The 141,934-nt window shown below is 41.7% G+C and overlaps 7 protein-coding genes and 1 non-coding gene across 15 annotated transcripts; 4 read left to right on the forward strand and 4 right to left on the reverse strand.

Annotated features, from left to right (window-relative positions):
* Positions 1-34,417: 34,417 nt before the first annotated feature.
* SOD2 (superoxide dismutase 2) lies at positions 34,418-44,756 on the reverse strand. Its single transcript, XM_027633976.1, has 6 exons — positions 44,699-44,756; positions 42,092-42,305; positions 40,717-40,919; positions 37,053-37,169; positions 36,270-36,449; positions 34,418-34,934 (listed from the first exon to the last, which is right to left on the reverse strand). Exons 1-6 carry the CDS (start codon positions 44,754-44,756, stop codon positions 34,789-34,791), a joined length of 918 nt encoding a protein of 305 aa, XP_027489777.1. The 3' UTR covers positions 34,418-34,788.
* A 527-nt stretch (positions 44,757-45,283) lies between these two features.
* Positions 45,284-70,747, reverse strand: WTAP (WT1 associated protein). Of its 3 annotated transcripts, XR_003526172.1 has the most exons (9): positions 70,512-70,747; positions 66,426-66,463; positions 66,286-66,341; positions 60,923-60,981; positions 59,088-59,215; positions 53,252-53,430; positions 52,696-53,040; positions 48,365-48,519; positions 46,009-46,508 (listed from the first exon to the last, which is right to left on the reverse strand). XR_003526172.1 is itself a non-coding variant. In XM_027634318.1 (8 exons), exons 2-8 carry the CDS (start codon positions 66,453-66,455, stop codon positions 45,925-45,927), a joined length of 1,191 nt encoding a protein of 396 aa, XP_027490119.1. In that variant the 5' UTR covers positions 66,456-66,463; positions 70,559-70,737; the 3' UTR covers positions 45,284-45,924. The 3 variants fall into 3 exon arrangements, 2 of the variants coding, with proteins under 2 accessions (XP_027490119.1, XP_027490118.1); XM_027634318.1 differs by lacking the exon at positions 52,696-53,040 and having other exon boundaries at positions 45,284-46,508; positions 70,559-70,737; XM_027634317.1 differs by lacking the exon at positions 52,696-53,040 and having other exon boundaries at positions 45,284-46,508; positions 70,512-70,737.
* A 7,664-nt stretch (positions 70,748-78,411) lies between these two features.
* Positions 78,412-87,547, forward strand: ACAT2 (acetyl-CoA acetyltransferase 2). The gene is made up of 9 exons (XM_027631286.1): positions 78,412-78,573; positions 78,683-78,817; positions 80,012-80,193; positions 81,018-81,135; positions 81,906-82,049; positions 83,633-83,755; positions 84,458-84,612; positions 86,611-86,721; positions 87,307-87,547. Exons 1-9 carry the CDS (start codon positions 78,525-78,527, stop codon positions 87,472-87,474), a joined length of 1,185 nt encoding a protein of 394 aa, XP_027487087.1. The 5' UTR covers positions 78,412-78,524; the 3' UTR covers positions 87,475-87,547.
* Positions 87,548-87,696: 149 nt separating this feature from the next.
* Positions 87,697-96,374, reverse strand: TCP1 (t-complex 1). Of its 2 annotated transcripts, none has more exons than XM_027631273.1 (12): positions 95,162-95,180; positions 94,615-94,700; positions 93,768-93,896; positions 93,154-93,251; positions 92,755-92,865; positions 91,902-92,083; positions 91,195-91,321; positions 90,699-90,874; positions 89,828-89,951; positions 88,697-88,889; positions 88,243-88,406; positions 87,697-87,998 (listed from the first exon to the last, which is right to left on the reverse strand). In XM_027631273.1, exons 2-12 carry the CDS (start codon positions 94,633-94,635, stop codon positions 87,785-87,787), a joined length of 1,539 nt encoding a protein of 512 aa, XP_027487074.1. In that variant the 5' UTR covers positions 94,636-94,700; positions 95,162-95,180; the 3' UTR covers positions 87,697-87,784. The 2 variants fall into 2 exon arrangements, with proteins under 2 accessions (XP_027487074.1, XP_027487070.1); XM_027631269.1 differs by lacking the exon at positions 95,162-95,180 and adding an exon at positions 96,193-96,374 and having other exon boundaries at positions 87,702-87,998.
* LOC113943046 lies at positions 95,236-95,371 on the reverse strand. The gene has a single exon (XR_003526176.1). It is a non-coding gene; the product is annotated as a small nucleolar RNA SNORA29 (small nucleolar RNA).
* A 1,134-nt stretch (positions 96,375-97,508) lies between the features above and the next one.
* Positions 97,509-99,946, forward strand: MRPL18 (mitochondrial ribosomal protein L18). The gene is made up of 4 exons (XM_027631297.1): positions 97,509-97,627; positions 98,061-98,241; positions 99,241-99,475; positions 99,739-99,946. Exons 1-4 carry the CDS (start codon positions 97,570-97,572, stop codon positions 99,808-99,810), a joined length of 546 nt encoding a protein of 181 aa, XP_027487098.1. The 5' UTR covers positions 97,509-97,569; the 3' UTR covers positions 99,811-99,946.
* An 828-nt stretch (positions 99,947-100,774) lies between these two features.
* Positions 100,775-112,464, forward strand: PNLDC1 (PARN like, ribonuclease domain containing 1). 5 transcript variants are annotated; one of them, XM_027634051.1, is made up of 19 exons: positions 100,775-100,861; positions 101,391-101,448; positions 101,567-101,640; positions 102,583-102,616; positions 102,740-102,863; positions 103,503-103,591; positions 103,875-103,981; positions 105,385-105,464; positions 106,461-106,598; positions 107,213-107,282; positions 107,526-107,611; positions 107,860-107,915; positions 108,964-109,031; positions 109,877-109,930; positions 110,144-110,186; positions 110,725-110,824; positions 111,273-111,448; positions 111,617-111,715; positions 112,295-112,464. In XM_027634051.1, exons 1-19 carry the CDS (start codon positions 100,786-100,788, stop codon positions 112,365-112,367), a joined length of 1,605 nt encoding a protein of 534 aa, XP_027489852.1. In that variant the 5' UTR covers positions 100,775-100,785; the 3' UTR covers positions 112,368-112,464. The 5 variants fall into 5 exon arrangements, 3 of the variants coding, with proteins under 3 accessions (XP_027489852.1, XP_027489850.1, XP_027489851.1); XR_003526092.1 differs by lacking the exon at positions 100,775-100,861 and adding an exon at positions 100,930-101,276 and having other exon boundaries at positions 110,725-110,841; XR_003526093.1 differs by lacking the exon at positions 100,775-100,861 and adding an exon at positions 100,930-101,276 and having other exon boundaries at positions 110,725-110,807.
* Positions 112,465-135,518: 23,054 nt separating this feature from the next.
* MAS1 (MAS1 proto-oncogene, G protein-coupled receptor) lies at positions 135,519-136,508 on the forward strand. The gene has a single exon (XM_027634220.1). The coding sequence runs from the start codon at positions 135,519-135,521 to the stop codon at positions 136,506-136,508; it is 990 nt and encodes a 329-aa protein (XP_027490021.1).
* The last annotated feature ends 5,426 nt before the right edge of the window (positions 136,509-141,934 follow it).

Genomic DNA, 141,934 nt, shown 5'->3' on the forward strand with positions numbered 1-141,934 from the left:
ACCCCTGGTTTCAAGGCTTCCCAAGATGTGACACTCCTCCTTACACCAGAAATATCCTCTGTGTCAGAAGAGTGGACATGGAGTTTCTGACCATATGGATAATTTTGACATTTTCTGACAATACCAACAGTCACAGGACTTACTTGTGTGCACAAACAGCAAGTGCCCCATTTCAGAAGCCTGGCAGAGTTATTTAGATCAAAACTGAATCTTGACATCCCCCCCTCTCCTACATACCAGTATGGTTGCGGTTGAGCATTGGGATTCTGCAGTGACTTGTTTGTGCTCCTCAATCTCTATGGTTTCTTGTAAAAGCCTGCTACCTGCCTATCAGTGGTTACTGCAAGTGTTGGTGAGATCTGGCAGCAAGAAACTGCTCAATGCACAATGACAGTGCAAGACAGTGTCTCATTTCCCATGCAATGTGTGCCACTAAGCTGATGCCACCCTTGGGGAGGGGGGCCTCGCTAAGGCAATTCTGTGTGTAAAGCTTTATGGGAGTATTTCTGTGAAGTCTGAGAGCAGCAGAAGAGCCTTTCTCCTCCCTCCTCTTGCTCTTCCGTATCTTGGTCAGCTTGGACCCCTCAGCTAGCCAAAAGCAAACACACAATCCTGGAAAGATCCTCTTGCCAGACTAGTGCTACCCATTGTGTCCACAAATACTCTTAAGTCGCTGACCATGTCAGCAAAGCTGGGAGGCAAAGGCCAGCTGCAGGAAGGTTTACCTGAACTTTTAAAGTGCTATGCAACAGCTATCTCAGCAAACACATAAAATGTGACCCCCTTCCCAAACACTGTCAGCTTACAGCTGGAGGAGTGGTCATCCCGGTCTGTCCTGTGTCTGACCCTGCCAGCATGGAGGGAAGAGCTGTGCACAGGGGGAATAAGCTGGCCCAGGGCCTGGATTTGGTCATGATCTATCCCCTCCTTGTATGCAGACAAGGGCACTTGAAACGGGCAGAAGAGCAGTTCTGCCTGAAACACACTCTTTACAGGCAGCAATGACATGGAGAGCAGGCCAGGCACATGATGTCATCCTTTTCATCATCCATAAATCTCCAGCTTTCCATACTTCTAGCCAACTCTGTGACACGGTGGATCAAAGTTTGCTAGAGAAGGAATAGGAGCCCACTTGCTGTTTCTTACTAAATAGCCCATGGATCTGCCACAAGGGATATCAAACATTGTTTATGCACATCTATAAATCTTGTAAGGCTTAACATGGGGATTAGGATGTACTTTCAGTGCAACTCCATTAGATATGCTGTAAGAGAAGTAACTTTGCCCTGAAGGGATGGCACTTCCAAGTTTTGAGAAACCAGTGCCATGGAACATCTCCTTTCCTTCGTACAAATACTATCACTAAAGACTTGAGCCTCTAGCTCTGCTGAAATCATCAGACAAGCAAGTGTCTGTTGTATCCAAATAAGGATCATGGAGGCAGATGTGTCACCTTGAATTTTAGGGCTGGTTTCATATAAATGCAGCACCCTAGAGCAGATTGAAATAAAATTGTTCAGGAGCCATGTAATAGGACAAAGATAAGATATGTCCACAAGTAAGTATCTTTTTATCAAAGTATTTAAATCTCATAGGACATAGCAAAAATCCATATCTACCCAAGGTCAAAGAGCAGTTGACTACTATGTTAAAAAGGAACACTCAAGAACATGTTGCAGTATATCATCTCAGTTGCAATATATTACTTCAGTTTGATTGGCAAGTTAAACATATAGTTTGTAATGTGAGTGCAAAAAACGTTTGTGAGCTGAGACAACTCCTGACAGCAGTCCCAGCATAAGGCATCCAACCCACCAGAGGCACCACCCCAGGGAGAGACAGATGTTTATCTGAGACAGGGTCTTGACCTATAGTCTCCAGCAATCCCTAAATACCAGTATGTGTAAATTAATTTTAAAGGAGACTATTTTGTGGAGGAAAAGCTACGGCACCGTGCCGCCATGGACAGGCAATGAATCTGTTCAGAGATCAGGGAGCGCAATAAAAAGGTGCTGTCTTGTGTGGATATGGAGTAGAAGATACCTGTCCTTATGTCCTACAGGCACTACCAGGTTATGCTGGATTAAACACAGTGCTGACGTAAGAGATGAGCATGAGCATGAGCATGTGCTGGATGCAGGAGCCTGTGCTGGGTGAGTCAGTGTAGAGGTAGCTGCAGACCTTTACCTGTGTTTTGTTACAGTACCCTCTTCCCCTATACCTAGCCCCTTATCTCACCTAATATCAGTGGCTATCTAAAGCTGTGTTCTTAGTAAGTATATGGTATCGAAAATCTGCATCACAGAATCTGTAACTATTTAGGCTGTTAGTGATGATATTTCTTAAACAGTGTATCTGGCTAAATCTTACAGCCTGTGAGGCTCTTTTGCTTCTTATTTAGAATGTTTACAGGAACATCAAACTTACTGACTTACGGCTTTTTTCAGAAGTATAGACTATTTGAATTTATTATATCAAGGAGGTTCCTAGAAATTCTAGGCATGGGCCAATGCTCGTCTTGGTAGGGTGTTATTCAAACACATAAAAGACTTATTCTCCACCCTATTTCAAGTCCATGATCAAAGCAAAAGAGAAAAAAAAAAACAGGCACATATGGAGCATAAGGAAATCACACCTATGTATGACAAATGTTTACTTACAAGTTCCTGAGTTTGATTGATTAAAGTCTGTGAATGTAATTTTGAATGAGACATCAGAATGAAACATAAGAATGGTTGTGCTGGGTCAGAACAGGGTGCTTAGCTTCTCCTTAGTTCCCTCCTCACCCTTATGCATGATCTTCTTGCTTTTCCAGGTCCAGGGTTGATGCCTTTGCTGGACTTCTCTGTGGTAATGGCTGTTCATGCAAGAGTTACAGCATATTCACATCTATATTTTTGGTTAGTACTCCATATTCAGAAAAAGTGTACCCTGACTGAAACATCAGCCCCAAAGGTAGCTCAGATCCACACACAACTCCCACCTCTGGCACTTGGGAATTGGCCCTGACCTGAGTGACTACAAGAAAGTCAGTTTGACCAGTGTACTTTGTATAAGCTGCACATCACAGTCAGGCAATGGCAGCATAAAACACTCTCAGAGGAGCACCGTACTGTTACTAATTTACATAGCTGCTCTGCAAAAAAAAAAAAAAATAGCTTGCCTTCCTTTCTTCTTTCCTTCCTGGCCAAGCTGTGATCAGTGAAACATCTTGCACCCATCTTTTGGCTCATTCACTTTAATCAGAGAATTTAAATGTAGTACAGGAAAAGTAATTCCTGTAACACTGCTTCACTTCCATAAAGATACTCATGAAAAAGAGATGCAGGTGTGCATTTCTGCCTCTGTGTACACATCAGATTCTTTACTCTTTTGAAAAAAGAATCCAACTTCTGTTCTTAGTTTTCCATTACTATTGCTCCACTCCCAATGGGTTTCAAAAGTTAACAGAGCTTCTTTAAAATGATGATATTGTTCCCTTTTCTTGAATACCGGGAAAATCTGATACTCAAAGTAATGATTTATTTGAAAAATCCTTCCACTCACCTACAGCTATGAGTAATACTTAAACATACTGTAAAATCATCAGTCTGAGACATCTGAGGCCAAATTCTTCTTTTGTGATATTTTGCAATGCAACTGAGGTTGACAGATTTAATAAAGACATTTATATAAAGTGAGCAGTGGTGGAAGAGAGTGTATCAGCACTTCCCAGGTGCAAAATATCTACCACCTGGTCGCTTCCTCAGCAGTTGCAGGTGGATGGCTCCAGGGATGGAGATGCTTGTGAATATGGTGCTCTCACCCCGTAAGAGTTGGAAAAAAAGTAGGGGTCCATTGCCTTTCTCTCAGGCATTTTGTTTGTAGCTGTTCACTTCCTTTCTTTTCTTAGAAGTTCTTGAAATAACACATTAATCTGGAGTCAGAAGGAATATTTCCTGCCAAACTATGTAGGCTTAGTTTGATTCTGCTTCACTGGGTGAGAAACCAGACTTCCTTTTTTACACTACTTCAGCCCAAAGCCAAACAATTTTTTCCCTTCATCTGGCTGTTTAAAAGTCTTGACATAGCCTCAAGAAGAACAAAAAGGACAGACATTCCCCACATAACCAACAGCTCAAGTGCAAGAGGAGAGTCAAGAGATGAGCACAGCCCTCTTGATTTCTCCTGTCTTTGCAGAGGTGACAAGAGTGGATGAAGTCTGTCCTGGTCCCTAAATCTATGGTGAGAGTTGTTCCAAATGCTGCTTGCCTCAGGCAAGACAGGCTTCTCAACCTTAGTTCAATGACAAATCTTTGTATGTCTGCCACCTCATGAGCACCTGCAATGAGACAATGATTTGCAAGACTACCTCTTTTCAGATGCGCCAGAGACCTAAACAAAACTAGCCTACTGACTAAAATAAAGAGGATCTTGATAGTAGTTACTGAGTTGCTTACATCTCAGTAGCTGACCTCCATCATTTCTGTACCTTGGCATTTAATCCCATCAATAGAGTTGTTTCTCCCTTACAGGTGAAAGAGATCAATCTCTTATTAAAAGGATGTTTGCCTGGTGTAGTGGTGAGTGAGGTACACAAATACACAGCCCTATTGCTTGTTGCTCAGCAGGTGTATGTGCCCCAATCCCCTCATGAGTTACTGTGCCTTTCTTCCCGGGAAAAGTTTTCATTAAAGAAGATAAATGAACAAGCTGCACAACAAACCGCTAAACCAAAAACCAAAAACAAACAAACAAACAAACAAAAACAACCAACAAACAAACAAAGAAAAAAAACTAAGACAAACCCCTGGATATTGCAAGTTGGACTGTAGTCACTAGTATAGCACCCAAAGGAAATTATAAGAAAAAAGACAGGCCAAAACCCTGAAACTGAAAATCACATTACTTCTTCTGGACTGTTTCCAAGCAAATCTGGGTTAGGTGGAAGTATTTTTCAGTTGGCTAGATCACAGGTTGCTGCACTGGAAGGTTCAGGGATGCCAAGATAAATGACCTGTCCACATTGTACTGGCCTTCAAGGACTATTTTGAGGCTGGTGTGTTTCAGCTATTGGCCTCTGTAGGTTTCCCAAAACACTGTTGAGCCTCAGGAGAAAAAAAAAAAGGGCTCATAAGAGCATTGCAGAATGGGGGTGCAAGGACTCCCAAGAGCGTCCTGTTCTGCTAGCCTGGACTTGCTGCCTGGCAGATTTGGGATGCTGTTCAGACCATTGGTTTAGATCACACTAAGGTTACTGACTTCCTGGGCAACTGTGCCATCATTGCAATTACTGGAATTACTGAGAAGAATTTTCTACTTCTTGCTCTGTGGGTCTCCAGACACAGGTGAATCCTGTCTTTTCTTACAGGCATTTGGAAAGAGGCTGGGACCAGTGGTTATGGCCAGTTCAGAATACACACTTCTTGGCTTGTTCCAGGCTGCTTCCTCTGGAAAAAGCTTTTCTAATGGCCAGCATCCCTCCAGCCTCCTAGTGGTGCCTTGAGATTACTGAACACACTGTGTGGCACAGGGCTGCTATGAGCATCAGTTCTCAATTTCCTTGATTGTGTCAAGGCAGACTGATTAGTTTCATCTGCAGCAGCAGGCATGTCTTTAGGTGAAACACCTCCTGACAATGTCCTAAAATATTTTCTCTGTGAAGAGCCAGCTTTTCTTTTGCCTCCTTAATTTTCAGCTCTTGAGTGGAGTGGACAAGATGCAGGGCATGATTTGCCCAGTTACCTCAGTCTGCAAGCAGAATAGCCTCCACTACCATAAGCAGGAGAAATCATGCCAGCAGCGTCCTCCTGGCAACCCTATTCTTCATTCCCATTAGCTTGTGGTTGGCTCTGCCCAGGCACAGGTGCCCTAGTGTGGGGAGAAGGGAGCGTAACTTCCCCCCAAGGGGAAGTTTCCTCTCTTGTGCTGCACATCTGAAAGCACCACTACAACTACTTCAGCCAGTAGTACAATCTCCTCCAGGCTGCTTAGGAGCAACACAGCCTTGTAACCTGTGCTTAAGTACAGGCAGCTCATAAAGGGCAAAATCAATTTCCACGGCAGTAATCAGTCTTCTCTCTCTATAGGAAATCTCTGTGAAAAGCTTGGGTCCTGGTCCAAGTGTTTGAGGGTTTGCTAGAGGATGTGTAATTGATACCACAGAGCAATGGTCAGTGAATTGAATGCTTGTGGCTAGAGGGGCAAATGGTTTGGCTGAGACAATCCCCAATGATTACAGGGGTCTCTGTAATTAGGAGGTTAATGCTGTCCCAGGAGCCCAGAAAAGGAGCTGGTTTCCTGCAGGAGTCAGCAAGGAATTTCCCCTGCCATCCCTCACTATGCAGCACTGTGTTGTCTGAGGGATGTCCTGACAGACAGGCACCTATCCCCAGCCTCTAGCCTTGTGATCTGGTGGTTGGCAGGCAAGAACAGCAAATGACCAGTGCTGAGCTCCAGCCCTCAAGGGGAACATCACAAACTCGAGACCCCCATGGACGTGAGCCACTGCAAATCTTTGTCTTACACCAAAAACCACGGCCATGCCACTACAGAGCATTATCTGGGCTGTTCTGGCAGTAATCACCCCAGCACTCTGCTGTGGCTGCCCACATGGGTCAGCATTGCTTGGCTTGTGGTACATCAGTGCTCCAGTCCTCTTTGTAAAGTCACTCCGGTTTACCCAAACAGCAATTCCAACAACCTCCTCTCCTCTTCCCCTGGCCCTGCAGCAAGGCAGCATTTGGGGAAAGTGCAGCTGAGAAAGCAAACGTTTGTCCCACAGCTGCAGAGGCAAGCGACAGGCTCAGGCAACAGAGCTAGATCTGAAGCCAAAGGTCTTGTTCATGACTCTCCACCTTATTCTAGTCCTTACCAAGACCTGTTTTTGGGGAGGGAAATGGCAGTGAGCAGGATGGCATGAGTTACCTTTAGGACTTACTAGTCAGGTATAGAGCTATAAGTATGGCAGATACACTTGATTATATGGAAATCATATATGTATATAGAGATATACATGTATACAAATATATGTACATAACTATATATGTGTGTATATAGAAAAGTTCTCTATATATGGCAAACCCATCAGTGAGCAATCCTGATGTTTAAGGATGAGCATGCTAAGACCTTGGCTCAGATCACATTATCTGTCAAAAAGCTGAACATTATTTTTCCAACCTGCAAGCTGAGGTGATGGGCTGGGTTTTCCTCTTCAGTGGAAGAATGCTGAAATATTCGTAGCTCCCATATTAAGTATAAATATGCCAATTCCATTAACTTCCTTAATCATTACCACAGCATCATCATGAAAACACATTTGTCCAGAGGTGAATTTTTCCTTAATGGGATAAACAGAACTACCTTTAATAAGTGTTGTGCCCCTGCCTCCTCCAACAGAAAAGCTCCTTGAGAGCCCAGCAAGGGCAGGACACATCCAAAAGAACCCACTGACAGAAGCAAAGGGCTCTCTGCAGTGGCCAAGAGCTTGGATGCAGCCAAAACCTTCCAGCTCTTTGGTTTACATTCAGCAAGTGCAAACCCAACAAAGGTAAAAATGGAGAAACACCTTGGGAGTTGTTGCTTCAAGTTCAGGTCTTCCCCTCCCCATGCCTCCCATTCCTTGGGATCATACCAATATAGAGCTTTCGCCTTTTCCTGCAAGTTGCCATCAGGCTCCATGGTTAGGAGATGACAGCAGCTCTCTGAATTAAAATGATAGACAGAGGCTTCTAACCATGCTCCTAAATGCCCTGGTTTTAGAGCAATTACTTCAACTTTTCTTATTAAATTATCTGTACATTGCAGCTAATCAACCAGGAGAATTCATCTTATTTCATGTTTTCTCCATGCATCAGGGAAGAGTTTGTTTTTGGTAACAACGAAAAATAACAAACCCACATTTTGCTTCAGATAATTTAAGATGGTACAGCCCAGTGTATAAGTGAAATTTTTAACCTGCTTGACAGCTACAGTCCAAACCTTCAACTGTGACTCTCTTAAAAAGAGGTGGGAGGAAAATTCCCCTCAGAAAACGTCATCAATGGAATTGATGATCACCAATCCCACACCATGGAATCACTGCAGTATAAATCTCTAGACATGGGCACACTGTGAGATTTTACCAGAAAAGACCTGAGGGGTAAATGCAGAGGGATATAGAGAACCTGCTTCAGCTGTAGCAGACATACAACAAAGGCACATGTTAAACAAAAATAAATTGCAGGATGAGCTGTGGTTGAAAAGACAACCCATGGTCTCCAAGGGGACGCAGATGGAACAGGTTAATAACAGAATTTCAAAGTATCCATATCATGATTTCTTGGTGTTCATGTTGATGCTTCGGAATTCCTATTTCAGCCACTGAGGACGGACATAAAATATCAGTCAGTAGATGCTCCAAGTCAAAAATATGTCTCATTCCAAGAATTTGGCAGCAAGTTACAAACAAGTTTGTTGCGTCAATGACATGCATTCATGTTCAAATGTTTTATTTCATGATCTAAAGACCTAAAGATCTAAAGATAATTTTTAACCCTCAAATAGGAATTAGAGTGTGAGCCCTTTTAAACTTCTAAAATGAAGTCTTTTCCTAGAAACACATTCATAAGTCCATTGCCTGACTTAACTTTCAGCCAACCCAATAAAAGAAGTTATTGGCCAGTTGTTAATGATGAATAGCAAGCTGTTGATAGGGAATATTTCAGGTAAAGCAGGTCCTGTTCATGATATGGCAAAGAGAGATCCCTAGAAGTTCCAGTTGTTTGCTGAAGTGTTCACACCCCTAAGCCGCTGTACCTCTGGAGAGGATGTCATCTGCGCAGAAGTGCCACGTTTTCAGCACTAGAGCTAAGAAACCTCTTATGCTTTTTCAAGACTCTTATGTTTTGAAGCAACAGGAATAATTGTTTTTGGCAAGCATTCTCTCTAAAATGTGCAGATAATTCCTATACAGTAAAAACAAAAGATAAAAATGTACTGTACCAAGAGGAAAACTTATAAAACAGACCTTCCTGAGAGGAGCCAAACGAAACGTGTCTAGCACTCTTCAGGAACTTGCTCTGCTTCAGCTCCTGTTGCCCAAACCACAGGGAAGTGCTGGGCTTGGCAAAACTCTGAATGCTTATCCTGACAACCTGATGATCCCAGGAGGCTGCAGCGCTCCAGATGTATTTGGAAGCCAGCACCATCACCTTTTCTGTGAGACAGTCAGAGCCTGCCCCATCACACAGCTTTGCTTGTAAAGCACCACTTCTATACATCTACAGGCTTTTACTATTAGTTTATTTCTAAAATCTCTACTGTACTCTGAAAAACTTCTTCCCTTGCCTGTCCTTCTTAGAGGTCTTCATATCCCTTCAGATAAAAAAAAAAATCTTCGAGCTTATCCTCCTTCCTACTCCTCCAATGAGTCTACACCTTCCCTCTTTCCTTCCTTCACAGGCTTTCTGTCCATTATCCTAGTAACTGTATGAGCTCAAACACTGTCCAATTCTTAGATGCTCCATCAAAAAACTTTATTATCCATGATCCCTACGGCAACTTTATGTCTTCCCATTCTTCCTACTTGGTGGCAATGTCAAACCTACCAAGGTGCATCTGCTTTCATGAACCAGCTGAAACTGCAAGCTTCTTATCACTTTCTCATGCAATCAGAACCAATTTCTCTCAGAACCAGGTTTGAGTTTATCCTAAGCATTCAAAGCAGAGCATAAGGTGAAGAGTGTGAGGTCTGGCTGCATTAAAAGAAGTGTGACCAGCTGGTCCAGGGAGGTGATTCTCCACATCTACTCTGCTCTTATGAGACCCCACCTGGAGTACTGTGTCCAGCTCTGGGGTCCCCAGCACAGGAAGAACATTGACCTGTTGGAGTGAGTCCAGGGGAAGGCCATGAAGATGATGAAAGGCCTGGATCACCTGTCCTATGAAGACAGGCTGAAAGAAGAGGGAGTTTGGGATGTCCTTAGGGCAGCCTTTCAGTACCTAAATGGGGCCAGCAAGAGAGCTGGAGAGAGATTTTTTTACAAGGGCACGTATTGACAAGGGGGAATGGCTTTAAACCAAAGTGGGCAGATTACATGAGATATTGGGAAGAAATTCTTTACTTTGAGGGTGGTGAGGCACTGGAATGGGTTGCCCAGAGAAGTTGTGGGTTCCCTATCCCTTGAAGTCTTGGGGAGGCTAGGGCGAATGGAGCTTTGAGCAACCTAGACTAGCTGAAAGGGTCCCTGCCCATGGCAGGGGGGTTGGAACTAGGTGATGTGCCAGGTCCCTTCCCACCCAAACCATTTTACGATTCTGTGAAGTCCCATTACAAGACATTTCCACTGTTGTAAAGAGGATGGAGGACACAGAGCTTGTTGCAGGGCTGCAGCTCCACTGAGGCCTGACCCACTTGCTGCTGCACTTTGAGTTTGCAGTCATTGGTGAGTTAATCTGAACCATCTGGCTGCTGCCATCCTCTAACAGCCACACATTTTCTGAATATTTTCTTGTCATTGCAGTGCTTTGTTCTGGTGTCTTTGAGAAAACATCTGCTCTGAGGATTCTCCTTTTATAATACCTTTAAAATATATCACCATCTGCTCTCTCTTAAAATCTCTTCCTTGATCCTGTCAGAAGTGACTGGCCCCTCAGTGACCTCCCATTTCATAGCAAGGCACTTGAGCAGGGACATTAATTTCTTTTCTTCACATCATGCAATACTCTGTGTCATGTTTTGATCCATGGGTTTGTTTGGTGTATAGCAGAGAAATGCCCCTACTATAGCAAATGCCTCTTCTCTTGGCTCTTGGAGGTTCTCTTCTGCTTGGCATTTGTGCAGTGTCAGAAAGCAGACCTCCATCCTGTCTCTCCTGGAACCAGCCCAACTCCAGGCAGAAAGTCTTTTGGTTCTTGCATTCTAACAAGCCATTTATTCCACTGTTCCAAAACCCATCCACACCATACACCAGACACAACCAGTCTGGAGTCTTCACTAGTTGCTTTTGCCCTTTGTCACCTTGTTTCTCCTCTGCTGCATATATACCATACTCTTCTTCTGCTACCTCCAGCAGCCCACTACATGCTGTCTCCATCTACTTTACCTCTTTTCAGCCACATTTTTCTCAGTCAGTCAAAGCCAAAATACACAGCATGCCATGTCCTTTGGACATCACAGAGTGGCTGATTCTTTGTATACCCTTGGGTATTTCAATTCCCCATCCTGAAGAGAAAAAAATATGAAAATTGATTGTGAGGGCCCAAAAGCTGTTTCTTCATGCACAATGTGCATGGTTCCCCATTTAACTGTTATGTTACAGCCAGTTCCTGGTAAGAACAATTATTACCTGCCTTAAGATGAAGAAAAATTATCCTCGTGTCTCCTCCACAGCTCAGCTTTGAGTTGGGATTTTCTCATGTCTCACACAGAAAGCCACCAAGATGGTCACAACTGCTAGGCAAACTGTTAGTTTTGGCTCCAGACTACCAGTATAATGAAACACAACTTCTTTTTCCAAAGACTCGAGAGGTATGGAAATATGTCTTGCTACCATCTGAAGCAGGGAACAAGAAATAAACTTCCCCTTGCATCTGTTAAAACACATACTTTAAAACGTGCTAAATGATCTGGTTTGCACGCAGATACAGGAAGATCAGAAAAACAGGCTTTTACTTCCTCAAGCAAGTTTATGTACTACAGGCAATTGACTTAGTTAATTTGAAAATATGAAGCAGTGAAAGGGTAAAACAGTTCTGTTTTACCATACCCTGAGTGAAAATCAGGGAGGAGGAACTGCTTGAAGAGAAGGATGTCATTGACAATAGCAAAAGGGTGACAAAATGGACTGTAATACTGGAAGAAATACCTAGACTGGGGTGCCATGAGGATGAGGGAAACTCCTAGACTCTGCTGGACAAGCAGCTGACCATATGGAGGGAAGAGCCTCTTTGGCTCCTCAAAGGGGTACATGCCCCACTGCCCACAGTCCAGAGAGCTGGACTTGCCATGCTAGAGCATCTCCACCAGGTCTGTGCCTACCTCCAGCCCACTGTCAAGTTTTCCCTCTTCTGAGGTTCAGCCTGCTCCTTTGGCATCCAGGTAATGGCTGTGGTCCACCTGCTCCACAGACAGATTTCTCACTCTGCAGGGAAACATTTCAGAAAGGCCTCAGTGTTTGTCTCATGGCAAAAGCACCAAGGAGAGCACCACATTGCTTTGGGCAGGAATCTGGTCTGGTAACTGTGGGTACACAGACCCTTTGGCATCACTCAACAGGGGCTGATCTGTGGCAGGTGTTGTCTTTCTGCACCTGAGAGCCCTACCCCAGCAATCCAGCTAGCCCTGGTTAAGGAAAGCATTGCAGAATGCTAGAGACAAATGTTGGCATCTTAGAGACCCAGAGAAAGTTACTACTGTCATTGCACTTTATTTTTGTTTGTTTGAATGCAGCACCCTAGAGTACTACCTGTGTTACCGTAGGATCTGAAACTATATTCTTGGAAATGAAAAGAAGAAATTGGTTAGGGGTTTTTTTCTTTCCTTTTTCTTTTTTTTCCATTTGCTTTTAATTTATTAAAATACTTACGAATTTTCCTGGAGATTCACCAGGAATAATTCCAGAGGGACTAATACTCATCATTTTTCTGGACCAAATTAAATCTAACATTCACTGCCCTCAGCACTAACATATGTTAAACAGAGCTAAATATTACATCTTATTGTAAATTGCAGATAGTATGGCTTCATTTGTTTTTCTTTTGTGGGCACTGTTAGCTGTTTTCTGCTCTGAATTTGTCATCCATAAACCAGAACTCACCCAGAGAGAGCAATTAACTGCTTGTGTAAAATAATCTATCAGAAAAGGTTCCCAAAGAATGTCTGTAATGGACATTACAGAATTTACAACCATTTCTGAAATGGAGAAAATGTTGCAGTTTCTGCCACTGTTCACTGGACACTTTGGCTTCTAAAAACACTGGCAAATAGAAATTTGGCACTGACAACTTTTGCAATTGTATCATGGTTCCTGATACTGAACTTTTTTATGAAGTCCCCACTCCCAAAAGCATCTGGATTTGATGAAATTCTAAGCTTTCATTAGTTATAAAAACACTGTCTTTCTAACCCACATGGTTAGAAAAAGCTTGGCAAAACATGGGCATCATCTCATCTAGCTTTACTGTCTGTAACTGAGACACCACATACAAGCAGGTCATCTAGTCTATTCTACAGACCATAAAAGAGGCTGGTACCTCCACAGATTAGCCTGCCCCTCTCTACTCACTACCAGCTCAGGTGAGTCTGTATAATAGCTGAAGGAGGCAGAAAGAACAGGGCTGCTTCTCCTCCCCTGTGCTTACATTCACCCTGCTTTGACACCCCCCCCTCCCCCCAAGCAACTCGATTCAGCCCACAGTAACCTGATTCAAATGCAATCCAGCAGTGGAAAAACAAGAAGCAAATTCATGTGGCTGTGTAACCCACCAGCAGCCCAGCATTCCCTCTCCAAATGGTGGTCTTGGCCTGAACACCCACATGGTGCTGGATGCTACGTGAGCCTATCAGCTGCCCTGGTAGAAAGTTGCAGGAAAATAGAGACTATGAAGCTATGAGCCAAACTAGTCCCATGGGTCCCAGATAATATAAAAGAGGACAACAATCACAGATTTTGACTTCGGAGATCTCACTAAACATTAGGAAGAATCTTTACCCCAGGAGGCACTGCAGTTCTAGAACAAGTCCCAGGTACAGGGTGGATTTCTCCAGGATTAACATAGTCTGGTGTCAGTAAAGAGCAGGGCTGGACTAGGTGACATTCAGATGTCTTGTCCTGCTTGGATCCAGAGATTTCATGATATCCTCACCACAAAAGAAGTGGATTTCCCATGAGTTATTATGCCAGGCCTCCCTAGAGAAGATTTCTGATGCATTCCTAGGGTGCTGCTGGGAGTCAGCAGAGAGTGTCTGCTTTGAGAGACATGAATTGTGACCCATGTGTTGGCACATACCCTCTTTTGGTTTTTAATACTCACCTTTTGTCTTTGCTTTCTTACAGTGGCTGTGAAATAAATCATAATGTTTTAAGAGCTCCCTTCAAAAATGGTGGTGGTTTTTCTGTTTTCAAGAATCTTTTGAGTAAGTCCAAAAACATCCCCCAGTCCATCAGTCTTTCCTCCCCTCCCCCTCCTTCCCTCTCCTCTTCCCCTCCCCTTCTCCTGTCTCCTGTGTCCTCTCCCTTCCTCTCTCCAAATGTTCTCTAGCCCCAAAAGGCTTCCTTAAACATGTTACTGAAAGAGCAGGAAATGCTATGGGAGGAAGAACATAGTAATTTCACAGTTTGAAGCTCAAAAGGCTATCAGCATGGGGAATGCCTCCCCATATACCAAAAAATCACTGGATTTCTACTTCATGAAAACTCTAAATGCTCAAAATACTTAATTTAAAGAAAACATATGGAACAAGAAAAATGTCATCACAACACAGGTAACAGGCAGCTATCTCAACACCAGAACTGGAAAGCAAGACAACCTCCTGGTGGGCTAGAAAGTCAGCTGCACTAGCTTTGGGGTACAGCATTTGAACCACAATTAACCACCTGCTGCAGAAAGCATGCAAAGCTAGAAATAAGAGGAAGATTATTTTTTTTTTTTAAAGTCAAAAATTTGTACAAAAAAAGGAAACACAATCCTAGCCCAGTGGAGCCACAGCCCATTGTGTGGTCTTACCTCTCATTTGGCACCTCCACAGCAGCATTACCTCATCTTGGCTACTTCAGTTGTAGAAGGGCAGAGGTAGAAACATGCTCCTAAGGTCACATGCAAGCTTACAAGATTCATTAAGGTTACCTGCATTGCAGCCAGCAGTAAATAATCTGTCCATCTAAGTTTGCTTTCAAGTTGCCGTGTGTCCAGCACATGCTACTCTGGGGAATCAACATAGTTACAGGCAGAATGTGCAGGAACACACACAAGGGAAAAGCATCAAGCAGCAGTGAAAAAATCAGCCTTAACAATCTGTGTTTTTCATAAACTTAAAAGAGAGTTTGTAATTGCAGAGCTCCAACACCCCAGACATAGCAAGATCTTGGCAGGACATTGTCCCTTTGAAGGACAACTGTGCCACTGAGCGAGTTTCTCCCAACACAGTTATTGGACCTTAACTAAAAATGGCTGGCACAATGTTAGCCCACACTGCCCTGCATGACCAGTCTTTTCCTTGTGGGAAAAGGTAATTAATCAAAATGATGACAGGACTTTTACACTCCCAGGTTCTTTACAATATGGCTAACTACATGAACTGAACACAGCAAGAGCAGCGTCGGGAAAGCACACGCGGGGCAGTAGAGGGTGGTGCCCAGGTGGATAGCCAGACAGGAAATGACTTTAACCTTTCATTCCTGCAGCCACAGCATTCACATTTGCTCAGGAAAAATTGCTGAGGAGATCCAAAAGCTCTTCTGTAGTTCTGATGTTCAGTCAGGACCTGAGACTAAGAAACAGCAACACTACCCGTCTTTGACCACAAAGAGAGAGCTACCCCAGCTTTGGGGGGCCATTCTCCCCTTCTCAGAGGAATGGGGCAGAGAGGCCCTCATGATACCCACATGGGGCTTTTGGTGAGAAGCAAGGAGGAGATCAAGCCATTGATGGACAACGAGCAAAGTGAAGAACTCTTCGAAGGGTATCTTTGTAATGTTTTTTACATTACTTTGCTGGCTGGACAGCAGCATGGAGCATCTGTTTCCAGCTACATAGCTGCTCATGGAAAATACTCTGTGATGGCAAAGACTCCCTTCCCCATCCCCAAGATCTCCCCCCAAACCACAGAGGGCTGGATTGTAGGCCTCACTGCTTAGGGCATTTTGCTGTAATCACTGGCAATAGGTTTAGACGTGGAGACCAATTATGTTCCAAAATTTGTGATTGTAACAAAATGATTTATGTTGCAAACAAAAATGCTAAAGGGTCATAGGACCTGTCTTTCTGTATTTCTGTTTGTTTCCTTAGTGTGCTCTTTTTTTGTTTCACTTTTGGGGAGTTGGAGTTTGGGGTTTTGATGTTTGGGGTTTTTTTCTGCCAGAGAAGCTGCTTCCTCATAGTTTGACTGTACCAGGCAAGAGGGAGAAGGCAGGCCACTGGGAAGCAGTGACTTGACTTGTCTTGTGCAGTTAATTGGTTTAAATTTATGAGCTGTAGGTGGCTGCAGCACACTAAAGCTTCTTTAGGAAATAACATATGGGTTTTTCCCTACGGTGCCTGAAAATTTTGCATCCTGAATAAAAAGAGTGAGATTGCATAACCCAGCATTGGCACTGGCATAACACCTGCATACAGCTGACGAGCCTTAGGCTCTGTTGTTCATCAGGGCTCTTGCTGCATGAAGGCGGCAAAGGAAAAACACAAGTACTCCAATGAAATCAGAAAAGCTGATGACAACAGATGCTTGTTCCCTCTCACCCTGTGCAACACAGTCTCCATATCCACTTATCTTCCCTGAACTGGTGAGAAACCTCAAAGGAAAAAGAACAAAGTAAAAGCAAACAGAATCTTGGAAGAGAAGAAGAGCTGCTGCTATGAATACAGGATGCCAGATGGGAAAATCACAGCACAGAAATGCAGTGTGAATCACTAACAGGAAATATAGCCCTTTTGGTGTACCTGGACCTCAGAAGGCAGACATAGCTGCAGACACTGTGTGTCAGAAGCCTGGTATATATTATTACTATTACTAAATATTTCATTACAGATCACTTGGAACATCTGGTTATAGAAAATCTTTGCAAGAAGACTGAGCACCTCTCTGGATCTCATTGCTGACAATTGTGGAAAGGCAGATAAATCCTTTAATTCTGTTCATGACACAAGGAATCCACTATCAATATCTTTCCACCCCACATACATTTGGCACGGGATACTGTAGGTATGAAAGTCTATCCTTTTAAGGGATAATGTAACAGGCTCATGAGCCAGAAATACATCAAGAGCTATTACACACAAAGGCACTCCCTTCTACCTCAGACACAAGTTGCTGGAACATGGGGAAGCGTCCCTTTGTATTTGCCCCAGTCTTACACTCCCTGGCTTCCAGTGTGAGTAATGGTAGGGCTCAACTAGCTGGGCTGGGTAAGTCTCTGTTCTGACCATCTTGGTTGGTCTTATGTTCATGTAGATGCATTTTCTAGCAAGTCTGGTCGATTATTGGTAGATCATTCCTACACCTCCTCTAAGATCTTCCTTCCACGAAAGAGCATATCAGACCTTACCTACACAGTAGTTTCCTCTGGTGCAGTAGCTAGTGAGTGTTTTAATGAGTCTGATTGAGCCAATGAGAGCTTATACACAGGCACTCAGTGCTGTAATGTTGTATTTTGGCTGAGCTTTGTTGGGGTTTTGTTTGTTTGTTTGTTTGTTTTTATTTTCAGCATATTAAAATAATCAGAATAAGCCACTATTTATCCCAAATAGCCTACACCTACACTGTCCTATCTCGACACACCAGTTAAATATGCTATGTTAATTAATCCCTGGTATTTTGCATGCAGAACAGGCGTTTATTGCAGTTCCTTGGGGATGCTTTGTTCAGCACCACGAAACTGCTGCAGCTGTATACAGAAATTTTTGAGATAATATATAGAGGTGATACAATGTTAGGGTCTGCATGCCACCAGAGTGCCAGCAACCCCCTTTCTGGTTGTTGGGGGATGAAATACTGCAGCATTGACACTTGGCACTCATGCCTCAGATTTGAGCCTTTGAGGAGGTGGAGAGACATCTTTTCCCTGGAAACACTGCTTGGAGTAATAGAATGCCTCCGAGGCATCCAGGCCTCATATGGGATGAGCACTTTGTTCCACTGCACTAAGGAGAGCAAACTTAGCTTGGATTTTGGACTGTCTTAGAATATAAGTATAAATAGGAATTATACCCAACACATACTTCATGCCTTGCAGTGACAGAATGTGTTCAAAATTGTTCTTTCCACTTGTCTGTCTCTGCATCCAATAAAATGATTCAACCTTGCACATCATTCAGAGTTTGAACCTTGAGGGGGTTATTTTACATGCATGTGCTTGCAGAGGCGAGAAAGTCTTCTGACCATAATGCCATGCTCAATGTTTAAAACATAATAATGTGGAAAATACATTGGGAATCTTGAACCTTCAAAAAGACAGTATTTAAAGCAGCTGGTTTCTATTGAAGGACAGTGCAGAAGTTGGTAAAGACCTGTATCCCAAACAAAGAGCCAAACTGAAGACAACTCCCTTCATAATCCCAGTCTGATGTTAACCAGCCTCCTATATATATACCAGCAATATATACCCCAAGGTCAAAGCAACCAGGTCAATCCATTCGCTCCATCCTTCTGCTCAAGAAAGGAAAGCATTGAAAGCCTCCTGGGTTCATCACAAAGAGCAGGACTGTGCCAATCCACATCATCAAAAAAGTGGAGCAGCTGCACAGTTTTTGTTGGCACCACTTTGTGTAACTCTCTCTTCAGTGCTTGCTGCTCCAGACCATGAGCACAGCCATTTTGGACAGGCTGTTGGGGAGCTTTCAGACAAGTCTGGTGATGTTGAGGGCTGGTGCTTTTGCCTATTGGCGATGTACCTACAACCGTGCCTTTGTCACCTGCAGATGGGACAGCTGCCTTGGTCCCCCCCAGGCCCACAGCTCTAGAGCAGCAGCGGCAGAAGCCAGCAGAGGCTGAGCCACATCCCTGCCCCAGGCACAGGGAGAGGGGGCAGAGTCTGGGGGTCCAATCCCCACAGGCTGGGTTTCCGGGAGCAGCGCAGTCCCAATCCAGTGGCTCCTGCCAGCATCGCTATTTTCTCTCTGGGATCCTCTTGGCTTTGTCCTGTGCAGCTGTGTTCTCCACATAAGAAGGGACTTTTCACAGAAAAGTGAAATTAGCAAAAATAAAGATATTTGAATGTATTCTGTTTTACCAAAGAGACTGTTTGTGGTTAGCAAATAGACATGAAATGTTATAACATAATTTCTAACTGTACCCTATAGACATGACTTATCTGTTAAACATGAAATAAAACTGGCAGGAAACCACCATATTGACTCAATAAGGCATAAAATTAACTGACACCAAAAAGCAACTTATTTAAGAAGTAGAAAACTTTGCAACCTCAGTTATTTGAAAAATACAGAGGTAGCCCAGCTATTAAATTGCAAGTGATCATTAGGGTAATTTGCACTATTCGGTTCACTACAATTAAACATGATGCCATGAATGCATTGGGTTGGAATTTCTTTGACTCTACTATTCTCCTGATTGGTCCTGATAAAAAAAAATAGTAAAATACTAACTGCCAGTTTAAAACCATACAATATTTTGCTACACTCTTCTAGCTGAGCCAATTAAGGCTTCAGTTTGTGGAGCATACATCTTCCCAGTGCACAATGGTACGTACATTCTTGACATACTCTGTGGCTCAAACCGAGTAAGTTGAGTGTGGCAGTACTCAGAGGTACGGTCTCGATCTAAATAAGGCCCTGGAAGCAGGTATTGTTAATTCTTTTTGTCTTTTAAATGGGATTTTGCAAGAATATCTGTGCACAAAAAAAGGTGAAAAAAATAGTAAGGTGTTAAGCTAGAAGATAGTTTATGATTCATACCTATATTTTTGTACTGTGTTCACCTCAGTTCTGGCTGGGATCCCCCGTGTGCCATGAGAAGAGAAGAACATCACAGTCTCTGCTGTTCTGCTTGTTTTGAGCAGCTTTCTAGAAAATCACAGGGTATTTTAATGGCAGCTGAGGTGGGATCAATGTGAAATCGCAGAGAAGTGAACATCACTGCTTATTCTTGCAAGAAAGCCTTCATCATACTGCAGCTATTATTATTTTAATTGCAATACCACAGTCCCAATTCCTGACTGTTTGCATTGGGAACCTAAGGTACCAGATCTTCTTGTTATGACTGCCAGCAAAGGGCTTGGTATAACTTTACCTTGAGGTGGTGTGTGATCCCAGAGTATGCTATAAGGGCCTATCTCATAACTGGATGGGCTCATGCCCTATTCCTCTCTATACCCTTCACTGTCTGAAATGAGTCCATTTTATCATATCTCCTCTAATAGCACAGTTAGTAATTTGTTCACTTTTAGATGTACAACTCCACTGGGAGAGTCAGCAATTTCTTCATCTCTTTCTAAAGACAAGGCCAGCCCATAATGGGGCATCAGGGATGCTTCCATCTTCACTGGGCTGACACAATACTTCAAAGACACCTTGTGTGCAACAAGAAATACAGCTACTGTAAACTTTTTCTCAGTACCTAGCCAGCCACAGAAAGAGAGAAAGGTGGGGGTTTGTTGGTGGTGTGTGTTTTAACAGTGTCTAGTACCATGGATTAGAGCAAGTAACTAAGTCTTCTGAGTGGTAAAAGAATATAAAGAAATGAATTAGGAGAACACAGTAATTATATGGAGTAAATGTATAAGAGCAATTGATTCAGCCATCCCCCTTAAATTCTAGAGTAGTGTGCCATTGTTCTAAAAAAGAAAAGACTACAAATGCCAACATGCAAAGATTTAATACGCTTTTTCCCTAAGGCTAAACTAAAGAAAAATTGGCTGCACTTTCCTGGAGTTAACAGCAGCCCGGTCACATTTATCATCCTGCCACTTATGTTCAAGAACTAGTAATTTAACTGTTCCTAACTGGTTTTGTTTGGCCCTCCTGAAACTGGAGATGGGTTGTGGTTTATATATCTGCTGGAAGTGACTAATGTTAGAATAACACAGCACTGCAGTCTTGGCATTCTGAAAAGCTGGTGAGATCCTATCCCCAAGTTCTCCTGCTTAAATGCTGCTGGTAATTTCAGCAGTGTTTGTGTTATTACTATGATTTATGTATATAGGTTACAGATAAGTTAACTATGAAGGGAAAGATAACTGACAAATTCTCCACTAGCTTTCTGAATTATTTTTTCCCTTCTTTGGATCAAAATTTCTTCAGAAAAAAGATGATTATTCTCTCCCCACAGCTATAAATTCCTCAGCCAGCTCCTCTGTTACCGTGCAGTCTGCTGGGCATATTCCAGAATTGTTTCTGAAGTTTTCTCAGACTTCCATATAAGTCCAAAAATTCCATAAGCCTGCTCCATGCCAGCATGACAGTCAACCCTTACTACTTGATATAAATTTTTGAAACATTCAGTTCCGCTGATGCTGAGCAGCCAGTTACACTGATCGGTAAATTAAGGACAAAAAACCCGCATATGACTTTGGGCCAGCACTGCCACAGTAATCACACCTGTCTCTTCAGCAACTTTAGGGCTTTGTAGCAAACTAGCCTGCCCCAGCAACCATGGGGACAGGAAGCATCCAGCCATCCCCACATGGTTTAGCATTGATCACCACCATGAAAGAATGTTGTGGGGCAGGTATAAAAAAGAGGATGGGAAAACCACAAATATCTGTGCAAAAATACATAAATGGTACAAAGCAGAACAAGACTCCTCCATTGGAGACAAATACATCACTCCCAGGTTTCATGTCAAGCATGACTTGAAGCACCTTACGAAAATAGATGTGGTGTCCTCAGCATGGTGGCATGAGAGAGGGCTTCCTATCAGGACCTGTTGTCCCAGGCATGGTGTCTTTCCCATGCCTGCCATGGGCTGGAAATGGAATGCAATTGTCTGCTTATGGCTTATGCATCCCTGTTCACTGCTGAAAAAGTAAGTTAGCCAACAATAACAGTGTTTGTTTTGTTGCCATCTCAGTAGACGCTCTAATAGAGCTAATAGGAAAAAGAAACCTCACCAGAGAAGGGAAAGGTCAGAAGGCTAATAAAATAAATGCAGCTATTGTGCGATCATTTGGCAATTTGTAAGGGAGTGTGATTTTCTCTTCTTTTCTTTCTTTTTTCTAGCAGTATAAGAGACTTCTAGTGAATCCAAAATGAAATTTCAACTTTCACACAAGGTTTTTTCTGACAGCCATGCCATGGCAGAGTCAGGAATAGTAGAAATTTAGGTTTACACTTGTTAGATTCCTTCCCTCATTTCATTTCTTTAGATATTTCTGAGTTTTCCTTTCAATCAGGTCTGGCTTTCAAAAAGAAGTAGTGTCATATGTGACAAAATGTTGGCCAAAAACGTAATTTTGAACCAAGAGCCCAGTATTTTTCTTGAAGGGCATAGCTGGCCAGCTGCTGCTCTTTTATAGCATTGCCCAGCTAGGTAATTCATGGTTGTTTGCCCTTTAAGCTTTGAGTGTTCCTCTGCTTATAAGCAAATACCTGCTGAAGTGTTTGGCTGGACTGTGGCTCTGAGTCAACAAAACAGTTGGATAAATGGTTTACTTCTGAGCACACTCCACTCCAGCACTGCGTTGACACCACAGTGCTGCTGGAATCAGGGACCCCCTTTCTTGTGTCTAAGCATACATACACACATGTATCTGAGACTCACAAGGTACATGCACAGCTGGAATTTGATCCTTATAACAGTAGCAAAATCACTAAAGTGCTGGAAAAGTTGTCCCTGCTGACAGGGAATTTAAATACAGTTGCTGCTCCTCTCTGGGAAGGATACCCCTGTGCTTCCCTGCCTTCCATCAAGTTAGGACTCTGAAGCAGCAATAGCAGACCAAGGCTATGAATGAATGGGCACCTCAGGAGGATCTAACTGGTACTGCAGTGGCTGCCCTGCACCAAGGCAGGACACACGACCAAGGCGATAAGTCCTCCTGTTCTGCCAGACCTTGGCTCTCCTCATAGTCAGTGGAGAGAGACAGCCATGACTCTGAAGCAAGGCAGCTGTTGTAAGGGATCAGAACATAGGCCATGGTACTAGAAATAGCTGATCACCAGAAGAGCAGAAACTCAGGGAGAAAGTAGCCTCAAAGGCCACAAGATAAGTTGTGCGGCCTCACTTAAGAGCAGTAGTTTGTTCCCGGGAACAAAAGCAGTAGGTCACCTGCTGCAATGAAATTCTCAGGTCTGCAGAATGCACTCAGGATGAATCTTGCCTTTCATGTTGGCCGGAATCACTCACAGGCACTTTTACCCTCTGCATATGGTACTGGGGAAGGTAGGACAAGGAGAGTTGTAACTACCAGGCTGACAACCACTTACATAAAAGGATGCTAAAAAATGAAGCAGGTCCATAGATCAGCTACAAGAAAAATCACATCTTTGGTTGAAGTCCATGTTCCTGTGACAGACCAGGGAGGAGAGGCCTTTTGCCAGCTCAGTTAAATAAAGCAAAGCATGGGAACACAAAACAGGCTTGTGAACATCTTGTTTTTACTCCACAGAAAAACCTATTTCTTGCCACGTATAACCTATTTGTTTGGCAACCCAAGTCTTCTGGCTACATTAGTATTACAGCTCCTTAGTTTTCCCATGGAAGTTTCCTGTCCAAACTCCTTATTCTAGCAGAAAAAATGAATTATATTACATCAGTGTGATCCAGAGGGAGATTAGTTACTGCTGTCTCTAAAACAAGAGATCACAATTTCTTTTAGAGGCTCTCTTGTATCATACAGATTGGTTGGCCTTGAAAAATCTGATTATTCTATACATTTAGGTGCAGAGGCTCAGACTAGCCACAGACTTGACTCACCCTACTACTCTGCAGGGTTATACACATAAGAAAGAGGGAGGCAAGGATTTGGAGAGCTTCTGGAGAGAGAGAGAGAACTCAACATCTCATCAAAGAGAAAGACAAAAAGAGTAACGTGAATGGTGTGGGAAATGAGAAAGGAAAGAAACAGAGATTAAATGTATTTTTTTAAAACACAAAGAGACATTGTATTCATCCATTTCTTATAAATTCCCGCATAAGCCATTACAAGATTGATTAGCTCCAAATAAATAGATGGTTAGTTCCTCTACAGCTGTAATTACAGGTACCTTCAGAAAAACAACACTTACTTGCATGCAAATATAGCAGTATTTTACCAGCATCACCCATTCACCTTTTGGGAATATATTTCTATACCCTGCTCCAGACACTGGATGTGAATTCTTGTGCAAAAATACCTCAGATACGGTCAATATATTCACTATCTCAGAAGAATATGGGATTTCCCAGACCTCTTTGTTAGAGAACATATATTGCTATTCAAACTATTTCTAAGTTAGCATCCCTCAGAGGAAGAACTGTCCCAGGTTTTTCTGTAAGCTCTCATGACCACAACAATATTTATGGCTGTGCCTTAGGGGAGCAAGCAGATAGCCTCATCTGTCCCACACACAGCCTGAGATTCCTGGGTCCTACTTATACACAGCGTTCTTTTAATACTAACTTTATATCAGACCAAGGGTTCTGGCAATGACCTTCTAGACACCACCACAGACCCAGCAGTAATTGCTTGGACAGAATGTTATGCCACATTAAATTTCATAACCTTAACCTGTTAAATGATACTGAGAGAAGAGTGAGCAGCCAATTTGGTCATAGCTGTTCTAATCCAGCATTATTAATCAGACATTCACAGACAATTGTGATGCTGATGGGGCTCCCAGGGATTCTTTCAGTTCCCAATGAAAAAATACAAAACACTTCTCAAGATATTCCAGCTTTCTCCAAATACATACAGGTCTGATGTGTTTTCACAGAATCACAGAATAACAGAATATGCTGAGTTGGAGGGGACTGACAAGGATCACTGAGTCCAACCCTACACCCTGCACATGGCTATTCCCAAGCGTCACACCATGTGCTTCAAGGTATCATCCAAATGCTTCTTGAACTCTGTCAGACTTGGTGCTGTGACCACTGCCCTGGGGAGTCTGTTCCAGTGCCCAATCACCCTCCACTTGAAGAACCTTTTTCTAATATCCAACCTAAACCTCCCCTGACACAACTTCAGGCCATTCCCTTGGGTCCTGTCCCTGGTTACCACAGAGAAGAGATCAGTGCCTGTCCCTCCTCTTCCCCTCATGAGGAAATTGTAGACTGCAATGAGGTCTCCCCTCAGTCTCCTCTTCTCCAGGATGAACAGACAAAGTGACATCAGCTGCTCCTCATATGGCTTCCCCTCAAGGCCCTTCACTATCTTCAATGCCCATCTTCTTTTTTATATTGTGGTGCCCTAAACTGCACACAATATTCAAGGTGAGGCCACACCAGTGCAGAGCAGAGCAGGACAATCTCCTCCCTCGACTGGCTGGTGATGCTTTGCCTGATGCCCCCCCAGCCACAGTTGGCCCTCCTGGCTGCCAGGGCACTGCTGACTCATATTCAACTTGCCACTGACCAGGACCCCCAGGTCCCTTTCTGTGGCACTGCTTTCCAGCATCTCATTCCCCTGTCCACATGTACATCCTTTTCAGAAAGCGGCAGCACTTTTTCTGGTTTCTCTTGCTTATGTTCCTCCAGAAATGTATCAATATGCTGTCTCTTAAGGAGGTTGAAATTGAAATTTCCTGGAGGATTTGTGAAGAATTAAAGTTTTACATGCTGAGGACGCAGGACCAGACCAGCAGTCAAGACCTTATAGACTTCCGCAGCTTTAGAGAAGTGTTGAGACTTGCCTGATAGAGACATCACTGGAATGCAGGAGGATTTTTACTCCATGACACTTGACTGTAAATACTACATGTGAACAATTTAACATAAATCAGAGATACATGCATTTTTTCAGAATTTAGGCCTTTACACACTGACATACCAAATTCACCTGTTTCCTAAATTCATGTTTCACTAGCATCAGGAGCTTTTCAGCTGAATCTGGGCCAGTTTAGATTTTTAATTGCAATGCCTTTAATGGTTTACTTCCAATTCAAATTAAGTTTATAAATCATTCAGTGTAAATGAGATCAATAGGATCAAACTCAAAACCAAGTTCATAGAAGAAAGGTTGCATGCCAAATTTGAAGAAAAAAAATTCACCTGGCTCTCAGCAAACAAAAACATTTTTTAAAGGAAAAATAACATACAAATCAATCCTTTTAAATGCAGAATATATATTTCAGGGAAATTTTCTCATTGTTTTCTATATAATGCCATTTTCCAATAAGTACCACATGGTTGTTTGCCAGCTGTATCAAGCACCGCTTCCATTCTGTATTATTTTGGGATACTTCATCCTACTAGGAAGAGCACAAGAAACTGCTACGGTCAATTTTGTTTGCATTTTTGGCCACTTTGAATGATAGATGAAGCATAGTACTGTGAGATGCCTACATGGCCCAATATGCCAGAGCATAACTTTGGTTAATGGAAAAGTTGCATTTTAGTTTTATTTGGTCTCATTAAAAAGCACAATCCCAGTTAAAGACATATGACAAAGAGCAGAAAACAGTCCACCAAAAGGAAGGCTGTGTGGTCTGCCTAAGTTCCTACCAGAGCAATGGAAGTCTGGACTTCAAGAAGGATGAAATGAAAACAGGTAATTTCAGCATACAACTTCCTCCTTTTTCTTGTATTTGAATTGATAGCATAACATGAATAAAAACAGGCATTTCCTAGGGGGAAAAAATGAAAAAGATTTCTTGTTCATAAACTGATTTTTTTTTAATTTGCATTGTATCTGCACAGTTTTAGAGATCACAAGAAGCAGCCAGGGGCTACCATTGTCTCTTCTCTTCTATTTTGCCACATGGTAAAGTAAGTGACATTAAATGGATTATTATGTTCCTATGGAAAAATACCATCTCCTGATGGAAGAGTTCTTCCCTGCCTATGTAGATTATGGCTTAATAAACAGCTGTCTGGTGGATTCATCCAGCTACCTGTTCTGCATGAGCCATCATGATCTGTGCTGTCATTCAGGAAAGGTGAATGTTTGAACCTGGACTATCGGGACATCAGAAAACAAATCTCAGAAGCAGTTAGAGGGTCTTCTGGGAGTATTTCCTTTGATGACAAAGAGCAGCTACCTTTAGGAGAGCAGAGGGTCCATACCTACATTAATGCTGCCTAGTTTAATGTTAGTTCAATTTGGGAGTGAAGTTTAATGTGGCAATAGGGTATTTTCTGGTCTAGGTGGGGTCTGTCTTTTATCTGACACATTTTTCTTAAAGATTACTGTTAACAAGGCTGGGGCATGCTTGATAATCCTTGGCTGCAAGCTGAGAACCTGAGATGATGGCAATGGAGGTGATTTCTCACCATTGTCAAGAACAGCATACAAATTAGTATGAAAGACAAAACCAGAGACTCTCTCCTCTCTCTGTCTTTTCCACTGCATTTATTTTTCTGGTCAAGGTGAAAGATAAAACTTGACTATTTCTCCAACAGAAGGTGAGGTTGTGTTGCCTTAAAAAAGAATGTGATTATCCCAATGTTCAGCCTATGGTCTTTTTTTTTTTTCCTCCCTTGAAAAAACCCAAAGCTATAAAAAACTCCAATAATTTCCAGTAATTCTCTCTCTTTGATCTGCAGTCTTATGGGTAGTTCTTTTTTCTTTTTCATGTTGCTGATTCCTACTCAGTGCTAAATTTAATTTTGTACTATATTTAATTTTGCTCTCATTAATATAACCCAAATGTCGCTGCCAACTGACACCAAGACCGTCATTTTGACTTAAGATGAACAAATTCATTGTGAATTCCTTTGGAAAAAAAAACATTCCACAGCCTAAATATCTGTAGAAGATGGAGTCTAAATTTGATCATGATGAAAATCAGTAAATCAGAGTTCTTGTTTAGCTGCTGTTACATGTTCTCTGACTCAGTCAACAGATTTATTTCGTTCCTGTTCCCCTTTCAAGCCAATAGAAAATAGTTTCATGGAGCTGAAAAATGCTTTGGGCAAGACTGGGAGAAGCAAGTAACTTATTTACTGAATACAGGGTGTTGACTGATTCAAAATGTCTTGCCAATTTATCCAAAGACACCAAACGCTTGGAGCTGGAAAGAGGATGTGGGGCTCATTTAGTGGAATGAGATCATGCTGAGGGCAGATGGCTCCCCTTGAGTGGTCAGGCTACTGCCCACAGTATTTTTTAAAATATCCTGAGTCTCCTTGTTGGGAGAACATCTTGGGCACTGGTCTGGAGGAGGTCACCTCTGCCTGACTACTCTAGCTAATTAGCATTTCTCATTTTGGTTGCAGGAATTCAAAATGCTCCTGGCATGACAGACTGGGCACGCTGGTGGGAGATACACATTCAGGTCCATGTCAGTAAAGGAACAATTCAGTGCTGCTCTCCTGCATTTTGGAGAAGTGTCCAAACCATCCCCCAGACAACAGAGGCAACACTGCAGCACCCGTGTCCTCCCTCTTCACATGACCTGTGCTGTCATCCCACTCTTTTTCATTCATCCAGAAATAAATCAGAAAGGGAAGACACAAGGTCTCATTTTCTTGCAGAGGTGTGTGTGGGAGGGTGGTGTATAAGGAAAGCAAAACATATTTTCCCTGAATTTCAGTTCAGAGGCTAATAGAAAGCATTAATTTTTAATGACATTTCTAGTGCAGGACTGACATTTCACCTCTACAGTACATCTGGGCAACTGCAAGTGCAGTTCCAGCGCAAGCAATAGCTTTTTAAGGCTAAGGCTTTAGTGATGAAGCAATATGAGAACCATACACATATAATGTCATTTGGATTAACCTGGTAATGCTTCCATGTAAACAAGGTCTAATGGTGGACACCTTCTGTCCTTCCAACATGTTTTCAGCTTGCACTCTGCCACGAGGGGAGAGTTCCTCTCCACTGCTCAGTTGTAGCAGGGAATCAAAGCATGGAAACCACATGAGCAGAGATTACACAGATTCTCAAGTCTGGCAGCCAGATGTTTGTTTGCAAGAGTGAGTGTAACCAGATGGTTTCTCTGCCTTTTTTTCTCCAAACATTCAGAAGAGGTTAACAGAATGACACATGCAGAGATAAGTTCATGATCATATTTGAATATTTAGACACATATCAGCCCCTTCAAAACTGTAATCCATAAGGATCCATAATCCAACAGCATGGCTAGGGTTTTCAGATGTCAGGTCCAGTTCAGAGTCTGCAAGAAGCTCCAAGTGAGTAAGAGCCAGACTAGGACTTCTCCATATTGCTGCCCTGATGCCAGGACCAACCCAATGGTGCAGTCCACAGAATCCCTTTGCAGCCGACCCTAAGCAGTACATGGAGACAGCTTCTCAGTTGGCCATGGACAGTTTTGCTCTTTTCTACCCATGCAAAACTGCCCTACGGTGAACTCTTTGGGACTTGAAATAAAAAATACTGCAATAAAAAAAATATTGCACTGTTGTGACATACTGGCTGCTAATGCGAAGTGCTCAGCAAAGGAAAGAGGGCTTTGATGGGATTGTGCTATATCCTAACATGAGCTAGCTGCTTGGATACTTCTCTGAGGCCACAGAAACATGCTACTTTCTAAATGAAGCTGACATTGAAGCTTGCTGAGTAGGCCGGCTCAGGATCAATAGATGCAAATGTTACTTTCAAGGACCAGTTTCAAGGGTGAAACCTCATCACCAGCCCACACCTCTATCTGTTCCACAGTGTCTATGTCAGACAAGTCACATCTGGAACAAAACCGTTTAGTTCCATTAAATATCCTGAGCTTTCTCCTACACAAGACATAGGTTTGCCCCTCACACACACCATGTGCATTGCACAGGCTCACACCAGTTGGAGAGAATGCATTTAGGACAGCAATGAGTATCAGCAGGTGGACAACAACCACCACTTAACTGCTATGACTTACATTTTAGGTAAAACAAAATCCAGGAACAATTCTTAATTCTCAGCTAGATAATAGAGAAAAGCAGCAATTCTGGCTCTGAACTGCTTTTAACTGACCTGGATCTCATGAAGGCAAGTGAAAAACTCCCATTGGAGCTTTTGACCCTCAGACAGGCTAATTCCAGTTGATTGTTCCCATTTTATTTAGTTATGCAATCAAGCACCACACCCTACACTTAAGCTTTCATAAATATCCCTTAATCCCCAAAAAACCCAGGTGACAGTTTTAGTTTTGTGATCCTTATTCTTTCATAAGAAAAACAAATAAGCAGAAATTAATGAGTATTTCTTCCTTGTAAATAACTGTATAACTTATTGCAATTAAACCCAAGGAGAAGTAGGGGAGTCCAGATGGAAGAAAAGGGTTAAGTCACCCTGACACAAGTTCCTCTCAGTCACTGGGGAAATGAACTCAAATACTCAAAGAACCCAAGAGTCAAGCTCTTCTCCTGGTGGGCTGGCCAGGTTCACATGCATCTTTTATGGGAGGAAGAAATCAATGGCAGCTTAATGATGTATCCTTTGAAAGCCTGCATTTCCCCTCACCACTACAGCCTCTTAACACAATTCTGCTGGAGGGATAAGAGTGGCTGGAAACAGCCCAGTGAAGCATTTAGTCAGAAGACACATACATAGAGAGACAGAGAATTTCTTAAACACTACCTTTGTGAGCCTAAAATGCTTTTTTTGAAACAGTTCTGAATTACTTTTGGGAGAAGCCTGAGGCTTGAAGCCCGCAACAGCTGCCCCGACAGACAAGAACACCAGACTTCCCCAGCAGCTGTAGGGCCTGGGGAGCTTCTGGATTCCTGGAAATACTGACAAGTTTTCCATTCTGTCCCGTTTTGATCACAGCCAAATTTCAAAATTCCTGAAAACTGGAAGGCCTTGCTTTTAGCTACCTCAGGTCTGAATTTCTAGAAGCATAACAAGGGTTGCAACATAACCATTTCCTGTCAAGTTCAAATATTGAAACAGTGCAAATTAGTCCTTCTGAGAACTGTGAGATTACCTTAAAATCATGACACTTAAATTAACAGATATTCTTTCTCCTTACCTTCTGGTTTGCAGATCTCTGATATGTCAGTGACATTTCTTGCAGTAGCAATGTAAAAACTTTTAACCTTCTCTTACAAAAACACAGTAAAACTGAAATTCCTGTCCAGTAATCTTCTGCTACTGCTGTTACAAAGCTTATGAACAAAAATAGATGAATTACCGTGCTACTTGCTTCTAAATCTGACTTTTTAGAGCTACAGCTCTATTGCCAGTAGCATAAAGGATAAACCTTAAGATGCAGGCACTATGGAGCAGCTGATGAGAAGGAACACAGCTGCAAGGAACAGAACTGCAGAAGGAAGTGGACTCAATAAGGATTCTCAGCAGAGGTAGGGAGAAGCCAGGGAAGTATAGACTTGGTTCCTCCCCAGAAAGAAGGTGGTGAAATCAAGAAAGGACTAAGGAATTGTAGACAGATCTGGACTTTTCAAAGTTTTTACCTTCCCCAGCGAGACAAAACTCCACCAGAGGAAGACAGATTCTGAAAGTCTATCTGCAAATAGCTAGTGCAACAACCAGCACCCTTCGTATGTTTCCCCAGAGTTCTGCAGAAATTACTGCTTCCAGAAAACTGTTGTTTCTTCTGCAAATTTATGTGTAACAGGAGCCCACAACTATGGGGACTGCCAGTCATTTCGTGTTGTCAAGACTTCCCAATGTCAAGACTTCCCAAGTGCTGTACTGTAAGGGAGTTCTTGGTGTTCCAGGGATTTGCCATTGACCTAGACATGCTCTAAAACATTTCTATGGGACATGCGTGTCAAAGCTGCTGCAGTGGTGTCACAAGGCTACCTGGTTCCACCACCAGCTCTGGCAGGTCCAGGCAGTAGGTTTGCTGACTTGTCTCTGTGCTAATTTGTCTGTCCATATCTTTAGATGAGAAGATCCAGTGAAAAGCTAGTGTAGCAACAGCCCTATAAAGCAGCAAGGTTGTAACTGCAAATGTCCATGCTCTCTGCAGACTTGGCTTAATTATGGCAATGGAACAGACTTCCTCCCCTGTGGATAAATCTGTGGTCTCTGCACTTGAAAGACCATTCAGGATGTCATGTTCCATGTGACATATAGACACAGTTAGAGACTGATAAGGCATCATTTTCATTAAGAGTACCTCCCTCTAGCCTTTTCCTGCCTGACTCTAAATTCTGTGTTTGACCATATATATTACCATAAACTGACTTCTCCACAGCAGCATTGTCTCCTCCTCACATACTGTTTACTGACAAGGGTCACCTTGATTATTTATAAAGTGGAAGCCCAAACACTTTCCTGCCTGAGCACTGAGAACACCGAGCCGGGCTTCCTAACCTGACTCGTGGAAATGCAACTCAGAAGCCCTAAGACAACTGAGTAAGGCAGACATACACTCCCACCTAGTGGGGAACGCACAGCTCTGAGTCTGTGGGACAGGAGCTGCTTCAGTTCTGCAGTCACACACACACTCCTAACACCGACCCCCAGAGAAGCTTGTCTTTTTGAGTCAATGGGGTAATAGCAGCTATGATGAAATCTGAGAGCATTACTTCTAATCATTAAGCAGAAGGAAAAGGCAGGTTAAGACTACTAAGTTACCAGTATTCTATCTGCTAGTATTAGACATGACTGCAAACACAACTGTTTTGCTTTATACTAGTGTAATGATTAACTTCTGCAAGGTCAATGCCACAGGCATGTAAAATACTAGTAGAATGGCACAGCAGCATTTTAAACCTAGGTTGCCACACCAGAGAGAACTAAATTGTTGAATGCAAAACAAAGACAAGTAAGTCTTCAGTAAAGAGACATAGAAGAGTGGACCAGCCCACAAGTTGAGTCGCTGTCAGTATTTTCTGGAGAGAATTTGGGGGTTTACTACTTTGGGGGTTTTGAATATATGCTGTAGATAAAGGTGAAATAAAAAATTGTGAAGTGGAAAGTAGAAGCTGGAGGGAAAAAGCATCTTCCATGTATTTCCATTTCTGCATGCTCACTAAAGACACCCAGAGGCCCCTCCTGTTTCAGAGCTGGATGAAGTCGCCATCCCCCCCAGCTTGCTGGGACTGGGATGGCATCATCCCCATGGCCTGCTGTGGAGGGGCAGCGGAAAGGTTGCAAGAGCTTGGTTTGGTTGGCCTTGAATTACTTTAATCTGTTCAAGTACACATGCTTTGTGATTCACATTAGCCTTCAAATGTCTTTTTGCATGTTGGCAAAAAAAAATCACAAACGTGCACTTGCATTTTGCAGCAGTGTACTGCCCTTTCAGACCTGACTGCACCTGTTTCTGAAAAGAACTTCAGCCACCAAAATCTGTAATCTGCAAACCAAAGTTTCTGTGTGCAGCAGCTCTGCCACCCCCAAGTATTGCTTATGGGATCATCCTGATGCACCGTTCTTCCAACACAACACACGATCACTTCCCAGGATTTGGGTTAGGTACTGCCTTTGTTACCCTCCTGAAAACTATTCCAAGTTCTTATTTTAATATCCTGTGGCTTACACACAAATTAACTGTATCTACAAATGTGGCATCTTCAGCAGCAACACGGGTAAGCAAGCACTGACAAAAGCTACGCCCAGGGGACTGTCAGGATGCAATTCTGCAACTCTTCTGTTTGGCCCCAGGTCAAAGACCAATCCAGCACTCACGCCAGTTTGTATACAGCTTTGGACTTCCTACATTCAGACTTGGGCAGAACATAAGGCAGCAGAACAGGGTCACCAGCTGACTGAAAGGAAGAGATGAGCAGAGCTTCTTCTTAACGTAGTGCACAGCAGAAACTGAGCCTTACCAGCATGTGTTGGGTCTCACACTACTGGCTTTAAAGCCTCAGCAAGCGCTGGTTGTGCTCAAGGAGCTCTGTGCGGTTTAAAGCCTCACCGTCTGGAGCTAACTCAGGCTTCCTCCATATCTTAAGCAGTCCTTTCCAGAGCACCAGCCTATAAGCATATTTACCTCTCTCTGTTCTTCTGGAGCATGCAGTACCAAGAAGATACTTGGCATACACATCATGGCACTCAACAAAACCCTGCCTCAGCATTCACTCATTATGAGGGGGAGCACTCCACTAGTTTGGTTTTTTATCTCTACTATGTGGTATTTCACCATTTTGTAGGCTTGAATAAGGAACAGAAAAAGACCTCTGCTGTTTCCTTCACCTTCAAGAAGACACCATGGTAAATACAATGTGCCAACCATTTCTTACATTTTTCAAGACCACCTGAGCATGCTCCAACACCAGATGCTACTTCATTCCTGCTTCAAGCATTAAGTTTAATTGGTTATTACTTCTTCAGGAGCTTAGCTGCGTGGAGACAACTCATACTTGATATATGTAATTGGTCTCAGTTAAAGGATGTTCTGTGATATACTTTAACAGTTAGTATGAACTGAGTATCCCATGCTGTCATTCAGGTCCTATGTGAACAATTTTGCCTGACCCAGTACTGTGATCCCTTGCCCAAGGCAACACTTCAAAAGCTCGTGCATCAGTGCAGTACATGAAGAGCTCACATAAGAGATGCAGGAAAGGGTAGGGATGACTGAAGACAGTCAATTCAGGCAGGCACAGTAACACCTCTTTCTCCTTTCTTCTACCTGTTCACCCTGTAAAAAAGCTCCACAGCCTGTAATACAACCGTGTATGAAAGGTATTTTTTCTCTTCCCATTATTTTTACAATCAAGTAACTGGACCAGCTATTACTAAAAAAAAAAAAAAAAAAAAAATAAAGAGTCTCTTCCAGACAGTTATAGAAGATTCTTCTTTTGAGTTTTATTTGTTTATAGGAACATCAGCACATATTTCAACTTAGGTATTTTACTGCAACAAGGAAATCCATTACCTCATTAAGCTTCAGCAAGGTGACCTATGTTTTATACGCAATGGAAAAGATTAAAGTGTCTCCCTTTGTTGCACAACAGTTTAAAGCTTCAAACTCTAAGTAAATACCTCACTGAATTAAACAAGCAGACACTTGGCTTGATTATGAAATGCTTTCGTTGGATGAGTGAAGTGTTTTCTGAGTAGAGCAATTAATCTGTAAGCCACAGGCACTACTACAAGAGTGGTATCAGAGTAGAAGTGGTGACATTTCAGTAGTCTGTGCAAGAATTCCACTCTACTTTTTGCAAGCTGCATATCTTGAAGATACATTCTCCCAGTTGATCACATTCCAGATGGCTTTCAAATAATCAGGTCGAACATTTTTATACTGAAGATAATAAGCATGTTCCCATACATCGATTCCTAGCAAAGGAATGAGACCTGTGAAAAAAAGAGGATAAATTATGCATATCTATGAAAACATGCTTTACATTTGAAGTTCTATGTTGCATCCCCAGGCTGTGCCCAATTACTGAGTTTTAATCTGCAGGAAGACAAAGAGCTCTGCAGCACATGGGTGCTTACTGCAACATTTTACAGAACTGAGTGTCACATGCACATACTGCACAAAATGAAACAGGTGATTCAGGTAAACACATCTATAAATACTCTAGAACTGCCTTGAAGACATAACTGAAACCAGATGAAGTAATTTTTGAAAGGTTTACATCTTTTGCGCAGTTATGCAAGCACTTTCATGAAAAATTACACTATGATGATCTCTTGGCATGCCAGTTTGCTTCCAATATTTTAATTACAAGTTATTCCTTAAATGTCTAATTACCTCCTCGCTTTTGTGCTAAAATATCCTTCTCACTGAATTTTTAATGGGAAGTTCTCATGAGGGGAGGATAAAATTACCCCCATTATGCTCTAAGTTCCTATACTAAAATCTCTATTTTTTCCCCCTACTGATAACACAGACTACTGACAACACATGAAATTTCTATGAATTCTCTATAAATTCTACAGAACATGTTTTAAAGATATCTGCAAAAGGATCTGGACAAGCAGTCACTGCAGGCAGGATTCTCATTAGCCATGATCTCTTCTCTCAGGGAAGGGTGTCCAGCCTGTCTTTACCATTTCCATGTCTCTCTAAGCAAGTAAAAATATCTTCAAAAGTGATCACTGCCAGTACTGTAATGCTTGCCTAGCTGCAAGATTTACCCACATCCTAGGATTATTTAACTGACACTCATTACTCTTTGCCAATATTGAGGAAGCAAATCATAAGGTTCCATTTTAAATCCAGCCTACATGGTAACAATTTACTATGTGCACCTTCCCCTCTCCTGTTGTTTGGCCTACACTGACGATTTTGTGAATAGCTCCTCTGTCAGAGAAAAAAAATCCGAAGGCAAGAGGCTTAATCTTGTTTGATACAGGCAAGTTACTCCAGTTTCTCAAAAATAATCCAAAGAAGCCTAAATTAAAATTATTGTCTAAGCGGAAAACACTTCCACAGTATGGCCCATCTATTTTGCCTTGGACTAGAGACTTTTAACCCTACTGCTCTTCACAGTTTTACGTCCTGCTTTACAAATGCTGTTTTAAAAACTGCAAGTTTTCACTTCTGCTGGTACAGACATTCTGTTTTCCAGATTTATCCAGCAATTTCCTCTCAGCATTGTCCACAAACCCCTTTTCAGATCTCATACCCTTGCCTATGAAATCTACAAAGACAGAAGCAGAGGGGAAGGACAGACACCTGACCTGTTGTTCCTTGCAAAGGGTCTTGATTTGCACAAGCTGCTATTTGTAGGCGTCCCTGCTCTTTGTTATAGCCAAGCCACCCCCAGCCTGATCCTTGAACACCAACTGATAGGGCTGTCAGCTTCTCCTTGAAGTTTGCAAAGGAACCAAAGTCACGCTTGATGGCTTCCATCAATTCTCCTTTAAAAAAAAAACACAGAAAGATGAGAGGCATATAAACTTCATTCAAACCCCAAGTTTATGTAACAGCTTTTTTGAGATCTGTATTATAGGGCCTTCACCTTTAATTGCATGTCACTTGTAGGTAATCAGCACTCTGTCCTCCCCAAGGGGATTTCTTCCCTTAGGCTTTATCTGCTAACCTATCCCTATTTGAACTGGAGCACAACAACTCCAGTCAACAAGGCTGGGTGGGTCTGCAGGACATTTCTTCCCTTTCTGTGAACCCGAGTACCTCTGGCAACTTAATTAGCATAGCTTTATACAAGTATTTTCTCTTATAAAGATGGAAAAGGACAATATAGAGCAATAGCCAAGCATTTTGCAGTGTTTACATAATCAGCTTTAGAAATTAAAAATACTTCGCACAAGGCTAGCTGTTTATACTCTTGGCTTCCATCCAAAAAAACACCCAAACTCCTCAGAAATGTGTAACTGTCACACAGAAAGGTGAATTAACTCTGAAAAATAAAGATTGTTTAGACTCTTTCAAAGAAAAAAGAGATCGTCATTTCTACTTGTTAATTAAAACTGATGCAACGAACCACTGTAACAAGCACTAACCTTTAGGCTCCCCTCCTCCATTTGGAGAAAGGTTTGTCCAGAAGATGGTGTGATTGATGTGACCCCCACCGTTGAACTTCAGTGCAGGCTGAAGTGACACCTGAGTTGTAACATCACCTAAAGATGCAGAATATAAAAATACATAGATAAATAAAACCATTATCATCACCACAGTAGGCTGTAAGTTGCCACGAGGCCTCCACTGATCTCCAAAATCCTTCTACCAGTCTATAATGTATCTATGGAAAACATATGGTTTGTGACTGTTATCCCAACCTTAGACAGTCACAGACAAACTATAATAAAGATTTCTTTATCTTTTACCTTTTCTTATGCTGTAATGATAAGTGATCTGCCAATACTGCAACTATCAGGCAGTCCATAGTACACACATAAGATCTACTGCCATTCTACAGCAGAATAAAGCAACTAGTACAGCCAGAGAACTCTTTAAGCACCCAGCACTTGGAAATTGTTGAGTATCACCACAAGACATGAATGCTACTCCCCCATCAGCTCACTGATTTGCAAACTAAGAATTTTTAAATTTCTTAAAAACAATTTACAGGGCAGTTTGTGCTTGAGAGAAAGTCAAGGAGTACAAAAGCAAAATGTTCTTCTCCCTCCTATCTTTTGTTTCATTTTGAGGTTTTTTTGGAGGGGGGGTACTTGCAGGAAGAGTGATCCAGATCATTTTACTCCACACAACAGAACACTGCATCTGAAATCAAGATCAGACAACTCTGTACTTTCTCCACGAAATGCTATATTCCTTAAGGAATTCACTGATGCCTCGTGCCTCTAGTGTTGCACCACTTCAACACAAGTGTTTTGAATAGTATTTTTGCTATTAAAAGCAGTGAAGCATTTCAAAGACTTTTAAAGTTTTTTCCATCAGTCCAATACATTCTTTCAAAACAAATCAGGGGCCAGTTGTTTCCTTCACACTCTCTCAGGAATGAGTGGTAGAAATTTTCCTATAGCAAAAAAAGAGTGACCTCAACACAGACATGGAGGCAAGCCCCAAAGCAGTAGCACACCTGTTACTAAGGTTTTAATTCAGGATTCCATGTTCTCAGCATCTCCTTGTACCCTTCACAAACTACAGACAGGTACAGGACTGAAACAAAGCATCCAATGTAGTTTGTAAGAACACTATCTGGATATCAAGGATAAGATATCTCTCATGCCCAGTCAAATGGCATCTTCAGGACATTTTCCTTGAATTTTGCATGCCTTAATAAACCTTCCAAGTTCATTCAGAGCACACAACATATTGCAAGCCAGAAACAAAAAAAATAATTCAGAATGTCTTTAATACATTCATCACTGTTTATTCTACCGTTCCTTAGAAGAATTCACTCCACAAGACCACTAGGAACCATAGTTGGCATTTGACCATTGCCCTTAAAACAAAAATATTTGTGCTGCTGAACACTGCACTGGGAAAAAAAAAAAAGGAAAAAACGGTAACTTGCCCTTAAATTACAAAGTTACAGTGGAAGGATATTGGAATTTCTTGGTATACAGAGTCCATGGACAATTCAGTAAATCACGACAGACAGCTCAGAGGTGCTTAGGACACTACTCAGCTCAGCTTCTCAGTCAAAGTCATTTGTTTCCTTGCAATGGTGCAGCACAGGTCACTTGATGGTCAGAGAGGAGCAGGGAAAACTGTGGTACTCAAAAGTTTTCACTAAGTTTCAGGTGAATATCCTTCAATTAGCAAATCTCATACATTTTGATAGACCAGTAACCAGAACCAGTTTATGCTGAAACAAAGTCCTGTGCTGCACCCTATCACAGAAGTGCATACTCATTTTCAAGTAAGTTGACAACATAAGACAAGAGGACAGCTTTTACTTTTTTCTACGCAGACATAGATAGGTGAAGAACATGTTAAAGATAATCTGAAGAGAATACTTCACTTCTGCTGCTGAACAAGAGCCATTGACAAGGTTCTGTTGTCCAGAAGAGGTATTAAGATAGTGATCAGATTTGTTATGACACTGATAAAGAGCGCAGCAAGATTCAAAAAACTGACAATATTGACAGAATGAGGTGACAGTTCAGACTTCGTCCTTTCCTAAAGTCTGGCCTTAGAAATTTTTCTAATGATGGTCAAAACACTACACAAAGGATACCAATTAGGGGGAAAAAACCCCCAAACCACACCAAACAATACACTCTCAAATATCTCAGTTAAGTGTTTGTCTGCTTTGATGTGCATGACCACCACCAATTAATAATCCATTTGCAAAATAATCTACACAAAATCCTCAGGGAAAACTGATCTCTACCTTTAGGTACAACATTTCAACAGCAACCCATGAGATGCTACCAAAAGCCACGATTTTTAAAAAATACCTCAAAGGATCCACAGCACTGCCAGTGTTTCTGATAACCAAAAATTCTGCCTCCACTAATGGCTGAAGCTTTGGTCATTAAACAGTACCAGTAACCTCAGCAGCAGACACACTATCTTAGAGTTCAGTTCCCTCCCCAGTTGTGTCTGCACTAATTACATCTCTGGAATACACCTTTCCTGGATCCACCACTGGCAGGGCAAGACAGCAATCAATCTTGATCTCCTGATTCTTAACTGAATCGCATTACTTCATTAATTTAGACAGAATAAGTTAATTTTAGGCTTGCTTCGGCACTTGAAAATCTCCATTCTCTATTCAGGCACACTGGCAATTATTTAGCAAGGGATGCGTGGTTCAACTTACACAGATATCGGCAACTCTCACTTTCAACTGAGCCCAGCTAAAATTACACTGTGAAGCCGTCTGGCAAATAGCCAGAGGTGAGCCTATACAGTAATCACTTCTTTGAGGTAAACCGACACCCTTTAGGAAGATCAACACAAGAAGAAAAAAAAAAACAAACCAGGAAAATATTCCATCTTCTTAAAAAGATAGACATGTAATTTCAGACATGTTCCTTGGTCCCAGCAAAAGTAGTTTTGGAAAAAAAAAAACATTTTGCGTTGCAGTGTAGCTCTGCTACAACTGCAAAGTTTTCACAGAAGTCAGTGCCTCTAAAGATTTCAGATTCCAACAAAAAAAATTCTGTGATGGCTTGCTGCTTATTTTACTGTCTCACACAGACTTGCAGCCTACACGACCCCTTAATCCAGCCCAGTGATGTAACTGATACCCAAATTCAGGTCTCTTCACTGTGTGTTACATATGTTAACTGCATATTCATCTTACCTCCATTTGTAGGCAACTGAGATTATTTACCAAGACTAAGCAGAGCATCTGATGTGAAAACCATCAAGACACACAAATTTCATTTTATATAACTTTGCTACTAACCTTTTATTACAAAGTACTCATTCAGTAAAATGACTGAAATTTCCTATTGTCTCAGACTTTGTTTGGTTCTAATTACTAATGTAAATATGGACTAAACCCACAAGTACCAATAAATTTTCTTCTAGTTTTACAGTACTACAGAGAACAGAATCCATGCTTTTTAGTTTCACTAAATTTCCAATTATCAGCACCACTGAAGCTTACAATGAGAGATTTTACCTAACAATACTACAGGTACATAATCCAAAACTTTTAAGACAAACTATTTCCCTTTTTTTCCTCTCTTGTATCATCTTTGCTGATAAGTTTCCATCTCACCTGTCAATTGTGGATATACAAACCTTTTGCCAGTGCCTCTTTGTATTTCTCCTCTGCAACGTTCAGGTTGTTCACGTAGGCAGCATGATGTTTGCTGTGGTGCAGCTGCATGATCTCTGCATTAATATGAGGTTCCAGAGCAGCATAATCATATGGCAAGTCAGGAAGAGTGTGCTTTTGCCTAGGAACCAAGCATCCCAATGGTGCTACCAGCTTAGCACTGCTTCTAGAAGAGAAAAAAAAACCCAGAAGGAAACAGTCTTACTCAGTAATACTGGGGCTTTACCAGTGAAATAGACTGAAACCATCACTGTTATAATCAGCTGCTTTAAGTACTGGGGTATCCTAAGTGAAGAAGTCAAATTTTCATTTTTCAAGAGCTCAAAGCAAGCATACTCTGTAGCTTAACTGCAAAGATGAATTCATAGAAAGGCCACATATACAAGGCTTTTTGCAGTGTAAAGTTACTGCTTCTCAAATCAAGACCCCAGACCACTGCAGAGAGTCACACACCCTCCCAAACATGCAGGTCAGTGAAAAGGAAGGATGAGAATGGGAAGACAGTAATAACACGCTGACATTCAAAGCTTCGCCTAATCTTTATTGATTAAAAATAGAAGCAAAGCTGCTGCTGAGGTGCCCTTCCCTCACTATTCACAAGGTCCCCGTACTGCAATATAAAAGGGCTAAAAAACCTGTACAGTCATCGAGTTTCCAGGACTGAACCTCTACAGCACTAACACTGGCAAACATGTGCTTCCCTCTCTCCACAGTGGGTCCCGGGAAAGCACACGGAACGTGATGCCGGGGCAGCCGCGATGACCGGCACAGAAAATCGCGCAGGTGGTGTTACCCTTCCCCATTTTAACACCTCGCACTTGTCAGGCGACATGACAAGGGCCATGACGACAGGAGAACCGCCGGGTCGGCAGGACTGTGAGCTCCTGAGGCCCTTCGCCGTATCGCTGGTGACCTTGACATAACCCTGGGACACAACACAAGCAAAACCCTCGGGGCCCTGAAGGGTGGCCGTGGGGGGCGACTCCAGACAGCAAAGACGACAGGGTCTGCAGCACTATGTCGGGCCACCACTGCCCCTGGATGGAGGGCGACGACAGAACGTGGGAGGGCGCAAGGACGACCGCCAGCAGCCCCCTGCCCCGGGCCGGCGCTGCCAGGGACGGACAGCCGGCAGCAGCGCGACTTCCCTCCGCGCGAAATGGCGGGGGGGCCGAGGGGCGAGAAGACGACCCTCCCGCCCCCTCCTCCCCCGCTTCCCTCTTCCCCCCCCCCACGGCTCGGCGGCGGAGGAGGAGGGCGAGGGCGGCGCGGCTGCCGCCTCACGCCGCGGGGCTCTGACCGACCCCGCGCTGCCCCCGCGCGCGGCCCCGTCCTCACCTGCCCGCGGAGGCAAAGCGGCACAACATGGCGGCGCCTGGAGCCGGGCGCGACACAGACGGCGCAGCCGCGTCCCCGCCCGCCCCCGCGGCTGAGGGGGCCGAGCTCCGCCGGGCCGCGGGTGACCTGGTTCCGCAGTCACAATGTTTCTTCAGATGGAGGAAAACGGCATTTTTTAAACAAGGGGCGTAGCGCGTCGCTATTAGCAGAACCGCTGTTTAGAGTCGTTATCTTAAAACTCGGGCCCTCCGTAGCTCTAAGCGAGGCGAGGCTGCCCAGGAACCCCTACGAAGCATAAGGAAGCGCCCCGGGTACCTGTGCCTGTTGTAGGGCTGCTGGACACCCGGCTCCTGTCTCCTCTCCGAGAGGGGACAGCACCACAGCACAGCTGTGATTAGCTTTTGAAAACCTGCCTGGCTAAGACATGTTTTGTCAGTTTAGTGCCAGGACTAGCAGCACTAACAAATACCTTTTCAGCTATTTTGTCTACGACTTACTTTTGCTGGTTCATTTCTTTTAGCCATTTTTGAGTGCATCTTGCTTCCCAACGTCTGCTTTCCTCGTGGTAGCAAATCAGTGGCCTTTGGTGCTCACGAAAATCCTTCATTCAGCTAAATTCAGCTCCCATCAGCTAAAATAATCAGTATGGTTAGTGCAAACGAGTTCAGAGACCCATTAAAAACTGGTTCTCCAGAAAGGTCAGTGAGGAGAGCTCATCCCTCAGTTAGGAGGCACTCTGCAGACAAGACAAACATTAGGTAAAATTTAAATTGTGTGGAAGTCATCTCTCTTCCCACAAAACCTTCAATCTTTACCTTTTGTCCTTTTAAATAAACATCTATATTCTAAGATCTTACAGCATACACATTTACCAGACTACAAAAAACTCAAGTTACAAAATTTCAGTGGGTGTTAGGCCTGAATAATATTGTTGAAAATAAATAACCTCATCTTGCCAATTACCAGGAAATGCACCTGGAAAGACCCACACAGGGAATCTCAGCCCACTGTGAGGCACAGTGCAGTAGTGTATCCATCCCCCCACCTCTTGAGGCACTCTAGAAAACCACACTTGGTTTCTCTGATCAGCCAGTGGTACTCTTGCAGAAATCTGAGACTTTCTGAAAATATCTCTCAGTAGCTAAGATAAAAGGTGAATTCACCAAAACCAACAAGTTCCCCCCAAATGCTGAAAATACATGCAGCAAGATATAGGCACTACCTAATTTATTTATTAGCGATCAATAAAATGTAATCTTTTGTTAAAATTAACCAACTACATTCAGGATTATTAAATGTCATAATATAAGCACTGACAGCCAGACAAGAACATGAATATTACAAGCTTTAGCATTTGCATATACAGTATGCTGTAGCTAACTACTGCTTGTAGAAAGTGTTCCATGAAAGTAAATCAGTATGATGTATTTTGTTATTATCTGGTGCAATTGCTGGGTTGCTTTTGTTTGGGGGGATGAGGGGGAAATCAAACAAATAAAGCACCCTCCATGCCTGTTTATTTAGAAGATACCCTCTAAGCAGGGGATAATAAGGGGAATGGCTTACCTTGCCTTAGTATTTTTCTTCAACAAGTTAAGCTGACTTGTAGTCTGAGGGTATACTTTGGGGTTTTTTAACTCTTTAGCTAAGTGTTCTTTTTTTTTACTATTTATTATGCACCACACACTGCAAGATCATCTTTATATGAGGCTTTAAAACACAAGTGTCCTATAGTAACTGATAGATTTAAGTAGCAAGCTATCATCACCCAAAAGCTATGTATTTTTTTTAATGACCACACATTTTCTCACAGGGCTTTTTACCATCTATCTGATCAGATAAAGCCATTATTATAATCTATTATGAGCCTTTAAAGCTTCTTACAAATATTATATTCTACATGTACAGGATCCAGGAGATACATATACACATGCTACAGATAAGAAAAGAATATGATACTAAGACCAAATACAAATCACCACCAGATTTCTGTGAACTAGAAATTACTTTGAGTGCCAGATGCCAGTACCATTTTGTGTAGATACTTGTCATTTCCCTTTCATGCATTCAGCTATTAACTGCTGTTGTTTGGGCAACAAGGGCTGAAGTAACATTGAAAAAGCAACCAGGTATCACCAATGGATTTACACTTCCAGTGACAACTACTATGTGGTTTTAAAACACCGACATGAAGGCTGTGAAATTAAAATAGAAGTGGTACATGGACTAGCATGTCTCTAACACAGACAACAGTAGCTCGTAGCATTTTAATTACATCCACTTGTCATGGAGAATATTACAGCAGATACTAATTGTCACGTGCCACTTAAAAATGCTACCACAGAAGCCCTTCTATAACCTAGGAATTTATCGTAACTGTAAATTTAAACGATTTCAAGTATGCTCTAGAACTTTGGAGAAATACTGTTTTCAAACAAGTCTGTTTCCACATTGAATTGCAAAGCAATAAGCTACTTCCTATTATTTTAGTGGCTAAATATGTGATAATTTTATTAGTTATCTGACAACTACAAGATTCCCAAGTAGAAAAATGCTGAAAACTGGACTTAAGTCTACCCTAAGACATACAGCTAACTTCTGTCTTACCTTTGAACAGTGCTTTAAAAGCCAGTGCTTTTTCATCTCCTTGCTTATGTGCTACCATCAGTAAACTAGTAGACAGAAAATAACCACTAGAAATCCAGGTTCTGACAAATTCATAGCTCATTGCTACTGAACAATAAAGATATGCTTAATTAAAGGTAATTCTTACATTCTCTGCATGCTAAGAAATCAGTTTCCTTAGACAGGCATTTCAAAACAAGAGAAGTTATATCTGGTTTAAAAGGCTGAATAACTAATATGTTAATTTTTTGTACTTTAATTTTTATATTTACCTGTTGGATACTTCTAAATTTTGTTGGGTTTTTTTTAATCCTTAATAAACACAGGTTCCAACTCATAAGGTTTACTTTTATTAGATTTCTCCTTTCCCCCACTCCCTTTTTCTGCCAACAAGGACAAGCACTATCAGGCTGTCCTGAAATTAGTATTAGTACACACCTGTAACTTCATGTATTTGGCATACGCTGTATGAGACCAGATTGACACAGAAACAAATTTTAAAAAAAAGTACTATAAATACACTGCATACAAATAAGACAGGTAAGCCAATGCAGAACAATGCGGAAATTACATTATTAAAAGTTTTTATTTAGGTTTGGTCAGTACAGGTAAGATAATATTGGAGTCACAGAGCAATATGCATCAACAGGATACAACAGTTCTTAAAAACTGAGTAACTATGCACACAATTAATAAACATTCGGTCACCTAAGGAGAAAATGCACAGATGTATGGTGGGAAAAACTGTAATTAACACTGAAACTACTACAGGACTCCTTCCGTAAGTCCTTCTTTTTAGTGATAAAACTACTGTACTGGGCAAACTTGGCAGTCATAAACCCACAGCTATTATGACAAATCTTGAAGGTGGTGTAAGTATAACAGTATGAGTAAGAATGCCCTTACACAGCACAGGTTCTAGATATACACAGATTTGTACAGACATCATTTATGTTATACTTTATGGAAATAACTTCCATTTCAACTTCACATTAACTCATATAAAAATAACTTGAGCTACACAAACGTCCTTTTAGCAACATTCAACGTAATTAACTGTTAAAATTTCCAAAGTGGCAGAGGTATTGAAGCAAAAAGAAACCCACAAAAAGGCAAAATTGTGACAAGTATGCACTAATTTAAACGGCTTCTGGACAGTATCCTCTCCCAGTTTCAATGACACTGTATAAAAATTTTGCAGAAAAATGTTACAAAACTGAACCCTGCACATTTACACTGGAGTCCAAACCATTCTGGACATGACGAGAACCCACAGTTCTGTTACCTTTCATGCTCACTGTTTTCTCCTCTTGAGGATCATGATTGGAGTCTGTGTCATTTGAGTGGTGAGTAAGAGAGTTTTCACTGCCAGTGGGAGAGTCTACACTTTCATACCCAGTACTGAGCTGGTTTATGTAGCTACCACTTCCTCTACCAGTTCTATCTTCAGAGTGGTTGGACAGCTTATTACCATTCCCTGGAGAAGCTGTGAAGTCATCTTCTGTGCCGCTACCCTCCCTATAAAATCCAGGCCCAGACGTCCGCTGATGGGAGGAGCTCCCATTGCTTGGTCCGTTTGCCAGGCGGCTGCAGTCTTTACCCACAGCCTCTCCCTGGTCTGTAGGCTCAGAAGATGGAGTCCTGCTGGTACCTGGGTTGGCGACCTGGGACTGCTGCTGCTGGTACTGTGACAACTGCTGGCGAGTCTCCTTCAACTGCTGCTGAAGAACTAGAATGGTACTCTGCATACCCTCTACCTCCTCATCAAGTTGGATGATGAAGTCATTCAATTCTATGTAAAGAAAACACATTTGTTGCAAATACTTAATAGCCCATATATAGACAAGAAATTAAAATCCCATAACTCAACATTTTATGCTGAAATTTTTCAATAAACTATTTTTCAGCCATCAAGTATGCACTGTTTTTGATACTCTGCCTCTGAAGGAGAAAATGCTTACTTGTCATATCTACTTATTTTCTATACTGCTATTCAAAATACATGAGAAAAAATTAATTTCTGGGTAAGAAGATATATGGAAAAAAAGCTCAATTCCAAAAATTAATATTTCACAAATAGATCCTAGTGTGTCTACTCTTACTCAAGTATAAAACCTTAGTGGAAATACTGTAAAAGAAGTACCATGAGCCATATCTAGAAATAACAGATCTGAATAACTGCATATTATTTGCAAATAATTGCAAAAACTTATTCAGTAACAAAAAAAAAGTTTGTCATATTTAAAGGAAGTTTCAGCTCTTACTCTGTTTAATCCTTTAAATCCTTCAAGACAAGGCACAAAAAGGCTTTCTTACCAACTAGGCTGTTAATTAATTCCACGGAGTGTTTTAATATTTATGTACCAGAAAACAGTTTTTATAATTAGGACTCCATTCTGGAGCAAAATGAATCTGACCTCAAAACAGTACAAGAAACACTAACTTCCTTAGTCTTCCATTCAACTGCACCATCAATTTGACAGAGCAAATAAAATGCAAACTGCTTAATATTGTAAAAATTCGTAAAATTAAGGTGATCTTGCAGCTATGGAAAACAATCATTAGGAAAACTGTTATTGCAGGATTACTGTCATCTTGCCTCATATGGGGAAGAGGCAATAGGGGCTAAAGAACACTTCTCAGTTCTAGAGACTACTGCATTCAAGAGAAGAAGTCTTTAAAGAATGGCTACACTTGCTTCAATTACATACTTAATAAATTCTGTTAAAGTACATTATCAAAATAGTAGTTACAAAGCAAAACGGTAACTATTTAAACAAAATGACATTATAGAATCATTTACCTTATTGATTCTAGTTATTTTATAGTACTACTTTGTCAAAAATATGAAAATACGATCGGGGGAAGAAATATCCTTTTACAGGATATCTCAGACATCTGATGTCAAATCAAGTCTATGCTATCTTACAGATTTTAGATGTAAAACAAACAAAGATATTCAGGTTTATGTGATGTCTAAATAGGTTGTATCTTAAAACTTCACGTAACCTACTCTAACATTCTGTTAAGAACCACCAATCCTATGCAGAACTCAAGACTGAAGACTTTTTAAACTTGCATTTTCCCCTCCTTTAATTTATACAAGAGGTCAGAGTTGAAAGGCAATTTCAATTTAGATTTACAGTGTTGTAAAATTTGGACTGTAAACATAATGAGTTATTTTCATAAGTTACCTAAGGAAAACAAAAAAATCTATTTTTCATATTCTTTGGCATTGTTAGAAAGTTGTTGATTTTTTAAAATAAATTCAAAATTAATCAGAGTTAACAAGAAGCTTTCTGTTCTCAGTGCATGCTTAGGCTTCGTGTATTGTTAACAGCTTTCATCCTGCCAATTTACGAATAATGTGTGCAGTCTAAACACTTCCTGTAACAAGACCTAAAGTACAAAAATCTCAATTTCAAAGGCTGCATTACTGGACTGCAAATCCCACCAGTTCCCCCAAAGTTAAGCATTTTGTTTGTTTGTTTTTAATTAAGGCTACCAGTGAAGACTTACAGTTATCCTATTTTACTTGATATTGCCCTTTCATTCTGGCAAAGATGGTTTTACATTATGTGTATAATCAGGAAATTAAACTAGTAGAAGTGCAAGGCAACTTCTGTTTTCTTTAAAAAAATCCCTTACCATCCTGACTGCTTTTAAGTTCCTCACTATATTTCTTCTGTAAAGCCAACTCTGCCTCAAGCTGTGCAATACGTCCTTGGGACAGCTGCCTTCCAAGCTCTTGATTCTCCTGGATAAGCATTCGACACTTCGCCATTAACTTTTTCCCTGTTTGGCTGCAAAGGAAAGAGCCATCTATCACAAAATGAATACAAAACCTTCAGTAATCTTCCTCAATCACAATTACAGACAAAAAGGAGATGCAATTTCTGCATGTCACAATTCAAGGAACATTATGCCTCAACATAATTGTCATAGCAGAAAGTCTCCCTATAGTTACCACATGCTGTTCCAACGCCAGTAGATCTTCTGCCGCTGTCCCATAAAGTGGAAGGTAAGTTTTATTACTGAAAATATGAATAAGCATATTGTTCTTTGATACCAACATCTGGATTATCAGTATGCACAATCCTGCATGTGCCAATTCTCAACAGACCTAAATATTTGATTAAAGATGTGCTTTGCAATTCAAAAGATCGAGTACTGCATAAAAACTACATAAGCAAAAACCTTCCCCATTTATTGTACTAGTAAAATTGAATAATTAAATTTGGATGAAGAAAAAGTTGCTTGGGGGAAATAATAAATCCCATGTTAAATTTTTCATAGTGACATCCAATTTTCTTTAAGAAGCTTAAGCATTCTTTAAAATGCTGTCCAGGTACTCTTATTTAAAAAATGAGATGTCCATTTTTCAACTCAACTTGTACGTTTGACAGCCACATGCATAGTCTGTTTCATGACTTCTACAGTCAGTATTTTGTATGGTGAGGAGTGAAAATGTAGATAAACACTGGCAGGACATTAAGGAAGGAGTATATTACTTATCTACTTCCTTTAGACTGACAGATTTCACTAATAATTAATGATCACTAGGATGTTCAGTTTCTGAAAGAAGTGAGAAACAAGCAGGAAAATTATTTTCAACTGACAAGATTTTTTTTACTAAATTGGTAACATTACACACATCTTTAATCTTCATGATAAAAACCACATTGTAAAGCATTATAGGAAGTAGTATGCAAATTAATATATAGGCAATACAGCTGACTCCATAAAAGAAAAAAATTTAAGTCCTTTAGGACTCTTGGTCTGCCAAGTCAGGATAGCATCTTTAAACAGTTTTCCTTTTAATAGGCTCAGCACCATAATTAAGCTGTCCCCTTTTCTATAGAAATGTAACCTCTGCCAAAAAACCACCCAAACTTGAACAGGTTTATTGTGAATTCAATGGCAAGACTTGCATTACTTTTCAAGACCAAGAAGGTCATTTAGCTTTTTGTTCGTTTGCTTTTAAACAAGTGACGAGTATTGAAAAAAAAATTAGGATTAAAAAAGTAGAACAGGCAACTTCTGCTACAATCACAGCCACAGTTCTCTCCTGCAACCAAAATATTCAACCAAAAAACCTTAAAACAATTTCCTTATCAACTACCTTTTGAGCATTCAAGCCTTAGACAAATTTTAGGCTCTGCCAACTATGCCCCATTTAACATTTTCCGACTGACTTTCCCAAATCTTTCAGATGGGCTGCTCCAGAAGGAATCTGGCTGTGTAAAGTCCTGGAGGCCTGAAACTCTGCTAAAGGCAGCAGCCTGTTTTCTTTCTTGATGTGATGTCCAATGCCAGGTCCTTGAAGTTTAAATTGTGCTGACCTAATACAGTCCAAGTCGCACACTTAAGATGCAAGTTTCCTTAGAGACGTTCATTCTGTGTAAAGCAGGACCACTTTGGAGATAACCAATGTGACAGATCCCAAAAGTTATTAGGCAGACGTGATTTTTAGCCATTTGCAAATTCCTGTTACTGTATTCATCATCACTACAAGTAGAAAAAGTTTACAATGCTTAAATCATTTAATGCTTTTCACAAACAAACGCCAACTGTAGAATTAGCAAGTACCGGTTTCCTTGGAATTGGGACAATTTTAGAATCCCATTATTTTCTTCATGTTAACTCCTGCCAAAATGTAAAATATTTATTACCTGTATAGAAATTTGCATAGTTACCTATAATGCTATTTCTCCCCATCAAAATTTTTCCAGATGTTCTGAACTAGTAGGGCAGCAAGTAACCTCCCCTTGCAATTTACAAAAACGACAACACATTTAAGAACACAAAATCCAGCAACTATTAAAATAAATCCTATTAGCTGTAAAACTAAGTTCAGCATTGTTTTCACAAATCCTCTTGAACATACATGCAACAAAACCTGTAAGAATGTAAGCGGTTAAATATCAGAAGACTAGAGTTTGTTGTTTACTGCAAGTGACTTTTCTACTACTTTTTATTCCAAGTGTATACTGTTTAATGATGGCTGAAATGGCTTAGCATAGCCATTCCTTTGATTACATGCCCTTTTATTTTCCCCTCCAGACACCAGCAATGATTATGCTGCACAGCCTTATCTACAGTTAAGGTCCAGAACTAACTCCACTTAGGGCTGCAGTTATAACATGTTACTTACACCAAGAGCTTCAGTCAGGAGCTGAATAGGACCAAAAACTAGATCAGATGCCATGATTTAAGAGAAGCTGTATTTAAGGGTGGACAATTAAAGCAATTAAGGAGGGGGGCAAGATGCAAAGAGAATGAAAAAACCTCAAAGTATTTTACATAAGTCATCATTTCTTTACCTTTCCAGAAAAAAAACCCAGTAAAATCTTAACCCAGTTAACAAAGACAGCCTCAATTATTTACCAGGAAATAACTAATTTTCTATATTCCGGCTACTGCATGTATGAATTACGAACATTCACACCACTGACTTAAAATTATATTATGCAAATTAGGGTATGTTGCAGCTACAGAAATAACATTTTCTTTTGATACTTTAGTTTGAAAGAAAGTGGCAAATTACTTGTCTCTCCTCAGTTGTAAACACACATTTAGAGCCTGAGGACTTAAGAAAACACCCAATCTGTACCTAAATGTATTAAATAATTTTCTGAACTCCAAGTTAAACAAGCAATCTGCATGGCATGCCTCTTTCAACACATAGTGAGCTTTACAAATGGCTTGGTAACAGGTCAACAATTTCTTAATGTAAGTCTTACCTCTGTTTTGATGCTAGATCATTAAAATCTTAGATACTGCTAGAGCAAAATCATTCCAGATGTATCACTTTTGAAAAGGTAAAATTTTTGTGTAAATTTTTCTTTTGTTGTTAAGTCATTACTCATGCAAAAAAAACAAACCTGCGTAAGTATACTTCACTTTGATCTCATATTAGTCGATGAAGCACAAACAGTTAAAGATACTTCCGAGTGAAAATTATGTAATGGTATCTTAATAAAAATCACCAAAACAGTTAGAATACATCACCTTCTGTGACAACTGGATGTCTTTTTTTTTTTTTTAACTTTAAAACTGAATTTTCTACGATCAGACTGAGTCATAAAATATTGCCAAACTGTTTAAAAAAAATCAAAACCTCAGATTCCTAAATAGAACTCTATTTTCTAAGGGAAAAAAACAAACACACAAATGCTACACCAAATCTACATTTTGCTTTACACACCTCAGACATGCACTCCCAACTGTCCCAGATTGCTACTTACAAGTAACTTGGGACAACAGAACAGAGGCATCAATAGAGTAGCAAAGACTCCTTCACTGATTCCACCAAGGAAAATGCATGCATTTAAGTTTTTTTTTGGTTTGTTAAAATACTGACTTTGTTTTCAGAGAACGAGACAATGCAGAAATAACAACCTGTTCAATTCTCGTTCATCCCAGAAGTTTCACAATACAACAGTATAACCAGTAGTGTTCCTTGAACTATAAATTACAACTATTTCAAGGCACAATTTATATAGAAGCGCAATACAAAAAAAACCCAGATGTACAACGGAATAAAAGCATCCCACCAACACTGAAGACAGTTGCCATCATGTGCCTTCTGTATTGAGCATTTGAGATCAGTTCTCAGTATGGAAAATTGAAAAAAATCTCATTTCTGCATGAAAACATGCAGTGAAATACTTATCACAACCAGGTTTTTTTATACATGCTAGTTGTGACCAAATATATATTACTTCCAACAATTTAAAACCTGCAATTAGATGGAACGTACATTTTCGTACAATCCTAATTTTGAGGCATCCACAGTATTACCAACCATCCAGAAAACAGTTCATTATTTAGCAACAGTGACTTAAAGCTGCATCAGGTGCTAGAGAGCCCAAAGGCTAAACAGTCAAATGTGTACATATCACTGTTGTGATATCAAATAGCACTCTCGTGGCTATTCAAAATTGGTTAGCAAGTAAACTCTTTAATGCAAAATTCACCTCATCGAGTTTTGACCCAGCAGTTCAGTGAACAAGCAGGAAGTCCACAGTCTTATTGGCAAAACTGACTTACAGTGTCTCTAAGTCACTAGGCTCAAGGTTAAGAGCGAAGCATATTCCACTTCTACATTTTATGGGAATTTTACATGTTCAATTCATGATTTATGATCTCTAGGTTCTCTCTCCTCCAAACTGTCTGTAGACACAGTGTGCCACAGACTTTAGACTTCTGTTTCTCCCTCTATTTTCTTCAAATAGAACAATTTTGCAAATGTCTACATGTTCTAGAAAAGATTTTTTTCGAAGATGGCCATTTCTTCAGAACAGTCCGACGCTGTCAGGCCTCTGAAGCAAAGGGGGAGAAAAAAGCTGAAACACAAGGTTCATCTGGTAAGTTTTACATTAAGCATTACAAGCTGGACAGTATAAGAATGTGGCCTTTGCCTCAAAACGTCTGAGTCTTGGTGTGGAAACGAGTACTTGGCTGTCCCACCATAGCATTCTCGTAGTGGGACTGTCAGGGAAGTCTTGACTGGGGAGTATTTGTTTTGTTTACCTATCAGGCGTAAATTTCCAGGCACTCAGTTCATTTTGGGCTTGTTCCAGTTTGTCTTTAGTCTGTTCCAGTTCACCTTTCATTTTTAGGAAAAACAAGTTGATGGCTGGGTCCACCATTGTTGATCGCAGTTGGGCAACGCTAGGCTGCTGGACTTGCTTGAGGTACTGAATCTGATTCTGCATAAAACAAGAAAAAAAGACTGTTATTCATACAATATTAAATAAAAACTGGAAGTCACTTAGATGCAAATAAAAACAGTTACTCCAAAGATAATGTCAAGGTAGCTTGGCTTCTCTCAACACTGTAACCTGAAAACTGCAAGACAAAAATTACTTTTGTGCACTTGTACCCTATCAATGGATATATTCACCCAATACCCCATCCCACCACCTGCCAAGATTAACCTTCCAAGGCAGATTCCCCTCTACAGCACAGATTATTTTCTGTATGTCAATTTACATTTGTTAAAGTAATAGTTGAAGCATTAGAATGCTTCCCTTCTTTTCTATCTGCCTGCACTCTTTTGAGGGGACAAAAAGCATATGGAAAGAATTATTCGCTTAAAAGAGAGAGCTAATTTCCATTTCCGTTCAGTGAAAATTATTAAGGAACATTACAGCTAAAATTGACAAAAAATATTTTAAGCAAATAATAAAAAGGATTTTAGAAACTCCTAAGTTTTTTTGCAAATGCAATAGTCGCTTATGATGCAAGATTGTGTATTTTTAAACAAAGTGACTTAGAAATACTAACAACAACTAAAACAGATTTTGGTTAGGTTTTATTCTCTTGCAACAACCCTAACCCAAAAGATCCACAATTTTATATATTTAGAACCCAGAAAACTTTAAATACTCAAAATTTCAGAAGCAGTAACTACAAGGTTTTCTTTTAAATATAGCATTTATTAGTCAAAACTTGTATGTATTAAAATCGGATGAACTTGTTTTGAAACTTTCTTAAATTTTATTCCCATCACAACAGACTTCTCTCAAATTGTACTAAACAGTAAATGTTTAGAACCCAGCTAATCACCAGTATCACAGCAGTCTACATACAGTGTTAATCCTTAAAGTTAATTTATTATGCTCCCTAAATCACACATATTTTTCCATCAGTAAGAGGTGAACAAAGTTGCACGATGTTAAATAACATTAATTGCAAGTCACATGGTTTGCCTCCTGCTTCATGCAGTCTTGCAACCAGACTTGACAGCAACAGAATTTCACTGACAAACAGTAAAGGGCAAGAGTGTCCCTCCACACTTGGCTTTACTTGTGACACAGCACAGCCAAAAGCACTGTCAGTTTAATCATTTCCTTGTATATACAATTACTCTGTTACAGGGTCTTTATGCAGCAACAGTGAAGCACAAAAAATCCTATTTACATTCAATGTGCAGTAGCAACCTCAGTCACTTCTAGATTGAGGATAACATGTTTTAATTTATATATTGTTAAGTAGCAACAGTTCTTCAATTTTACTTCAAGTAAGTGATTTCAAAGGTACTGAAATAACTGAAGTATTTCCATTGACACATTAATTTGATATCATGAAAATAAAAACATTTAGCTACTTACAAAAACTGAAATCATACTTTAAATAGACAAACCTTTATGTGCCCAAAAAGACATATAAGGAGAATGAAGCACTGCATATAAATATTTCCAAGAAATAAAGCACTCAAGAACACACCTACAAACATTGCATAGAAATAGGTAGTCCAAATTAAGGTTATTCTAACATTTCCTGGATGGCATTTTATCCCCACTGGTCCTTTGCCTCACTGAATGCACAGTATGTTGCTCACTCAATAAAGATCTATTCTATTTATTGTTACTGATATATCTTTTCTATCCATTCAACTTTCTGATTCTTACACTACTGAAGTATTTCAACAACCTGTTAATTCTTTGCATGGCTAGAGCTAGTAGAGGGTGAAACAGTTACACACAGAGACAACTTCTCTGGCAATACATTTCAGAAATATAATTATGATACAGCAACATCATTCTCAACCTGGTTTTAGACAGGAATCACTGAGGGGGGAAAAAGGCCATGTTCCTTGTCTTATGTAGGCCCAGATTCCTCCCTCTTCCACTGCCAGCCTAAGAACTATAAAAGATTCCTTGGATTGATAGCACACAGAATTGCTGCCTCTGCTCTCATGCCAGAAATGCACTAAAACACTCAAGGACCCAGCTGATGCTGTCCCATGTCAGTTATTTGACAGTCTCATTGGGGTCTCCTGTACCCAGCGGAGATGGCACTTGCATGGGTTCCACCTCAACTATCATTCCTAAAACAGTCATGTAGAAAGAACTTACTTAAGCTGAACAACCTTTGCTCATTCCCTCCCCAGACTTAAAGACCATTTGTTACTCCAGCTTTTCCAACTCAAATTTTCTCCATGTATCCACAGTTCTAACTCCAGAGTTCTCACCTGTCAAACTTTTCACCCCTGGAGACCTAGCAACCTCCTCCCAATATGACCTGCTCCCAAAGCAAGCCCAAATCTTCCTCTTCTGCCTATTTCCTAATTCCATTCATCTTCGTGCTTAGCCAGTCCAAACCTGACATTCTTGCTCCCTCTAACCACTTCCTGGTACAAGTCACCTCCCATTGATATTCCAGGTGGTAAGGGTTAGGGAACAGGACAGTTTGCCTGCAGTCAGGACCAGCTTCAGGCTACAGCTGAATATACAGGAATAGTCATGTCCAATGCCAGACCCCAGGGGATGACCACTCTAAACTTGAAATGCCTACTGACTGTTCATATTCCCAAACATGAAAGCACAAACTAGCTGGTATTTTTCAAAAGCCTATCAGGTGGACAAGTAGAGATAATTTTCACAAACAGAAAAAACCCCTTGGCATCAGTTTTCTCTCTGTTCTAACCCAAGGCAGGAGAACACTGAAAGTAGTCTATTTAGAGGACATCAGGCTGTGTGGGGTTCTGTTTGGGTGGATTTTTATCTCTTTTTGTTAAGACAGACAATAACATTTTCAATCCCTCTTGTTCTCACACATTCTTGAAAACAGTTGCATCCTTTCAGCTGAAATCATCCAAAGATAGCCAGGAAGTACAGACTCTCTGACATGAAGTGAACAAAACAGAACACAGGTGCCTAACAGAAATTGTAAGCAATCTAAGCAAGTACAACTATATATCCTTATAAGGAAGGAATAGGAGGAAAGAAAGCACAGAAAAAGAATAAAAGCACAGAGTTGTAATCTAAACTACAAGAGTAATGACTATCTAGGTGCTACAGTCCAGTTGTACCCACAGTAAGTTCCACTCATTGTTATCTGTTCCATTGAAAACCTATTTGAGTAGCAAGTATTTCCAAAGGTCTGTCTGTTTACTGACCTACAATAACCGTGCAGTAAAGCCTGGAAGGGGGCTAAGGTCCTTCCCTGAAGTAACAATAACTTTGTCAAAAATAAAGTTATTCTATGGATTAAAAATTAGACATGTCAAATAATGTCATACGGTGAATAGTTTTTGTTTATTAAATGATTTAGCAACATAGCTTAGCTTTGCATCTCATCCAACATTATTTATTTTTCTACTGGTACTTTACTGAAAAAACACTCTCTAGTAATATAAAGTCAAGTAGTCCTTCTGACCATCTTGAAACTATATGCATTTAAACTTGAAAACACAAGTGCCAATGTCTCCATTACAGCTTTTATGCCTCTTCTTCAAGGATGCATTTTCCTACCTCCATACACTATGGAGATTACATTCTTGATGTTATTCATGAGTCAATAGCTGGAAAAGTGTAAGCCACATGAGTGTGGGCATGTGTCTGTCTTCTGCTTCTTTTTGGTAGGTTGCTCCCCATCCCCTTGTTCTTTGCTAAAGTACACTGAAAATAAAAGCTCTTCAGAAGTTCTTCTAAACAGATGTTCTGGAAAGACTACACAGCTATAAACATCAGTCAGTCAAAAACCCTGTAGCGTTCATAATCTTGTCAAAATTCATAGCATTAAATACTTGAAGTTTTTAACTCATTATTTTAAAGACAGGAATAAAGAAAGGTAAATACAGGACATACAAATATGGTTTTGGTGAAAAACTTTTAAGTATTTATTGTTCCAGTTATATGCTCAGGAATTCAAAAAAATAAAAAAACCCCTGTTATTACTGCTGTTCTGCACAGCAGAATTTATCAGTAAGACTAACAAGAGAAGCAGGTTCAATATAGTACTCTTACTACTAGGTAAGTGTTGCAGTATAGTACCAAAACAGATCTTCATTAGCATCCTGGGCTGCATTAGGAGGAGTGCTGCCAACAGGTCGAGGGAGATGATCCTTCCTCTCCACTCAGCACAGGTGAGATGTGGTGTATGGTGTACAGATCTGGGCTCCCCGGTACAAGAGAGACACAGACATGTTCGGGTGAGGCCAATAGAGCCTTGAGGATGATTAAGGGGTTGGAGCATGTGACATACAAGCAGAGGCTGAGAGCGTTAGGGCTGCTCAACCTGGAGAAGAGAAGGCTCAGAGAGATCTTATCAATGTGCATAAATACCTGACGGGGAAGTAAAGAAGGCAGAGCCAGCAGTGACCACCAAAAGCAATGGGCACAAACTGATACACAGGAAATTCCACTTAAACATAAGAAAACACATTTTGCTGTGTCAGTCAATCAACACTGGCACAGTTCACCATGTGAATGTGATCAAGAGTTTTAGGAGATGCTCAAAACTCAATTATGCATGCTTCTTAGTAACCTGGTCCAAGTGATCCTGTTCTGAGCAGCAGGCTGGACTAGACACCTCAGTGATTCTGGGATTAATTTTTTGCCACTGCAAAGTAAGCTTTATCTCCCTTTTTTTTTTTTCTGTTTTTAACACTACTTACTATGAACTAAAATGATCTTATGGTCTTAGGAGCAGTAAAAATATTGTGTACAGGGTTAAGTGTCACACTACTACACCTGACAGCTCTGAAAATCTTCAGTGGAAAAAACAAAGGAAGGCTTGAAAAACCAGAGGAGAACTACAATACTAGTTACTGGTTTTGCACAGAGTTTGTATTTTTCATAAGAGAACTTCTGAAGAGTATGTTACAAGAACTAGCAATAAGAAGCTTTTTACATTCTTTTTTCAGGAACTGCCCAGTTCAGCAGATGAAAATGTTAAGAAAGCAATCCAAACCCCAGATCAAAAGAAGATATTTTCAAGAAAGCAAAACTAAATACAGAAGAAAAAGTCATAAAAAATACCCAGAAACAAGGGAGAGAGAAACAAAGATCAACAAGAAAATTTATTTAGAACAAACATTAGAAACCATGTAGCAGATCTGCCAAATTTCAAAAGAACTTCCTCTGAAAAGTCAGTAACTCTTTCACCTACCTAGCCAAACAGATACAAAGGCTTACAAATACCTTGTTATCCAAATCCAAGGTAAATATCAGTCTAAAATCTCCCAAATGAAACCCAGTAAACTCAATCTTATCCTTATGCTTTAATTTGTTCCTGACTCTAATGACAGTCAGAAGTAACATTTTTGGTACACAAGCACAGTTGATAAATTCTAGAAGAAAATAAGCATGGCACATGTAAGAACTAGCTTGGTTTTAAAATAAAAGTCGTTCCAATCACAACTGCTGCTGAAAATCAACTGAAATAACTAATATTAAAAAAACCCCAAACTTTAAGAAGCGATCTATACTAATTCAATGAAAGCTTAAGTGCCCTGCCATTTCTTTAAACACAGAAAGTGTGATGCTATCAACACACAAAAAACACAGCACATGGATACTGCTCAAAAGCCGATATTCCTCCAACTGTCTAAACACACTTATCCTTTATAAATACTTACAGTACACTCTTGCATCTCCTGTTCCTTAGTTGCCAGCCTCATCACCAGAATATTTTCTCTTCGGGCAGACTCTTGCTGCTGCTGTTTCAACTTCTCTTCTGATTCTCTCAACCCCGTCACATCATTAGCTAATACAAGCAACAACACAAAAAGCATGTTTTATAGTATCCTCTCATGAAAAATTTTTTAAAAGACAGCTAAAAGAATCTAAAAACCAAATTCATAAGCAGAAGTAGCCACAAATAACCATGACTGAAAAAGGCATAACTATAACAAGCATAAATAAAAATCAAAATATTACTAAATATTAGAAAAGCTTTACAACAGGAGGCTTTAAATCCACATTCTGGTCCTTCCTTAAGACTTACTCAAATTTTGAAGATGCTTCCATGTTTCTATAGGAAGTAACTTTTAAACTGCTTGCTTAACCAACTATTACTACAACTTGCAATTTGAAACTTGGGAAGTCAAAACCACCCTGGTATGTAAAAGAAAAGGTGAGGCCAGAGTAGGGAAGGAAGGAAGTATATACTCTGGCAAAAAGCAATCTGCAGTCTGTAAAACAGTGCTGTTTATGGGCAATCCTCAAACTCCACACTCCATGAGCAAACAGTAAGACATTCAAGAACTTCAGGAATGGCAGTTCAGTCACAACTGAAATTCTTCTGGATCCATGAACATTTATGAAAATTTATATACTAAATATGAGAGAACGCAGCACATTTCTAAACTACTCAAACAAGAACACATGCAAGCAACCCAGTACCAACTGTATACATTCACTGCTACTTGTCATGCATAAAACAATGAAAAATTTGAATAATTTAGAAAAAATCTAATTTATCAGTTTCCATTCTATAAATGGAAACTAAGAACACTTGTTTCATGACAATTACTTCTAAATAATTCTTTGCAGATAATTCAGTAATACTGATTACTGTGGCCTGTATTGTTCCCCAAAAATCAAGAAACTGGGAACGCTGAAACAACTTATCTAAGGCAGTGTGAGATGTGAATAAAATCAGCTGCTTCCATTTGCTATATCTTAGTCTCTCCAAAACTCAAACATTACAGGACAACAGTAAAAGAGGGATGTAACAACAGCAAAAACAGAGGACATGCCCTTGGACTGACAGTAAAATACCCTTTGGACTTAGTGGTACTATGTCTTTAAGTATTTAGACTGAAAAGGTGAGTGGAAAACAGCAAATACACCATCTCCAGCTGCCAACATAATTTTTAAAAGTGACTTAGGATTGGCTATTCAGTCACTCCCAGAATGTATTCACATCTTCTCATTTCAGAATAGGACATTTTTCCTACTCTTTCAAAAGACCAAGTTTTAGCGACCATGTAAGAACAATCAACTTTGCCTAATCAGATCAAACATTACTTGGGGGACTCACTTTAGACATTTACCTCCTAAAACTATTCCCCCTGCCAATCTTACAATCCTGTAAGACTACTAAAGGGCACAGACATTCATGGACTATTTCAGTAGATAAAGTTTCCTTTCTGATGGTAAAGTTCTGAAAACACGTATATTTATGGGGTTATGCTTTGAAGCTTATTCCTGTCCCAGCAGTCTGGATCCTAGAAAACTAGACTTTTTAGATGGTGTGATAAATCTGCAACAGAAAAGTTGATGAGAAAGTTGGGAGAGGCTAAAAACTTACAGTAGAAAAAACAGGGGCTTTTATTCTGACAAGTAACTCACATCATAGATTATTACCTCTTATTTCTAGCAATTTTAGAAAACACAGGTATTACTTGACTGCTCTGCTTTATACAAACATTCAAATAACTTGTACCATTTTGAAACTTGGTCAACTTACAGTTAAGGTCTGTGTACTTGCCCTCCAGAGCTTGCACGTATGCTTCATACTGTTTCCACCTATTGCAGATATAAGCAGAAAAAAAAATGTTTTCTGAAGCTCAGTTTATTAAATCAAGGCATCTCATTCCTAAGCTTCCAGAATATACATTGATACCATAATCAGAAAACATCAAGAGGGAATGACACAATTGCATAAGAGGCAATTCCAGTTTTAAAAAAGGGGCTTTATATTGTGAAAATAGTTAAATCCACTTTGCATCTCAAAAGAATTAAAAGGCAGCTGTGCATTACAACACTTAAAATTGACATCTTAAAAATTACTGTAACATTTTAGACAAACATTGGGATCAAACACTAATTGTTATCTTTGTAATGTATCCAACAGGCATCTCATTCTCACAGCAGAACAATTCAAACAAAATTCTGTAGCAGAAATTGTGATACAAATACAAAATTTAAGTCTGTTACCAAGTGAACAAGAGAAGTAGAAGTGTATTATAATACACTAGAAATGGCTTAAGTAGTTATATTAGCTTGTTCAAATCAAGACCATTCTCTGATTATATTCATCAACCAGACCAAACAGTTTAATAACTCTTTGAAGGTATGTTATTTAGGTAATTCATCCACAGTCAGAAAACACCACACTTAAAAGCACTGGTTTTGATACAAACCATTACATCAGTAGCAAATAAAGTCTTCAGTGAAGTTTAGCATGAAATGCCATATGAACAAAGTTCACAGGGTAGTGGTTTGGGATTTTTTTTGTTTTGTTTTTAAAGTAGTACTCTGCACCTAACTGTGTGTGTTCCTCATGATGATACAATTCCACATTATGAAGAAAATTCATCTAACAGCTCAGCACTAAAGATTTCTGTTCCTTCCTCCCACCTACCCTTTCTCCCTAACACCTATTTTCTGCCAAACTCATCACAACTGCTCTACTTTAACTCTGTAATCTACACCACTATCTGAATTGAAACTGCAAAATCTAACTCTAGGTAATTTTTGACCATTTAGTGAATTCAAACAGCTCATTAAAGGCTCTAAAAAGCATCAGATCTGTAACAGCAACTGAGATCACATCACTGGAAAAAGCAAAAGGAAGCACAAGATCTTTTCCTTCAAACAACAACAAAATTTTGCATCTCTTCAGCTGAACACGAAAACAGCATTAATTAACTTTCTTAAGCTCCGTAAAAGAGAGCAGCTGTATTTCTACTTAACCCTCTAACTTATCTCTCTGCTCTAAGACTTTTCACCATTTGACCACTAAAAGTTCTGTGTTAGTTCAGAAGATTTCAATCCCCCAAAAGTAAAACTGAAAAGGTCTACTAAACACCAAAGCCAGAAAGAAATAGCAGAATTTTGCATGAAAAAATTGTAGGCAATAAAACAGCTGGTCCTCAAATACACAGGATTACTTGACTTCTAAGTTATACTTCACAGCTCAAAACCGGTAATTCTGTTAAAATTGTGACACACCCACACTCTCATAACAGGAGCGATAAAAAGAGCGAGTGAAACCTGAAACACAAGTCGACATGACAGACCCCTAAATGGAAAAAAAAAAAAAAAAAGAGAACCCCCCAAATAACCACCCCCCAAATAACCACCCCCAAACAAGTCATGTAGCCTATGGTTACTAAGAATGCTGGAAATAATACCTCTAAGTCACCTCTCAACAACTGCTAGTATTTAGGCAAGAACCAAACACCTGGAAAAGAAAACCCAAATGGCACTAGGTCACATAGGGATTTTAAGTCACATGCCAGCCAATTCTTCTAGAAAATTTAACTCTTCAGAAATGGCTTTTTGTCAAAAACCTGGTGAAGACTTGCAGTTCAAGCAACTTCTATTGGGCCTGGCTGAGGTGGAGTTAATTTTCCCTACAGCAGCCCTCATAGCACTGTGCTTTCCATTGGTAGCTATAAAGGTGCTGGTAACACACCTGTGTTTTGGTCACTGCTGACAAGTGCTCACACATCATCGGGGCTGTTTCTCCAACACTCCCCCCCCCACCAGTAGGCTGGGGATGGGCAAGATCCTCAGAGGGAACACAGCCAGACCCAAACAGACCAAAGCAATATTCCCCATATGCTGTCTGCTATGGGGCAGTGTGTGTAAAGCCCTACTTCCCAGGAAGTGGCCAGACACTGCCTGCCAAGCAGAGAATCAGTCTGAGTTTTTCCCTTGGCTTCCATGTGCAGCCTTTGCTTTTGCTTCACTAAACTGCTGTTACGGTGAACCAACAATTTCTTTCCATTTTTTCTTGTGCCTTTCAGTGCCTTTAATAACATTTTTTTTCTAAACATGGTCTTTCCAGCTTATTTCACTGATTGTTTTCCCTTGTTTACAGCAGTAGGAAAGTAGAACTCTGACCTTGGAAAGCTGAAGTTACAAAGTTGTAGCTTCTGAAATTAACACCAATGAAAACAAAAAGGAAAATAAGGAACTAGGATAGAACAAGTAGTTTAAAAAAAAAAATACTGAGGATCATTGACAGTATTCTCAGTGCTCCAACCCTGTTAACTCCTAACATTTAACTCTTACCTCCTTATTCCTTCTTCTCTGTTTAGGCTAAAAGCCAGCTTTTTTCTCCAGTTAGTTTGATTTCCACTCCATACTGGCTTCTTGATCTATTTAGTAGTTTATGTCAGTAATCTGATGGTTCAATATTGCCAATCAGAAGAGCTTCAAAACTGCTACTTGGAAAGGCACTGAAGAACAAAGACAGCTGTACACCGAATGGGAGGACAGTCTTGAATCTGATTTACATTTAATGTGTCTCAGTCTCACAAAAAACTAGAAGGTAACTGAGCAGCATTATGTCAGTTACTTAATTCCATTCCTTCTCTAAAAACATTAAGCAGAGTTTATAGAGGTAATTTGAAGCCATGGAGTCTTTTTCTTGAAGCACACATTTTTTATGCTGATATTTGGGGTTCACAATAAAAAAAGCACTTGGGGGTAAGGCACACACAGCAGTGCACCTGGGCTGTTCCAAGAGTGACTGGCTCTAAGTCCATGTTGACTGAAGCTCAGTAAAAGCACTGCATTTCCTCAGAACTGCTTGTGTAAATCAGGGTGCTTCAGTGTCTTTCCAACTAACCACTAGGTTAAATGATCAGGGCAATACTGATCAGATTTTTAGCTAAGCCATAGTATTTTGTTACAGTGTTCCTGTCTCTTCTTTCTCTCAGAAGCTCCTACACAGTCAAGCGAAGTAACTACTGCCTTAAAGAGGGGAAAGATGAAGATGAGCCCACAGCAACAAGTCATGAGACAAACAGAAATTTAAGAGACCAGATCTAAAGGCTTTGTGTTGATCCTGCTCATGTTTACTCAACAAAAGTTAAAATGAGCAAACCTAAACTATGTACTTTACGGAAAAGAATAGTGAAATTGGGATTCATAGCACAGAAACTGACAAAAAAAATTAATCTTTTCCACATGTGTTTTATCACTGCAATTGTACAACAATACTGCTGCAACCTGAAAGACCAAAAAGTGATGACACATATCCATCTTAGAAAGCATCTGCCTCACCAAAGCACAGACCAAAAAACATACTCCAAATTTAAGACAATCTAGCAGTTAACACATGCTTTTCCATGTCTCAAAGTAGTTGAGACACCATTGATTAAAATATATGTATAATAGTAATAATATTTTATTCCAACCTACAAATGAAGCCAGCAGTTAGTGGAATAATTGCTATTTTTATGTGAAATCACAATTAGAGGTGAACTTGCTATAAATTCATAATATGCACCCCATACAAACAAGAACAGTGTTCGTAGAACTGCTCAAAAACAGTCACAGTAATAAAGCTGTTATGAGCAAAGAAAAAACAGCCAAAACAGCATTTAAATTTCCTCTTCTGGGTATAGTGAATAGTTATTCTCTTTACATCCATCAACTGCCCCTTTTTGAGAGTATAAGTTACTTTTTCTACCCACTAAGAATATGACTCAATAGCGACACAGTTGTTATTGGAAAATTCCCTTCAGTCTCTTTGCTAACACAGGTTAGCTGCTAATATACTTTACCTCCTTAGGTGTATCCCATCACATTCTCACTTGAATATACGCTGGAAATTCATCTCTTCTACAGTTGCAACTAATCATTGCAAGTTACAGAAACTGATTACAATGGGAAGCCTTTTTTTGTTTTTTTTCACACTAATCAGTCAGAAAACAGGTGGCACAGAATCTATGCTTTGGTACTTTTGCATGAATTTTATAGCTGGAAGTAAGGGCACAGCTTAGAGACTTAGGAGTTCACTATTTCCAGAGATAATCTTGAGCACAGAAACTTCTATGCAAAGGATCACAAGGCCAGAACCACTTAATACCAAAGCAGCATTTTTCCTTACTGCTTAATTATATTATTCTTTATTACCCAGAAGACTACATACTCAGAGGAAGCCAAAAACCAGTTTTAAACATAAGGAGCCAGATTATGTTTACTCCCTAGAAAGAACTGTCACCCCAAAAGTATCTGGCAGGATAGTTTACTCAGACAGGAGGGAGAGTACCTGATCATCACACACATTAAGTGTTGCACATGTATCCCCAGGTTTCTACACAATTAGTCTTTGTTCAATGAAACAGCAAAATTTACCTTGAGACCCTAATAATGCTAACAACTTACCATGTACAAAAAGCCAAAAACTAAAATTTACCAAAATGCACAAACTACTCCAGCAGACAAACAGATGACCCACAGATGCCCAGTTTAGTTAGCTCCTTGTTTACAAATTAGGAAATTCAGGCATACAGAGACCAGTGGCTTGGGTCAGTTTTTTAAGCAGGTGGTCTGTGCAACAGGATTGCCTATTACTGCTTCCATGGTGACCCTTTGCTTTCTAGAAGGTGAAAAAGATGGCCAGGCTCTTTCTTATGCAAGTTCTAGGCAATGAAAACTTAATTTTAACATTTTACTACTAATATCTGAACATGCTGAGAAGATGACTGCATGGACTAATAAAATGTAAAACATAGTGTAGGAGTAAGAAGTTGACATTTTTCTGATGTTGAAAATAACTTCCTATCTAGCAAGGAACGTAAGCAATCGTATCTTCTACTGTTATGAGCAAAGAAAAAAACCCACTCCTATTCATGTATTACAAAATATCATTCAGGAATTCTATCTCTCTGGAAAAAGGGTTCCCTCTCAAATTACAAATAAAAATATTTGAGATGAGAACTTTACAGAAGAGATGTATCATGAAATGGATAAAATAGTTTTTCAGAACAAGGATGCTAAAAAAAAAAAAACAACCTGAAAGTAAATTCACAGATCTTCCACTAGAAGTTCACTACAATGTTAAGATGAAAACCACACTTTTTACTTTACCTTAGGATAAGCTCATCTCTAGGTAAAACCTTAAAATCTGCTTCACTCAGGCGAACCTGTGAAGCAAAAAGAAAAGCACAACTTATCAAGCTGTCATGATTACCTGGGAGGGTGAAGTCACAAGTAATTTTAAAACATACCTTCTTTGGGAGAGGTTCTTCATTCGTCATTGTGAACTCTGAAGGGAGAGGAAAAAAAAAAAAAGTTTTATTTAGTGTAGTTCCTAGTGCACAAGAAACACTGAGCAAGTTAGAAGCTTGTACTTCTAGCCTTATTTGTTTTTATTTGCACTATTAGACTACTGAAATATTTGTTCCACAGAGCCAGAGTACAAACAAGGTAAGTTTGCTGCTGTAATCTAGATATAAACAAGTTAAATCCATTTTCTCTAAAAGTTGACCAAAAATTTCTATTAATGCCTAAATTGCCAATCAGTAATCAATTCTTCCTATTTTACTAAGCAGAACCATGCAACTTTGTATCAAACAGACATTTCATATGTGTCTACACCTATTTAACATATTTTACAAAGTAAAGGATAATCAGGGTCTGAGGAAAGCAATTTATACTACTACTTCAGAACCTCTTTGGAAAAAAAAGAATTACTTGTGAACATTACTACTACTGTTTATGTCAAAGCAACATGTTCTTTCAAGAACTTATTCTCTTACTTTTAAGATTCTAATAAACAGGAAGTATTGTTATTTTAAAACCCATGTGAATATGTTCAGGAAAAGTAAGACATAAAGTAAATGGCTTGGATACAACATCAAATTCAATTCCCCTCGTGCATATGTAGCACAATAGGACTGCATTGTGCTAGGTTAATTATTCACACTGCCCTGAGTTACAGGACATGCTTCCTTATCTCAAAAGGATAATACTATACATAGTATTTTCTACAACTATGATATATAAAAAATACTGAGTTTGCAAATCTTATAAGCATAAATGTAACAACAAATGCAAGGTTTGCTAGAGGTAAGTATCTTTGCATATAATATTAAGAGTCAACATGCTTGTAAAGCTGCTACAATGCACGTATACCAGAGAAAGGACATGTCAACTCCTTGGTTGTGAACACTTAAGTTCAAAGAAACAATGCTCTTAGGTAGTAAATATTTTATTTTCTCAAGGACTTTTACAGATTACCACGGTATTTTCACAGTGATACCCAATGAACTAATTTAACTTCTCCAAATCCTAGGACAAATCCTAAAATTGTTGGTAAGATATGCAAATACATGCCAGTGAAGTAAAGCCTCTTGAACCTACATTAACCACAGACAGCTACACAGAACCCTACCCAACAAGGCCCTGGTTAACAACAAACAAAACAACCAACACACACACTCCCTTCCTGTAATATATACTGACATTAGAACTCACGTAAAGAAAACATTTAGTAGAAGCATCTCACTTATGAATGGCAGCTTCCTGTTGCTGGGCTTAGTAACACACAGGCACTTAAGTGCTTCCCTACACTAAGAATTTTCCCCCGCTCCAGCCCCCTTCCCTCCCACACCTGAGAAGTTACTCAAGCATTTTGCTTGAAGTTCTGGATGCAGCTCCTTCTTTGAGACTGTTTTACCAAAAACATAACCTTAAATATCAAATAAAAGTATAAGAGGCTACTGATAGAAATTGCCAGTGCCCAGCTCATGCAGAGTAACTTGAGATCACAGAGGGAACATTTGTGACCCCGTATTTAGATTGCCTACCTCTAGGCAATTCCTAAAGTTATTTAGAATCTTTAACTCCTTCATAGTTCGGAAGTAGTCTTGAAGATCTTGGCAAGTGTTAAGTTCTTGACAGAGAGAAACATGTTTTTCAGCTGTTCCACACAACTACAGCTAACACTGCTTAAACTGTGCACAGATTATGTCAGGTCATTGTGCATGTGTTCCTCAAAAAAGTACCAGAAGCACACAAATACCAAAAAAGGTGAGTTTCCCCAAAGACTTGGCTTGTGAATCCTTCTGCAGCATACAACAACTATAAAGACTTGATTACTGTCAGGACTGCAAGAAATCAGAGACTGATGCTCCATCTACAGGTAGTCTACCTCATATCTCCAGACCTCACACAAAATTCCAGCACCCCTTTCTCCACAGCAGCACCAGACCAGGCTACTCTAACCTCTATGCCCAGCACATCATCATTTACAAAGCCATCACTTGCTTTCAGACAAGAGCACGAAAGTGAAGACTGAAGTTACTGTCCACCACCCTACAGAAGTTACTGCCTTTCTGTTACCTATCATTATTCACAGTGAGAGAACTGCACACTAAAAAATAACACACCAGCAAGAAATATTCTATAGGTCATTCTTGAAAACTTAGGTTGATAATATCTACAAATAAACACTTAGTGCTCTTTCTGTACATATGAATTTTACCTCACTACTCTCCAGCTTTTTGGGCACCTACAGTAACTTCCCACAGGCTTACACATTTATTACTGCTATATACTGCTATCACTGTGCTCAATGTTTTTCAGAAATGTTAGGAGTATCAGGCTGACTACAAAAATTTTCACAGTGATTTGCCTTAGCTTTCTGTTAATAAACAGGTGAATTTATATGCTACAGACAACAACACTACAACTGAAATGTTCACTCTGAATTTAATACAGTAACTTTTCAAGCACTGTGCATCAAGAGGTGCTTCTCATCACTCAGCTCTCTGCTAAATGAGATAATCTCTCACCTACCAAGATCAGGAACCCTGCAAGAGCATGAAGTGCTACTTTCTACAACAAAAAGAACCAACGTAAACAACATTCCAGCATAACTGACTGGAATTAACACGATTATATTTTGTGATTTATATTATGAACAGCTTAACTGTACTTTCCTAACTAAGCACTTTCATGATTTTGCAGAAATGGTGGCTGCCACACACTACTCCTTCTGCATATCTGCTCCTGGCAACCAGCAACATAAAACCATACTCCATGCTTAAAACAGTAACACAGTAACATTGTCATGGGCACTAACAGAATTTTTAGGAAATCTCATAATGTTTTAGGCTTTTATGGCAGTTTCAATACAAAGATGTGAAATGAAGAAAGGGCATTTTAATTTTAGGAACTCTGGTAGGAGCCTGCACACCTTTTCCTACAACATTTAGAAAACATGGGATTTAAAGATTTTAAAAAAACCTAGTGAACAAAAGCAATTGAATAATATCAGGTACGCTGCTTTACTAGTTATACCTAAAGTAACTGTTATTTAAACAACACAAAAAAAGACTTCCGTGGGGAAATCCCCAGGATGGGCTCCCAGCTCCCAATGTGTGTATATATATACATACCACACAGAATTCTCAGAATTATTAGGGTTGGAAGAGACCTGTAGATCATCTAGTCCAATCCTCCTGCCAAGGCAGGATCACCTAGAGCAGGTGACACAGGAACACGTCCAAGGGAGCTTTGAATGTCTCTAGGGAGAGAGACTCCATGACCACCGTGAGCAGCCTGTTCCCGTGCTCTGCCACACTCAATGTAAAGTTCTTCCTCTTGTTGAGGTGGAGCTTCTTGGCTTTTTTTAGTTTATGGTCATTGCTTCTTGTCCTGTCTCTGACCACCACTGAGGAGTCTGGCACCGTTCTCTTAATACCCGCCTAACAGATACTTATGTATTAATAAGATCCCCTCTCAGTCTTCTCTACACTATAAAGGCCCAGCTACCGCAGTCTCTCCTCATAAGACAGGCGCTCTAGATCCCCTAATTATCTTCGTGGCCCTTCACAAGACCCTCTCCCTGTCTCTCCCTTTTTATGTTTGAAAAGGAAAGTTTCACAGTAATACTGACTGGTCAGCTCTCACACCCGCCTCGGCAGCCGTGGGGGTCCCCCCTCCCCCCCTCCCGTGGGGCGCAGCCGCAGGTGCCTGACAGACCCAGCTGCCACCGCCCCCCAGCGCACGCAGGGCCCGCCCCGCCGCCCTCGCTCGCCTCCGACGAGGGACGCGACAAGCATGTCTCCCGCGGCCGGGGGGCGCAGCGGCTGCCGAGGGCAGGGGCGGGAGGAGGATGCCGGCCGCGCAGCCAGGCTGGGCTCCGGGCCTCGCACAAAATGGCTCTAAATGCTCCCGCTCCTCCCCCCCCCCGCGTTCGGGGTGAGGGACGGAGGCGCCGCCGGGAGCTCGGCACTCCAGGACCGCGGGGTGCTCGGTCTGTCCGTCCGTCCGTCCCGCCGGGGCGGAGCGCTCGCGCGGCCACTCACCTCCCGCCCGCGGCGCGGAGGCCCCGCGCCCCCCGCACGCCGCTTGCCTGGGCCGCGCTCCTCTTCACATCAAGGGGGGGGGCGAAACGCCGCCGCCTCCGCGCCTGCCGCCACCAGCTGCGCGGGCGCTGCCGCTCCACAGCCGGTACCGCCGGGCCCCTCCGCCCGGGCTTCCCCGTGCGCCGCTCCCGCCCGCTCTTTATTTGCGGGTTCTCTGCGCTACAAAATGGCGCCCAGGGAGGAAATGAGCGCCCGCCCCGCCCCGCGGGCGGCGGCTGCGCGCGCACCCGGCGTGGGGCGGCGGAGGCGAGAGACGCCGCAGCAGTGCCGGGTCCTGGCGCGGACGCCCCGTCCCGTCCCTCCCGTGGGGAATCGTCGCCTGCCCCGCCGGGAAGTGCCGCCGCTGTGGCGGGCCCCCTGGCGTGTTTGAGCGCCGATGTAAAGCCCGTAAGCCGAGCAGGAGGCGCAGCGCCCGTGTCCCTACGCCTGCCTGAGGGTGCCGCGCGGCCTCCTGCCGGCGGGGGGCGCTGCTCCCCGGCGGGACGGAGCGAGCGGCGCCCCTCGCCCGCCAAACCGGCTGAGGGGAGCGGGACCCCGGTGCCTCCTGGGAAAGTCGCTTGGCGCCTTCCCGGAAGGCTGGCAGAGAAGATGGGATCTCTGGGAGGGAAAACTGCGCGTAGCAGTTAATGACCTGCAAGATGGGCGCCGGGCTGCTCGGCGTGACTGCCGGGGTTTCCGGCTCGCCGGCAGTGCCGGTGCAGGCCAGTGTCGTCAGTCGTTAATGATAGATAAAGGACTTCAATTCCAGCTGCTTCCAAAGAAATTAAACATCAGTCTCCGCGTTTGGGAATAATAAACAATACAGCACACTGTTCGCCCTTCACTGCAGTCTAGCACTGAGCTGCTACTTTAAAATCGATTTTAAAGTTTACCCTTCTTACTTACTGTCCATGATTTCTCAGGCAATGCTATTACGACAGGTACATACTTTTCCTTCTTGCCGGCAAAGTCGTAAAGCTGCTGCAGGCTCAATTAGTTTGTCACCTGGGCTGCGCAGGTGAAATTGATTGTCACTTGCTACATCACTGCTGAAGATGCTCCAGGAATGTCTCCTGACTGTTACTGGTAGCAGAGAGAATATATTCACTACAGTATAGAATCCAATGCACGATTCCTGGCAAGCAGATATGCGTGTGTGTGTGTATGAATACACAGACATTTCAGTGAGAATTTGAAACATTCAGAAACCCAAGTCATGCTACATGTGATTTGACGTGGCTACCCCAGGTAAGGAAAAAGGACCTGAATAAACTTCTTTGAAGTCTTACCTCCTGTTTAAAGTCAAAAAAGATAACCTGCGATTACTGTACAGTGTTTTCTGTCAACTGAGATTAGCTCAGTTAGTTAGAGCACAGCACTAATAACACCAAGGTTGTGGTGTCGTTCCCTGCATGGGCCATTCACTCAAGAGTGTGACTCAATGATCTGTGTGAGTCCCTTTCAACTCAGATGCTCCTGCATCTGCTTTCCTTGCAGATACTCGTTTCAAGCATTCAAGATACCAATTGACAGATGGAACCATCACAGGATATGGTGGCATGGAAGAGGCGCTGAAATATTAGAGTAGGCTTTAATATGAACAGTAATGTAGCAAACTGGCTTGATTTCCCCGAGTGCAGATGTAAGCATTACAATGCTAAAAATGCATATAAGCCATGCAGGACAAAAAATTAAAACTTTTTCCACATAAAGTAGATGGAGATATACACTTGGGGGCTGCTTCTATTCTGTATATTTCTATTTTGTATATAAATTACCCAACATTTTCTCTGTATTAGTGGTGATGTAAACAGAAGATTTCCCAATATTTTGTCTGGAGATTAGCTACTTTTTGTTAAATTCAGAACCCAGGCCTCCTTTGTGTCTTTTTAGTAGTACAGACAAAGGCCTAGCTCAGATACAGTGTAAGGTGTAGGATGGTAAACCTTCCACCATTGTTTGTCTTCATGAGCATGTAGAAAATATTCCTGCATTTTTTACCCCTTGTCAGCACGTAGTTGTTTTAAATTTATCTTTACAAGCGTAGATTACATTTGTGGGAAATATGCTAGCTGAGAAAGAGGCAGGCAGCAAGGGACATCTAGAAATAAGTGGAATCAGCCTGCAGAGCTTCATACTCTGGACTGCCTTCCTTCTGTGCCTTCAAATTAATACAGGTATTATCAGGCTACACCTATAATTTTTGTTTAGGAAAATAAGGGCAGCAATTTGGTAATCAGTCCTCTAATACCTTTGAGAAGAGAACATTTAACTGAAATACTCTTTTGTTCTGTTTGCACATCCCATAACACAGTGAGAACTACTCTGGGACTTTTTAGTGCTACTGGAACAAACATGTTGACACCCACATTGGGTTGTGTTTACAGCATGGTAACGGGAGTAACTTTGCTTTTTCATAGAATATGCTGAGTTGGAAAGGACCCACGAGGATCATAGAGTCCAAGCCTTAACCCTCCACAGGACCATCCCTGAGAGTCACATCATGTGCTGTTCAAATGCTTCTTTAATGCTGTCAGGCTTGGTGCTGTGACCACTTCCTTGGAGAGCCTCTTCCAGCACCCAACCACCCTCTGGGTGAAGAACCTTTTTCTAATATCCAACCTAAACCTCCCTTGATACAACTTCAGACCATTCCCTCAGATTCTGTCACTAGTCACCACAGATACAGCACTGGATCAGTGCCTGCCCCTCCTCTTCCCCTTACAAGGAAGTTGTAGACTGCAATGAATTCTCTCCTCAGTCTCCTCTTCTCGAGGCTCAACAGACCAAGTGATCTCAGCTGCTCCTCATATAGCTTCCCCTCAAGGCCCTTCACCATCTTTCTTGTCTTCCTTTGGACACTCTCTAGTAGCTTAATACCTTTCTTATATTGTGGTGCCCAAAACTGCACATGATATTCAAGGTAAGGTTAATGCTTTGTGTGATGTCCCCCCGGACATGGTTGGCCCTCCTGGCTGCCAGGGCACTGCTGACTCATATTCAACTTGCCATAGACCAGGACCTCCAGGTCCCTTTCCCCAGCACTGCTTTCTGGCACCTCATTCCCCAGTCTGTACGAACATCCAGGGTTGCCCCATCCCAGAATTTGGCACTTACCCTTGTTGAATTTCCTATGGTTGGTGATTGCCCAGTCCTCTAATTAGTCAAGCTTTCAAGTAATAGGTGGTAGCGTAACCCCCGGCAGTATTGTCAGTCCCCAGATGAGAGGACATATCATGATCTATCCAAGCACCAACACAAAAGCAAACTTCATATATTTATTCACCTATAATGATAAAATAGAATAAGAACCAGATTACGAATGAGTGAGCAGGACAGTTTGCCCAGTTTTAAGTTCCTCTAATGAGAGTATGTTGCTTGTTAACTTAATTACATTAACTGGATGGCTCCTCCTTGGTTTCACCTGCCTGGTTCTGGGTTTCTTTGGTTTCACCTGCCTGGTTCTGGGTTTCTTTTTTACGCTTTGGTTTCAGACGGAAGGCAGTTGTAACAACACAAACACCACAACACTTCTCAGTTCAGAGGGATGCTGTTTGTCCCTTCTTTTTTTTGGCTCATTTTTCTGTCTGCATTCTACCATGTCTCTGCGTGGGCTACTCCTGAGGCCCCAGTGGTGACTGCAGGGGAAGCAATGTGGGGCCCCAAGTGTGTAGTGGCCCCAAACCCCCTGTGGGAACACATGGGCCATTCCCACACCATGGGCAAGGGCGGGCGACATGCCATGGCAAGGAAAAGGCAGGCTCCAAGGGAAACACTTCCTAGTGTAAAACACTCGCGAAAAATTTGTCTGCAGGTCAGGAAAGCTAAGAATTAGGGTAAAAGGAAGATAAAGCATTTTTCAAAATTAAAAAAAAAAATGTTTGGAGTGCTGTACATAAATTTCTCAGCATTTTAAAATACTTTGAAATATCAGGAACTAAAAAAAGGTCAGTTGGCTCTTGCAGAGGCTGTCCTTGACTTGGAAGGGTAGGAGATGGAGCAAGGCAAAACCACAGTGCATCTGCTGGAGCAGAGAATGAGCTCTCGGGCACACTGGAAAAGGTTGCTATAGCCAACAGGTGTGGGGGAAAGATAAAATGTACAATTGCTGCACTGAGAAGAAAGTCATAAAGACAGGTTCTTTGGGTAGGTAAAGATCTGGGCAGCATAAAGCCCAAATCTGACAGTGGTGAACTCTCCCTCTCTTAGACAAGCTTCCTGAATACTAGCCTGCAGGCTTAATGCTCATAATATGCTTTTAAGGGTCTCAGTGGAATTATCACATATTTCTCTTACATATTTATATCAAGAAGAAATTAAACTTCTTCAGAAACCTCTTAAAAGGATTTCTTTTTTAATTACCAGTATGTTTTACCAATTTATATGTATGTGTGTGTTTGTGCATAAAAGACCCCAAGAAAACATATAAAATCAGCACTGTGATAATGTACAGCTACTTAGACTCAATTTGACTTGCAACTCTTGTTTCCCAGATTGCAGCACTTGTGATGCTCCCATACACATGTGAATTGGTGCGTGCCACATAGTGGTTAGAAATTTTATTCATGTTAAGGTCTGACCACACCAGTGAGTGAACTCCAGAGCCTCTCCTGAAGACATCCCCTGACTGATAATCAATCCAAATTCAATTACAAACAAATTATGACTCATTTTTGAGGACGCTTGATAAATACCGCAGCTTATATTTGGAGTTCAGGTGTGCATATAGCTGCTAAGGATATAAACCCAGGGGTTTACTATACTTTTTTAAAAAACCATAGAAAGGCCCAGATATTTTTAATAGTGTAAATGTTTTCATGTCTGAGGGAAAACCAGCATTTTTTTAATTAAACACAGATTAGATTATGAGCATTCCCTGACAAAAATAGATTCAAGGAAAACACAGATTGCTCTTAACACAGCCAAGAACATTTTCCTGCGTATCAGGAACTTGATTTCCAAGGACACAGTCAATCAGGTTGGAGAGTTTAGGGAATGTAGATCTTGTCCTCAATGGGAAAACAACGTGTTCTTTGAGACATGCCTTATGTGCTGAACCTACCCATGGAAATCTGAATGTCAGTCCACTGCTAAGAAAACAAAAGAATGAATTGTCTTTCTAGACATGAGGAAGAGCCTTAAGGTACTAAAGGTGTCCAGCAAGCCTGAGTGCCCTAAGCAGATATTATACCACTATTTGTGTATAAGATTTTAAAGACTAGAGAATTTACTATTGCAGGAAAGTGATAAAACTTAATTTTTTAAAAAATTAAAGAATTAACTCATATCAAGATTTATTAATTTAAAGTAATTGTTCTTATGTTTTTGCCTATAAAAGGCGCATCCCCAACAAAACTGTTTTTGTAAATATTCACCAACAGAGTGTCAGATTTGTGGTAAAAAGCAAGGGTTTCACATTTTGGTAACAACATTGCTCTTTGTAAAGGTCAAATTTAGAAAAAAATTATTTAGCAGAAGACTAAATCTGTGAACACCGAAATCCTCCAAATTTTAGCCTATTTCTATTAAGACTGAGCCATCATTACTAAATAAAAATGCCGAAATATTTGCACTCTGATATTTCGAAGAAGGAACAAGTCCATTTCATTGTGTTCACAGTAAGGTAATAAATAAACTTTATGCAATGTAGCCTTACTCTTTTACTGATAGGGAGGTATGCATTCTGTTCTGAATTGATGTCCTAATTATACTGACTTAGTAAATTTCACAGAACTATTTTCCAAGAAATGTCAAAATGTACCAGCATAGAGCAGTAGTTTGCTGTTGTGTATTATGCTGCTCATTAACTACACTGAATTTAAAAGCACAGCTGCCTAGTCACATTTACTAGGGTTTTTTTCTGCATTTAAATAACTTAACTTTGATCTGTACCATACATGTTTCATAACTATTTGCCCTTGTGCAATTGCTATGTTATTTTGTTCTATTACATGCCCTCTTTATCCATTTGGATCTCAATCCTGGACATCATCCAAGCAGAGGTAAATAGGATACTACAGATCTGATAAACATACCAAGATAAAATTCATCTCTGTCGTTTCAGGGTGGCCCAACATCGCAGGCTGGTTCGTCATTAGTCTTGATTTAAAAAACAGTTCTGTTTAGGGCTGAGAGCAAAGGTGCAGCAGGTCAGCTTGCTGGGGTGAGCTCGCCTGAAGTCCCTAGGGCTGCTTCACATTCAAATTTTTTCTGTCTGTTAGTGAAGTGTGGGGAGGGAAAAGGCTGAAGCCCTGCATTTTGTTCAATTTAGTATTTATGGTGATATTTGTAAAGTTTCAAATACAAGAGAATCCTGTCCATCAGGCTTACTTCAGGTGCATTGTCAGTTGTGGACTTTGAACACCTGCTAACATTTAGTGTTAATCTGAGCTCATCTCATGTTATTGATTTTGTATTTGCATTGAAAACTTTAAGTTTCAATCAGTGAATGTTGCATTAAGAATGACATATTGATATGTGTCCTGCCCTCATACGTCTATATTACTCACTCTCTACTGAATTTTGAAATTGTGCAGGGACTACATTCAGTCATAAAGGGTTGTTCCAGAACCATACAATATTTTTCTAAAACAATCACTCTGGATTGCTTAAAATCATATATTCCTGAGTTTTGCTTCTATGTTAGATCTACAAATTGTTCACTGATGAGCCTTTTCAAAAAGACTAAAACCTAATCTGAGGTTTTAGTCAGTGTTATCAGCCCCTCTGAGTGCACAGCATCATTAAAGAAAAGCAGTGGTGCACGCCTGTTGCCAATGAATCCTTAAGAGACTGGCAGATCATTCCACCTAAATATTTGGCTGCCCAGAGGATTTTCCTGATATTTCCTTTCTAAAGATATCTAAAAGGATTCTTCTTTCGCTAAAAGTTGGAAATGCCAAAGTAATGGAAGAAATCTTATAACACACGGTTCTCTCCTTTGACCTTATTCTTCAGTAAGACCGAAATATCTAAAAGGATCTCTAGGCTTCCCACACACATTTCCCGGCAGAGATACATTCCTGCCTGCCCGTCCTGCTGAGGGTTGCGACCACTGCTGCAGCCGCCTCCTCTCCTTCCAGCTCCCTGGATGCCGGGACCTCCTGCGGCCAGCGCCGCGTCCTCCTCGGCTAACTCGGCTTTGCCCTTGCAGCACTCGCCTCCCATGCAGGCAGCCTGGGAGCAGCTCCCTTCTTGCCTCTTTGGGCAGGGTAGACAGCAACAGCTTTTGGGCCAGCGGCGAAGCGCTGTTTATGCTAATATATATATATATATGTATCAATCATATATATGTTAGGCTTCTGTTAAATTTAGGAAACAAAAAAAGAAAAGGCCGAGAAGGCCGAGTTGGGTGTTGGTAATCTCTGGGCATCAGGTGCTGAGCAGATCAAACCAGCGATAGGCAGTTTTGCACAGTTTAATTCAAATTGTTATTCCTTCTTCCTGTTCGTACAGATCCCGTGAAATGCCGTCATGAAATAAACAAACAGTCCTTAAAGCCTCAATGTGACAGCAGAGCATTTGATCCGCATGCTTTATTTTATAGAGAAGTAGACAACGCTGTCAGCGGGCGCGGAGCAGGCACCGGCTCTGTGCGCGGGGGGGGCCACAGGGAAGTGACCGACCCTCAGCAGCGGGCCCGGCCTGGCCAGCGAAGCCGCTCCTGTCTTCGGCCCCGCCCGTGAAGGAGCTGGGAAGGAGCTCGGAAAGAGGCGGCTGAGGCCGCCCTCGCCCCATCGCCCCGGGGGACGGCCCGGCCGCGCCACCGCCCGCCCGGCCCCCGCGCTCTCCTCAGGTGCCCGGCCACGAATCCCCGTCGCCGGCTCCTTCTTCCCGCCCCTCGCCTGCCGCCGGGAGGGGCGGGACCGGCGCTGACTCCGCTTTCGCTCCAGCTCTGGCTGCTGTTCCCTCTGTTGCTCCCGCTGCAGCTCCCCGCCCGTCCTGTTCCCGCTCCGCTCTGCCGCCCCCGCCGCCATGAGCACGGACCCCGTCGTCTTCGTGTCCGCCGCCAGGACCGCCGTGGGTGAGAGGCAGCGCCGGGTGCCCCGCCGGGACCGGGCGGCAGATGCTTCCCTCAGGGCTGGGCGGATGTCCGCGTGCTGATCGCTCTCCCTCTGTGTCCTCTCTCCCAGGATCCTTCAACGGTGGGCTGTCGGCGCTCCCCGCGCACGAGCTGGGCGCCACCGTCATCAAGGAGGTGCTGCGGCGGGCCGGGCTGGCCCCCGAGGAGGTGTCGGAGGTGATCCTGGGGCAGGTCCTCACCGCAGGTACTCCCTTCTCCACGGCCGCATCTCTCCGTGATTGCCCCAGTGAAACAGCTCAGGTTTCATCTTCCAGGACGTTATCCCTTGCCATTAGAAACACGCGGTTCCTTATTAAAGCGCTTGAGCGGCAGCGTGGTCACTCCTCCGTGTGCTCTGGGTGACCGAACCCATTGCTGGGTTTTTGGAAAGGATGTGGTGCAGGATAGTTTGGGGTGTTTTTAAATCCCCGAAGCAGGTAACAGTGTGTGTGTGAATGTCAGTTTATTTTGTTTGTTACAGCATCCCTTCTCTCGCCTTGTTAATCTCTGCTCCTAAATTTAACATCCTAAGTAATGATAACTGAAATTTTAAGAGCCAGGCCTGCATTTGTGCTTATCTGCAAGATCGACCTGCAAGATCTGTAATGCCATTTGCTCGGAGACAAATATTTTGATTTAATGAAAATGCGGGTGATAGGGAATTGTTTCTTTTGAACAGGTTCCTGCTTGTTCCAGGGTCGTGTTTGATCAGCAGAGTCATAGGACAGGTTTGTGTTTTAAAGATGGAGAAAGAAAAGAATAGAAATAAATATGTTTGTCTTACTTAAAGCTGAACTAGATTCCTGTATATTTTTAGCATGCTGAATGATGTGCTCTCCTTAACCATTTCTTTGCGTATAAAGAGCCGACATTACTTTGGCCTAGGGAGATGCAGATGAAGACTCTTTTCTTTGAATATAGTGCTCCTATTATATCCATCGTGATTACAACAAAGACTGGAAACTTTCAGAAACTGTTCTTGTATAACTGTGCTTTTGGTTTCCACGTGAACTTTTAGGGAAAGTTGTCTGCTGGTGACGTATAGATGTCAAAAGAAAAACTCTTCAGCAAGTAGCAGTTTAAATGAGCTATCACCTTACAGATGTGCAGTGGGCTAGTGCTAATCTGAAGTGGGTGTTTCATCTGACCTGCCATCAAAAGCAGAGTGGCAAATATAAAACTAGCTGTATCAAATCCCTGATCTTACAGGCATTTATTGATCAACAGTGTAAATGAGAGAGGCTCCTGTTTACAGATTACTGCTGGGAACTTCTCTATCTACCAACTGAAAGTAGGAGCAAGCTCTAAATTTTGATGGAATTGGGGTACTGTTGTGAAAAGTGACAAGGCCAACATTCATTTTTTAAGAACAAAGATAAAATGCCGCCTGTTCCCACAGGTGCTGGCCAGAATCCTGTCCGGCAGGCGAGTGTTGCTGCAGGCATCCCGTACTCTGTGCCTGCCTGGAGCTGCCAGATGATCTGTGGGTCAGGCTTGAAAGCAGTATGTCTGGCTGCTCAGTCCATACTGATGGGAGAATCCAGCATCGTGGTTGCAGGAGGCATGGAAAGTATGAGCAAGGTAAAGCAAAGGATTGCACTCACATTGTTCTGGCTTACTGGGAGCAAACAGCATTAAGTTATGTTGAAACCCTGTGTTTGTAGGCGGACATTTGGGAGACAGATCGAAAGAGTAGCTGTGATTTCTCTGCTTGTGAATGAATTTATACATGCAACAATTGACTTCAGTTGTGTGCTTTAAAAAAAGAAAAAAAGAAAAAGGCCTCATATTGAAAAGGTGCCATGCAAACACATACCACACTTAAAATTCCATTTTCATTTCCATCTAGCCCTGTTATTCTGACTGATTTGCCTGTGACAACTGGCAATAGACAGGTTTTTTGTGTTGCAAGAAGCCCAAAGAAGGAATAACTGAAAATGTTATTGTTCATCAAGCAATTTGAGCTTGGAAAGGAAGCAAAGCAGTTTTATTTCAAGGTGTCCATCCCAAGGTTGTATTCAGGAATGGTCCTGGGCTGGTCCTGGTCCTGGGCCCAAGAAAGGGATGGCCTCTTCTGCTGGGGCTCAGCTGCCTGTGCTGAGACTGATGTTGGCACTCTAGAGCAGACTGGTAGGATGGGAGACCCATGGCTTTGTGGCCCCAGGGACGATTGATTCAGTCTGGAGAGGAAATGCTGCTCCATGATCTGTTGCTGGGGGAACGCACAGGCCAAACAACATGCCAGCTGGCAGGCTTTGGAGGGAGAGGCAGAGCAGATGGCTGGGAAGACTACTGGGATTTGGGGTAGCTACTAGCAAGGCAGGAGTCTGTCTCTTCAGTGGTCTGGCTGTATTGTGCACGAGAGATGTAAACCATCTGACTCCTTTTGAAATACCCTCTTGCAGGCTCCTCATGTCGTTCACATGCGAGCTGGGGTGAAAATGGGAGAGGCTTCCTTGCAAGACACTATAATCCTTGATGGCCTTACAGATGCTTTTTATCAATATCATATGGGTATAACAGGTAAGTAATGACAGTCCAGAAAAGGAAAGGCTTAACTGGGGAGGAAAAAAGAATTCACTGACAAGAAATTTCAGAAACCTGAAGTTACAAATAAGGTGTTACAAGCTGTCCTTAAGTTGTAGTCATGAAAAAGAAAGAAATCCGTTATACTGAAAGACATTGAAGCCATCTTCCATTTTGTTTGTAAAGCTACTGTTTTGGGGTTTTTTTCTGCCTGGGCTAATCTCTCTACATCTCCTCCACATCTGAGAAATTTAATTTCGGAAAAAAAAAAAAACAAAACAAAATGATCCCTGTATGTAACTGGAACACTTAGCAGCACAGATTTACAGGTAGGGGGAATTACGTAGTGTCCTGTGGGTACACATAGTTCTACAACTTCAGGTTATTGCACCCTGGATGGAAAGTCAGCCAACTGCTTTTTCAGACCCTGTTTAGGAAACAGAGTAACTTCAGAACTGTTCCCTCTTCTGAAGCAGCTGTAGAAAGAACTGATCTTAATAGTCCAGAGAAGAAATAAACTAGAAAAGCTTGTTTGCATTTGTATTTATTTTGATATAACATCTGGGAGATCCCACACAGAAATTTTCACCCTCAAGAGAAAATATGAGCATCATGAACAAACAAAATGAGGAAGTCAGAATGGAAACTGTTCAACAAGCTCAGCTGCTTGCTAGAGCAAACATTAATGACTACATTTGTGCTTACAATTTTACAACTTAAAATTTTTGCATTTCCTGATGGCAGTTTGCACTTTGTCCCTATTTCAGCTGAAAATGTGGCCAAACAGTGGCAAGTCAGCAGAGAGGAACAAGACCGACTTGCTGTACAGTCACAAAACAGGGCAGAGGCAGCACAGAAAGCTGGCTATTTTACAAAAGAAATTGTTTCTGTTCTTGTACCTTCTAAAAAAGGTAGGTGTGAATGGATAATGAGAGGTGATTTTAAAGAAAAATTTGTTTTCTACTATGTCTCCTATAAGCAATTGATTTCCCACTTACACAGCCTTTTTGTAAGTATGTAGCCTGTTTTCAGCTTTCAGTGGATAATTTTTAAATAAGAAGAGAAGCAATACAAATCATCATCAAGGGTCACTCTTTTTATATGGATCAGAATCATGGGTCATCTACCGCCACCACCTGCGACTCCTAGAACGCTTCCATCAACGCTGTCTCTCTACAATCCTGAACATTCACTGGTCAGATTATGTGACCAATACATCTGTTCTAGAACAGGCAGCAGTCACAAGTATTGAGGCCATGTTGCTGAGAACACAGCTGCGTTGGGGAGGACACGTCTCAAGGATGAAGGACCACCGCCTCCCTAAGATCTTGCTTTATGGGGAACTTGCCACCGGCTGCCGCAAGAGAGGAGCCCCGAAGAGGAGATACAAGGACTTCCTTGAAACAACATCTCAGCCCTGGCCAGATTGATCAACATAACTGGTCTACTCTGGCCTCCAATCGGGAGGTCTGGAGACACACTATCTTCAATGCTGCTCCTTCCTTTGAGAACGCACACAGGATCACCCTTGAGGAGAAAAGACAACACAGAAAGAATTGTGTCTTGCAGAATGTACCACCTAAGGAGTCCTTCTGCTGTGCCTTTTGCAACCGGACATGTCTATCTCGTATTGGCCTTTTTAGCCACCAGTGTACCTGTAACAAATGTGGGTAGAGCCCTTCCCAAATCTTCATTCGCAAAGCCCAGCCATGACTTCTACCTAGACAAATCACTGACTTAGCATAGGTTGGGATATGGTACCAAAATCAGTATTTTTCATTTTTTTTAAGGCTCCTGCTGCACCAAACTTAAAAATAGTCTTGTTGATCTGGCAGACATTGCCCACCTAGTACACTATGACAGTAATTAACTTGGTGAAGTTACTTATATTAGGTGTGCTTCTATTTAGGGATATAAACAGGCCCATTATGGTGCTGGAGCCAGAGATCTGTTTCTAGAGTAGGGGAATTCCCCAGCACCTTGTGAGGTAGATGTAAAAACTGAATTTTCCAGAAAGTTGTTCAACATTTGCATTGACTAGATCCTGCAGGAAGAGTCATGGCTTTAGGCCAGTTATAAACCAATGAAGGGCTTTCGTGACACCAGTTTAGATAATAATGTTTAATGACACTTGGCTGCTCTTTGTAAAAAGATTACTACAAGTGTCATTTGAAATATAGCCTTCTGCCAGAAGAGAAGCTGTTGGGTTAGGAACAGTGAGAACAAGATTGACTTCTATACAACTAGCCAGTATTTCAGTTGTTAGGGTTTGTCTTGCGGAAACATGAGCTGTCTGCCCTGCTAGAAGGAGCTGGAGGGTTACAGCAATTTGTTAAACTGGACTGAGTTGGACTGTGACATAAGAATGGCTTGTTGGTTAAAAGGAATATGGTGTGTATTCCCACTCAGCTTGTTATTTGTGCTGGCTTTCTGTTTGAGATGTGTGATTAGACCGTGTTTGAGATGTGTGAGGGCATAACGCTCTGTTTTGCAGGTGCTATAGAAGTTAAAACAGATGAACACCCTCGACATGGGAGCAACTTGGAAACAATGGCAAAGTTAAAGCCCTGTTTCCTGACAGATGGAACTGGGACAGTAACAGCAGCTAATGCTTCAGGTTGGTCCATGTGGCTAAAATGAAATGGAAAAGAACAATAGCTGCCTGTGGCTCAAGGCAGGGTCTCTATGAGGGGTTTGGCTGCCTTTTGGGTACTGCTGAATGTATTTTGCAGGAAATGGCAATGTGTTTGACAACATAGGTAGAACTCAATTTTGGGTGTGCTGGAGGATTTCTTTACAGATGAGTTGTCTCTTGTTTGCTTGTTTGCTATGAAACAATACACGATTTTGAAGATTAACATCAGTATTTGATAGACTGGAATGAATAGAAACTACATCCTTTCTTTTTAAAAGCAGCTGTCTAAGGGTTTCTGATACTGCAGGTCTGGACAATGGAAAGCTGAATGATTCATGTTTGAATATGTTACTTGTGTGAGACTGCCACAGGCAGCTTTGGAACTTCTTCCCTTGTCCTCTTCAGTCTACCTAAGAAATCTGATGTACTTTTTCAGATTGTCAGTTATTCCACCTGCTGCTTTCCAAATAGAATCACAAACGTGTCACATTTCCAGCAGTAATTAAAAGTTCCCTTTTAAGTGTTTGTGGCAGAGATCAGACTTGGCTGATCTGAACAGTACTGACCTAAATCAATAAAATATTTGTGATTTTTGTTTTGTCTAAATTGTGAACTTATGCAAGCAGGAAAAACTAGTAGAGTAAAAGCCCAACAAATACATACAAGTTATTTGTCATTCCACAGGTCTAAATGATGGAGCTGCAGCTGTACTTCTAATGAAGAAATCAGAAGCTGCTAGGAGAGGTCTTATGCCTTTGGCTCGGATTGTATCTTGGGCTCAGACAGGCATAGATCCATCTATAATGGGAGTAGGGCCCATTTCAGCAATAAGGAAAGCTGTAAGTAATAATCTGTCTATTATGTTAAAACTCTTGTTTGTAATTGCTTTTCATTTTCCAGCCATGCCTTGTTTTTTCTATGTTCTGAGGAAAATTTAGTAGAAAAAAATAAACTATGTGAAAACAAGACTCAAAATAGTGGAGAGTATGTAAGATGAAGATTTCTAGTGCCACCAGCCTAGTGCCTACTTGTTGGAAAAAACCCCAAATGTATAGGTGTCCGAATGGAGTTTAGAGCATAAGCTAGTCAGGTTTGTGGAAGGGCACCTAGACAGCCTTGGAGGCTAAAGGTCAAATTTCAGGGTTGTGTGTACTAACCTAGTGATGATTCAGTCCTGCCATGGTATGGTTCTGATAATGTGTCTGGCCGGGTTAATTTTCAGATCATTGCCTGATTGTGTTTGCGACAGCACAACACTGAGAAGGGCCAGTGAGTGCATCTGCAATGGGATGGTGCCCTTTGTGTTTCAGTTTGTCCTGCGAAAAGGTTGGAGCATACAAACCGGATTCCTTTCGGGTCAAACAGAACAATGTGCACTCCAAAACCACAACTAATGTGCTCGGACCATTACTGCACCCACTGATGTGCTCAGGGTTCAGTCCACAGGACAAGGTTCTCAAATAGAACACCCCAGTGAGCAGCCCTGATGGTACCACGCTGCTTGCTTAATAAAGACATAGCCCATGGCAAGCCCAGCTGATTATTTGTTAAAACTGTGCTATGAAATTGAGCATGAAAAGAACTCTTGTACAACTAAGAATAGATTTGCTTCAGTATTCCTTCTTGGTTTTTTTAATATTGCGTAAAGGCCTTATTTTGTTCGCCTCTGAAATGTCCTGGCAACATGGAAGGCTAACTTGAACTCACCCAAGCTCTGTGGCTTTTGACAAGAAATTCAGAACTGTAATGCCGAAGCTTTTTCTTACCAGATCTCAAACTGTTCTTTTAAATCAAAAATGCTGTAAATGCATATACAATACAGTTTTAGTTTAAACTGTAGTACAGACAAGTTGTATTTAACAGTACCTATAATTGCGTAGGTACTCTGAAAAAGGGCACACTGCTTCTTAATGTAAACTTTGTAATGTGTGTTATCAAATACTTCACATCCTTCATATATTTTCTGTTCACCTCTTCAGATTTTTACCGTAGCACTAAACAGGGAGAGAATGACTAGGTTATACATTTTAGTTTTATGACATACTGTATTTTAACCCTCTGCCAGAAGGAGAACAGTTTCCATACTGTCCTTTGTAGAAAGAGGCCCTGCTCCTTGCCTGTAGCCCTGGAGGTGCACCCATCTGGCCAGCCTAGGTTGTAAAACATCATTGCTGCAGATGATTCTGCTGAGAAAGTACTGCTGTTAGAAACAAAGTGGAAGTAAAAATGTACACACTTGAAACATGTCCAAGCCTGTACCAGAGTAGGCAATTGCATCACAAGTTTCTCAAGTGAAAACATGAGCCAAACCATCGTCCAAAATAGTTGCCTGTTAGGAGCTTCCTTCAAATGGAAACTTATGACTTAAAGGCAGGACTGTACAAATTACACGACACTAATGATCGACATCTCACTATTTCCTGTATAGAAGTCTTTACTCAGTAAGGAATCTATAATAATAGTCTGACTATGTCCTGAAAAACTTGCTTTTATTCTGTTAAAGCCTACTTTTCAGTCTAGTACTTGTTCTAGTAAGGGCACCATGAACAGTTTGATTCCCCATAATTGCCCCACCACCACTATGTGTGTAAAATTAGTGAGGATTTTTATGAGCGGCCAGCACGTTACAGCACATTGTATCCACTGCTGCTGACACTGAAATTTTGTCTGTCTTCAAGAATTCTATTGTCAGCCCTGGCTATAAAAAAATTGTTTTGCTTTAACTTTTTAGAAGTGGTAGCTTTAAATTACCCAATTTAAATCTTATTAAAAATCTTCCTCTGATGCTAAAAAAACCTTAAAGATAATAAGCTCCTACTTGTGCTGTTTTTTTTCAGATTGACAAAGCCAGCTGGACTCTAGAACAAGTTGACCTGTTTGAAATTAATGAAGCCTTTGCATCGCTATCTGTTGCAATAGCAAAAGAATTGAAAGTAAATCCAGAAAAGGTAATGAATATATTTGTAAGCTGGAATTACTTTGCCTCCTGTAATTCAGACTTGTTCCATTCTGTGCATCTGCACTGTATTGGCGAGCATGGCCCTCTTGCAATCATTTTGCTGTAAGCAAATAGGACAGGAGGCCCAGTAGGCATTTCTTTTCACTGCTGTGCCATTAGCTAGCTTTGCTAGCAGGCACAGTTTCCCAGCTGAAGAGATTACAACTTTTGTTGCAGTGGATTTTTATGCAAATCTAGGCAACTGCTTGAGCATACTTGTAATTAATTCACAATTTGAACATGCTGAAAGTGGTTTGTGCCACGGTATTATTCCAGTGATAGCAAAAAGCCATCCCTGAATTCACCTCAGTTATCTTCAGAGGGCAACAACAGGGTCCTTTCAGAAGAAATACCGATTAACAGCTGTTTCACCCCTGTTCACTTTCTCCCTGAAGTGGTGTTTGTTGTTTCAGGGTCGCATGTAATCAAAGGGCTAGATCCAGATAAGTCATTCCTGTTGAAAGTCAGCTAAGCTAGTTAAATGTTCTTGATTTACCATCTATATTGGGTTTTCTTTTTTTCTTTCCTCCCCAAGATTAATATCCAAGGGGGAGCTATTGCTCTTGGCCACCCTCTTGGTGCCTCTGGGTGTCGCATCCTTGTAACTCTTCTACACGCACTGGAACGAACTGGTGGAAAACGTGGTGTTGCTGCTCTGTGTATCGGAGGAGGAATGGGAATTGCCATGTGCATTGAGCGATGAACACAAGTGAATGAACGAACAGCTAATGTTAACTAGCTTTGAAACATTTTACTAATAAACTTCTACTAATGGAGCTCACAGTTGTCTGTTTTGCCTAAAATTAAATAAGCTTACACTCAATCACTGCCTTGTCAGAGGCTGGTTGTTAACACATACTAGAACTTAAGTTCTCAGTGCAAGGACCAACCTTGCTTTCAAAAATTAAGTTTGTTCACAAGAAAATAGCAGCAACATTCAACCACCTGTTTTATTAACATTTTAGTTACAAGAGTGAGAAGTGTAAGTGAAACAAACATAAATAAAGCCTAAGTTATTCTTCAAGTGCTCCAGACTGAACTGCATCCTCATAGCACCCTCTCTCTTCTTTTGTCTCAGGGTGCAGTTTAATAAGATCATCAATTCGAAGAATAGTAATTGCAGCTTCTGTTGCAAACTTTAGGCTCTTAGTTTTGACCATGGTGGGTTCAAAGACACCAGCTTGCTTGTTATCACGAGGTTTTCCATTGATCAAGTCAAGACCAATCCTGCAAAGAAGAAATGTTGTCAGATGGAGAGGTAGAAAAAGCAGAAAATACAGTATGCTGTGTAACTACTACTATATCACAGTGACACAGACCACAGGACTGAAGGGCAAAGGCAGAAATTCAGTGATAACATAGACCCTTTTTTTACCACACAAATCATGGTTCAGCAAACTGGGAGAACAATTTTCCTTTAAAGTCACCAACCCACATCACTTTACTTGCCTTCTAACAGACAGATACTTGCCATTTTAGATTCTTGCGCTCTGGGTTAACTTGAGCCTCATTGTGGAATGCTCTCAACTTTGCAACAAGATCTGTCGCATCCTGAGCGGCATTGACTGCCAGTGTATTTGGAATTACTAAGAGGGATCTTGCAAATTCTGCTATTGCAAGTTGTTCACGTGACCCCTAGAAAGAGGAAAAAAGTTTTTAAACCAATTGGCTGCCACAAGAGAGGAAAAAACACAGCCATTATCAAGAACATCAATAATAGGTAGGGGTTTTCACATGCAAAACGTGTTTGGGTCAAAGAACCATATAGTCCAATTATCAGAGAAAGAATAATTTGTATCCTCCATTTTAAAGAAGCATCTTACGTGACCCACAGAAATGACTTCTAACAGATGAAAACAAATGCTTGAAAATACATTGTCCCAGTCTAACACACACACACTGTTGCTGCTCTGTCCAAGGCTTACCATGCTGGTTGCATAATTTTCAAGATATATTGAAAGTGCTGCCTCTACAGCACCACCACCTGGGACAACAGACTTGGATTCCAAAACCCTTTTGACAACACAGAGAGCATCGTGTATAGATCGCTCCATTTCATCACACATGAAGTCATTAGCTCCTCGTAAGATAATTGATGCTGAAGTACGAGCCTTTGTGCTAGGAGAAAAAAGGAACCAGAAGTCAGCTGTGTTGAACAGAAGATAAAACTCTTCTTGCTAAAAATATTTCTTCTAAAGCCAAGTTCAGTTGAGCCCCATTCTTTTAACATTTAAATTCTTAACATTGTTGCGCACCCTTGCAGGATATGTACACTGTAACTTAGAAAGTCAATATTTTGATTTCTAATATGCAAGAACCTAGTTTGAGTTTTAGTCTTTTAAAGAAAGTCACCTGTCAAAGTATGATGACAAGATATTTTCCCATCAAACAGGGGAAAGTGTACTTAGATATTAAGAAAGATCTCTTTTGCACACCCATCAAATAAGCTAATGACTGCCAACATCACTGTATAGGCAGGGATCATGTAGCTGCCCCACAAGTGCCACAGTCAGAGCATTTCATTCACACACAAATGAGACTACAGAAAGTTAAACACTTGAGAAGGATACTGAAGCAGTGGAAAAGTTACTATCCGAGGAATGCTCTTGTTAAATGAACTAACAAGCAGTGTTACTTAAATGAACTAACAAGGTACCAGACAACAATGAAACCAGCACAACTAAATACTGTCTTCCACTACAAATGGAAAAACTTAGCTTGCACCTCTTTATTCATATGAAATTACTCAGATGGTACCTTTTGCTCTTTACTGTCTGTAAAGGAAATCCAGTTTAGAAACATTTGTTTATAAACAAAAACTTAACTAAAATCTGTCTACCAACCTGATAGTCTTGTACATTGAAACTGCTGATCAGCCCCAGCAAAAGAGATTTAAAAACTGATACTTTCACCTCTAATTTGCACTGGAGTTGTATACTCTTTCCCATGCACGTAACTACTCAGACCACTGAGATAGCATGGAAGTAAATAAGTGAGATTTTATCTCAAGCTTAGAAAATATACACAAAACTGAGCATTTTAAAAAGGATCCTTACTTCTTGATTAAAATCAGCTCATCATCACAGATTCTTTCTTGAATCACCTCTTCTGCCTGTCCGAGCATTAATGCCTCAAAACTCTCCTCACCTTCAAGGTTTGCAAGGGTTGAACATATGGTTGCTTTAAGAAACAAAAAAAGTGAAGTTAGCATTCAATTCCAGCACGTTATCCCCTGCCAACTTAGCAGAACAGACATATGGAAAGAAAAACATAAACTAAACTGAAAACAGAAATAAAAGCTGCGTAAGTAGGTTTTTCTTAAACTAAACAGCACTTCTAATTCTCAGGCAGCAATTTAATATTCCACAGTTTATAACTGATACTGCTCCTTTTGCTCAGCTTTTACAGCACTTACTTTTCCACAGCTAGGACAAGCTCCCATGGTTTACCCACAATGAAAATGTTTTCTTCCAAATTTTAGAACTGACAGATAAAATCCATATAGGACCAGAATTTCTTTAAGCACATATTTAGTGATTTAGGAGTTCTTCATTTGTCTTGAACTATCTAAACAACATACTTAACTGTCTAAACAGAGGCTTATGAATGCATGCATAATAGAAAACTTCTAAATAAATAGAGATTCTAGCTCCCATTTCCACAAGAGGCCAGTAGTCTTCACAGTGCAAGGCAGTTATTTTCTTCCCCCACTGCAAATCTTCAGCAATCAACCCTTACAGTAGTCATTGACTGTGACAGAAATCACTTAAAAGCAACAGTAAAGTTAAAAACAAGTGGCTCAGCTTTACTTATCCTGACCTTGCATGTTAAGAAGCCGTATTTTTTAAGTTAGTAACTAATATGACAACAACAGCTTTTACTTTAAAGAATACATTAAAAAAAAATGTTATTTTTATATACACATACCTCCAGATGCTTTAGCAATCCGCTTAAGGTCCTTTTTTACAACTCTTCGTACTGCCATAGCCCCAGCATCAACAAAGTATTTCAGACACATATCATCAATACCTCCAGTGGTGAGAATAACATTGGCACCAGTGGCCAAAATCTTCTGGATCCTTTCTTTGGTAATATCTGACTCTCTACAAAGATAAAGTTATAAAAATGTATTTAAAAATCTACCATCCTCCTGTCAACCCATTTCCTGGAACCTTAATGCAGAGCTCTGCAAGAATGGACCACTGCACAAACACACCTGGATTTCTCAAAAACTGACTTAAAACTAGTTCTGCCTCCAGAAGTGAAAACTTCTACTATTAGCATTTCGTACTGTTGGGAAATGTAAACATTCAAAATATTTTTACCTCTTGCACTCAGACAAAATTACATCGAGCCACCTCAACCGGAGACCAAATCAAGCCTGTGAAACCCCACTGTCTCAGTTACTCAAGCTTCCACACACCTCTGCCTTATCTGGTCCAGCTTCTCAGGGTCTGAGATAACAACCTGAACACCAAGCTTCATTTTTGCTTTCTGCAGGCTGAAGTCAAGGCATGCAATCTTTGCATTAACTATTCTCTTAGTCATACCTGGCAAGGAAAAACAAGACAGAAAAAGGGTTTTTGTCCAATCAAGTTAACAGAACATCAAGTCAGCATTAGAGATTAAAACTAGATTTTCACATTTCATATTTCTACTGTTTGCTTCTCTACCTCCAGTTCTGCCACAGTGCAGAAAAATGCTTATAAGGATGCTCCTGTAACCTGTTACTGTTTTACATACCCTGTCCCCAAAACGTGAATGACCACGAAACTCTGACCTATGGTCTTGCATCCTCTAAGTTACCTCACTGCGGTTCTGCGAAATGTAACAGTTCCCCACACCTGGCACTGGCTCTTCACAAGGGAGATGTTAAAGTTCCATCAAATCACAGTGTTACCGTGCTGACACTGAGCTAGGGAAACTACAGCAGTGTACCAACACTTAGTGGATCACTGCTACCTGTCAGACTCTAGTTTAAAAACCACTGCTGAAGTGCAGCATTTTGTGTTCTTGGTTAATTGTTCTGGAACTGATTTGCGACTAACGCACTCAGTAAGAACAGCCACACAGAAAGACTAAGAGGACTGAGTTCACACAAAACATTTATGAAACAGAGCATGTTCTTACCCTGTGAGCCCACGACGCAGTTCAGAGCGTAACCGTTCACAAGAATGCTTTCTTTTTGGCTGCGGCCGTGGGCCTTCAAAACATTAACCGAGTTGATTGGATACCGAGCCTGACCCTTCTGGTCTGTGTATTTAACTGCTAGGGCAGCATCCACCACCATATTAGCAAAGAAATCACCATCACTAAAATGCTGTTAAGGTTAAGACTGAAGAAGAAAACTAGTATCATGCTTAAGAAAAAAAACCAAAACAAACACGTAACTAACAGTGCCCAAATTAAGTTTCCAAAAAAGGACTTCAGAAAGGCAAAGTGCTAGCTCTCTTTTCTATTGCCTTAAAGGAACAAGTAATTATAAAAACTGAAAGACTGGTAAGAAAACTGTGACAGGCCACTGTTACGTCTGCATTTTATGCACTTTTCTTTCTTTAAGAAAAAATCTATCCTATGTTCAGTCCTCACAAAAGCTAAAAATGCTAGGTTTTCTGTGACTATGGAATGAAATGCAAGTTTCTTTCTTCTAGATTCACTGCCAGGTACTTCTGTAACACATTCTTCCATTCACACAACTCTTTATCCAGTCTCGCTAACAAGCAATGCAAATGTTAGGAAACAATGTGCTGTTAAAGCTATTACCAGTGCCAATCCAGATTTAAATAAATTGGAAGAGTTTGAACATGTTTTCCCATGCCAGGTAATATTATCTGTGAAACATTTTTGACACTCCTTTTATAAAAACAACACCTTAAATATTACACCCTGTTCATATAAACTGCTGCAAAGGAAACTAGACTAGCTCCTCAAGCTCTCCAATCAACTCCTCTCACTTAACTCACTTGATCAAGTTAAAGGATACACTCCTATAATTTTTGAGGACATTGATGTTTTAGCAGCATTAATTAGGCACTCCCTGCCCAATTCATCTGTGTTAATAACAAGATTTTCATTGATGTAGCGTACAGCTTCCCTGTAGAATAAAAACAAATACTGGTAAAGAATTATCCCAACAAAAAGACAAAAAACTTACATACATATTTTCAGTCCTTTTAAATATCACCTCAAAGAACAAAGAGATGAAATCAATTCATCTCCTAGGACAGTAATGAGACTGCAGAAACAAAAGTAAAAAAACCCCAAACCAAAACCAACAAAAAACCCAACACCCTCCCAAACAAAGCACCATATCCACTTGGCACCAAGAAGTCTGTATTAATACAGTCACAAATACACAAATTTAACTGTATTAGTTTCTTACTTGCAAGCAAGTCGGTATCCACCAATAATGGAGGTAGGATGAATTTTCTGTTTCACCAGCTCATCTGCATTTTTGAGAAGTTCTGCAGCAATAATTACCTGTTTGAAATACAAACATTAAATATATTCCATATAAGCAAAATAACTACCTGTTGCAACCTAGAACTATGAATAGTTTCCGACATCAGGTGAAAGCCACCTGATTCTACCCCCCACCAAGCTGTCTAAAGTCTCAGGCAAGTTTTCAACACTCAGCATCCTTGTTAGTCCTAACACTTTAATTTCTCGTGGTTGTTAAAAATTAAAAGCTTTAATTCAGTATCTATCATCAACTTCCAAGAAAGAAAAAAATAAATAATGGAACTGAGGGAAGCAAATTCCCTTCCAGAGTACCAGCTGCATATGGAAACTAGCACCTCTAGAAAAACGCAAAGTCTGTTTTTTTTATTCTGCAACCAACTTTAAAAAACTGCTTACAGTCAACCCCAAGGTTCTTAATTCTATGTTATTAATCAACACTGCATCGACATTCGTAACAGGTAAATGAAAAGCTGCACTGTGATAATAATAAAACATTAACTCTTGATGTATCTGTCTGTAAAACTTTCTACGTACCACTGAGGTGGTCCCATCACCAACTTCTTTGTCCTGCAGGTCTGCCAGCTCACAAAGAACTTTTGCAGCAGGATGTTCCACTTCTAGTAGTTTCAGAATGGTTGCACCATCATTAGTAATGGTCACATCCTAATTTTCAGAAATAAAGTGTGACATTAATTTCTATTACATTTTTACTGTTGTGTTTCATACAAACGAAGCTAATTATTCTTTGCAAATATCCATAAAATATTTATACCAAAAATTTCCTGCTTCTTTTTAACTACAAGTCCCACTCTAACAACAGAAATGCTACCAATGCAGAATCTGCACTTTTTTATCAGAAAAGCCTTTATGTTACAGAATCTCATCACATAATTTGCACGTACCTTATCAGTAGTTGTGCAATGACTACCCTCTAATACACAATTTGATTACAACAGCCTGTAAAATGACACACTTTCTTGAGTTGCTTGAAATATTTTAAAATACAAAATATTGCCTTAAAATCATTATGGGATTATTTAAATTGGGGTTTTTTGGTTACTCCTCCTGATGTGGAGACCAGAGCCTGACTTAAATGGTGATACTCACTTCTTGGAATCTTACAATATATTCAAAGTGGTGACAAGAACTTACATACAGAAAAGAGACAACTGCACCACGTAAACTACCACAACAGATGAAACTAAAACGATGTAGCACACATTACCTGACAGTCAATTTTACCACAGTTCTCTTATCCCCCCCCTCAGAACCACGGAAAAAAACCGCACGTGCACATTAGGCCTACGAATCACACTATGTGGAAGCACTTTTACACAGCAATACAAGTCCTCCAGACATTTCTTAAAGGAAGTTTACTTACCCCTATATCATCCACCAGCATCTTATCCAGACCAACTGGACCAAGAGAACTCTTCACAATATTGGCAATAGCAGATGCAGCAGTAACTGAATAAATGAAATCAAAAAAGAAATTATAAAGTTTTATCTTTCAACTTCAGGGCGAGTCTCAGGTTTCCAAGAACCCATTATTCAGAAACCAGAAATAAAGTGAACTAATTTAGGAGTAGGTTTCAGCCTATCTAACCTGAAGCTTTATCTTACTTTGCTAGCCTTGCTGCTACTAAAAAATACACAACCTCTGCCAAACCCTACTCTTCCCTCCACGCTGGTTTAGCTAACTAACCTGGCAAAACTGACTGACAGAAAAAGAATCCTTTTTCTGCTGGCTGGGTAAAATGGAGGACAGGACTGAGGTCAGAGGAGCAGAGTACTGCTGCTTTTGACTGCAGCAAGTCATGCTATGAGACTTCATTCTCATTTATTCCTTAGTTCTACCCAGAGATCCATGGTATCACTATATATCAATGAGTAAAACATCTTTTTGCTCCGTGATTGAAACAAAAGACTTTGCAACTAAGTCACCGCAGCAAAAAGGTGACCTTTAAGTCAAAGTAACATAAAGCAAAGATACAGGTTCATTCAAAGGCTGTTCTGCCAACTTCATATAGGAAAAAGATACAATCAACCTTTTCCTTCAGACCGTGGCAAGTTTTTCTCTATCCCACAAGCATAGCCACTTAATCTAGAAAATGAAAAAGTGGTAGTATAATGGGAATATTTACAACTCAGAGACCTTCCCTTCGAACAGTACACTGTTGCTTTTGCTTTAGAGGAGTAATGGCAGCGTTCTAGAAGAAATAACATTGTGCTAAAGGTGCCATTATCAAGTGCAATCTCAGTCGCGAACTAAGGTAGTTCTCATACTAAGTGTTCTGCCTAAAACGTCACCAGAGCTGCAGGGCTCTTAGGATCATCAGGGAGCAGGTCTTCACCTTTTTCCTTTATCTTTTATCTACTCAGAATCTGAGATCGGTCTCGGAATTTGCAGCATTCCCCCACGACTTTGGGTACAATCCTGAGCGATGCGGAATGTGTTTGAGAACCACAATTAAAGACACTCATCCCGAGGATGCTGTCTACTTCCAGAAGCAGATTATTCCCCCGGGCTGGTTAGCAGGTCCCTTCCCCCGCCCGGCTCTTCGGCCAGCCCGCAGGCTTTGCTGGCTTTCGCCCTGCGCAGTCGGGACAGAACCGAGTGACCTCCGCCCAGCAGCCGCTCTGCCCCCGGTGTGCGCCGCTACCAAGGGGAGGAGGTCGCGGGACGCAGGATTCCCCCCGCCACTCGGACGCCTGCGAGAGGCGCGGGATTGTGCGTATCCCCTGTCTGCCCGTAGGGAAGAAGCAGTGCCTCCCCCCGCCTTCTTTCCCTCCCCGCAGGCGGCAGCAGTCCGGGGCGCAGGGAATCTGGCGGTAGGGCGCGGCCGCTCCCGGGCGAGCACATGGCGGCGGTGACCATGGCCGCGCCATACTCACTCCCTCATGCCCCTCCCTTGCCCTCCCCCCCCCACCGGTCCCAGCCGGGGCGCGCCGCCGTTACCGTTCTGCGTGCGGACCGTATCGCCGCTGGTGCGCTCGCCGAACACGGCCAAGGGCCCCTCCATTGCCGACATGTTCCCGCCCGGCCGCGGCGCTACAGGCAAGACAGGGCGCCGAGTGGCACGATCACCGGAGCGGCGCGAGGCACGCTGGGAACGCGCCTCCCGCTCCCCCCCCGAGAGAGCGGTGGGAAAGGGGCCGGCCCCGCGCGCGCGCGGGGGAGCGGGGACACCTCGAGCCTGACCAATCCTGGGGCGCGGCACCGCCTAGCCTCGAGCCGCGATTGGCGGACGCGCCTGAACAAAGCCGGCGCGCGACGTGGGGCGGGGGCGCTTCCAGGAGCTTCTAGAAGGTGTTGGGGGCTTGCGCGCGCAGGCGTGCGGGGTTCCTCCGGTCCCGGGGGGCGCCGGGGGGAAGAATGGGCGGGGAGCGGCAGCAGGAGGTCCGTGCTGACCAGTACAGGGAAATAGGCTGCCTTTGGAACTGGGGCCGTTCTCGGGATAAATGTCTTTAACTGTGCTTCTCAAACACGTTCCGCATCGCTTAGCATTGTACCCAAAGTCCTGGGGGAATGCTGCAAATTCCGAGACCGATCTCAGATTCTGAGTAGACAAAGGAAAAAGGTGAAGACCTGCTCCCTGATGATCCTAAGAGCCTTGCAGCTCTGGTGACGCTTTAGGCAGAACACTTCGTATGAGAATTACCTTAATTCGCGACTGAGATTGCACTTGATAATGGCACCTTTAGCACAATGTTATTTCTTCTAGAACGCTGCCATTACTCCTCTAAAGCAAAAGCAACAGTGTATTGTTCGAAGGGAAGGTCTCTGAGTTGTAACTATTCCCATATACTGCCCGCAGGTGGAGCGAGGCTGCAGGAGCCGAGGCCGGCACTGCCCCCCGCCGGGCAGAGCGGCACCGTGTTACCATGACCAGCGCCAGGGAGCTCTTGCAGCAGCGGCTCGGGCCTCTCCGCCCCGCGGTTCTCGCAGCCTCCCCCGCCCACCTCTGCCATGCCCCCAGCTCCCGCTTTCTTAGACCCGTCCCAAGAAACGCAGACCTGGCCTCTGCAACCCGGTATCTCCCTCAAGACCTCTTCTCATGGGGAAGAGTTAAAAGATGAGCCCTCGAGTCGGGTGTTTTTTGCCCTATTCTGTGAGACGTGACCGACACCAGAGGACAGTTCCCCGGGGCGTTTGCATTGGAAGCGGCGCTCAGCCGGCGCTCGCTGCTTCCGCCTGACCCCGCCCGCGTCGGGTGGAATTCTCGCGGCCGCTTCCGCGGGAAGTGCCGCCCCACGCTCATGGCGGCGCCCAGGTGTCCGTGAGCCGAGGGAGCAGAGGTGACGCCGCCCGGGGCTGTGGAGGCGCCGGCTCCTCATGGCGCTGAGCAGCCCCAGCCTCCTGCTGCTGGCGGCCGGCCGGCTCCGGGCAGCGGGTAAGCTCACGGGTCGCCGTGCCGGCTGCTGCCGGCGGGGGAACGCTCCCGGGGCGTCTTGGCGGTGCTGCTGTGCCAAGGAATGAAATATTATATACCTTGTTATTTGGTAGCGCTGTCATTGGTTCCTTGTGCAATTCGTTTCCAGTAGTTTGTAAAGCCTTGGTCCTAGGGATCTCCTAGTCACGTGTGAGTTTATATTTTATATATGAGTTTTGAAACAGCGTTTATATACTAGCAGTTCACCTCATAAATTGGAGGAACAGGTTGAGGTCTTGTTATACATCTGTTAAGTGTGTTTAAAAAAAACCCCAAACCTGATTTTGCCCTGCTTACTTTTACAAGCTGTATCAATCTGTACTGTATTCATTCTACTGTTTGCACTACATTTTTTTTTAACCTGTGTGGTATTTTTCCCGGTTCTCCCCCCAAGGTCTTCATTTTGCATCAACTACAGCCGGTCTCAAAACTGAGACCAAAGTGGACACTAGTGAAAATGAGGTTGTTGCCCCAGACTTCACTAACAGAAATCCTCGTAACTTGGAGCAGTTGGCCCTGGCTAGGAAGGAGCGTGGCTGGAAGACAACATGGCCAAAGCGTGAGTTCTGGCATAGGTGAGTCAGAAAGTCACCAGCAGCAATGAAGACAAAAAAAACCCAAACCAAAACAAACCCCAGAAACCCACCAGGTGGAAACTATTCAAAATGTGTTTTCTGGGTTGATGCATCAGTTATCATGCTAGTGTTTATTAATGAGCAGGTATCTCTGTGTTAAAAAACAGCAGACTAGCATCACATGAAGCTCAGCATGTGCAGTGAAGATCTTTCCATCTCTTATTAAGGCAGCAGTAATATTGCTTAAGCAACTGCTTTTTAACTCAGGATTCTCTTAGTTCTGTGCTGACTAGCTTCACTGTTTTATTTGAGACAACATAATTGTCTGGGTTTTTTCTTTTGTGGGGTTTTGGGGTGGAGGGGGTTTGGTTGCTTGGTTGGATTGGTTTGTTTTTTATTTGCTTGTCCTCTAGAAAATAAGTTCATTTTAAGCTAGAGTTTAAAAATCATTATTTTGTTCTTGAGGAGAGTTCCACATTCAGTTTGTTCACACCGGGAAATCTGGTAATTGCCTCAGTGCAATAAGAAATAGTTGCTCCTAATAAATACTGTGTAGTTATGTGTAGAGATTTATGATGTTTTCTCTGACAACTTTCTCAACAATTTCTTGCCTGCTGTGGCAGCACAAGCCTCTAAGAGAGTGTATAGCAGCCCTAAAGCTCCTTTTCTGCTGGAGCAGTTCCCCTCATCTAGCTCATATGTACCTGTTCCACACGGTGCAGGTGTACAGTGCTTGGTTTGGAGTGCATGCTGGTCTGAGGCAACGCAGGACCTGAGTAACTGATGAAAAGTTGCTCTTGGAATTTCACTCTTCTCAACTAGTAATATGATTCTTATTTCTGTCCTAATAAGCAAAACCCTACATATAATATAATATAATGTAGTATAATATCATGCTAGTACATTCAGTTTTATTTCACAAAGGGAGTAATTTAAGCATATGAATGTGTTCTCTGGAAAAGACATCATAATCCCGTGTTATTTCTTTCCTGCACTTAGATTGCGGCTTGAGCGGACACAGCATTATATAGAAGCCTTTGTTGAGCGCTCCAATGGGGATGTTGTGGTATCTGCCTCCACCCGAGAGTGGGCCATAAAAAGACACTTGTACAGTCCCAAGGGAGTAGCTGCATGCAAAAACCTTGGCCGTGTAATGGCACAGCGCTGTTTGGAAGCAGGAATCAACTTTGTGAACTTTAAAGCCATTATCCCCTGGGAATATCGTTGTGACTCGGCAAGTACCCATCTCCTTATTCCTTTGTCTCTTTTTTCCTTTTTAAGCATTAATTTTACATCCCGTCACTCTTAATTTTCTTCATGTGGTTTGACAGTCCGTCCTTGCAACACTCAAAAAGGCAGCTTTGACAAGCTGCAGTGCCTGGTAGTATGCTTCCGTGAGGCTGTAAAGCTCTGCCCTCCACCTAACATGTCCTCACTGATATCTCAGTACTGATGGCTTTTCTTTGTATTTATTCATGTCTCTATCTTTTAAACAAGATTCAGGAATTCGAAAAAGCAATGGAGGAGGGTGGTGTTGTTCTGCGCGAGCCACGGAGAATCTATCGGTAAAATGGAGACTTCTAGGAAGACTTTCCAAGGAAAAATGATCACTTCTTTAAGTCTGTGTATTAGCACAGTGAAGGACTAGATCTGGAAAAAATAAGAATGTGTCATCTTATAATAAAATACTTTTAAATGGGCAAAACTGTGTCATATTCTTGATTCTAAAATGATCAACACCTTTAAGGCTAGAATAAATTTATCATAGGTCAACCTGATAGGTTGACAGAATTTACTTCATAATTCAACAATTTTAAGGTATGTTTTATTTTTGATATTTGATATTTGATATTTCCTGAACTCTGGAAATGCTTTGATATTTGATCCCTGTATGCTGCCAGTCTAATTTAGCAAAATGTAGTCATTATGTGAATGTTGAGAACTGTAATAAAGTGTTATGGGCTAATCTTGGTAAAAATTATGGAATTCCCCTAACTCATCCTTGTAGGTTTCCTGCAACCCTGACACTGTAGCTGCTTAACCCTATAGGCGTAGGAGGAAAGCTGAACAAATACCATCTGTAGGGAGTAAGAAGCCCGATTGTCTCCTGTGGCTGCCTGGTGCTTGACCACAGACTGATCGGCATTGAGCGTGTTCAGGGTATGCGAACCCCTCTGTCAAGCAGCACCTGGTTCAGAGGGGCCAGCCTTGGTCAGTGCAACTCCCGTACCTGCGTCCTGGTGCTGTGCCTTGCTGCTACGTGTCTGTAGGCTCTGGGAAAGGAGAAATAAACGCCACGGGTGTGTGCCGGGGTTTAGCAGCGAGCGGCGTGAGCCCGGCCCGGTTCTGGCATCTGTACTAAACCCTCAGAGTTCAACTGCCGTGATTCTTAAAAAACACTCCCCTCCTTTGTTCCCGCCGCTCGGATTATCCTCGAACCTGGCCGCGGTCCTGCCTTTCCCACTAGTTACGGAGGACGAGGCCCGCCGCGCGGGGCAGTGGCGGGCACGCAGGCGCGGTGGACGGGGCTGCGGGGAGCCCGTGATGGAGGTGGGCGCGGAGGGCTTCGCCCGGCTCCTGCCGCGCCTCAGGCGCCGCATCCGCCGCGCCGCCTTCGTGGGTGAGCCCTGGGGGCGTCCCGCCTCCCCGCCCGCTCTGAGCCGTGCCCTCGGCCGCCGCTCGCCTGGGGAGGGGCGCGGCTTAGCCTTGTCCGGTGTAGGGGCGCGAGTACTGAGGTGTATTGCAGCGGATAATGGCGCTGCTGTGCAAAGAAACAGCGGCCGCCGAGGCCCCGAGTTTAAAACTGGCGGCAGGGATTGGGAAGGGAGCCCTCGCTGAGATGCTGGCCTCGACTCGGAGGGCTGGGGGCTCCGGAGGTTATGGGGTTGGGGGGCACACACAGTGCTCAGGCGGAGGCCAGCCCCTGCTGTGGGACGTGTGTGTGGCCGTGCCTCGTCGCCTCATCCTGCCACAGGGGTCAGGGAGCTGGAGACTTCAGTCCCACAGCAGTTGGTTGCCTTTTGAGCCTGCCGCCCGTGGGTTTTGCAGAGGTTACGGTGGAGAGAAGTGTTTGAGAGAGCCCCGTCCTGGTGCTGGTGAAGTACATGCCTCAAATTTCAAATTCTTTTGTGTTGTTTCCACCTCAACAGCCCTTGATGCGGAGTTTACTGGCTTGTATTCAACTTTCCCACAAAGCAGCGAGCCCAGGTAAAGCTGTTGGACTTGAAACGTGAGGGAGACTTGTTGCTCTAGCTCTGTGAGAGAGCAACCCGTGTGTAACAAACCCTCATGTGTCCGCTCTCCCCAATTCTGGTTTTGTTCCTAGCCTGTTTGATTCCCCTGTGGAGCGGTATCTGAAGATCAGGCAGAGTGTTCAGCGCTTCACTGTTACTCAGCTTGGTGAGTGCTGCTCTGACACAAAGTGATCTCCTGAGGTGTTACAGCTAACCAGCCTTTTGCCAACAGATGGGGGTCCTGTAGGTGGCTCTGGCCTTAATATACTTGTACAGAGACATTTGTTTAGGGGTTTTTTTTCGCTCTCTGATGTTTAATACTATCGACTTTTTAATATTTTAAATAATGTCATGTCAGGTGGACTGAATCCTTTTTACTGGTCTAAAGTTGATTATATTTAAAGGTTGCAGTTAAAAATACAGGGCTTTTAAAGCAGAGGATGCAAGCAAGAAGCATATAATGGCAGCTGCTATTCAAAGCCATATCATTTGATATAGTGCATGAGTAAGGGGACTATCAGAAGAAAATGAAGGCTACTATTTCTGATACTCCTAAAATAACAAAAAATCAACATGAGAATGGACCTGTGGAGGAGGGCATTGACAGTTAAGAACCAATAAGAAATCAAGAAGAAAACTCCAAAATCATTTGAAATGTTTTTCAAAGCCTTAGGGTATGTAAGATGTTAGTGTGCCTTTTAGGGATTAACAGAAAAAAAACAAAACCTGAGAAGTTAAACCCATGTTTCAGTACTCTCTGGTGCCCATCTCCTTCCAAACATTTTTGTAGTGTAGTTGGACCACAGCCCCATCTGTGCATGCATAGTTAGAGACTTTGATCACCAACTCGCCTCTTGCCCATTGCTCAATCTTTTTTATTTAATCAGACTTGACTCCTTTTCCCACTCAGCAGTAAAGGCTTGTCCTTGTTCAGCTCTCAAGGAGCTGAGGAGTGGCCTGGCAGTTGCTGTTAAGATTTGCACTGTGACATTAGTGAGTGGAAAACATGTACTTCATGAGGGCTTCCCCACATCCCTTATCAAATTGCACACTATCTGTAGGCATCCAGCTAAACTTTGCCATCTCATTGGACGTTTCTTTCTCACAGGGCTGGCAATATTCTCAAAAGAAAATTCAAACAAGTAAGTAGAAAAGCAGTTTTCTGTTATAATGAAGACAGTGCAGTTGAGATTTTATACATTGTCCCCCTGCGGGGAGTTATTTCTTGTCGTTATCTTCGAGAGATGTTTTTCTTTTCATTTTAGGTATATGGTGCATTCATACAACTTTTTTCTCTTTCCCTCAATGCTGGGAGTTAGGGATGTCGAATTCACCCTCTCTGCGTCTAGCATTCAGTTCCTGTCTCATTATGGCTTTGACTATAATAAGGTATGTAATCTCTCTGCCAAAAATCCAGAAGATAGAAAATCTCTGCAATTACAGAAGAAATCAGGATTAGTATCCCCAAACACTATGTTTCTGGGGTAAATACCATCTTGCTAAATGCATCATTCAGTTTGTTATCAACAGGGATAGTGAGTGCTGTTTTTTCTGAACCAATGTAGGGGCAATAACCACATCTTTGTCAGCTTAAGACAGATTTTCCTGCCTCAAAAAACAAACAAACAAAAACCCCAAAACCCACCTATCTCTAGTGAGCTGACAAGTTACTAAACAGAACCCCCCGTGGGTGTCTTTACTAGACATGAAGATGGGGAAGTATCAGTTTACCTGTGTCTTATGTATTGCCACGTTTCCTATAAAATTCAGACTGTGCCATCCCATAAGAGTACTAGCTTGCAGTTTTGGACAGGAAGCATCTGGTATCTTGACACTTGGAAGTATCTTATTAAAGGAAAGGTAAAAGCAGAGCAAAAAAAATTATTCCAGTTGACAAAAATCCTTTTGTTTCCTCCATACATGGATTGTCTACAGTTTGTTTGCCCTGGCTAACCTGCTAATTCTCTAATGTACTGCAGGAAAATCCAAGGGAGTATAATCAACCTGGCATTTTTCTCCCCCCCTCAGTTCCTCAAAGATGGAATCCCATACATGAATGAGGTACAGGAGAAGATCTTTAGGCAGCATCTCTTGGCAGGTAGCTGGACATTCCGCAGGTGAGCACTATTCAGAGAGGTGGCTCCTCAGTACTGACTGTGTTGACAGCTCAGCTTCACTCAGATGACGTTTTGTAGAAATACTGAAGCCTGTTGGTCTGAATGCATTGGTGCCAGGAGTTCCAGCATGCTGTGGTCTCTCTGAACCAAAACTGAGATCACAGGATACAATGTGGAGAATTGGGTGAATGTTGGGAAATGATGCTTTTGCATTCCCACGGCAAGGCACAAGGCTTCATCTGTAAAGAGCATTTCTCACACTGCCTCTTTCCCCCTCATCCAGCACTAGTGCTGCGAACAGGGATGTGCTGAGGAAAGTTATTGATGAAGTGACCTGTTGGATAGCTGTAGCAGAGGAAGAGGAGACTATGATTCTGCAGGATCTGAGTGGTATGAAACAGGGTGCCTTCCTTAGGCACCTGTGGGCTCTGAGTGGCTTCATCACTTCTCTTGAACCTCTGGGGCTGCTACTGTGCTTTGCTGCCCATTCTCTTAAACTGCTCTCTTCAAAGGGAAAGCACCAGTGCCCATCCTGCCTTTACAACTCTTTACCCAAGTTTACACCTCAGTTCCTGTCAGGAGTTCATCTCTGGACTCTGCTTTTCTTCTCTGTTGGGGTGGTGGGTCTTTCCGAAGTGGAAGTGGATGTCTCGGTGCTTGGAGCATGCTTTGTTGTACTTGACTACTTTGTTGTGATTTTGTGCTTCTTCAGAGCAGCAACTGGAGAATTTGTAGTTGCTCTGAATCAGGGTAACCTTTGACTTGTTTTAAGTCCTGGGTGATCCGGTTTTTTGTTTATTTTCTTCCCCTTGGAGAAAGGAAAGGCATGTCACCTTTCAGTTGCCCTCTCATGTCGAGCAGCAAGGAGCACCATGGAGACACATATACCAGTGGGGATAAGCAGGCTACTTACCACCTGTGCTAGGTTTTGAGAGCAGTATAGCAGAGTTGAGGAATTTCTGTGCTGTTTTGAAGAAGTTGAAGGACAAGGAATTTTAGCAGGGAATAATTTGTAGGTTTGCTCACAGAACCCAAAGCTTAATCCTTTAGGTCAGGGAATAAAATACAGAAAAGCTGAGGAAGGACAGAGAGTATTCAAGAATTTGTCTGTTGATGTTTTTCTGCAGAGTTTGGAATAAAAGGGGTGGGGACTGTGCTGGTTTTTTATCTACTTGGTCAGCTGTAGTAGATATGGTGCTGATACCTAACAGAGTCTGGCAATGGTGAGCACAAGACATTTAAGTAAGCAGTAAGACAGATTAAGGCATCTCTTTGAATGCTGCTCTGAAGAGAACTGGGTTAGTTCCTTATCAACTGTAGGGGAAAATGCATTGGTACGTCTCTTGTGTGGTTGGCTTCTGGTTCTGTTGCTCTGAAACCTTCCAAAACCACAGTGTCTTTTCTTCAGAGGAATAGCCTTTCTCTCTTTTCTTTTCAGTTAGTCTTATCCTTTCTTCTGTGTCCTTACAAAAGCTTATTTGCCTGAAATTTTCACTGACTTTTTTTTTTTTTGGTGTGGGTTTTGTTTGTTTTTGGTGGGGTTGTTGTTTGTTTGGTGTTTTTGTTTTGCTTTGGTTGTTTTTGTTTTACTTTGTTTTTTTGTTTTGTTTTCTTTCTGTCATTGTGCTTGGTAGCATACCAGGATCATAGTTCAAGAATATTTTCTATACACTGGAGAAGGAACACCTAGTCAGTCAGTCCTTCTGTCTAGAAAAATGTGTTTTCCTTAGAGGGTTGTCTGCACCTCTGAAGCTTTTACTACCTTTTTCTTTTTCCTTTTGTTTTTGTTGCAGACTATCATGTGCTTGAAGTTCAGCTGGTTCTGAGGCAGGCTCTCCAAAATGTTTGGACAGAGCCTATTGGAAACAAGAAGGTAAGATGGAAATGTGTACCTTTCTGTCTAGACAGATAGGACTGACATTCTTGCAGGGATTCTAAAATGCTGCTTGTACTTTTAATGATAGGCTCTAGGCAGAGAAGACAATGTTCTGGGGAATGTTGATTGTGGGATCCCGGGAAAAGGTATACAGAAAACTGAGCAACTCTGGTTTCTATTTGTTCAGTAGCCACAAAATACATTGAACTGAAATGCTTATCCTTGGGGCACTTCTGGAGGGACCCTCTCTGTGTCTTTACTAGGTTTTTTCTTCAGTACCTCCACAACAATGTACAGTTTTAGTCTTTTTTGTGGTTTTCCTTTGCTCACTTTTGCCACGTAGTTGCTTTGAAGACTTTTACTCTCTGTTACATGATCTGCTGTTTTGCTATTCGCTACTGCTATTTAGCATTTGGTGCAATATTTTCTGCATTACACGTATGGCTGTGGACTTCTCAAACCATGGCATGAGTGTGATACCAGTCAGTTGCTTAGAAGTTGTTTACAGAAGTGTTGTTTTTGTTTTTTTTTTTGTATTAGTCCTATTTTGGTCTGATAACCAGTGTCAACCGTGTCAGATTTACTAAGCCTTCTCATCTGAAACATTGCCTTTGGGGACTCAGTTTGTGTGATTGCTGTTTGTTACTGAGTTTTTGATGCAATGAGCTTACCATATTATCATCAAGTTAAATTGAACTATGTTCGTTTGTGCTCCAAAAAAGCCCCGTGGTTCCTACCGATGGTCTTCCTCTTAAGAAGAGAAGCATTAATAAAAGACCCTTAGAGCAGGTCCCTTTAGTTACTGAACTTTAGTTACTGAAACACTGATTTCCATATAGAAGTGAGACACTCTCAAAATCCCAGGGGATGTGCAGTTTCTCTGTCCTTTGCAGCCTTGAAGCTGAACTTGTCCTCAGTATTACTGAACCCCAGTAAACAATGTACATAAAACTAACATGGCAGGCTGAGATACCCAGTGAGTGTTCTTTCCAGGTCATGGTGAAAAAAGTGAGTCCACAGCATCGTCAGCTTCTGGAGAACTCTTCCTGTGACCCCTGTCAGATGGAGCTCATTCTCCTGTCTGCCCGGGGCTTCACCAACCTCTTCCAGATACTTGTTGAAGCCAAGAAGGTAAAATGCCTTATCCCTACTCTCATTTTCCATGTCTTTTTAATTTGCTGTGTTAAATGCAGTCTTAAAAATTCCTGGTGTTACACAACGTGAGTCACTATCTAAGAAAACTGAGCAGATTCTTGCCTTTTGGGCAAGTTATGCTTTTCAGCAGGTGACAGACCAGTTTGTTGGACCACGTAGACCATTGGTCTGACTTTGTCTGGAAATTCTTATGTTCTGTATGCAGTTTATTGAATGGATTTCAGCTTCAGAAGACTGTGGGTGATGTGCAGGCAAAGACTGTCCCTGCCCTTGTGAATAAATGTATAAGTCTGATGGCTGGAACATTTTACCGATGTTCAGCTGAGCTGAAAATCCACCTAGCTCCTTAGATCCACTGAAAATAGAATTCTGCTAAAAAAATACTCTCCTCAAAGTCCACAAGTCTGATTTCCTGCAAGCAGCAGTCCTCCTGTGAGCCTTGCAGCCTGAATGACTCTTGGGTGAGCATGTGTGGATCTGTCTGCTGTAAGAAAGGGTTACAGCTTTTGGGCTTGTCTAAAGTTGGTTATCTCTGAGCTCTCTTCAGAAATGTGCTCCAATGGGCTGTTATGTTTGTGTTCTTCCCGTAGCCCCTGGTGGGACACAACATGTTTATGGACCTTATGCATCTTCATGACAAGTTCTACAAGCCCCTTCCAGGTAATGCTGTACATAGGTGCTGTCCCAGGCTGCTGCCTTTGCAGTGGGGGTGGAACAGGAGGCACAGTAGCCTTTTGCCACCCCAGACACCCACAAGTGGCAGTGATAGTTGGCTCTTCTGAGCCCCAGCTGCTGGAGCAGTGCTTCATTGTCTGCCGTCACCTCTGTTTCCTATGAACTTGTGATATCATTGGCTTGTCCCCAGTTTCATGATGCCTTTCTCCACATGTGTTTTGCTTTCAGAAAGCTATGAGGAGTTTAAAAGGAACATTCACAACCTGTTTCCTGTCATCATAGACACCAAGACTATAACAAAATCTATGAAGAAGGTGAGATGCACAGGTCTCTTAGTTTGGAGTTAAAGCTTGTTTTTCACCCATAAGAGAGGGTATCTTTCCTCAGTGTGCTGTGGTTACAGAATTGGAACCAGTTCTCAGTGTTGCCCTGGGACGTTCTAATTTTAGATATTATTTAATGAATCATCAGTCCAAGTAACTGAGCTCTTGTTGAGGTTAGTTACCGAGTGAGTTAATGAGGTCTGTCTTGGATGGTTTTCTAACACATTCTTCTTTTCTAGAATTATCTGTTTCCTCGAGTATCTAGTCTTTCAGAGGTGTATGCAGTTTTGTGCAGGTAAGTGGTGGGCAATATAGCCTTCAGCAATCCCTCTGTTTTCTTTGGAAAGGTATTTCCAAGTCAGTCATTTCATATGTTCTTACTTTCTCTCATCCCAAGTGCTTTTCAATTGGTTTCTTGTCTTTCTAAATTCGAGAGCAAAAAATGCACATCTTTCTTACAAAGTAATTGTGTAGTAAATTATTTGTTGTGAGTCACTTCTGATATTGTATCACCATTACTTCATCGGTCACAAATTTGGTTTGCAGACAGCTGTACATGCAACTTGAAAATTAAAATGTTCTGAAATGAATAAGTTTCAGTTCTTGGTGAAAATACATCCTAATTTCAAATGCCTGCTCCTAAGAGAGGGCTGCTCTGAGCCCAAAGCAGTAACTAAATACAATGTTCAATTGGAGAACATGAGTAGGTACCATATCTCATGAGCTTAGTCCGATGTAGTAAAAGACTTCTCCTATTTGACACTTCTTTTGTGGCTAAGTTTTTTTATGTTAATTTTGCTAAGGAAAGCAAAATTTTGCCTGCTTCCCCTTACACCCTGCTCCCAAGAAGGAGATGCAAAGTGAGTATTTGATTGAAACAGTAATGGGATTCTGAGGTTTTGTTTGCTTGTTTCTTAGCAGTTTCAGACTGCAGATTCTCAGAGGTTTTATGCTTGTTTGATCTTTCTTTTATTTCAGTCATTCTGTGGGTGTCTGTTTATCCTTCAAGGTTTCTCATTCAAATAGAACCATCTAGTCAACCCCTTTCCTTGGAGTTTTAGTTCTGCTCATATTTTAATGTATGCAATTAGACAAGATTTGCTGGTTAAAAGTTTTGAGTGAGGGAAGAAGCTGAAGAAGTATTTAGGAGTTAGTTTTCAGGAAGAAAACTGGTAGATATTATTCAGGTAAGCATTTTAGCCTTTTCATGGAATACTACCAAAGTTCCTTTTAAAGTCTTCAGTAACTTTTTCTGAAATGAAGCTACAGGTCACTAGAGAACAGGAACTTGTCTCTAATATACTGAGGAAAGACAAAAATCTTACATATCAACTTGTCTTCAGCAGCAGCCTAAATCCCAAAGATCCACTGTGGCCAGTTATAGCTCTTGCAAGTGACTGCTCAAGATATGGTATGTTCTTAAGCAAATCTTCAAAGTTGGGTAGATAAAAGAGGTTTGTTTTACTCTCTGGATGACCACATGCAAAGTATGAGTGAGTGCAACTGGGTCAGCTGAATTTGCACAGAGGTGCTGATACATATTTTTGTCCAGATCCAAAGCCTGGGCTCCCAAGCCATGTTCTGCATGTCCCTGGTACCTGCCAAGGGTAATGCAGGGCAGGTTTGCATCATGCTGCGAGCACAGACGTTACGTTGAGCTGAGCCTGACTTCAGGCTGTGAAGAGTCAGTAGCACTTGGAAAGGGCAAGGGATGTGGGGAAACAGCTGTCCTAGAAGGGAAAGTAGTGGGAGCTAATGACAGGGAGGTCCTGGAAAGTAAGGGGAGCTTGGTGGCTGTTGTGTGTGCAGGGTTAGTGGTGCTGTGTGTGCAGGAGGTTGTGTCCAGTATGTGGTGTGATACTGGCTGTGAGGCAGATGTTTTCTGTCTTCTCCTGGCAGCTCTGCAGCACAGAGCCTCCTGTGTTTTGAAATAGTTCCCATACCATCAATGACATACACAACACAGTTTGATGTAGACCTTCAGAGAAGTTAATTTTTTCACATGCATCTCGCTAAGCTTTTCAGACATTAATGTAATTGCTGCCTTTTTGTTGATATTGTTTTAAAATGCATGAGAGAAGCACAGACTTTTCTACAGAGTGTAAAATTTTCAGGTGAGGAAGGAAACAGCTGAGGGTGGGGGGAAAAAACCCTCCAGAACAGTAGATCTTACGATTGTTAGGATTCTGCAGTGCCGCAGTTTTCAAAGCATGCTAAATGTGTTTACTACTTTTTGATTTTGTTGGACACTTACAGCTGAGAAGGAATCTCCTCATGAGGCAGGCTATGATGCATTTCTCTGTGGTTCAGGTAAAATGCTTCTTAAACTCTCCTTCAGAGATTGTATTGGGACTTGGCATTTCCTTTCCTGCTCTGTAGCTCTATTTGATACTAAGAAATATTTGTTTATATACAGTCTGTTGCTCTTAGTAACTTAGCTGCACTTTAGTGAATTTTTGCTTTCTGTTTTTTTAGGTATGTTTCTTTAGCTTTGTTCTAATGCCACCTCATTATTCCTTTTAGTTCTTCTGATGTCAGCTCATTTGCTACTGTGCAGATCCGCAGAGTAAGTGTTTACAGAAAATTGTGTTACATGGGTGGTCCTATGGAAAGCAGTCATCCGTTTGCTCTGGCTGACTTTTTGTTTTGTAGGCTGTCCTTCCTTTTGGATAAAAGAAAGTGTTACTGGAAATGTCATGTTCTAATTAGATTTTTATTTTATAAATCTGAAAGTAGTAGATTTATGTCAAAGCTGACATTTTAAAAATGAAATCAGGGGCCATGCGATGGCTCAGAGGTTGGGAAATGACATTGTGACTTCTTTATTCTTGAATGAGCTCTCTCAAGTTCAGTTCACTTGGGTAAGGGTCAAATAATTTTCCATTAGTTTCCATTTTTGAAACCTCTGTGAATCAGTGCCTTCAGTTAACTTCATAAGAGGCAACTGTTCAAAACCCTTCCTTTTGCTTGCAGCTTTTTGACATCTGTAGGAGATGCCAAGATCTAAAATACCTATTTTGTCACTGGTTGAAGAGCTTAACACTGTGCAGCAGTGCAGCACTGGGGAGAAACAAAACTTTGTTCTGTTTTGTTTTTTGATGTAGGGATTCAGTGGAGGCTCATCCTTCTTTCTCGCAGTATCTCGCCGTGTTAGCTGAGCACGTGAACCAAGTGAATTTCATACGAGGTGGTGTTTCAAGCATTGTGCGTATGAATTTCAGGTCTGTGACCAGTTTGTGGGGTGCATAGGTCAGTAGCCTAGTTGGTGGCTTCATCAGAGGAGAAGAATCCACCAGTGCTGGAGCCCATCTTGACAGAAAATTGTCATCATACAAGTGACACAATGGACCTCTTGAAACAGCAAATGAATTGAATTTCTGCTTAGTGTAATGTTTTCTTATTGTTATTCTGTAAGATGCCACTAGTCAGTTTATGTTGCTGTTTCTCTGCTGTTATCTCCATGGTGATCATGAAGAAGTTTGCTTTTATAACTGATGAATCTTGGGACAAAAGAAAAATAATTTTACACCAACAGCTGTTTTATACAGCTGTGTCATTTATTTGTCACGTTTTGCGTATTTTCTGATGATATTCATAGTGCTTCTGTAGTATTTCTGAATTCAGATATGTCTCAATATTGTATATTTTCCAGAATTTTTCTGGGGAAGATGCTCCCTGCCATCATCCCCCTGCCTTGGTTGTTCATGTCCAAGGCTGGCCAGGCCTGAATGAGAGACAGATTTACCAGGAGTTTAAAGGTCTTTGTCACTTTGATGTCAGACGGCTTTCAAAGAACCAGTTCATTCTGCTCTCCGATAAATACAAGCAGTAAGTGATCAGAAAGTCTTAATTTTTTGTCCTTTGCTCCTCTGATCCAAGTCTTCATCCCACCCTCTCTCTGCTGTGACAGCTCTTAGATAGAGATTCCTGCCCTGAGATGTGGGATGCTGAAAGCAGCCTGCAAGCCACAGCTCAAGACATGTGCTTTCATTGCAGCGTCAGGCTCGTCCTGCGGGATTACAAACACCACCCTCACCTGCCGGTTTCCGTCTATCGCCACTGGAGGCACTCTCCGCGCGTGAACTGCCTGCTGCAGTGAGTTGCGGGAAGCACAGGAATGGGGAGCGGGGGAAGCATTCTTTTCAGGGTCCAAGGCCCTGTCACGGCAGCAGCCTGCTGCGCATTTGTTCTCCTGCCCCAGCCCCTCAGGGGAGCGAGGGGCTCAGAAGCAGATTTGCTTGCTGACTGCTGGGTGGCTACTTGGGAGTTTTCAGCCCTGGGCGACTGGACTGTAATCTTAAATTGAATTGAAGGTTAACTGGGAATGTTACCCCATGAGTAGCACACAACTATGTATGTGCTATCATAACAGACGTGTGGTTATCTTAGTGAGTGAAGTGCCATCTCTAAAACGCTTGATGAGAGGGATGCAGAGTCTCCCAGGGGTGGGGTGGATGTGGGGTTTTTTTCCTACAGCTGAGCTGAAAGCTTGATAGTGGGAGAGATTTCCAGATTCAAGTGCACTCTCCTTGTGAGGTGGTGACAGTGATGCTCATGAAGGGTGAATTTCTGGCCTGACGTGGTTTGGAAAAGAATCTCAGGGCTTAATGTGACCAAAATTAAACCCTTAATATAAGTAGCCTAACAGCATTTTATTATTCTTGCCCTTTTTAGAGTCTCTGGTATTGTGGCACTGTGGTCTCTCTTGGCCTTTGTACTTGGAGGAGCTCCTAGCTGTTCGCTCTAAAGGACTGACTTGGAGATGAGACATGAGGAATGCAGATCTTATTTCTTGTATTTGTCTGTTTTGTTTCATTTCATTCAATAAACTATGAGCAAAAAAACCAAATCTCAAAACTATGAATACTGTTTGAATTGCTTTCTTGCAAATGTATTTTTAAAGAGGATGTGTTTGTTTCCAGTTTGTGATATTTTGTAATCTGTTCAAAGCATCATTCCCTGTTCAAGAGGGAGATGATTCTTTCAAATGCCTAATTTACTTCAGTCCTCTGTTGGTTCTTCACAGCTATTCATAACCCCAGTTTGTTCCCAGTGCTTGTGCTTGATGCATAAAACACATTTCTGATGAAGTTCAGGAAGTTATGAAATGAAAGAGGGTATTTTTAGGTTCAGTTGTAAAGCAGGGGAAATGTCACTGTTTACCAAATGAAAATGGGCAGAGTTGATGGAGAAACCACTCTTGGGGCTCATGATGAATTCTGGGGACTAGTAAATAAATTGCAGTGCTGTCAGTTGCCATGTGCAGTGGTATTTTCAGTGGCCATGTAGCTGAGGATTGACACAGCTAAGCGGAATTTATCATGTTCCAGTTTGTAGAATACACACAGGTCAGGTGAGTCAGCACGCATTTCTGTTTGCTTCTAGTGCACAGCACATAAGCAGTCCTTTACCCAAAATAGCATAAGACATGCTTTGTGGATCAGTTTCTGTTGATATAGCTGGAATATTTGTCAGTTCAGGAACTTTGGTCTTCAGAGATTTTTCTTATTAATTTCCTTCTCTTCTTAAAAACAACCTGCTGATGCAGGGTTTCCAAATAATGGTCCCTAGATGTCATTAGTCAGATTTAATTGGATGGGGCCTGTGATCACCTAATAGGCAGAACCTGCTTTGAATCGACTGTAAGGTGGGAGTTGCTACAGGGGACCTTAAGGCAGCAGCATGGCACTGTGGTGTGCCTAAGGATCACATGCTCTCTGCTGCTGAGGGGCTGCTGCTTTGCTACTCCTTGGGAGACAAGGACAGCACATCTTCGGATGTGGTTCTTGAGCTCTGCACAGCTCGTGGTTTATTGGTAAACAAGCTCCTAGCAAGATAAGTAGCTGACTTCTTGATGACTTTTTTTAACCTCTTAAGTGATGGAGTTTTGTCAGTGTTCCTTCAAATACCAGTATAAGTATCTCCCTGTTTATTCTGTAATGTTTAATTGTCTTTTAGAATCATTATACACCCCTCTTGTGTCAAGAAGAGCACAAGCTCTGTCTGTTGTGTAGATTTAGGAAAATACTCACTGGGTGTTACATGCAGTAGCATGTGTTTTCCTATAAAAACACTCTTCTTGGCTTATGATCTGGGAAACATTGTTCTGAGACCCCTTGTTCTCTGGGGTCTGGATTCGTTTGGCTACTTAAACAGGGGGAGACAAAGCCTCACTTGCATCTAATCTTTACAATCTGGGGATCATTAAGCTAGAGGTTCTGTTAGTTCTGAGAAGCCCAGCAGTATCGAAGGGAGCATGCACTTTGAAGGAACAAAGAAATTGTTTGTTCTATCATTAAATTTTGTTCCCTTCCTCCTGCTTTCTTCTCTTAGTAGCACACTGACAAATAAAGAGTTAGTTCCCTGCAGTGCTGTTCTCTCTCTTGGCTTAACCTCTAGAGAAACACACTTCTCTGTGGATGAAAGTAGAGATCCTTTCATCCTTTTTAGAGAAATAGCATATGAGTCTGACCATGCCTTTTTCCTTTCCAAGGGACAGACACACCTCATGTAGCAACACAGTGTAGTGAATCAAGAAAATTGGCTTTCCTCCATTACAGCTGGAAGAAATTACAAGTAACAATTGCTGTAGATTTCAACTGTAAATCTGTTAAGTTTATATGCAGAGTAAATACATGAAGAAGAAATGAGAGCAGGTTGAATATATTCTTCTCCTTCCTACGGGAGAATTTACAGAAACAAGTTGCCTGTCTGTAATAATTGATGGTCACTTTCTGCTCAGAGCCTCTTAAAGAGATTGATCAGATGTACTAGCAGTCAATTCCCATGGAAGGAAATGCATTAGCTGGGGACTGGTCTAACAAATCAGAGCAGAAACATTTGGCTGTGGGAACAGAGCTGCAAGTTTTTCTGTGCAGGTGTTCATAAAGGCAAAATCTTCCTGAACATGTCACAGAATCAGCGAATATTCTGAGCTGGAAGGAATCCACAATGATCATCAAGTTCAACTCTTAAGTGAATGGCCCATACAGGGATCAAACCCACAACCTTGGTGTTATTAGAACCGTGCTCCAACCAACTGAGCTGATGTCATGTTGATCTGGCCATTCCGACCTCAGCCATTTCTTTTGCTCCAGACTAGGGCATTGTTACTAATTGAAGTTGGAAGTATCAAAAGTATTTTGGGTTATGCTTGTTCTTGTGTGTCTTCTGCAAAGAGCAGGAGATACTTTTGATTCTTGTGAGGCCAATTTAAGGTGGTGCAACATGCCTCATAACTCTGGCTCTGAAGAGGTGCATGTCAGAGCTTCTGAGTGGCTCTGAGGGCTGGCAGCTCAGAAAATCAAACCTGTCTCCCTGAGACAGTGATAAAACCACAGCACAGTCCCTAGCAGCAGTTACAGCACACTGCCTCTTAGCAGTATGAGAAATCTGTGCTTTAGATGTAAGGGTTGAAAGGATAATTCCAACCTTCGATGCAACAAGATGTTAAAATTCAAGCTCTGAAGGTGTACATTAAAAGTGTAGCCCTGCAAATGGAGCACTGTAGATTGGAATATGTCTATTTCCAAGAACAATTTGATTTTTGTACGTTGACTTTTTTTTTTTTACATGTTAAAGATTAAATATGTGGGGTTTGAGATAACATCTCTGCTTCAGTGGGGAGGTATGGAAAAGGCAAAATTCTCTAAATATTCCTCTGTCCTTGCTGCTGCTGCTTATGGCTTCAATGGTGATATGCCAGATACACAGTGGCACTGGAGGAGAGCAAGATTTAGCTCTTAAAAGGTATTCTTTTCATATGGAAGAAAATTTTATATACTTCTATGTTTTGTAATGGTGTGATTCAATGATTCTTCTTAACATAATGCTTTCATTCAAAAGACATCCCAGCCGAAAACCTTGGTGCATTTTGGAAGGGCAAAGTTGGAGATGTCTTGCTGGATGAATCAAGTGCAACAGCCCAGTGCCAAGTGCCAGCATCACTTACCCCCCTCGTGGGAGGGACCCTCACAAGCCAGAATGTCTTTGGCTGTATTGCAGCACCAGAGCTGGGTCAGAACTTTGTGTGCTGATGAAGCGAGTAATGAATTTTCCATATGCCTTAAACATGGGAAAAGCCTGCTGTGCAACTGCTCTTTTTACACATTTTTGTGGTGTTCTTTTATATGCAACAGCAAATCTGACTTTTCTTTTCTGGTTTTATCTCCCTTTTTCCCATGGCTTTTCCCAACAGCCCCTCTCCAACTAGTTGCTGTAGCCTACAGGACCAGAGAACCACCCCAAGATTAATAGAAGGGGCAGTGCATGAAATGGTGTAGGCATATTTCTTCCAACAACCCTTATGCTTAGGGAAAAGGGGATGATTATAGCCAGTCTGACATAAGGGACCATTGGAAGGAGAGTGTTTTGTCAGCACAGTCCCCTCAGAAAGGTAGCTGTGTTAAGGAGACACAGATCAGTAATGCCGGGGAAAGCACAGATCTCTGATCCCTTGCTTTGCTGGAGATGTGGCATGCCTCCTGGTGGGGATGGCTGACAAATGAGATGGCTGGCTTGCAGAGCTGTCACCTGAGCTAGCCCACACATCCCCAGGAGTGCAGTATTTTACACAAGTATGTGTAAGCACTGAGGATTTTGTTACAAAAGCTGTAGCTGAGCAGCGGGGAGGGAGGCAAGCTGACTTCAGGCCCCACCTGTGCCCCCAGAGACAGGTGGAGCTCATGGAACAGAAGATGACCAAGGATTGCTGTAGTGCATGGACTGGAAGGAGAACATATGTGGGCAGAGGTGATGGAAAGACTTTTCTTCCAGAGGCCCCTGAGGAGTTGTGAGTTTGTCGCAAGTAGGAGACCATGAAAAATGAGGAAGAGTTGTAGCTGCCTGCCAGGCTGTGTGGGGGATGAGAGAGAGTTTATGCCCTGTGTCTTCTCATGCTTTCTGTTGCTGCAGAAACTACTTTGTTTAAGCCTGTGGTTTTAACCAGTTTTAACAAAACCAGTGCTTAATATTATGTGAGTGCCTTCGGGCTTCCCTTATGGGAAAGAGCTTGGCACAGTCCCAGCTCTGAGGGGTATCTGCGCTGCAGTTGCTTGCTTTTAAGCACAGGCACTCTATGCAGAAGCACTCCTGCCTGACATTCAGATCCCTGCCCTGCAGCTTGGGCAGGGGAATGAGACTCAAGATCCTTGGGGAGGAGGGATTCAAATGTGCCTTTCCCATCAGCATCCTAACAAGTAGGTGAGTAGTTGAACGCTCTTGCAATTTCTCCCTAGCCAGGTGAGCATATAGAGATGAATAGAGATTGATCTTTCACCAAAGGCAAGATGAAGATGGGATTCCTGCACCCCTTCCTCCCCATGTAGGACAGCCAAGGGCCTCCTCCAGACACAAGAGTGATTGACACTGGTTCTTCTGTTTCTGGAGTAAGTGTACTAACCCATAGACCTAAACAAGACTTTCCACAGCTAAGCTTCAAAAGAAAATGCCAACAGCAAGTCTGTTGGCAGAGAACCTCATGTCAGTAATGTAAGTTAGGCTGGTTTTTAAAATACCCGTGAGATGGAAATCTGCAAGAGGTAATGGTTACAATGCAGAAGAAGCACATCCAGTTAAAAAGGAAAATAAAAAAAGAGTGCTATTTAAAACATAAAAATGGGTTATTCAGCATCACCAAGGCACACACAAATTGAGGAAATCCTAAAGTACTTCTAAGTTTGGATGTAGTCCAAGCCACTGACACTCCTGGAGTTTACCTGTGTTTCTAAGCAGTGAAAGAGTAATCTACAATCCTCAGTCTGAATTTTGAAGGAATACAACTATTTTATTTGCCCCATAAAACTTGGCAGCAGTGTTTGGACAGAGCTGTTGCGTGTTCTGACCCTGCTCTAAAAGATGCTGCTAGAAATTTCTGCTTTGCATCCAGCTTCTGGTTAACAAAGTTCATGCTGTCTTAATTTCTCACCATTTAACAAGCTGCTTGCTTCCAAGTGCAGCTAGCTTAATCAAAACAGGCTGTTGTTCACTCACCCTCTGGAACTCATCTGTCCTGTACGTGAAACACGTACAACAGACTTTGCCATTCCTACATAAATGTGAGGATTTGCAAACTCACAGGCTCCCACAACCGCCTGCAGTGCTCAAACTTGCCCCCTCCCCTGGGATGCAGGACAGAAGCAGCTTGATGTAATTGTTCCACAGGGCCACTGGGTCATGGGAACTGATGCCACAGGAGACTTACTAGTCTCCTGGGCCTCCTTTGGGGTCCTACAGCCTCCAGAAGCTGGGCTGTCTCCAGGGGATGGACTGGGGCTGGCTGCTCAGCGAGGGGTGTCTGGAGGCTCTCTGCAGCCAGAGGCATCCCTGTGGAGGGGCTCTTGCTCCTTATCTTGTTCTAGATGTGCCATAACTTAGCACAAGAGTAGAGCATGGTGATGGGGGAACAGAAACGCAACCAGAATTCTTCCTAATCCCATAGTACCTGTTGCCATCTTTAGACTGCCAAGTACTTGTAAAGCCTGGCTGGCACCTCTGATTCCACACCTGCTCCCTAGTGAGCTTAACCTCCTTTACCTGCATGGTGTCACTGCTGGAGGAGGCACCTGGAGGAACAAATCGTGCCTGTTGGTGGCTGCTGGCTCATGGTGGGCTCACATTGATCAGGAGGTGGGGTTGCTGCTGAACAAAGCATCATCCCCTTGCTGCAGGCAGTTCATAAGGAGGATGTGCTTACCTGTCAGCTATTTTTATTAGTATTTGTGCTAGACCAGTGGCCATGAACTCCTGGCACACATGCAGGGATTAGTAGCCTCACTGCTGGCAGGACAAGAGTACAAGAGGACCCTGGTCCCAGCCTTTCTTCCCAGTTGTTGGCCCCCACCAGGTCCCAAAATCAGCAAGTGTAGGAGAGTGGTGGGCTTTGCTGTCCCCCCAGCAGGAAAGAGGGGCTGGGAGAAGAAGCTGGATTTGGAGAGAATGGGCAGGAACAGGTGACTGGGAGCTGGAGGTGATGTGAAAGGGTTTGCTGATGATGATCTGCAGGGTGAAACTAGTCTTTGGTGCTTTACCTGCACATCACTTTCTCCTTGCTGAAGGTTACCACGTCTCTCAAGGTTTTGCACATTCACCCTCTAACCTGCCACATTCAGCATAAAGCCTACTAGAGATGGACAGGAGGGCTGAAGCAGTTGATATGAGGAACAGGCAACCTACAGCAAAGGTCAGAGTTTCTTTCCTGCTACTCTCCTCCTGCAACTCTGAAGTTTAAAAATGAACGCAGCTTTCTTTATAACTGTGGATTTCCCTTGACACCAACACTTTTTCTAGTGTGGGAGCGGTGCTGGCTCTGTGTTCGCAGGTCTTATTCTCAGGCAGGTGTTCTGGGATGCTGAATACAGCCGTGGTTGCCCTACTCTGCATTCAGCTTGCCACAGGTACCAGAGCCAGCCCAGACCGGGGCCAGCGCCCTCTGCGCTGGAGCTGGTTTCTCCCTTTTAGTCTCCTCAGTTGGCTTGTTCAGTTGGGGCAGAGACTGGGAGGAAATTTCCCTTGAATCACTCTGAGTGATTTTAATTTTCTAGCCGGGGCAGGGTGTCTATCTGGTAGGGCAGATTAAATGTTTCTTCTTCCTTCACTCCTTCCCCCTGCAATACCCAAGCATCAGCTCCCCCCTCTGTAGCCACTTGCACTCCATTTTTTGAGATGTGAAATACTGTGTCTCAGGAGATTTAGTGGTTTTTGGTTTGTTCCAGGAAATGCCAAATACACCTACAAATGGAGCTTTCACCACAAAACTTGGGACAATTTTGGGAAAAAAATATGGAAAGTTTGCTTTAACGTTTTAAAAAAAATATTTTCTTTGCCAATGGCAAAATATTTTGATTTTGTCACACAACAAATCTGACACCACCACCTGCCACTTGTTTCACCTCACCTTCAGATCCACTTGTGCTGAAGACTGTGAACTCTTCCTGGACAATCTCATGTAGCGAGACTGCTGTCTTTATAGTCTTCAAAAGTCTTAAAAACTCATCCACCTGCAGAATGCATCCCCTCAAAAGGGTCTTGTAACTAAATTCCTGGGTTTCCAACCTGTTCTGGCTCTCTTACTGCTCTCACCTTGCCCTCCCTGTCCCATCCTTTAAGGCATTTTGAAGGGCTCTCTAAATGGCTTCTCCAAGTCTCATCTTCTTTAATCCCTCAACACAAAAGAACACCAGGGGGTTTGCACTGCTGGTAGTGATGTTGAAAGAAGCAGAAACATACAAGAGTCTGAATGGCAGCAATTCAGAAAGTCTGTGTTTCACAATGGTTGTGTGTGGCAATGGATTTGCCATATGTAGGATGGAAGAAGTCCTGTCAGAGATGGACTAGTGAAGAAAAAGAAAACAGCTCAAATGTTATAGAAACAGAAGTTTTTAATGTGGTTTAAACAGGTTTTAAAATGGCTCTTGCTTTTCTGCAGAGTCATTGCTCCCTTTTCCCGACACCCCCTGTGAGGGACTTGTCTCCCACACAGGAGTGTCCTGGGAAGGTGTCCTGAGGTGTTTCTCATTGGCCTTTTGTTAACCCCTTCCTATTGGTTGTTGACTTTTTACCATTGTGAGTCTGACAGCATGGCAAAGATAAAGAATGCCATGGCAGTGACCAAGGTGGCAAGGTCAAGTCTCATTTGGAGGGCTCTTTTAGACAGTGATGAAAAAGACCAAACTGGAGGGATATGGGATGAGTGGGTTAAAAATGAAGTAATTAATGGCTGAAGTGAAGATAGTTATTGCACTGTTGCTCCCAGAGGCCTCAGCAAGCAGAGTTTGTGAGTTCTCCATTTGGTGAAATCCTCCATCCCACTGAGCACACAGGACAGGCTCCAAGGAAGAGCACACTCATGAGATGAGAAGGGGTCAGGCCAACTGCACTGGTGCCATGCCAGGGACAGGACCCTCAGGCACTGCACTGCAGCTGTCATAAGGAAGGAACCAGAGTTGTACACAGAGCAGAAAACAACGCCCAGTGCCAAGAGATGGCTGAGAAGCTCCCCTAAAACTGCAGATAACTGCAGACCCACTCCATGTGCATGGAGATCACATCAGTGATGGCCAGAGATAGGAAATGCACAGTAAATTTGCTGCTCTTCATCCTGGAACACAGATATTGGAGGATGATTGCCATTCCCACAGAATCTCGAAAGAGGAGCTGGGAAGCACTCACCTGACAAAGACTGCCTTCAGAAATAGCATGCTGTCTTCTCAGCCCTTGGACTCAGTCTTATTATGCTTTGCTGAGTCGGTAATGAGGAACAAGTGTTCAACTCTGTCACAGTGTCATTTGAACTGAGAACTGTTTCCTCTGTCAGCAAGTGGAGGGTGTTCTGCCATCAGTTTGTATTACTGAAGCTGATGGTAAAATATCATAATTTCATTTTTATATAGTTTAAAAGTTCATAAGTATTACAATTCAGAGAGATTGCAAACAACTTAATTTTTCATGAGTCCAGCATATTAGAAATAGAATAGTCTCTTAATATTGCTTAAATTACTGATCTGCATTTTGTGGATCAGTATTAGGAATCCAGAGCCCCAAAGCAATGAAAGATGATTCTCTTCTTCTGATAAAACCCCATAAAGTATGACCATGTTAGCAAATAATCTGTATTACAATGTGTTTCATCAGCTACTAAGAACTTACTATGGAAATCAATCTGATAAAATCATAACAATCATTAAAAAAATCACCACATTTAAAGTCTTGTTTGTGTAAGACAACAGTTTGTAATATTTTACAGAACACAGTCACTGATCAAAGTGATCTGTGTCCCTCTGTGTCAAAATGGTAATTAATACATTGTGTTAATACATAACTATACACAATGTATACATAACTATGTATACATAACTCACAGTATCATTTGATCTTGCACCTTTTGCTATCTGGTGTAGCATGCTCATATTTATATAGACTTGGAAAAGTAAAAAGTACTAAGCATCTTTTACCCAATTTATGGTAATAACAGCTGATAATGTTCAATGCTTTGTGCGACTAGGGCCTACATTTTCCATGAGTCACGAACTTTCTTGTAATTTGTCTCCAAGGACCTAACCAGGGGTGCAGCACTAATCTCTCCAGTTCCAGTGTGCTGACTTCAATCTGTTCTCTATATTCATCAGAAAAGGGGAGAAGCTGGTTGTGTCCTAGGCTTGTGCTCCCTGAGGCTGTGTCTCCTTGCCTTGAGATACAGCCCCAATGTCTCTGAGGAAGGGCTGGGTAGTCAGCTTTGTCACCATGACCTTCCCCAGTGTGTCCTTTGTTATCTCATGTCAACAAAGACGAAGAACCACCTTATCAGTCTGCTTTTAGAGAGCTAATAGGGAACGTGCAAAGGCATTTTAAAACTCTAGAAGTAAGAATAAAACCCTACGATTGCTCTTTAAAAATGAGCCTATTAAAAAAAATTAAGTTTGGGATGAAATCTTTATTCTGCTGCATTTGATCTGTGAGTTTTGAATGAAATGGCAAAACCCCTTTAGGCTGTTTAAATATTTATTGTGGACTCTATTAATTAAAAAAGACTCAGAAAAAATGGACTACTAAGTGGCATTGATTAAAAACAATAAGCCAACAGGTATTACAATTCAAATTATTTTTCTTCTTTTGCAGGCAAAGTAGGCCAGAGGTATTTGCAAAGACTCTTGTTTTATACTTACAGCACCCACACCTACCATTCTCATATTCTCCTTGCTGGGGCAGAACATGAGCTTTGTGGCAGCCTCATGTGCTTTTTCGTTTCTCATGAAGGAGAAACTGCGGGCACAACACTTGTTGTTATGGTTGTTTAAGGCTATTCTGGTCTCTAGGGAATCAGCAGTTAGCCACCTTCTTTCTCCGACAATTTTCTTGCTTGCAGGACCTGAAAAACGAAGCAAATGGGATGCTAAAGGCTCCATTGGTTCTACAGGAATGGAAGGTCACAGATATACCCATGAACTAGATTAAAGCCAAATAAGCAGACTTTATTAGTACCAGTGTTTCAGACAGAGCACTTGAATCCAGAATTCCCAGAGCAGAGTAGATGCAGGACTAGATGGGAGCTCTTACTTTGCAAAGACCAATTTCTTGTTATTACATTAAAAAATATGATCCCATCTATAAGCTGATCATACTTCTTCCTCAATATATTAAGGATCTTCTGGCCTTTCTTCTCCCGGTTTGTTCAGAAACTGCAGTCCTCTGATGACCAGATCAGTTTCCAGCCCAGATGCACTATCGTGCCAGAGGTGATACAATCTTGTCAGCCAGAACATGGTGTTCTGACGTTTTTAGATAATGTCTGACAGAAGTAATCATGGAATTTCCTAGCTGGAGGAAAAAAATGTGCTTCACAGGCAGTTTTCTTCAATTTTTCAGGACAAAAATTTAAATCAAGATTCAAGCAAGTTTTAAGCCAAGGAGTGAGCTTTGCTAGAGGTTTCAATGGGAGCTGCTGCAGTAATTAAAATGTTTAAGATATGTGCTTAGAAAATATTACTTTTATCTTTAATAATGCCAGCATGCTACTTTTTGCAGACAGTGGGTAGTTGTGCATCTGAAGAACTGCAGACATTCAGTGGCAGCCACCATGCTCATGGCGAGGGGAACCCCAGCTAATCTGGCTCAAGACTTCTTCACCAAGCAGGTGTTACACAGCCTGTAGATGAGCCATGTGGGAGGAAAGTGAAAGACAAAGCCAAGGCAGGTCACCGCATGCACTCGGAAAAGCTGCAGGGTTGATGTTGTAACTGGAGGGACAGCACAAAAGTTTGAAGCCAATGCAATGGCAGAATTACTGTTTTAAGGTCTGCTTGTTTTCAAATCTGCTGTCAAACAATTTGGCAGCCTGGGCCTTTGTCTAGCTCCAGGAGGACATCTCTGGCTTCTACAGCCATCAGATTATGAAGCTATCCAAGTGCAGAAGGACCAGGGCAGAGGCTCAAAAAGGAAAATCTTCCCCTCCTTTCCCCAAAAGTGTTTCCAAATCCTCATCTGAGCTTGGCTTTGGCATATGAGAAAAAAATTACCCTAGAAGGGAGAGGCCACCTGTTCCTATTCCAGAAGAATTTTTACTCTTATACAATGTTTTGTATGGAAAGAAAAGTTTTGCAGCACATGAACATGTAATTTGTCTCGTAGTGCTACAATAGTCATGTCTGAGAGCGATACAAGGGGCTGATCTGCTTGTGATATAATGGTGTATTTGAGATATGTGAGAAACAAGAAAAAATATGAATATTGCCACTCTGGAAGATTGTACCAGCTACTACAGTCAGGGAGTGCTCTCGGTTGTGAATTAGGGCAGAGAATGTATCTCCTGTTGCATTAACATAAAGGACTGTTCTTGGAAGCCAGAAGGTATAATTAGGCTTACTCAATCACATATTTCCACTGGGGAAGTCTGTTTCACCACACAAGGAGATGAATGCTTGAAAAGCCTGGCCTTGTTTTGCCTGGCACAATGTTTCTTCAGGAATCATGCACCTACAGTTTAATGATCATCACAAGAAAGGTTTGCATTTGCAATTATGGGACAGGCAGTGCCACCCCCTCAGCTGTTTCTTCCCAGCTGATGAAAATGTGAAGACTGAAGCATTTAAACGTCGATTGAATAAAGTGCCTGAACACAGGCTAGAATTTAGATGGTGTTACTTAAACCATGCTCTCATGCCATGCCAACTTGAGCTTGCCTTTCAGAAGAGTTTGTGGTTTATATACCACACAAAGCCTTTGTATTCAGAGGCTCCACCCTGATTCTATCCTCAGGTGCACATACCAGTTTGCTTAAGTAGCTGAGAAGATAAAAGAAACCCCTGTAAAACTAGTTAGTTGGGATCACTACAGCCTGGTGCTCAGTCTCTGGTTTTGGGCTCACAAATCTGTACTGTAGTTTAACTCTGCCAAAGCAGGATTAGCACATGCCCATGGAGAGTATCACAGGTGATAGGAACAAAAAAAAAAGCATGTTTACAGATTCTGGCCAGTATCTCCTCATATTGCCTTCTCTGTCCCAGTGCAGTCATCAAACCACCAGTCATGATCCAAGACACAGGGACTCCAGTGACTTGTCTGCCATGTGAGGGATGAACCCCACTGCCTTGCTATCCTGACATGGTGCTGCCGGTGGCTTGGGAGGTAACCAGCCACTGTCTCCACAGCTTTCCTGGAGCTCCCTATCCTGTGCAGATCATCACTAGCATATGGAGGCAGGAGCAGGTGAGTGCCATGACCTCCCTCATCACCGCTGTGTGGGGATGTGACTGCTGGTAGGCCCTTTAGCACCAGCTTCAGAAATTCATTCATCTGCACGGTCCCTGGTACCAAGACAAGCCACAGCAATAGCAGGCAGGGCAGGTGGTGCACACTAAGGATGGCACAACAGCTCTGCACCAGTGCTGGATGTCTGTGCATTGTCTACAGAGCCAATGGGGCACTGCTGGCCCAGAACAGTGGTGGCCTGCCAGCAGCTGACTGCTGTGAGGCCATTTCCTTGCTCTGTGCTTTTGCAGTTCTGCTCCTGCCCTATTAATGTCAGTGTATTGTTTATTTGAAAAGGAGAGGTCAGCATGTCACCCTTCCAACATCTGTTTCAGGATTCTGTCACTGGAGTTACCTTCCAGCTCTGATGGATGGCACTCCATCTCTATGCAGTGTCAAAAGACAGCTCTGATTTTGGTCTTTAGCCATCACAATGTCTCCAAAATTTTCCAGTAAAAAAAAAGAGATACAGTCCATCAGATTATTTTACTAATCTTTTTACCTACTTTTTTTCTTCTGACTCATACGGCTTCTATGCTGCCAACTATACTTTGGTCTCTTACTATTTCTTCCTTCCCCCATCCCTGTCCCTCAAATAAAACAACACTAGAAACTAAGCCCTTCTTCAGCTTAGTTCTTCAGGAGAGTAGTAAATTTAATTTTGGCAAGATACGTGTATAAATATTATACATGTTGTATACTATACAGTCATCTGGATGATTGGTACATTTGGCCTTGATGAGGAGGCACTGTCTAGCTCTGTGACTGACACCTCACTACCTCCTTCCATCAATCCATATTTGGAGGAGTACTAAGGAAATAGCTTTGCTGAGAACATAGATCAGAGACTGATTTCTTTGTAGCACAGCAGAACAGTCCACATAACAACATAGTTGGAGAAAATGTATTAAGTGTACTTAAATGTGCCTTGAGTCATGCTTGTAAACTCTGCTCTTCAACCTCACTGAGAAGGTATATTCCTGTCAGTGTGAATGTGGATGCTTGTAAACCACAACAAGTCATTAAAAGATTAAGACAGGAACAGTGAGAAAAAAAATATGATAATGAGGCAGAGAAACAGGATAGATGATACAGAGCTGCCAACCTTCAATCTTTTCAGCATTAGGTGCCTTGTGAGCTGTTAAAGTGCAGTTAAGTGCTTTGTTGCCAGGGCTATGTTCCCTAGGTTTTACTGGGACTGTGTTGGCCTGGGAGCTGGTAGTAACCTGAACATTTCTGTGATACTCTGGCTCTACTCTGCACAACCAGCTCAGGCCCACTCCATCTCACGATGGGTGCATAAGCAGACACGACTGCCCACTTGGGACATGCCCTGAAGCCCTTCCTGTGGCTGGTTCCACTGTGGCCAGCAACACATATTGCATGGCCAAGAGCCACACAGAGATACTGGTGTGTTGCTTGTAGGGCAAGAAAAATCATGTGTCCTTGTCATCAAAAGATAAAGGGAAAGCATGACAAGGAAGAAAAAATGTAGTCCTAGGAAATGTATTCAGCAGGAAATAAAGGCAGCAGTAGTCCCTGGAGTATCTAAATTTTGAGGAAAATACTTTCTCTTAACAAAAGACTGAGACTTCAAGTGACTGAATATATTTTAGTTGCTGGAAGTCCCTGTTAAGAGGAGGGAGAAAGTAGTGGTGTCTCTAACCCTTCCAAGTCAGAGGAAGAAGGAACCTTATGTTTTGATGCAGGAAGAAGAAATGGAATTTCTAAAAAATGCAGAACTTCAGGTCCTTTATCTCCAGCTGCAAATTGGTTGTTTGTTGTTCACTACAATTTATTGTGTTACCTTAACTGCAGGGTAAATGGTGCTACCAAACCAAACTGAATAGACGAGGACAAGTCAATACTGATTCTGAAAGCAAACTGATGACACAGTAAAACTTGCTGAAACTTTGGCAAGATGTACCCCTACATCACCGTGGGAGCTAGAAATCCTAATCTGGAGTTCTCAAGAGCAGCCTTTGTTCATGTGCAGCGTCTGAACTGTTACCTTGTTTACTGACACTGATTTTCCTGTGATGACTTACTACAACTCAGCATCTTGTCCCATTTTTGTTGAAGATATAAAGGAGAAAGTTGAAAAAAAATATATTTAAAAAAGCCAATACTCCTTGTTTTTACTGTAATAGAATCAAACTCATTTCTTATTATGTTTGTGAGGTTGAAGTAGTAGGTGAATGCCTTGTATTTTTAATATTTATATTACTCTGCTATGTAAGTATCTCACAGATTTGAAGTTGTCTCCCAGTGCTCCCAAGTTACTCCCATTTTGCGGAGGAGGAATTTTGATGACATTGAGGAAGTCTGAAACAGAGTAAACACAGGCCTCATGATTCCTACCATCAGTAGGATGTACTCTTTTTGTACTCTTGCTACATTGTAAAAATTTCCTTTTTCAGAAAATATAATGGCTTTTTTATATTTTAGGACTCTAGATCTACTCCAGATATATACACGTAATATATAGAAGAGACAGTTGTGTGTTTTCATTCAGTGACTTTCTGACTTTATGCATTAAACCTACTGTATGAGCTTGTTTTGCACTTGTGTTCAAGCTGAATCACCTTGAAAAGTAAAAATTATCTCTCAGTCTGTATTTTGTCTTTGGAAAGAGAGGGGTATTAGAAGCAATTCAAAAATAATAGAAGAACTTTACTCAAAGGAAAATGTTCAGCTACTTGGGAGTTTCATTTTAAAAATTCATCATTTGGAAAAAATCCTAAAGCAGTACAAAATATTTCCCTTCTGAAATGACGTTTTGATGCACTGTGCGGTGGTTCATCTCTGTTAGTCAGGCTCTCTGTTGGACACCAAGAGAAAAGAGAACTGTGATACGAAGTCATATTCCGTGGTGCACTGTAAGAGGTTCAGTTCAATAAAGGAGAAATGAGACATGAGAAAACTGGGCTACAGTTTCTCTGCAGAACAACAATGTGATATGCATAGTGAAATATTAATTTTTAAAATACTGAATTAATTCATGGACTTTTAGACCACTTCAGTTCTGATGGAAAGTCCTGTTTTAAACTGGAGCATCGCATAGCAATACGCGCCTCATTCAGACATCATTACAAAGCTCTTGTTGTTTACTGCTCATTATCTAATTACAATCATACACAGTAGTTACATTTGCAAGCATGTCATTAGATGACTTGTAAAGATGTTGCCCTAAGGAGTCACAGACCTATCCTGGCTGAGTCCAAAGAGTATCCAGAAAGAGCTGTCAACAATTCCTGTGTCATCTAGGTTAATTTTTTTTAACTATCAGTGCCTCCATACACCACTTATCATTCTTTAAATAATTTTCCAGTACAAGGAATCCTCAACAGCATAGCTATTTCTCTTCTGCAGAGGGCAGGGAGTTAGGTGGACCACCAGACTCCAGGTGAAAAATCTTGGCTGTTCAGTGAACCAAGCCAAAGAAATTCAGGTTTCACGGTAACATGCATCAAGCATCTCAGCCACCTATTCCTGCAGTGCAGAGAGCAAATAAAGAATAACAGCTAACTCCTGTGATAAGTTGGAAATGCATGTAAATGATGAACATGTGATACAGAACAAAAATAAAAAGGGGTAAAAGAAAGAAAACAGGTAGATTACTACAATCAAGAGTAAACATTATTTCATAGCAGTCTTTCTTACTAGGAGCAGGCATTTGATATAATTTAGTCTGACCAGCAACTCTATTTCAAGAAGGATTTGGACATCTATTGATGAGAACATCCAGAAACAACACAGGTTGAAGGACAGAGCACCATCGCACCAGACCCTTCTTTCATTAACTTTATCAGTAATACAAAATGCCTTGGTCTGTATACAGTAACTGGATATAACCACACCATCTTATCTCAACCTAAACAAAGTAGAAAGCTAAGTTTACTGGCTACTTGGCACTCAAAGCTTTTCTTCCAACATTTTGTCATGGAAAGCTCTGACTCATCTCTGTCATGCCTTAGTCACATTTTCTGATCTGTAACTTCTGCTTTACACAATTAAAACTAAAATGGATTAAACTGCCTATATTTGTTAATCAAATATACCAAGTTATTACTTGCATTCTTACCCTGTTCTCTCCCCAGTCGTTTCCTGTATTGTCTTACATATATAAAATAAAAATGTAGAAACAAAATACTGCTTCCTGTATTGTCTCACCACCATTGCCATAGCAGTGGTGGCCCTAATGCTCAGTTGCTGTTGGGGCTGCCAGCAGACAGGTGCAGTTTATTTTCTCTTTTGATGCGTGATGTTGCTGGGTTTGGTGCTAGCATTTGTGCCCTCAGTGACCAGACCAAGAGGGAAATAAGACTCATAATGATTTTAGCTAGGGTAGATTTCCACTGGGGACAGACCCACTGTCTTCAAGGTAAGAGCTGCCACCTGCTAGGCATGTAAGGACTGAAGGATAGGTCTACAGACAGTTGAAGACCCCCTGAAAAAAAAAAACTATAGGGGATAAACATGAGCAGTAGGAAACCTTGTTATTTTATATTACTTTTCCAAGCTCACAGCATCACTAAGAGCTCCTCGCTTGCTGATACTCTCTCTCTGCTTCCCACCTCTCTCTGATTTGGGAAACTCCCTGCAATTTACTCTATCTGCTTCCTCACGAGGAATGAGCTCATATCCAGAACACTGTGTGTGCTGCACCCAGCTGGGTAAACATGGCCATCTGATATCACATGAATATGTCTGAGCACCCAAACTGGCCAATTTCCCTCTGTTTGTGGGGTTGCACATGTGGAGCCAGTTGTGTCCCCACCACATCCCAGCAGAAACATTACTGAGCAGTGCACACCTCGCCCTGGGGCTGGCCAGCTGTATCTCTGCTCCTGCTGACATCGCCCCTGAGTGCCGAGCCCTGGCACGTCAGCCAGGACTGCGCAGGTCGGAAAAAAAGAAGGTGCGGCTCAAGTCAGGAGCAGGAACATCTCCAAATCCTCCTTTGCTCTCAGGACAGTTAGTCCATGAAGTCAGGCATAAACAAGTCCTCTAACCTTCCACCAGCCTGGGCAACAGAGTAATGGGCCAGCCATCTCACTTTGCTTCAGAGATCTGCACACCATTTTGGGCCCCGCCTGTCCCTGCCTTTCTATCTGCTATTAACTACCCTTTTCTCATCAGCATTTTCAGAACAAAACCTAAAATTTGTGAATCATTAAAAAACATCTCTGACCAATAATATAAGTGTATTCTGAAAATAGCTTTACCAAACTATTTTAGGGGTCTGTATGATCCAAACAGCAAATATAAACTGCTCATATCTTACTAGCAACCTTATTCTTACCTCAGGTAAGGTTTTTCCCAGCTTTCAGTACACCCAGCTTTCAGGCCCTCTGCCACAGGCTCTAAATCCACTTTCATAAACAACATGTGGTGGGTCTTAACCACCCACAAAATAATATGATTAATTCACCTTTACCAACTGAAGTTGTCAAAATGTCTCAGTAGGATTAAGCAGTAATCCTTGATTTAGAGCCTGCTATTCCATACTATTCTCAGGAAAACACAATCTTATGATTGCCCTTAAGAGGATTTTACCTCTGACACTAACAGACTCTAGACTTAGTTGCCTTTGTCTTTCATTTCTTGAATTTTAACTCCTACCACAACCTTAGTTTTAGCTATGAACAGATGATCCCTGCTGTCCTCAAAACTTGCTGGTGACACATACTTTCACCTTGCTTTGCAGAAACTAACAATAAATTCAGGGCTCACACTTGTTGCCTATAAAACACAATCCATCAATTACCAGCCTTTAGGGAACTGGCATGTGCTAGCATCATGGCTGATACAAGTAGGATAAAAGATGTCTAGCAAGTTCTGTGGTGAGTTTTGGGTTAGGATAACCTTAACTCTAAATTTACCCTAAGCCGAACTCCTATTTTAATGATATTCTCATATCACTTATTGAGGAGTAACTATAAGTCATAATGGCTCTTCTGGACTCTGTGAGACTTAATGGGTCTTAAGACATTTATGACCCATGCATTTCTTAGAGTCACAGAATGGTTTGGGTTGGAAGGGACTTTAAAGATCATCTAGTTCCAACCTCCCTGCTATGGGCAGGGCACTTTGCACTAGATAAGGTTGCTCAAAGCCCCATCCAGCCTGGCCTGGAATGCTTCCAGGGATGGGGCATCCACAGCTTCTCTGGGCAACTCATTCCACTGCCTCATCACTCTTACAGTGAAGAATTTTTTCCTAATATCTAATCTAAACCCTATCAGTTTGAAGGTATTTCTCCTTGTCCTATCACTACATGCCCTTGTAAGAAGTCCCTCTCCAGCTTGTCCCCAGTGTGCCCCTATTTGCACCCTATAGCCCCCTGTTTAGGCTTTGGCCATCTTACAACCCCTCTGTTTTTCTGTGTGCCCCTCAGCTCTCTGAGGGGTTTACACCCAGATCTTCAGTCTACACTCTGAAACCTAAGCCCAAATCCTAACCTGTGTTTGAGCTGAATAATTATGGAATGAATTTCAGCTGTGAAGTGGTAATGACTGAATGACCATCAGGAAAAATTGCACTGCCTGAAAGTGCTACCAAAGCTCATCCCTGAAGGGTTTTTGTTATGGCTCATGTAAGTATATAGTTAGGAGATCTGACTCCTGGGTACACAGGGGCTCTTTTACATGCTGGCCCTTGTATCAACCACATAGACCTCTTAATTTGGTTTATAAATCCTAGGTTGTTGGGTTCTGTTTAATGAATGAATTGTGAGTTCTTTACAGGTTACCTTTTGCTTCCAGGAACTGGAGATATAAGAACATGAAATTATTCAAAGGCTCAAAAAAAAAAAAAAAAAGTAACACTGCTAACTTCCTACATAGAACGTATTTTCAAGTGTTAGTACATTCAGTTTACATCTACTGCAAAGCTGCTCTGTCCCACCAAGTTAGTATCTGAGAGAAAATTTTTAGGATAAATTATCATTTATATCATACCTTGCTCTATATTCAGTTTAGATTGAAATAAAAAGAGTATCCATGTTGCCCATCATGTCTTTACTGTCAATACTAATTTCTAGTCTCAAGTTCTGTTCAGGTTCCATGTTTTGCTATTGTAGCCCCCTTGGTCAATATCTGAATAGTTAAACTGGTTCAGAAATAGCCGCTCCATCTCTTGGCAGCATCTGATATAAACACTGCAGCAGTCAGCAGGCATGGAGTCGCACTGTGCTATTCACCCTTCCTGTTACTCCCGAAATCACCAAGGATAAGCTGTGTCTGTGACCTATTCCCCTCAAGGTGAGGTTTCACTCTGGGCCAGGCTGTCCTGGCCATGTAGATGGCGACTGATGGTGCTCCAGGGACCAGTCATGAAGGAGATGCTGTGTGCGTGAGGGTGGTCTCACAAACCTGCTGGCCCATTGAGACTCGGAGGGCAGGGCATAGTTGGGTTTGGATTGCGTTTGCGCTGTAGGCTGCAAACACAAGTACCTGGTCAATCTTAAAATGTTACTCCTATGTATATTTCATTTTTGAGGAAAGGAACAAGTTGGTTTTTTTCAGAAGCAGCTTGAAATTTTTGGTCCCGTAGGTGTTGAAAGTCAGGGAGATTAAAACTGAAGCCAACAAAAAGCAATTAAAAGTTGTTTCTTGGTCCTTGAAATTTTTGGTCCCATGGGTGTTAAAAGTAAGGTAGAGTACAACTTAAGCCAACAAAAAACAATTAGAAGTTGGGTTTTTTTTCACTCTGTTCCTTTCCTAACTTTATTCTGACCCTCCATATGGGGTCATTTATTTCTCACACCAGTTAGTAGCTCTTCCCATTTGGGGATTTGGTAGTTTTAGTGAAACATCTAAAGGAGAAGACCAAGCAAACTTTCTCCTTTTTTGGCTAAGAATGTTTGTTCTGCTAACATCTGAATATAAAAACAACCTAATACTTGGGGCAAAAGCAGGGGACATCCTCAGGGGATTTTTCAAAGAGTTTATCTGCTCCTAGGTTTGAACTTTTCAGGGGAGACTGTTTAAATCTCAAGAACAGTTTTTTGGTTTGCATCAGTGTTTGGTTTTTTTGTTTTGTTTTGTTTTTTCTTTGTAGAATAATCTCAAGATACAGTTTTTACCTAGAGGAATGGATGTATGAGACTAACTCAATAATGGGCTACTTTCTTTGCTCTGTGCTTTCTTTCTTTCTTGCATTAGTTTTCCTTCCTTCCTTCCTTCCTTCCTTCCTTCCTTCCCTCCCTTCCTCCCTCCTTCCTTTCCTCCTTATTTCTTTCTCTTTCTTTTCTTTTTCTCTTTCCTTCTCTTTCTTTTTCTTCCTCACCTTCTATCTTTTTTCTCTCTTTCTTTTTCATTCTCCTTCTCTGTCCTTCTCACTTTCCTGTTCTCTCATATTAAAATTATAAAAAAAAATTTACAGATCAACTTTTATTTTTTTTACATGGCATGTGGTGGCACAGTTCTAAATTGAGATTTTTCCCTTGGATTTTAACATCCCCAAATAGATTTCCTACTCACTTTGCACTTGTTTGTTTAAACTAAGTCTCTTGGTATTGTAGCAGCTCAGGACAACTTTCCATATACTGCCATTCAGTTCCCACAAGAGTTAACTCCCAGGCTTTCAGCTAGATGAGTTGGCCAGTTACTGAGTGATGCCATTTGAAGCTCAGCCTCAGATGATGAGCTTGGGACCCTTTATTTGGCATGCCTCAGACTTTTGGAGCAATGGGAGAACTGCACACTTCTTTCTGAGGGAGTCATGGTCACAGTCACTATTTGTTCTCCCTCTTACCAAAGGCAAATGGTTGGAGAAGGTAACCTTCAGCTTCTTCAAGGAAGTTCTTCAACAGCTTCAGGGAAATCTGAACAGATCATGGATGTATCCGGAAGGAGAAGGTTCTTTCCGTCCTTGTCTCTGAACGCTCTCATGTGGGAATGACCTTAGTAAGTCAAGAACTTTTTCCTTTTTGTTTTACTATCCAGAGGAAAACTCCTTTTATACAGTAATAGAAACCAAGAACTTTCTTAGGTATTTTCATACTTTGAGTCTTTTTTTTCAGTCTTTTTTTGTTTTAGTATTTTCATTCATTTTTTCCTTTCTTATTTGTTTTAACTCTTGAAGTAGATAGCTTCTCTTTTCCTTTTCTCCTGTGAAGCTTTACAGCAGCACACTGTTTGAGCTCCTTCCCTCTGCAGTTTTTGCAGAACATTGGTTTTGGGAGGCTTTCCACTCATTCTAGTCACTGTATTTACTTGTTGTATTCACATTCATTTCTCTATCACATGCCCAGCTATGCTGTTTGTTTTCTTCAACTATGTGAGATGGTGGCACAGTCAACATACAGGTGGGATCACAATTAACAGTTTTGTGGAGGTTTAGATGCCAGCAAGCCCTAAGGCTTCCCAGGTTGCTTACTGAATGCACTTTCTTAGACTATGATATCTTAAGAAGCTGTTTTGAAACCAGGAAATGCAAGGCTTACGAGAGAAAATTTATGACTGGGGTGAATGGCTCTGTTTAAATAACCGTTGCAAAAGGTGCCCCAGTAAGACTTCTTTACCTTGCATTTGATGTTCTTATATGGCTAAATTCTCATTATGAACAATTCATGTTAATGAACAAGGTTGCTTATATGAATAAACCAAGTCAGCTAGGCAAGCTTATTGTCAACAATTACTCCCTCTTAACATCAGTAAATCTGCAAGGGTCTTAAATGTGGCTGTGTATCATCACAGAGGTAGCTGGGAAGTTAACAGGGAAAGGCACATGACATATTTGTATGAAAATCAGCTGAAGCCAATGCTACTAATTCTCCATTATGAGATAAAAGGAGACATAGAAAAGGAGAACCCCATTATTCAGCAAAGCAACAGTTAAAGCCATTATAACAATGGGAGGGAACGTGAACAACTTGTAATGATGATGATGAACATGATGTGATTAACATCTCCTTATGATGGGTTGGATTTATAATGTTCATAAGACACCTGCAGTTGTGCTAAGTGTTCAGAGTGTGTAAACATGGTTAAATTATGTTATGTTGTGATAAATGACATTTTAAGTGGATAAAAAATTGCTCTCTCAACTTCCCTCCACCTCTGTACTTGGGGGGAATACAATGCTGAGTAACTACATACTATTTTGATTTACTTATTAAATCCCTTTCTGGAAAACTGATGTCGGTATCAATTTTTTTCTTTAAACAAAAAACCTATGAGCCAAATTCAGCTGAAATACATATGTTTAACTTAAAATTAGTGCCATTAATCTCAATAGAGCTGAATAGACCTCTCTGGGAACAATCTAGGGCTGTAAGAAGAGCCACCAAAGCTATTTGTGATGACTATATCATGAAACTTTGCAATGTGATTGAGACATTGCTTATCCAAGAGCTCTTTGAAAGAATCTCATATGCTGGCCCCTATACAGAAGAAAGCTCAAGATTTCTGCTAGCATGATGGGCTTAGTGATCTTTAAGATTGCCAAAAGTAGTTCTAACTGGGTTTCAGCTAGCATCAGTATATCAAAACTGGTTTTCCTTTTGCCAAGGCCTTCGAGTAAGACCAGAAATTGAGGGTCCGCAAAACAAAAAGAAAAGGGGGAGGGGAGGAGCACACAATGCTCACAGTATATTTTTATACATATTTACAGAAGGAAGAGCTGTGCTATCCAAACTTGAGCTTTCCCCATGGATGAGTCAAACATAACGTTTCATCCCAGCGAAGGCACAGAGAACATCTCAATGCACAGAAACATTTCTACACAGGAAAGGGTCTGGGAGATATTGACCCCACTTTGGGTAATTATGATCATCTCCTTCCTGGGTTTTTGTGAAAATGGAATTGTCCTCTGGTGCCTCTGCTTCCAGATCAAAAGAAACCCATTCACTGCGTATATCACACACCTGTCCATTGCTGATATCTCCTTACTGCTTTGTACGTTTATTCTGTCAATTGAGTACATTGCTGGTTTTGGATTTGCATATGGTTTTTACTATTATATCACCACCATACTATCTATCATCTTCCTTCTTGGCTATAATACTGGTCTCTATCTCCTGACAGCCATCAGTATTGAGAGGTGTCTGTCTATTGTTTACCCCATCTGGTACCGATGCCACCGGTCACAGCACCAATCGGCAATTGTGTGTGCAATCCTGTGGACTCTGTCTTTTCTGATGACAGTAGCTGAATATTTAACATGCAAAGATGATTCAACAAAGGAAAAATTCGACAACGGCAACCATTGCCAAGCACTGCTCATCTTCACGTGGATCCTGACTTTCATGATCTTCATTCCTCTAATGATTCTGTCCAGCCTGATCTTAGTTATCAGGATTCATCGTAACTCCCTGAGACCTCATTCGTCAAAGCTCTACATCATCATTGTGGCCACAGTCATTGTCTTCCTCATCTTTGCCATGCCTATGAGGCTGTTGTATCTTCTGAATTATCACCACTGGTCATCTTTGCTCAGCCAGCAGAACCATGTCACCGTCGTTCTCTCCACCGTTAACAGTAGCATCAACCCCCTTGTTTACTTCTTTGTAGGAAGCAGCAAGAAGAAGAGGTTCAAGGAAAGCCTCAAAGTGGTTCTTAGTAGAGCGCTCACTGATGGGTTGCGGCCGAGAAGCCAGGAAGTTGGCATGAGTTTGGATATAGCTGAAACAATTTTCTAAAGCTTAGGGGCAAAACTCTAGGGGCAAATAATTGGACTTGGAAGGCCTAATAAACCACTGCAAAACTAAAAGTATTTTTCTTCCATAGAATGTAAAAAGCAGTAGTGAAATGGTATTGTTATCTTTGGTGGTTGAGCAATGGAAAAATATGGACTAGAATAAAGATAACTTTTATTTGTATTTTTTTAATTATTCAAACACATGCTACATCCTGATGTGACTATGTCAGTCAAAGATACCACAGTGGAAAAGAGACAGGCCAACAGAGAATATAAAAAAAGGACACAGAAATATGTTATAAATAGTGTGACATTTATACAAGCACCAAGCAGCCATAAATGCTATTGAAGTCATCGGGGCCTGTGTGTATTTGCATTTTTAAAAGTCAAATCCACTAAACACAGGATTCACGTTACATGCTGGGATTTAGTTTCAACTGTTTCCAGCTTGTTTAAGTGCGCAAAAGAGCTGCTCCCTCGGGGAAACAGAAGAAGAAATCCACGTATGAGAATAAGTCCCCATACATAGCCAAGCACATACGGTGTAGCTTTGGTCTAGCAAGAAATCAAAGTATATATTAAATAGTCTAATTCATCTGCCTTTAAGGGTCTACTTCAGAGTCTGTTTTCAAAGTATATGTTGCACAATTTCCAGTGACATCAACATGTCTCTGGGTCCTTGGATAATTTGGTACCTGACACACAGGAGTTTCTGCCAATATAGGGATGTTGTCAACTCACAGAGGGCTTTTGCCCTAATTATGAGGGGTGGGGTTGGCTTATCCCCAGAATGTCAGTGTTCCTGCAGGTTTAGTTATTCAAGGGGTCTGTAAGAAAATCAGTCCCGACATTTGCTGTCCCAGACACTTACTTAGTATTTATCTGTTCTCTGGAGAATATATATTCCCCATGTGTCTGTTTTATAACAATTGGTTTTGGATAAACAGAAAAAAGAAAGGTGTGCCTCACACAATGAGTGACTGGACACAGTGAGTGACTGGGGCTACACCCTAGGTGCACTGTTCCAGCTGCCTGTCTCCTTCTGCTGTATGCCAGGGTACTGGGGTTGGTATTTTGTGGAATTTAATTCCCAGCGCCACTTGCCCAACTTTAGCCAAGCTGCAGAGTGCAGAGGAAGACGCCAGCAAAGAGGGGATGGGGCCAGGTCAGCTTTAGCACACAGAACATGGGAGGTCTGGGCAGTCAAAGTGCTGTGGCACTTTCGAAGAGACATATGTTTGCTTCTGGCCCCTGTGGAGCTCCAAATTCATCAGGAGCTGAGACCTCCCATCACAAGCAAAAGCAGCATCTTCAGCTTCCCGCCAAGTTTCCATTGGCACACTTAATAGCTAACTGGGGAAAGAAAAATACAACCTACCCCTCCTTTGTTGAAAGATTGCCAGTCCTGGAATAAGGAAGATGGTAGGTTAAGACCGAGGATTGGATGGGAATTCATGCAGAGAAGAGATCTCAGAAGGATAAATGTTCTTTCTGTGCATGTGCCCCTTTCTCCTTACATTGAAGTGTTTCAATATGCCATTGTAGAAAAGACTCGGGAGAAGGAAGAGGTTACCCTTATGTCTTCCTGAGTCTCTTACTCCATTAAGACCTTTATCTATGACAGCCCCTCTGCTTGTCCCAGTTTTTGTCCTTGAAACTCTAGTCCCAGGCTTGTCACCTCTATTGATTCAGGTAGTAGGTAAGTGCAGTCTGCTACTCTCTTAGGGCAGAGATCTGCTGTACTGCTAGAATGACACATCAGCTGAGCAGCTCCCCATTGCTGATGGTGAGTGCAGGATAGGGCAAATAGATCTGTGGACATGTTGGGAGGGACGGGGGGAAAGAGTGATGTCCACATGCACATAATATGGGTGTGCATGCACCTGCTGGGAGCTGGGACTGTTGGGAAATTCGTCAACACTGATAAATGCCATAAACTTGAACACTAGGATAGATCTAGCCCCCCTACCCCCCAAAAATCCCAGACTCTTCTTTAAAGCCATTCCCTACCCTTACCTCAAGACTCCTTGCAATAATCACATGGAGAACCAGAGAGAGTGGCAACATTGCAGGAAACATGTTTAAGACATGTTTCCACTGTAACCACACATGTAACTCAGTTCTCTCAAGAGTGCTTTAGGTGAGATAAGGCATATTATTTACAGTATGTAAACATACCCAAATTACTATGCTAGGTTTGGGTTAAGGATCACTGTGCATGCAGCCAGGCACTAGAGCTGAAGATGCAATAATATGCAGCAGGGCAATCTGGATGCTTATGAGCTGAACAGGTGCTCTAGGACTTATGGCTTCTTACCCCTTTTCACCTGTGCCTGGCCATGACCTCAAATTTTGGCAAACTGTCCATAGATCTGTTCACAGAGTAGACAAAATTAACACTCAGCATGAGATGAACATCCAGAAGGATGAATAAGAATGAATATTTAACAGTTGAAAAATTACTAATGCTTCCCAGTCCACAGATAAAAATAACTTACGGGTGTTCTTTCTTCTTTATCACAGCACCTGATGACTGTTCTCTGTGCAGACAGGCAAGGAGAACTAATAAACATATGATTACATGATTTAAAAAGGAAAAAAAAAGGCAAGACGGGGAAAATGTGACAATTTGTTGCACAACAAGGATGTGATTCTCCACCAGCTTGCATTTTGAAAAATTATTTGCATCTGTGGAAGAGGTTGAAATAAAATTGTGGAGATCAGATGGTGTAAACACTGTAGTGGTGCAGAACAGAAAAGATTGTCTTGAGGGTAAAGTACTAGCCATGGAGTTTAGAGATGTGGGTTCTATTTTAATGCAGTATTGGCATCTAATTTTTCTGTTCCTCTCTTTCCTGACTATAAAATGAGGGTATATTATTTTGCTCCCAGTGTAGTGCCTCCACATTTACACTATAGACGCTTCAGAACAGCAGCTGTCTCTTGGTTATCTCTTGTAATGTCCAGGTCAATAAGGACTTAATTTTGCGCTGCAGTCAAGACATGGAATTATTCAGGGAAGTCATGCCCAATATAGCACTTGCTTTGTTAAAAGTCCCTTTACCAGACTTCTGTTCTACTTGATACTAATGAATGTTGTGGAATATAAAAGTATGGCTAGAAATACAGGAGGAAGTCACTTCCCTAGGCACAGAAGAGTTTTTGCTGTTGTAGATATGCCCTGGATGAAGAGGATGATATGGAGCAGTTTGCTGTGCAGGTTCAGGCCCAAAATGATGTGATGGGTTTATGCAGCAGCTTTCCTCTATAACTCACAGAGATGAGGAAGAAGATATTGCCCAGTTTACTTCTAGCCTAGAGCACACCCTGGGAAACCCTCTAAGGGAAATTGAAATGCTTCTCAGTTGCTGCTGTAGGAAAAAAACTCCCTCTCACCCTTTCCTAGCATGAGAACAATCTACAAGTGCACAACATTCCCTGGTAAAATGCCTCAGGTCACTTTGTGGGGGGAGGATAAGAGCAACAGTTCAATTGCAGGGTTCTCCAAAAAAATCCTAGATAGAACACCCACAAAGTCCAGGAGCCCGTGATGTCTGGCTCTTTATGTGCACCGGCACTCCTTCTCAAGTTCTCCCACTCTGCAAGTCTCAGGGGGAGCAAGTATTTTTAGGTATAGTCTACAAATAGATGTAAAACTTTTAAGAGCTATGTGCAGAAGATGAACACCTTGGTGTCACCATTCTATCTCAGAACCAAAAGACATTTGCTTAAATGCATTGGAGGAGGGTGCTCTATGCTCTATGTCATCTTTGGTCTATCTGGATTTAATTTTTGACTCAAAGAGTGACATATGTGTTTCAGATATAACTTTTTTTAATATTATTTATAGGAAAAAAGTTCTCTTTGGTACAAGTGAAGTATTTCAAATGAATACATACTCTAAGCTCAGTGAAGATACTCAATTACATATTACAGCAAATTGTAATTATTTTGTGAAAATAAATACACACAACCAGTAATTTTTGTTTTGGTTAATAATGATTTTTTTTTTCCTCCCTGGGCTTGGCCTGGAATGGACCTGCCTGTAGCCAGAGGACAGGCTGAGCCTGTCAGACCAGTGTCTGAGCAATAAACATCTCTATTTCTAACCTTGGCATGGCTGAGGTCCTCTGTAAATATAGCTCTATTCACTACCTATATTTTTTATTATCTGCTCTCTTTTGTTCTTTGATCTGCTAGCATGTACAGCGTTTCAGTACAACACTGGCCTCTGTTTCTTAGCAGCATTCAGCGTTGAGAAACTTTTATCTGTACTTTTCCCCACAGGATTTCATGTCACCTCCCAAAGCACCTTTCAGCTACTGCGCATGCCATCCTGTAGCTCCTCCCTTGTTTAATCCCTATAGCAGAAGACTTCAGGCCTACAGCACAGCTATTTTAAGTCCTTGGGCAGTCACAGTAAAATATCCATCTCTCAACTTTCTGTCCATCCTGAGTTTCCTACTGTGTACTCCACTCATACTTCCCTTCAGTTTGATCCTTGGCATAAGGCTTGGCATAAGGCTAAAATTCTGCAGAGACTGGATGCCTCCTACCCTGTCTACTCAGAGTCACTGCAGCCATTATGTTCTTCTCTTGACCATGCTTGTGAGATCATGTACCTCCTGTAGCATTAGGGTAACAAAATGCTGCCAAAAGGATTGAACAAGCTTTCACCATCATCAGACATGGTGTCAGTCTCCTCATTATTGCTTTGTGTGGAGCTGCAAGAAAAATAAGACAGAGAACATTCCTCCAAGCAGTTTTATGAAGCCTTCAAAGATGAATTACTGCTAGCTTGTCAGAAAGCTCCAACACCTTTTTCAGAGATCATGCTCTGAGGCTCAAGCACACATTAGAACATTGTGAAGGTTAAAAGCTAAGACAAATAATATACAGAGAAAATTTTTTTTTCTTGTTTGGCACAAACCTTCTATCCTATTTTGGATGAGAACATACATGGTATTTCCTAATATTACTTTATTTCAGCTGCTAAGGAAATAACTGTCTGAAAATTTCAGTATTTACTACTAGTAATTTTTCCATCACAGTGTTTATTCACTTCAGTAAGGGTGAACTGCAAGATTTTCTTCCCCATTAAAAGATCTATCATGTCTTTAAATGTCATGTCAGTACATGAGAAAATGCCAGAAAACCCTTCAAAACAATGGTTATTCCACGTTAATCTGATGAATATTTCTTAACACATTCACTATAATATTTATGCATATTCTGTTCATTTAACTCTGGTTCTGACTGAAAAAAAGGCAAGGAAAATCTGGATTACTTGCATTGACTCAGGTGAAGATATTACAGATTCAAAACAGTGCAGTTTGTAGATCTTCTTTTCTTGTGATCTACATGTCATATTATTATGATCTAATGTGAATCTCTAATTGAACCATTTATGCAATACTGTTATTTGGT

Source organism: Corapipo altera, unplaced genomic scaffold, assembly GCF_003945725.1.
Source record: "Corapipo altera isolate COAL_440 unplaced genomic scaffold, ASM394572v1 2b, whole genome shotgun sequence".
Classification (NCBI taxonomy): Eukaryota; Metazoa; Chordata; class Aves; order Passeriformes; family Pipridae; genus Corapipo; species Corapipo altera.

What these genes read in the sequence shown, in the direction of transcription:
- SOD2 (XM_027633976.1), bottom strand. Translation starts at nt 44,756, where the DNA reads ATGGTAGCACATAAGCAAGGAGATGAAAAAGCACTGGCTTTTAAAGCA. An exon ending in CGCTTTGCCTCCGCGGGCAG is followed by an intron (nt 40,920 to 42,091) that starts GTGAGGACGGGG and finishes TTTCTCTTCTAG; the next exon opens with AAGCAGTGCTAAGCTGGTAG. An exon ending in CCCTTTGCAAGGAACAACAG is followed by an intron (nt 34,935 to 36,269) that starts GTCAGGTGTCTG and finishes TTTTTTTCACAG; the next exon opens with GTCTCATTCCTTTGCTAGGA.
- WTAP (XM_027634318.1), bottom strand. Translation starts at nt 66,455, where the DNA reads ATGACGAATGAAGAACCTCTCCCAAAGAAG. An exon ending in AGGAGATGCAAGAGTGTACT is followed by an intron (nt 53,431 to 59,087) that starts GTAAGTATTTAT and finishes TGTTTTATGCAG; the next exon opens with AATCAGATTCAGTACCTCAA. An exon ending in ACTTAAAAGCAGTCAGGATG is followed by an intron (nt 46,509 to 48,364) that starts GTAAGGGATTTT and finishes TTCTTTACATAG; the next exon opens with AATTGAATGACTTCATCATC.
- ACAT2 (XM_027631286.1), top strand. Translation starts at nt 78,525, where the DNA reads ATGAGCACGGACCCCGTCGTCTTCGTGTCCGCCGCCAGGACCGCCGTG. An exon ending in CGCCGCCAGGACCGCCGTGG is followed by an intron (nt 78,574 to 78,682) that starts GTGAGAGGCAGC and finishes CCTCTCTCCCAG; the next exon opens with GATCCTTCAACGGTGGGCTG. An exon ending in GCATGGAAAGTATGAGCAAG is followed by an intron (nt 80,194 to 81,017) that starts GTAAAGCAAAGG and finishes ACCCTCTTGCAG; the next exon opens with GCTCCTCATGTCGTTCACAT.
- TCP1 (XM_027631269.1), bottom strand. Translation starts at nt 96,265, where the DNA reads ATGTCGGCAATGGAGGGGCCCTTGGCCGTGTTCGGCGAGCGCACCAGC. An exon ending in TACGGTCCGCACGCAGAACG is followed by an intron (nt 94,701 to 96,192) that starts GTAACGGCGGCG and finishes TCATTTATTCAG; the next exon opens with TTACTGCTGCATCTGCTATT. An exon ending in TCCTCAAAAATTATAGGAGT is followed by an intron (nt 92,084 to 92,754) that starts GTATCCTTTAAC and finishes ACAGCATTTTAG; the next exon opens with TGATGGTGATTTCTTTGCTA.
- MRPL18 (XM_027631297.1), top strand. Translation starts at nt 97,570, where the DNA reads ATGGCGCTGAGCAGCCCCAGCCTCCTGCTGCTGGCGGCCGGCCGGCTC. An exon ending in AAGCGTGAGTTCTGGCATAG is followed by an intron (nt 98,242 to 99,240) that starts GTGAGTCAGAAA and finishes TCCTGCACTTAG; the next exon opens with ATTGCGGCTTGAGCGGACAC. An exon ending in GGGAATATCGTTGTGACTCG is followed by an intron (nt 99,476 to 99,738) that starts GCAAGTACCCAT and finishes CTTTTAAACAAG; the next exon opens with ATTCAGGAATTCGAAAAAGC.
- PNLDC1 (XM_027634049.1), top strand. Translation starts at nt 100,994, where the DNA reads ATGGCGCTGCTGTGCAAAGAAACAGCGGCCGCCGAGGCCCCGAGTTTA. An exon ending in GCCTTTTGAGCCTGCCGCCC is followed by an intron (nt 101,277 to 101,390) that starts GTGGGTTTTGCA and finishes CCACCTCAACAG; the next exon opens with CCCTTGATGCGGAGTTTACT. An exon ending in GTTCTACAAGCCCCTTCCAG is followed by an intron (nt 107,283 to 107,525) that starts GTAATGCTGTAC and finishes TTTTGCTTTCAG; the next exon opens with AAAGCTATGAGGAGTTTAAA.
- MAS1 (XM_027634220.1), top strand. Translation starts at nt 135,519, where the DNA reads ATGGATGAGTCAAACATAACGTTTCATCCCAGCGAAGGCACAGAGAAC.